At 38.3% G+C, this 124647-nt stretch overlaps 10 protein-coding genes and 1 long non-coding RNA gene across 22 annotated transcripts; 5 read left to right on the forward strand and 6 right to left on the reverse strand.

The window, feature by feature from the left end:
* The first annotated feature begins 2409 nt into the window (after positions 1 to 2409).
* On the forward strand, positions 2410 to 38499 carry ret (ret proto-oncogene receptor tyrosine kinase). 2 transcript variants are annotated; one of them, XM_017696511.2, is made up of 20 exons: positions 2412 to 2980; positions 23517 to 23762; positions 23972 to 24259; positions 26536 to 26774; positions 27584 to 27779; positions 27879 to 28078; positions 28479 to 28761; positions 29201 to 29332; positions 30514 to 30624; positions 31461 to 31574; positions 31769 to 32025; positions 32232 to 32379; positions 32613 to 32720; positions 32852 to 33066; positions 34453 to 34575; positions 34701 to 34771; positions 34872 to 35009; positions 35262 to 35361; positions 36446 to 36593; positions 37625 to 38499. In XM_017696511.2, the coding sequence occupies exons 1-20, from the start codon at positions 2917 to 2919 to the stop codon at positions 37780 to 37782; spliced, it is 3339 nt and encodes a 1112-aa protein (XP_017552000.1). In that variant the 5' UTR covers positions 2412 to 2916; the 3' UTR covers positions 37783 to 38499. The 2 variants fall into 2 exon arrangements, with proteins under 2 accessions (XP_037394155.1, XP_017552000.1); XM_037538258.1 differs by having other exon boundaries at positions 2410 to 2980; positions 36446 to 37766.
* Positions 38500 to 40284: 1785 nt separating this feature from the next.
* Positions 40285 to 45090, forward strand: csgalnact2 (chondroitin sulfate N-acetylgalactosaminyltransferase 2). Of its 3 annotated transcripts, none has more exons than XM_017696514.2 (9): positions 40285 to 40418; positions 41065 to 41401; positions 41484 to 42020; positions 42165 to 42381; positions 42599 to 42700; positions 43110 to 43291; positions 43408 to 43502; positions 43646 to 43727; positions 43830 to 45090. In XM_017696514.2, exons 2-9 carry the CDS (start codon positions 41272 to 41274, stop codon positions 44120 to 44122), a joined length of 1638 nt encoding a protein of 545 aa, XP_017552003.1. In that variant the 5' UTR covers positions 40285 to 40418; positions 41065 to 41271; the 3' UTR covers positions 44123 to 45090. The 3 variants fall into 3 exon arrangements, with proteins under 3 accessions (XP_017552003.1, XP_037394576.1, XP_017552004.1); XM_017696515.2 differs by having other exon boundaries at positions 40305 to 40710; XM_037538679.1 differs by having other exon boundaries at positions 41065 to 42020.
* Positions 45091 to 45192: 102 nt separating this feature from the next.
* Positions 45193 to 56172, reverse strand: LOC108426788 (SEC23 interacting protein). The gene is made up of 18 exons (XM_017696513.2): positions 55898 to 56172; positions 54788 to 55293; positions 54490 to 54697; positions 53933 to 54126; positions 53627 to 53716; positions 52622 to 52742; positions 51618 to 51707; positions 51271 to 51412; positions 48817 to 49025; positions 48584 to 48681; positions 48046 to 48207; positions 47854 to 47949; positions 47591 to 47764; positions 47234 to 47389; positions 46683 to 46785; positions 46005 to 46190; positions 45744 to 45912; positions 45193 to 45649 (listed from the first exon to the last, which is right to left on the reverse strand). Exons 1-18 carry the CDS (start codon positions 56025 to 56027, stop codon positions 45568 to 45570), a joined length of 2916 nt encoding a protein of 971 aa, XP_017552002.1. The 5' UTR covers positions 56028 to 56172; the 3' UTR covers positions 45193 to 45567.
* A 705-nt stretch (positions 56173 to 56877) lies between these two features.
* On the forward strand, positions 56878 to 66459 carry LOC108426790 (minichromosome maintenance complex binding protein). Of its 5 annotated transcripts, XM_017696518.2 has the most exons (17): positions 56888 to 57099; positions 57462 to 57547; positions 57772 to 57912; positions 58714 to 58755; positions 59093 to 59185; positions 59287 to 59416; positions 59546 to 59700; positions 59816 to 59913; positions 61084 to 61253; positions 61346 to 61469; positions 61871 to 61988; positions 62086 to 62251; positions 64009 to 64142; positions 64721 to 64885; positions 65161 to 65249; positions 65343 to 65488; positions 66284 to 66459. In XM_017696518.2, the coding sequence occupies exons 1-16, from the start codon at positions 57042 to 57044 to the stop codon at positions 65467 to 65469; spliced, it is 1896 nt and encodes a 631-aa protein (XP_017552007.1). In that variant the 5' UTR covers positions 56888 to 57041; the 3' UTR covers positions 65470 to 65488; positions 66284 to 66459. The 5 variants fall into 5 exon arrangements, with proteins under 5 accessions (XP_037394205.1, XP_017552007.1, XP_017552008.1 ...); XM_017696519.2 differs by lacking the exon at positions 66284 to 66459 and having other exon boundaries at positions 59549 to 59700; positions 65343 to 66186; XM_017696520.2 differs by lacking the exon at positions 66284 to 66459 and having other exon boundaries at positions 59096 to 59185; positions 65343 to 66186.
* A 379-nt stretch (positions 66460 to 66838) lies between these two features.
* inpp5f (inositol polyphosphate-5-phosphatase F) lies at positions 66839 to 83911 on the reverse strand. Its single transcript, XM_017696522.2, has 20 exons — positions 83431 to 83911; positions 80168 to 80248; positions 79379 to 79515; positions 77586 to 77714; positions 77260 to 77427; positions 76282 to 76338; positions 75990 to 76188; positions 75716 to 75895; positions 75007 to 75074; positions 74549 to 74673; positions 73969 to 74046; positions 73719 to 73839; positions 73460 to 73588; positions 72933 to 73050; positions 72622 to 72820; positions 71865 to 71936; positions 71678 to 71751; positions 71433 to 71561; positions 71237 to 71324; positions 66839 to 71149 (listed from the first exon to the last, which is right to left on the reverse strand). Exons 1-20 carry the CDS (start codon positions 83525 to 83527, stop codon positions 69997 to 69999), a joined length of 3402 nt encoding a protein of 1133 aa, XP_017552011.1. The 5' UTR covers positions 83528 to 83911; the 3' UTR covers positions 66839 to 69996.
* On the forward strand, positions 83498 to 84047 carry LOC108426793. 2 transcript variants are annotated; one of them, XR_001857804.2, is made up of 2 exons: positions 83498 to 83634; positions 83817 to 84047. It is a non-coding gene; the product is annotated as an uncharacterized LOC108426793 (long non-coding RNA). The 2 variants fall into 2 exon arrangements; XR_005130312.1 differs by having other exon boundaries at positions 83593 to 83705.
* A 2275-nt stretch (positions 84048 to 86322) lies between these two features.
* On the reverse strand, positions 86323 to 92783 carry bag3 (BCL2 associated athanogene 3). The gene is made up of 4 exons (XM_017696524.2): positions 92561 to 92783; positions 89008 to 89334; positions 87928 to 88320; positions 86323 to 87836 (listed from the first exon to the last, which is right to left on the reverse strand). Exons 1-4 carry the CDS (start codon positions 92750 to 92752, stop codon positions 87129 to 87131), a joined length of 1620 nt encoding a protein of 539 aa, XP_017552013.1. The 5' UTR covers positions 92753 to 92783; the 3' UTR covers positions 86323 to 87128.
* A 1984-nt stretch (positions 92784 to 94767) lies between these two features.
* tial1 (TIA1 cytotoxic granule-associated RNA binding protein-like 1) lies at positions 94768 to 102363 on the forward strand. Of its 2 annotated transcripts, none has more exons than XM_017696526.2 (12): positions 94768 to 94963; positions 96066 to 96162; positions 96626 to 96724; positions 96823 to 96877; positions 96982 to 97069; positions 98487 to 98562; positions 98874 to 99003; positions 99178 to 99273; positions 99366 to 99450; positions 100073 to 100208; positions 100546 to 100685; positions 101074 to 102363. In XM_017696526.2, exons 1-12 carry the CDS (start codon positions 94935 to 94937, stop codon positions 101186 to 101188), a joined length of 1146 nt encoding a protein of 381 aa, XP_017552015.1. In that variant the 5' UTR covers positions 94768 to 94934; the 3' UTR covers positions 101189 to 102363. The 2 variants fall into 2 exon arrangements, with proteins under 2 accessions (XP_017552015.1, XP_017552016.1); XM_017696527.2 differs by having other exon boundaries at positions 98874 to 98982.
* Positions 102364 to 102994: 631 nt separating this feature from the next.
* On the reverse strand, positions 102995 to 113916 carry pkd2l1 (polycystic kidney disease 2-like 1). The gene is made up of 15 exons (XM_017696475.2): positions 113628 to 113916; positions 113076 to 113189; positions 111402 to 111529; positions 110395 to 110648; positions 108347 to 108571; positions 108023 to 108251; positions 107754 to 107924; positions 107469 to 107650; positions 107205 to 107325; positions 106825 to 106923; positions 106584 to 106705; positions 106389 to 106506; positions 106069 to 106184; positions 105139 to 105286; positions 102995 to 103195 (listed from the first exon to the last, which is right to left on the reverse strand). Exons 1-15 carry the CDS (start codon positions 113914 to 113916, stop codon positions 103025 to 103027), a joined length of 2487 nt encoding a protein of 828 aa, XP_017551964.1. The 3' UTR covers positions 102995 to 103024.
* Positions 113917 to 117857: 3941 nt separating this feature from the next.
* atoh7 (atonal bHLH transcription factor 7) lies at positions 117858 to 118700 on the reverse strand. Its single transcript, XM_017696476.2, has one exon. It carries the CDS (start codon positions 118421 to 118423, stop codon positions 118001 to 118003), a length of 423 nt encoding a protein of 140 aa, XP_017551965.1. The 5' UTR covers positions 118424 to 118700; the 3' UTR covers positions 117858 to 118000.
* Positions 118701 to 121764: 3064 nt separating this feature from the next.
* Positions 121765 to 123743, reverse strand: LOC108426798 (ATP synthase membrane subunit DAPIT, mitochondrial-like). Of its 3 annotated transcripts, none has more exons than XM_017696536.2 (4): positions 123630 to 123743; positions 123233 to 123327; positions 122756 to 122847; positions 121765 to 122419 (listed from the first exon to the last, which is right to left on the reverse strand). In XM_017696536.2, exons 2-3 carry the CDS (start codon positions 123317 to 123319, stop codon positions 122761 to 122763), a joined length of 174 nt encoding a protein of 57 aa, XP_017552025.1. In that variant the 5' UTR covers positions 123320 to 123327; positions 123630 to 123743; the 3' UTR covers positions 121765 to 122419; positions 122756 to 122760. The 3 variants fall into 3 exon arrangements, with proteins under 3 accessions (XP_017552025.1, XP_017552024.1, XP_017552026.1); XM_017696535.2 differs by having other exon boundaries at positions 123233 to 123330; positions 123630 to 123740; XM_017696537.2 differs by having other exon boundaries at positions 122745 to 122847; positions 123233 to 123330; positions 123630 to 123740.
* Between the last annotated feature and the right edge of the window lie 904 nt (positions 123744 to 124647).

A 124647-nucleotide genomic window follows, 5' to 3' on the forward strand; every position in this document is an offset into this window, starting at 1 on the left:
GGAAGACTGAATTCCCATTCACTGTGTATTGCAAATTCAATGAAAGACCTCCTCTTCTTCTGTCAGTTTATAAGAAAGCTTTTCATTTTGAGGTGATCAGATTACCCACATTAGTTGAGCTGCCCTAAAGATGGAAGTAAATTGGTCAACTGATTTAGGAAATGGACTAATGATCATTGTTATACCCATGGAAAGACCCATGGAAATGTTTCCCATCAATGTGTAATTTCAGCTACCAAGAGCTGCTAAAATCACAGAGTAGTATTTTAACATGAGCGTACGGATAGATATCATATACACAAATCTAATGTACAATAAGCACTAAACTAGACACACCAGTTGTTATCACTAACAATAATAATTGCCAAAATGCTTTTGGTATTGATGCTGTTCTCTTTAGAATGGGTTCATATCTCCAGGAAATGCTATCTTGCAGTCACATTAAAAAAGAAACGCATTGTGGTCATGCATGTCATGGATCTGTCTTTACGTTTGCTCGTCCGTATTGATTTACATTGACCATATGTCTCAAAATACCTTCTTGTATCTGCTGTAGAGTAATCTGAGCTTTGTTAATATGGACCTTTTAGGCTTGCTTATGTGCCCTTTTATGTAAAGCTATGCAAACAGGGCCTTCCTGTGGGCCAATATGGAGCAATATTATCTACAGTGTGTGTGATAATCAATTAATTAAATGCTTAAAAATAACCAATTTATTGAGAAAATAATCATATTGATTGTTTTAGCATGTTATTCTTTGTCTCTTTCAGCTGCTACTCTCTGTCGTAATCAAAAGTATATTCGTTATAGGTCCTGTGTTCAACACCACAGGTCTAATGAGGTGGTATTAAGATAATACTTCATAGTACTCCCTCTACATGGGGCAAAATGTTACTAAATCACATTAAAAATAAATTTCATTCTCTCACTGAAATTACACACAAGCATGATTCACATATTATAAGCAGTATTGCATACATATGAATGCATTACATTACATTTACAGCATTTGGCTGACGCTCTTATCCAGAGTGACTTACAATTTGATCATTTTACATAGGTAGGTGTTAGGAGTCTTACCCAAGGACTCTTATTGGTATAGTGTAGGGTGTTTACCCAGGTGAGGACTGAACCCCAGTCTATAGTGTAGAAGGCAGAGGTGTTAACCACTACACTATCCCAACCATGCCGTTAATTTATGACTTTAGATTATGTTTTCTGGTTGCTTAACTGTTTGTTGTATGTGGTTAATCCAATTTTATTCTTCAGATTTCACTATTTACAAAATATCTACCTGAGTCTATTAAAATATCCACATTCACAGCTGCTTGGACAAAAAACGTTGTCCTGGTGGCTGCTGCAAAACAGTTGTACAAACTTAACATAGCCCTGAGCCATTTTAGCTTCGTATAGGTTTCACTGGGGTTCAGCCGTGCAGACACTGATTGGTGTGACTGTCGTGACGGACTGGTGGTCGGGCCCGGAGGCAGGTTAATGCATCATGGCCGCCCTTCTCTACGTAAAGCGAGGGAACTGTGTTTTCACCCACCCGTATTCTGGAAGAACCCCGCCCTCCTGTGCCACAATTGGTTCAGTAGTTCACACTCAGATGCAGCCCGCTTAATGGGCCAATCCTAGCACAGACGGAGAACAACACTGTCCAATCCCAGCGCAGGAGGCGTCAATCAGAGAGACTAAGGCTGAGAGCTCGTCAGACCTGAGATCAAGAGCACCTAAGACACAGTGCTGAAGTTTAGAGCTGCTGCGTTTACTTCTCACGTCTCAAGAAGTACATCTTAATACTGCACTTGTTTCTGCGTCTATAGTCCTGCTTAATCCAGATGAAGACAGCAATATGATACTGATATTCAGATAAAAAAAAAACAACATGAGCCTCGAGAGAGATCAATACTTGTCTAGGAAACATGAGCAGGGCAGAGTCCTGTACACGGACAACAACAGTTTCAACAACAGCTAATTTCCACTCACTGGTTTGTTAAAACATTTCCTGTTTGACCTTTAGTGAAATTATCACGGGATAAACATCCAAGCCGTATAATGATGCCAAAATTGATTCGGCTGTATTGTTGAGGTAACTGCTGACTGTCCATTTTCCATTGACACAACGTCAATGTTTTTACTAGCCACTCGGTTGCTAACAAACATAAACACAACAGATGATTTTGTATTACAAAAATGCACTGAAAAAGTAAGCAAGTGAATTCACTTGATTCAAAATGTGACATCCTTACATCCTATAATTTCCACACGACTATGTTTATATATAACAAATATGACTTTGATTACGTCTGGAAATAATTATATCGTGGCGTCAGACCACGCACAATATTTAATATGTGTGGAAGAGAGGATGTGCGCATTTGGATCCATTAAATTCAGTGCATCACTTTTTCCAATGAATCCAAAGTGCATCTTCTACGGAAAGTAATTCCTCTTATCAGGCTACCTTAGAGGCTCCTACCAGTCTAAACAGCGTGGGTCTCGGTGATGCACTGTACTTCGAGTAATTTGTTTAGGCTAAGCCACTCGTCAAACCCTAATTCCAGCTTTCCCTTCATTAGCCTGACGGACTTTCTACAGGGAGCTTCGTCCTCGGTGATGCTGTCTGTGGCTGTCTGGAAAATCCAGCTGAGGATGTGAGTGTGGTTTGAACCTCCTCCTCCTCCTCCCCCTGCATCGCGCCACACATGCTACGCAGCTAATGTTAGCGCCGCACTGACCAACTCGCCAATGGGATACTCAGCCTACGGACTTTTTTGGCTCCTGCGCAGAACCTTAACCGTTTGAATTTCTTTCGGCTGCTTTTCGGTTTTAATCGAAACCGCAAAACAGCTCCACAGTTCATCAAGTTGGTTTAGTCTGTTGATTGTGAAATCCCACTTATGACTGATAAGTATGGGCACGGCGCGCGGCACGCTGTGGGGAGACGTCGTTGTGGTCCTCTTGCTCCTCTGTGAAGGTAAGGCTGAGGTCTGCTTTTGGGGTCATCCGTAGACTCTGTAGTTGAAATTCGACGTGCAATGTTTCGTTAAAAGCAGTTCAGTGGTGTGTTATCGACTCTTCCGTGCTCACCGCAGTGATGGCGCGTGTACACTTGTCCCTTTTAAAGTTAAAACAAGTTCTGCTTAATGCATCTTCCAGTCTCGTGCTTGCCCTTCTGCTTTGTCTTACAAACAACAAGACTGTAGTCACATTTTTCGATGATAATTCCTCTAATAAATCATCTTAAGAGCTATTTTAGGCAGCTGAGTGACTTGTTTCAGCAAATCAGCCTTTTTTCCTCCAAATTCGCAAAATCTCACTTCTGTAAATTCTGTGTATTTTGTTACACTACCCAAGTGATAAATAGAGTTGTGGTTAAGAAAAAGGCTACAGTCTATTTCTGCTACAAGCCATTTATTTCTATAGTTGTGCGCTGTAGAGACTAAATTTAAATGCATCCTGGACCATCTCTTGCCTGTATTCCACCATTCTGGATGTGAAGGGATTTGTTTCTTCCATTCTGTAAGTGAGAAGCTGCATTGAGTCTAGGGGACTTGTGACCTAGTATGCCGCTAGGTTCTGCAAGCAATATGCTCACTGTTATATATCATAATATTATAATCCCTTTTAAAACCCTCTGTCCAACTGTACTAACACTCCCCTCTCAAAATGACTATATTTATATTCCAACTCATAGCTCAGGAGTTTTTAAATGGCGGCGTGCGGATGGTTGCATTAAAAGAGAACGGTCACATTGGTGCAGTTTGAATGTAGGCAAAAGCAGTACATAGCAGAGGCTTTTTTTCTGCTATTTTGGTCGTTAAGAAAGCATGCGATTGTGTGTGCATGCATGTGAGTGCTGCATTTCAGCATTCCCTCATTATGGCATGTGATGGAGAGCAGAGGCTGAGCTGTGACTCTGATGATGAGTAAATGATAAATTAAGCCTGTAGTGTCAAAAGAGTTTTACTAGGAAGCTGACAGGCGCAACATTCTAGCTCAGTGGAAACAAGAGCAACAAATGCAAGGCATTTTTCATGATGTACTCTGTTTCAATCTATGTGCAAATGGCAATGTACATTGTTTGGGCATTATTCATAAAGATTTTTAATTTCTCAGTAAACAACTACAAGACATATTTCTTTGTGACGACTCTAAAATAATGACATTTTGCATGTGATTTCTCTATTTAATGTACAATAATTCTGAAATTTTATTCCACTTTAGTATGTGTTGTCTACAGCCTGAATCAGAGCCCTGAAATGTATATTCTGATCTCACACAGTTGTATGGAATATCATACTGTAGTTTATTGATATTACTAAATAATTCAATCTTGGATGTGCAGTCTGGTTAGCTCATAGTACAGTTTCATAATGCAAGTTCGGTAAAGGTTAGAAGGGCACAAGCACTCAGCAACCAAGTCATTGTTGTAAACATACATCTATGTGCTAAAAAAGGTGTGGCAGGCAGTTTTATTTTTTTTATTATTATTATTATTTTTGATATGCGATAAAAATGAATTTGATCATTTCTTCTCAGCATAACAGCTAGGTTTGTCTATTTTATGCATTCATAATGTGTTGGAAGTATAATGATTTCACAATGAAGTACTTTATTCACTTGTAAATGACTTTCTTTGTGAATCCAAGAGACAAACTGCTATGGATGAGAGGTAGGCTTTATGTGCAAAGTCACTTTATTAAGTTTAATGGAGAAAACACGGTAGTCTGCAACAGGGAGCAGAGAGTAAATAGAGGCATAGTGGCCATTCCATAGCAAAGAGGCAGTTAGGACAAATCAGATAACTCTTGAAATATGAAACTAAGAAAATAAAGGAATGAGAAAAACAAGACTAAGACATTCAAAACAATAAATTGGGAGACCATCTGAGTGAGGAATTTTAGGTGCAGTACTACTTGGAATTGCAGACTGTAAGGCTTCATGAGGAAACTATGAAAACAACAGAGTACACACACACAATCACACATGCACACATATGGCATAACTAGACATAGTAAGTAAGAACAATATTCAGCAGAAGGAGGCTAGGTGGCAGTGGAAAGCCAGTACAGGGGGGAGCCAAGGTGATGGTTGGGGTGAGGACTGGGACACGAGCATGGGCTGAGGCAAAGAATTGGTGAGTAGTGTAAGATGAGACAGGTTATTTTTAAGCCATTAATTTACTCTGTTTTGTGGGTAAAAATGATCATACTGTAGATAATATTGCCCCATACTGGGTCAGTTATGAGCATGAACTGAGACAAGAACTGAGTGCAGGCAGAAACCAGAAAAGAACTAGGGACTAAGATTTGATCAGGAACCCAGACTGGATTACAGAATGGATTGGAATGGATTGGAAGCAGGGACTGGGTCATGGCAAAATTAACGAAAGGGAAAGTGACTTGCAGTGGAGCTGAGTCAGTGATTGGTCAAGGAGCTGGGTTAGGGACATGGAGCAGGGCTGTGACAGGGATGTAACAGGAGACAGTCGCTGAATCACAGAGACAAACAGGAGACACAGGAGCTGAATCATCTACAGAAGAAGAAGAGAAGTGAGTTTGGATCTGGAACTGGATTAAGTATAGGCACTAGATCTGAACCCAGAACAAAGACCAGAGCTGAATCACTAGGGCTCAAGGCTTGGATAGGTGGCCCATTTGTAGGCTACTATGTTGGGTACTGGGGCTGTCTCAAGGATTCCTGTGTAAGAGGTGCAGATATCTGTGCTGAGAGGAGCCAAAACCAGGAAAAGTTTTGATAAGGTAACCCAGTACTTTTTCCATATTACAAAATACTTGTGTTTGGAACATGATTCTAAAGCCCCAGGGCAAATGTTATGGCGGTCCAATAGGTGGGAACCACCTGCACTGAGGCTGCAGGAGCATGGCCTGGAGCATCAACAGAGGCCTTGATGTTGTCGACTTGGTACAATACAGTCACCGGTAGAGCAGACAGAGTAGTGGGTTTGGTAGTGACAGCAGTCGTAAAACCTCTGCAAAATCTTGCCCTGTTGGAGAGGCAAAGTAGAACTAAGGTAGGGCCATGAATCAAAAGTCTGGGTACTTCACCATCAAAAATAGTGAAGATGCTCACTAATAATTCTGTGTGATTCAAAATACTACAATTACCACATTAGTCATCTCTGGAAGGCGACATACTATCAAATGAATGACCAAAAGCATGTTGCCTAATTTCTGGAAGGTGGAGAACTTACAGTCAACATGGACAGATACTTGGAAGAGGGTCTTAGATTTGGAGCCTCTTATCCAAGTCCGTTATATACTGTTCCGGCCTCTCAGCATGTCGCCCAACATGACTCAACTAAATCCTTGTTAGGCAAAGTCCTCTGTTATAATGGGTAGCTGGTAGGATATCAGTGCTGAATCATGTAATTTGGGCATTTCTAGAGCTCTTAGTCACAGCAGGGTGGAATCATAGGCAGTCAAGTTCAAATAAGCGTGTCCGTATCTCAAAACCATACATAGTCACTTAGGACAAAACCAAATATTACTTGAGCTTCAGAATGAGGAAGGCAATGAACTAAGAGATGACTGAAAATGGTGAACTAGAAGATGAATTTGAGAAAAACATAAAACTTGGGAATAACACAGACTAGAATATGAGACTTTGCAGGACAACAATAACAAAACAAGGTACACTGCAAAAAATGGTATCTTGGCAAATGGAATGATCTAAGGCTAGTTATAGATATGTCTAATATTGCTTAATATTGATTCTTATAAAATTATCTCACCATATGGGCAGATAATTTGGCTTGTTTCATGCAAATGATCTGCCAATATGGTGAACTAATTTCAATTACTCACTTAAACATTAAAAACATGGTTAGAAATAAGTGCTTATAATAATAATTCTAATAATAATAAATGTATTCATATATAAAATAAGATTAGAACAATCTTAACATGAGGAATTGGATATAATTGGATAAGCTAGATTTGAGATTTTACTTGCTAAATGACCATTTTTTGCAGTATAAATAAATGTACACACACACACACACGTGCACACACACACACACACACACAAAACATTACTACATGCAGGTGAGAAGGATAATATGCAGTAAGAGTCAGGCCAGAAACAGGTCAGTGCATACAGTGCATCCGGAAAGTATTCACAGCGCTTCACTTTTTCCACATTTTGTTTTGTTACAGCCTTATTCCAAATTTAATTATATTAATCTTTTTCCTCAAAATTCTACACAAAATACCCCATTGTGACCATGTGAAAAAAGTTTTCTCGAGAGTTTTGAAAATGTATTAAAATTAAAAAACAAAGAAATCATATTTACATAAGTATTCACAGCCTTTGCCATGAAGCTCAAAATTGAGCTCAGGTGCATCCTGTTTCCACTGATCATCCTTGAGATGTTTCTACAGCTTAAATGGAGTCCACCTGTGGTTGATTGGACATGATTTGGAAAGGCACACACCTGTCTATATAAGGTCCCACAGTTGACTGCATGTCAGAGCGCAAACACCAAGCATGAAGTCAAAGGAATTGTCTGTAGACCTCCGAGACAAAATTGTCTCGAGGCACAAATCTGGGGAAGGATACAGAAAAATTACTGCTGCGTTGAAGGTCCCAATGAGCACAGTGGCCTCCATCATTCGTAAATGGAAGAAGTTCGGAACCACCAGGACTCTTCCTAGAGCTGGCCGGCCGTCTAAATTGAGCGATCGGGGGAGAAGGGCCTTGGTCAGGGAGGTGACCAAGAACCCAATGATCACTCTGTCAGAGCTCCAGCGTTCCTCCGTGGAGAGAGGAGAACCTTGCAGAAGGACAACCATCTCTGCAGCAATCCACCAATCAGGCCTGTATGGCAGAGTGGCCAGGCGAAAGCCACTCCTTAGTAAAAGGCACAAGGCAGCCCGTCTGGAATTTGCAAAAAGGCACCTGAAGGACTCTCAGACCATGAGAAACAAAATTCTCTGGTCTGATGAGACAAAGATTGAACTCTTTGGTGTGAATGCCAGGCGTCATGTTTGGAGGAAACCAGGCACTGCTCATCACGAGGCCAATACCATCCCTACAGTCAAGCATGGTGGTGGCAGCATCATGCTATGGGGATGTTTCTCAGCAGCAGGAACTGGCAGACTAGTCAGGATAGAGGGAAAGATGAATGCCGCAATGTACAGAGACATCCTGGATAAAAACCTGCTCCAGAGCGCTCTTGACCTCAGACTGGGGCGACGGTTCATTTTTCAGCAGGACAACGATCCGAAGCACACAGCCAAGATCTCAAAGCAGTGGCTTCAGGACCACTCTGTGAATGTCCTGGAGTGGCCCAGCCAGAGCCCAGACTTGAATCCGATTGAACATCTCTGGAGAGATCTGAAAATGGCTGTGCACAGACGTCTCCCATCCAACCTGATGGAGCTTCAGAGGTACTGCAAAGAAGAATGGGCAAAACTGCCTAAAGATAGGTGTGCCAAGCTTGTGGCATCATATTCAAAAAGACTTGAGGCTGTAGTTGCTGCCAAAGGTGGTTCTACAAAGTATTAAGCAAAGGCTGTGAATACTTATGTAAATATGATTTCTTTGTTTTTTAATTTTAATAAATTTTCAAAACTCTCGAGAAAACGTTTTTCACATGGTCACAATGGGGTATTTTGTGTAGAATTTAGAGGAAAAAGATTAATTTAATTCAATTTGGAATAAGGCTGTAACAAAACAAAATGTGGAAAAAGTGAAGCGCTGTGAATACTTTCCGGATGCACTGTAGTATAAGATGGAGACAGGGTGAGGATTTCATGACATAAACACTGTTTTTCACTGCTTCATGCCTAATTTTTTTAACGTTCTTTAAAATTTCTGATAATTGTTTAAAATATATATTCACACATTCAATCATCACATTTATTTGAGTAAGTTGTATTATTCGAGTTTCTTCATTGTACCTTTCTACCTTAATGTTTTAGTAGTACACAGTATTGCCTTTGTTTTCACATTGATTTACACAATGAAGGCTGTCTTTCCATCCCTATTAAGTTCTAAGTTTCAGACTGTACAAAATATAGTGAGCACATCATGTAACATAATTTCAGATGTCTTTAATGTGAGCATTTGTGTGTGCATGTGTTGTGAGCACTTTTTGTGATGCTTCTCTTGTGAAAAGATGAAAAGATCTCCTGATGGTGATGGTCTTGAAGTGCCTTGCTTCCTGGCAGTGAGGAAAACAAAGGCTGTCTCTGAGCGGCAGTCAGAGGGCAGGTGTGCAGCAGGTGTGCAGAGCTCTGGGCAAACATGGTGTGTTTGTCTTCTGAAGGGAAAATACTGCCAGTAAAATAATAGAGCACACAGCTCTGATAACAGATGAGGCTTAAAATCCCTCATTAAAGACACAGGATGGTTGGCAGCTCCTGCTGCAAAATGGATCTCATCCATTTTATGACAAGTCATCCCATGAAAACGGATGGTGACAAAAGCTATGTGTTTTGACCATAGTGGGAGCGGAAGTAATCCACCATCACTGTCTGGTGTTTCGGCTCTTGACAGCACTTTGACATTTGCACTGTAGCTCGGTTACTAGAAATATTGTGGAGTTGTTTATCCTTTGCTTACTCATCCTTCTTTTAAAGAGCACTTTTAAGTTGATGTGATGTGTTTGCATCATCTTTGGTCTTACTCTCCATTACTTGTGAGGCTGGAGTTAATGTTATTGAGTCTATTTCCTTTTTTCATTTGTCTTCAGATATACGTTCTCTGAAGGGTGATGGGGGAGTCACTATTAGTATCACCAATATAATAATGTGCAATTTTTTTCAGCATTGTCAGTATTTTTAGAAGACTGAACAACTCTGTGTGTCATGAAAAATAAAAACAAATTTAGGCCAATTATAGAGAGCCTATAAACAACAACCAGTGGATAGCAGTTGTTAGATTTTTACTTCCATTCCCTTTTATATAGTCTATTATGCAATCTATGAATTTTAAAGTACTTTTTATAGCCTTATTAAATTGTGGCTAATTTTTTTCTGGTGCATTCGTCTGCGCCCAACTTGTTCGCAAACAAGGAAAATGTTTTCAAGTTTATTGATGTTATATTTTGGCCATTCTACCCACCCTTAGGGATTATAACAAGCGAGATAAGACAGGATGCATGTGTAAACGAAATGCATTTGGGGAGATCCAAATATAATCAAAGTCCGAAGCAGGGGTCAAAACACTTTGCAGGCTAAAGCATTGTCTCACACAAACTAAAGCAGGCCGAAGTCAAAACCTGATTAAAATAGAAACACAACAAGGAAACAAGGGCACTTTTAAAAGATAACAGGGCTTAGAATTACTGGTAGAGATGTTCATGTAAGGCCTCAAAAAGGACAAACATAAAACCAGGTGGCTAATAACAAGCTAACAGGGGTATAATGAGGGGGTGGAGCCAGGACAGAGGGATCCTTTGACAGTCACCACCTGCTACAAACCTAAAAGCCAAACCTTAACCTATCAGACCTATGAGATACTGTTTACATGAACATACAATTGACACTGAGGTGTTATTTTGCCTACTGCCATATCTGAATGTCTGAATTTTGTCTGATTTCTATTTTGGCCAAAATTCAACATCCCTTACAATACCTTCAGATGCCTTTTCTAGATTTGATACCACCCAACATAGATTCATGAGATGCATTTGTATGAACAACTATGAAGTTGTAATTCGGGGGCACAAACTAACAAAGAGTAAATTGTTATGTGGATTTTTTATGTAGTTAAACATGTTCAAGTAGAACATGCTTGGAGTCATGTTCTCCTTGTTCCCATAGCAACATTGTCTACAAATTTTAGCAGCAGTCAGACAGATATCTGCCAAGATTCAACTTGAAGTTTTTGTACCGTAAAATTGTGTGCTGTAAATATTTCATCAAAAGTGTTTTTTGAATTATTGAGCTGTTTGTATAAGTCACAGATTTTGTTCCTGTGTCATTTTAATCCCCTTCTTTGTGGTTGTACTATAACACTGTTTTGAAGCATATAACTCACAGTGAGAGCTAGCCAGGCTAATGTTTAGCCTCCACACAGCAGGGTTAGTTGTAATGCAGTGATATAACTAAGCCTACTAAAATTGAGAGAAATCCATACCCTCTCATATAAATTAAACAAGTTCTTATGCACAGATTCATCAATACCTGCTATAACACACACACACATTTTGAATTTGATGCCTGCAACACATTCCAGAGAAGTTGGGACAAGGGCAACAAAAGACTGGGAAAGTTGAGGAATGCTCAAAAAACACCTGGAAACAGGTGAGTGTCATGATTGGGTATAAAGAGAGCATCCCTGAAAGGCTCAGTCATTCACAAGCAAGGATGGGGCAAGGTTCACCACTTTGTGAACAACATTGTTGAGAACAACGTTTCTCAATGTGCAATTGCAAGGAATTTAGGGGTTTCATCATCTACAGTCCATAATATCATCAAAAGATTCAGAGAATCTGGAGAAATCTCTGCAAGTAAGCGGCAAGGCAGAAAACCAACACTGAATGCCCGTGACCTTCGATCCCTCAGACGGCACTGCATTAAAAACCGACATCATTCTGTAATGGATATTACCACATGGGCTCAGGAGCACTTCAGAAAACCACTGTCAGTGAACACAGTTCGTCGCTCCATCTACAAGTGCAAGTTAAAACTCTGCCATGAAAAGCAAAAGCCATATATCAACAACACCCAGAAACGCCGTCGGCTTCTCTGGGCCCAAGCTCATCTGAGATGGACTGACGCACAGTGGAAAAGTGTCCTGTGGCCTGACGAGTCCACATTTCAAATTGTTTTTGGAAATCATGGACATCGTGTCCTCCGGGCCAAAGAGGAAAAGGACTGTCCGGATTGTTATCAGCACAAAGTTCAAAAGCCAGCATCTCTGATGGTATGGGGGTGTGTTAGTGTCCATAGCATGGGTAACTTGCACATCTGTGAAGGCACCATTAATGCTGAAAGGTACATACATTCTGCACGTGTTACAACAGAGTGGCTTCGTAGTAAAAGAGTGCGGGTACTAGACTGGCCTGCCTGCAGTCCAGACCTGTCTCCCATTGAAAATGTGTGGCACATTTTGAAGCGCAAAATACAACAACGGAGACCCCGGACTGTTGAGCTACTGAAGTTGTACATCAAGCAAGAATGGGAAAGAATTCCACCTACAAAGCTTCTGCAATTAGTGTCCTCTGTTCCCAAACGCTTATTGAGTGTTGTTAAAAGGAAAGGTGATGTAACACAGTGATAAACATGCCCCTGTCCCAACTTCTTTGGAACATGTAGCAGGCATCAAATTCAAAATGAGTGAATATTTGCAAAAAGCAATAAAGTTTATAGTGCATCATTGTTGCCACTTTGGGATGTCTGGGTTTCATTTTATTGTAGCAGCACCCAAGCCCGGATCATCCCATAGGTTTACCTACTAGCAGGGTAATTGATGTTGTCTTCACTTCACGCTGGTTGTTTGGTTTATGTTGACAAGTGTTCCTGTTAGTGTGCAAGTAATCTGGTTATGGTTTTGTTTTATTGGAATATGCAGAATGATGACTGTACTGCTGTCCGCAGTAACCTCATATCATGCCATTGCGGGACACAGCGAGTTTGGAAAATATATTGCTTGTTAATAGGCTTTTGTCTATTATGCGACCACCACAAGTCAATACAGTAAACTTATTTCTAAACAATAACAAAACAATGATGAATAATTTAGATATACTGATTTTAGTTTTTCTTCCACAAGCCCCGACTATGAAGCTTGGTGAGAACATAAAAAAGCTCTTTCATAACTAAATGAGTGAATGAATTAATGAACGTGTTTATAGTGTTGATGTGCCCAAATTTGTTTGCTGTATATTGGTGCTGCACAGCCCTCATGCAACCTGCTGTGATATTATTAAAAAATCCCTGACCACCCAAAAAGGTAGCCTGGTAAGGGCCCATCAAACATTTGTGCCCAGGGGCTGATAGCTTGATGATCTAGGCCTGACTTCACCCTGTTGCTGTGGTAGATGATTGTAAATAAACAGTCTCTGTTTTAGAATGAACTGCATGCTGTAATATAATGGTCGAGTCTTGACTGTAAGTGTTTTATGTAATCATTACATTTACAGTAAAGGTCAGCTAAGTTGCATGTGTGGCTAGCAGAACGTAATGTATGAGTGAAGAATGTGTCCTTTGAGTTCTCCAGTCACTGCATCTGTCCATTGTCCTCCATCATTGCAAAGAATGACATATGTATATTAATGCCCACATAAAGTCAAAATCCTTGTGGGTTTCGAGTGTGTGAAACATTGATTTGTGGATCCATGGCTCTGACCCTGTTACCTTATCTGTTGAACTGCACTGACTTCTGACCTTTTAAACTCTCACCCAAGTGGTAATCTCCTGTGATCAGACCACAGGAGATTGTTCAGGGGAGGGGAAGTAGTGGTAGCTGATCAGGCTGCGCACCCCCCATCCCATGCCTGCATTAGCACAATCATTTTCATCAGCAGCCACTGCTTTTGAGACAGAGCAGACCAATAAATCTCATTTGATACATGACGCTATTTGATTTAGGCACTTATTACATTATATGATTTAGTTTAGCTGGTGTCTTGAGTTGCTCTCAGAGAGCTTATAAATCTTACTGATTTTTTCTGCTATCGCCACCACTTTTAGTATGATTGTGCAAATGCAAAGATTTCGTGGAGAAGATATCACTCACATTTTGCTGGTCCAAAGTTTTTTCACAGTTGTTTGAAATCAAAGTGTTTAAGATTATCTCTGCAATCACCTAATATGTAATTATAAAATGAATACGTTTAATTAGCAAATGATCATGTTCAAAATTTTAACTTTTCAATAAAATTGGAAATACAGTATATGATATAAATATAGAATGATAACCCAAACAAGTGGATTTCTGTTGCCTCCTATGTAAATATGATATTAAAGGGCCCATGTCCTACGTTTGTCTTGGTCCACTTTCAACATTTATGTTATCAAAAATAATGATCATAGGTCATTTTTACATGACCATTTTCCTAAATGAGCTCTGTTCTCATTCATTGTCATGTATTGTGCCCCATTCAGAAAGCACTCAGAACTGAAACACTCCCTAGAACTTCAGTATGACTCGGCAGAGCTAAACTGCTGTAGGCTGAATAGGCGGATATATGTAAATGAGTTGATTCCATATGCAGTGAATGGTATATTTTGAAATTTGTGTAAAGACTGTGTTTACATATTACTTCAAAATCTGAAGGAAATTTGTTTTTCCACTATATGGTCCATTTAAGGCAAAGTGAGACTGTTTTAACACTAACCCTAACCCTACAAATCACGTTTTGTTGATTTTCTCCATACAAATAAGGTAACACATCCTCTACAGGGAATTTTAGTGTACCATTTCTATTTATTTGCTGAGTTGGACATCTTTGAAAATGATAAAACATAAAATGTGCATCTTTCGCACAGGCCACATACTTTGTGTTTTTTTTTTTTTGGTCAATGTGCTAACCTAGGCAAATAAACAATGACTGTGCATTAAGCTGTGCAGAAGCTTGTTTCTGTAGATGATGTGTGATTTTTTTTCACTTTGACAATCAATCATTTTTTAAATTTTATTTCTTTATTGCAGTGTTAAGAATTATCAGACATCCACAAATCCACTGTACAGTAGCAAATGAATATCCTTTTACAAAAAGGCATGAAACAAGTTGTGCATATGTAAATCTCTCAGATCTTCCTTTTTAGTGGCATTTTGTATTTAGCCCTCATATTTCTCTTACCTCTAGAATGGATAGGTGATTATAAACCAGTTTTTCAGACACAGCTCATCTTGTGCTAAAATGCAGTTCCACTGTAGATCTTACCACGTTGTTCAGTTTGATCGAAACCGTAATCAGTCACATGTAATATGATATTGAGCTTTTGTTGTGTGATTAATCAATAAGCATTGAGTAATTTAGTAAGCCAGACTTCCACTGTGGTGGGGGCAGTCTTTAGCACTGACATGAAGGCTGGGAAACAAAAATGGATCCCCAAGATGATCGCAAAGACCTTAATTTGTGATGAATCTGTCATATAGCATTCTGACTGACTGAAGTGTGTGGAGCATGGAGGCTGCTCTACCTTTGCTAGCCCTGTCCCTGATCCTTCAGTTAGTTAAGGGTCACATTTCCATCCCATGCATCAGTGGAATCTAATTTGCTCCGGTGGAGGGACAAGGAGACATTGATTGAAATTATGTCCCAAGGGCATTTGGAGCTCTTGTTCTCTACATGAGTCTTTACACATTATTTTCCGGTGGTCAGTGAGGCATGGTGTGTTTGACTGATCATTTACAACAACGCATAACCAATTTGAGGGCTTGGCTGGGGCTTAACTGATGTCCCTTTTCAACTGTTTAAAGATGACTAAGTACTCTGACATGATTAAGCACTTAGAACTGTCCAGTTTATTATAATCACTTATGAACATGTGAATTCTAACCTCAAACTTATATGGAGAGGCTTATTTCCGTGATGAGTGGCTCAGTAGAAATGGTCCCAAATGACTAATATCAAAGTGAAATTTCCTTCTGCTAAAAAGTTATCATTTCAGTCGAATACACATGTTTGGAGGCCTTGGTCATTTAGGTGGTTTTCTAATTGAAAATGAGTTGACTTATTTAACACTTGCTCAACAGCAAACACACTTCTGCACACTTCTTTTTAATGCACAGTCACTGTTTAATAGTTGAATAAAACATATTGCAAAATAATAAAGAATAAAATGTGAACTTTACAAAAACTATGACACACTTTATTTTAGTTATATTTTTCTTTTCTTTTTCTTTTTCTTAAACTCTAATTATATGTATAAACTCTAATTAAAATTATATGTAGGTTGGTTCTCTGTAGAAGATATGTAAACTTATTTTCACAACTGGAGTAGATCAGACATTTGCATACCACTGTATATGTTTTTTTTTTTTAGTTTTCAGTAAAGCTATTAATGTCATGGTTAGAAGAAAACAGATGAACGCAGGTTTGGTTTCTGACTTCTCAGTTAACTCCAAACATTGCATGATGTCTTGAATTCTATCAACAGCACCTGATTTCATTTAATGAAGGACTAAAGAAGGTGATGATGGTAATTATAAATGCTGGACTTCCTCAAGGAGAGATTTGGAAATTGTTAAGCTAACACACTCACACACATCAAATCACAATCTATATTTGCATTTATTCTAATGTTAATGTTTTTCAGACAGAAAATGCCTTCTGTCCAGCCTTCTGTATCCTGCTGTACCCCCCACCCCCATCCCCCCCCCACTTTATTTTCTTGTGACTATTTTTCACTGTAGCCACTTCTTTTAAAATGCAAGGCTTAGCATTTAGGAAATAGCAGCTCTTGATGACTTAATTTCTCACAGTCACTGGTCCATGTAAATTCACCTACTGGTCGATTTCAACCATGCAGTGAGGACGTTAAGGCTCAGCAGGTGATCACTGTAAAATGCATGGGCTCCCCACAGGTTGATGCAGTAGAGGAAATTGCCACTGAGATACAGAAATGTCTTTGGTTTGGAAGTTAATAGGTTATAGCTTGGACAAAAGCTTCTAGTCTATCTGTGATTTGTTCTGTTTGCTCTTGTCCTGGCTGCCCTTTAATCTTTGTTTTAGTCTTAAATCAAATCTTTAACTGTATAATAGATTTACTGGTAATTGGTCTGATAATGATGACATTGAGTAGAACATGTTGTGTAAAAGTTTCTCATTTGTGAGTCCTAATGTCTTGTACAATCCCAAGAGAGATTGTAAACCAAATTCAAATGCACAGCCCAATCCCACAGGAGACTTTTAATTAGATTTCTTCATGACTGCTGTCTATTCCTGATGCTTTTTATTCTGTGCCTAAGTCAGTGGTGTAGAAGATTACATTTATGATGATACTGATGATCGATTATGTTGGTATTACAGTAATGTGCATGTCTGATGTATAATATATTCATATTTAGAAGGCCATGACTATATGATAAAAAGTCATTAATGTAATATTTTGCTTAGTCTGGGATCTAATGGATTTAAGTAACATTTCTTATGAAAAGAATAATATTGGCCCTGAGCATACAATAACTTGAGTTATCTTTCTCTCAACTACTTACTGTCCACATATCTAATTTGTTCATTTGCTATGAAGAGAAAAGAGAGGTTCCTCCATTTTTCAAAGATTAAGGGACTCATTCTTCCTTCAAGTGTGCTCAAGTGTGAATGATATTTAAACTAAATCTCAGGCATGGAAACTTTTATAATATATGAATTCTTTTGATAAAGTAGAATCCTGTTTGTTGTTTTTCTGTTTTTAATTGTCATTTTTGATAAGTCTAACTTTCTCACATAATCAGTGATAGTTGTTTAACTGAAGTCATTACTACTACAGTACTATTGCTACTACAATATACTATTTATATATACTATTTACTTACACAGTTAGCGACATTGATTCTTTGTTATGATTTAAATTTGCATAATAAATTATATTTTCATTTGATTTGCATTCTGTATTGACAGGATCACGTCTGCACTTCCAATCATTTCTATGCTTGTTTCAGTGGCAAGAAAAACACAAGCCAAAAACAGTGTACAACAAGAACATTTAATCAAATTCATATATAAAAATGTCTTCTACTTACAAACACAAGTGTGTTATGGATTAAAATTTCAGAATCCACACTTTTGACAAAACGTCAATTACATTTTTCAACAGAACTGTTTTAATGTAAGCGTGCATTTTTGATTTTAGTAAAGAAACACAGAGACTGTGTAGGTTGAAACAGACAAAGTAATATAGGAAAACAAAACAAACAACAGACCTGACAAATGATAATAACAGGATGGAGTTATAAACAAAACAGGGGTAACTGAGATAAGTTGGCAGAATGATACAGAGCATTGTGCTTGTGGAGGGATCTCGTGACAACAAGATGCTTAATTAACACCTTAATATCTGCCGTCACAGACATTATAGAAAACCTTCATTACCTTCATTATATCGTCATTCATTGTTACATGCATTAGTTCATGAAGTGCTTGTTGTCTAACAGTTAAACACTAGGCTTTCTTAGGCTTACTGTTTAAGATTATTCAGTAGATTCCCTGTATTACTTGGTAATTGCAGTGAAACCAAATATTGTATGTAAGGTATGTAAAGAGTGAAGAACTGAAGTGTGGATATAGGTCTGCATGTTAAAGACTTACAGAGAATCAGCAGTACTAAGGAATTGGTAAATTTAAGAAGAAGACTTGTGGAATGCCTAGAGAATAGTGAAGGGAACTGAAGCGTAATGATCAATAATAACAGTCTTTATTGAATTGTCGCTTAATTGGCAGCCTTTTAGCTAATTAAATCACTGCAGTGCCAGAGTAATGATTTTCTCTGTATTATATCATAGAGTCATCTTAATTTGTTTTGAAGGGTGGCGTATTTAGTTTGTTCAGTCCTATAACACCCTTAGTGCTTTGCATGATTTGGATTATATAAGATTTATAAATTACAGTTTTATTCCAACACAATGAAGAATACAAAACAGTAAAAACAAAATCAATCTAAAAATGTTAGTAAGATTTATTAAGTTTATGACTGACTATGACTTTTGATGTAATGTGATCTCTATATGGCTGAAAATGTTTAGTGACTGAAGGGCAGGATGGTTTTAGACAATACATGCCCATCTTGATTAGTATAGCTACTGACTGGCCAGCTGCCAGACTGGCTACTTGGCTTCCAGTTGGTCATTGTTTGGGGATGGTGGACGACCTTGGATGAAAGGACATCAGCCACGTTTTCCCACAGATCACTAGGCTTTGTTAAATGTCCCCTGCCGAACACAGTAGACAACAAGGCCACCTATGTTCGGCCGCCATTTCTCCATAGAGAATGAACATGGAGTTGTTGTTATCACGTTGTAGTGTTATCATGATTGCTACACAAACATGTGGTGATTTTGAGTAATTTCAGCCATGGCCATGTTGCTACAAAGAACAATAGGTGATTGCAATGAATGCATCTCTGTGCTTACACATAATATCACATGAATAGCGCTCTTTCAGTAGTAAGTGGATTATGCTGTAGTAGATTCCTCGGACTGCTCGCCTGCTTCCGCCCTCTGTTGAGTTCAAGGGAATGGCAAGAGAGAGCCCTTCTCTCTCTCCACCAGCTCATGACCTCATAGATGCTAAATCTCTGCGGTGGACTGTGTGTTGACCTAATCGAGTTCTTGTCTTTGTCTTGAGGGCGTTCCTCATCAGGCTGCTTTCTCAATGAGCATGCCTGTAGCTTCTGTGTCCTTCAGTCAGGCTTCACATCTGATGAGGTTTGTCCAGGTGTTTTCAGATGGCTGTTCTGATTATGCAGCTTGTATTAATATGCGCTGCACTTAATGGATTTGTTTCACATCAGTACATAAAATTGTGGCGCCATTAGAGACGTTAGCTTGTGCATTTTCAAGCAGTGTTTACCAGGAGCTGAGCTGGCTGAGGCTGGCAAACAGAATTATGAAGTAACATTAGAGTTATGCTTTCTGTGATTTAAAACAAGTGTTAAAGTTTTTTGGGGTGTATTTTTGTGTGCGTGTGGGTGTGAGTATGTTTGTGTACTGGCTTTAGAGTCAATTTGCCTCAGAACTGAAATCAATACACTAGATTACATCATAGTGTTTACAGTCATGATCCATGCTATTGCTATGAAAGGTCAAAGCCATAAGGATGCACAGTGGATGTAAACGCACTTTTGGCAATGTAAATGCACTTAAAGAATATTTAAGCATATAATAATATGGGCATTCCTAGAAGAGTTGTCTTTACTAAATGCAAAAGTATTTAAGTTGTCGCTGCTTTGTTTTAAATTGTACTCACATTTGATCATGCTAGTCTAGTCCATTTCCAGTCATCCATGTCCAGGATATGAAAACAAAATGGCATTATACAGTTACATTTCATTTAGACTGAATTTTTTTGAGGGCTCGTTGTGCCTCCTGTATACAGATTTGTCAACATATTACTCTCAAATAAATAAAAAGATGAGGGCCATTCTATCTAGAAACCATCTAGTGATTTTTAAACTGGCATGAGCTGGCCAAACTAGTAGGTGTAGTTTTGACTTTACAAAATATTTCGAATGTTTGCAAGCACAACTAACTAATTTCATAAGTCATTTGACATAGGAGTTTTGTCAACCTGATATCACAGTTGATAAAAAAAGCAGCTCCAATAAGAGAAGACATCTATTGGAATAAGCCTTTCAGTTGTCGTGATAAGCTTATGTTGGTATCATGTACCCTTATGAACAATACCCTTCTGTAAAGTGTTATTGTACATTGGATCACTTTTTATTCTGCTGTTTGCATGTTTTTCTGCATTGCTCTGCATTAGAGCTTCTGACAAATGACTAAGTATAAATCAAGTGATTACTATCTCATAAACGTGCCTTCATCCTCTTACACTCATCACCATCTACAGTCAACACCTCCAGAAATTATTTCAGACAAACCATAGTGCTATCACTGAGCCCTTTCTGTGTGCACCATGCTGTTTTCTGTGCTCTCAATTAATTACCTACATTCTTTTGGCTTTTGTCCTGGAATTAAATTAAATTTGGAATGATCTCCACCAGTTTTATAGCATATGGCTCTCTGTTGCCATGCAGAAAAGTTCAACTATTAAGTTTAATGTTATTGAAACTGATTTGTCATATTAAATAGATTATATATCATGTCATATTAAATAGATTATATATATTAAATTATATTATACTGAGTATAATATAATGGTTATATTGTTTTTAATTCATATAAGAACATGTCACACAGCATTTTTTCATTAAAGAAATCAGGAATGCTCAACAATTAAAAAACATCGGCTTCACCAAAGGAAAAGGCTCAGCAATGCGCTGAATGCACAGTTTGTTCTGGCTGTTTTCTCCTTGGCTGCATTTGCTCATTAACTTTAATGTGACTTTGACTTTTGAAGTATTAGCTTTTTACAAGCTTCAGGACACACACAGGACAGAGTCAGTGATGCTGAATTTGGTGAAGGACGTCTGGTGGGTCCTTACGTGAATGCCTTAAAAACTTCATCTGCTCTTAATGTACCTTGATGTACTTGTCCTTGAAGATGTCACACAGCTTCTCAGAGCTCACAATATATGTTAATTAAATTAACTCTCTCTGATGGTGAAGTTACATGTGAAGTTTCAAAGACGGTGATGTGAGTGCTTCTCCAAATTCAGTATCAGTAAGAATTAATGGTGCGATCCATGCTCTTTCACTCTTCTTTCATTTTTAGCCATATGAGCATATCCTTTAGCATTTGGTGGGCTTGTGTACATTTGATCTTATTGTCCGCTTTTCATTAAAAATGACAGAAAAGAAGACTAACTTAAAGGTGCACACGATTTGATGTTTGCTTGTTTGTTCAAAAACAACACCCAAAAAAGTCAAAACACAGTCAAGCAATTACTCTCAGTAAAAAAGACCAGCAACCTCACAGAGTAACTAAATTCCTTCTGCTGTTTGTTTGTGTCTTGGCAAGGCTTTTAATAAAAGAGGTTGGAATGGGCCTGAGTGTATCTCCATCCTTCAAGAAGGTGGGCCTCATTGTATCCATCAATCCGACCTCTTGTCATCCCAGCACAGTTAAATTAAATCAATGTCTGAAACCAGAGCCAAGGCCTAAACTGCACCAACAGAAATAGAAAATCTAGTTTCGATGTCTGCTAATGACATTAGTACGTTCCTAAGTGGCCGCCCACCGTCGTCGGACAGGAACACAAGAGGGATATAATTACAGCCTGAATGCTCACGTCTCCGTTTTCCGGTAAAGAGCACAGGGCTGTTATGGTGTTTCATAGATCACCCTCCCAGCACACTGCAGGTAATGATTCATTTCTACACAGTATTATGTTATGCTCAGTAATTAAACTTCCCAAGGTGAACACAAGGAGAAACGGAAACCACATCATATTGACCATGTGAGAAATTCATTAAAAGAGCAGTGTCAATGTCATATGAGAGACAGCTTCAGTTGTTGTTAACTTATAAATGAAAATCCGCTGCAGCGGAATGTCGAGGTGTTTTATTAATTCTATGAGCAACAAACATGAAGTCATGAATGGTCCTGTTTTATAGCAAGGCCAAGATACGAAAAGTAGGTACTGATTAGAGAAAAGTTGAACTGATCAAATGATAAGGCGGTTTTATTGTTAATACTTTTTCACAAAGTGAACTGATGTTTCCAACAGGCTATTTTATTCTGATGTTTCCTGATTAGATTAGATTAGAACTGGCAAAAGGCTGCAACAGCTCTAAATTTCTAATAATAATAGTACATATTATACCTCAATCTAAATGTAAAAACATGAGGCAGTGACGTTGTTTCCAGAAATTCGTCTGGGGTGCCTGGGTAGTTCCGTTTCAGTTTTTTTCTGTCTGGTCCAGTTGAGGAACAGCTTCTGCTGGGGCCTCAAGTGGCTCATCTAGTTGAAGAACTGCTGTGAAGGTGATCCCTGCTGCTGGGTTCCAGCTGTGCCACATGCCACGCGTGGCTGATCCTAAGATTGGAGCTGACTGTGTTCTTATTAAAAGGAAAGAGCATTTTTTTTAGTAGTACAGCCATATGAGCGCACCTTTTTGTGAAAAACATTTCATTCATTCTTTCTTTCTTTCTTTCTTTCTTTCTTTCTTTCTATAATGCAACATACAACACATAACACAGTTCATACATATTAGTGATGCACAATATAGCACAATCATATCTGTATCATAAGATATTTGATTAAAAAGTTCAATATTGACATCAGACAGATGATTTGACCGATATTTCAAACCAATATTTGGTTACGTATACATTGTAGTTCAGAAGAAGAGAACATTTTGGTTATGTTGGGCTACTGTGTCTGTATTTTATTAATTTTACTGCATTTGTAACCATATAGAAATAAGAGTTCTTCTGTGAGACTAATCCAGGTAATCCAGGTAATGCCAGTTCTGCATTTTATAAATGCATATGTATCTGCAATTGGAAAGTCGTTCTTGAAAAATATTGGCATCAGCCCATAATTCCCATATTGACATATCCGCTAATGAATATATATAGTAAGCCAATTCAAAAATGGGTTACAAACTCACACTGCCTTTATTTATTAATATACTTTAGCAGTCTTTAGCAACAACATTACACTTAGACTAAAATCTGTTACAGTGTGTCTATATTGAGAGTAAGAACACAGAGAGCTAAATTTTTATTGCGGGCAGTTAGCAAGTGCTAATAAAAGAGTGAGTTACCAACTACTGAAAAAAGAATGAGAATGAAAGTACACCAAAAAGGTTATTAGTATAAAAAAAAATCTAACTTTTGTCAATTTCTGACTTGTTTAATATGATAAGGGGCCTCTTGGGTATGAAAGACCAACAATGTCATCATTCTGACCTGTACAAATGCAAATGTATACAAATATGTTTACATCTCCATGTATTTGTCACAGGTTCTTCAGGACTCTACTTCCCCCAGAGCACATATTCAGAAACCATTTATGTTGGTCAGCCAGCTGGGGCACCAGTGCTACAGGTGCACTCCATGCGAGAGCGACCCTCAGAGGAGCCCTACTTCTGCCTGAGCTGGAGGAACATTCAGAAACCACCCCTTTATGCAGCATGGTTCCACCTAGATCCGCTCACTGGAGTTCTCTATATGAACAAAACTCTGGAGTGGACTGACTTTGACTCTTTATGTAAGTTAAAGTCTTGTGTTTAATTTCCTTTATTCAGCATTATGCAAATGGCATGGTAATTGGTATTTAGTGTTTTCTATTAATTATCTACACTGTCAAGCTATTCCTTTATGCTCCCATAGCTCAAGTAAAGCGTACCAGGGAGGCAGGTGAGAGATGATACCAATTCAGAAAGATCTTTTAAGACACTGTTTTGATGTCTCCTCTAGCCAGCAGCACATTAGGGTACACAAGGAAGCTGACCCTGAAAGTGGCGGCTGCCCCTGTGTCTCAGAAAGCAACCTGCATTCACCACTCTAGAGTGGATGTCAGTCTCACCTTCATCAATGCCACAGCGCCCTCCTGTGGCCAGAAGATGGAGAAACTGTGCTTTCCTGATGGAGATATAAGCTCCCACATCAAAGAGAACCGCTTGCCTGGAGCTCTAAGACAGCTTCGTCGCTTCACCCATGCTGACATCTGTCCCAACTACACCATCAGCTATAGAGTGGAAGCAGGTACAATTGAAAGCAAAAAGCCATTTTAGATACTCCTACACATTATTCTTGATTTGCGCTATTTCAGATAGCACTATTTCTCTTAGATAGACAACTTAAACCAGAAATGGTGACTATCCAACAAGAATGTCTCTGACCTTTCTTCCTGTTGAGTTATCTGACTAACTGCTTAGTGAAATATCCTCCTAAAGTTTTAGGTTCAAGTTAACAAACTTTGATGTAATTGACTATCAATGACTAGATAAACCACTTATTGTAAATTACCATAATCAGAATCTAAAAGCCAATTGTAACATCAACTTTATTCATCAGAAGTCCCTGTAATAACTAGTTTTTTTATGTGAGCCAAAATATGTGAAAATATACAGTTGTGTGCAGTTTTATGTGCCCCGTTCAAATGACATGTTTATTTGCTAAATTGAAAATATTTGGGGGAAAAATATAAACTGTAGTCTGTGAAAATATTATGGCACATTTTGTACTTTTAAATGTTTTGTTTTTTGTCTAATATGTTTTTTTCTAAACTCAGGAAATAGAAATATAGAAACTGTGCCACTAACATTAGCAGAAAAATACTATTTTTAAATTTATTCCATATAAAGAATGTGTTAACTGATTATCACTCAGAAAATCATCAAAACATGCTATTTGACTGGAGGCACAACCTTTTGAGGCATTCACTGCAGTCAAGCGATTTCTATAACTCTCAATGAGTCCCCAGGTGTTTTTGCCCACTCCTTGTGAGCAAACTGCTCCAGCTGTCTCAGGTTTGAAGGATGCCTTCTCCAGACTGCATGTTCCTTCCACAGATGTTTAACAGGATTTAGAAATGAGCAGATCAGAGGGACAGTGAAGGTGGAGCAGTTTGGAGATAAAGCCAGAGAGGCCAGGGTGAGATGGTTTGGACATGTGTTGAGGAGGAATAGTGGATATATTGGTCAAAGAATGTTGGAGATGGAGCTGCCGGGTAGAAGGAGAAGAGGTAGACCTCAGAGAAGGTTTATGGATGTAGTGAAGGTGAACATGGAGATGGTTGGTGTGAAAGTAGAGGAGGCAGTGGATAGGGCAAGATGGAGGCAGATGATCTGCTGTGGCGACCCCTAAAGGGAGCAGCCGAAAGAAGAAGAAGAAGGTCAGGGCTCATAGAAGGCCACTTCAGAATAGTCCAATGCTTTGCTCTTGGCCATCTTTGGATGTTTTTAGCTGTGTGTTTTGGGTCATTATCCTGTTAGAGGACCCATGATCTGCGACCAAGCTTTCTGACACTAGGCAGCACATTTCACTCCAGAATGCCGTGATAGTCTTGAAATTTCATTGTACCCTGCACAGATTCAAAACACGCTGTGCCAGATGCAGCAAAGCAGCCCCAAAACAAAACCGAGCCTCCTCCATGTTTCATAGTAGGCACAACATTGTTTTCTTTATTTGCTTCAATTTTGAGGCTGTGAAATTAGAGCTGATGAGACTTGCCATAAAAAGCTCCAGTTTTGTCTCATCTGTCCAAAGGACATTCTCCCAGAAGCTTTTTGGTTGTCAGTATGCATTTTGGCAAATTCCAGTCTCGCTTTCTTATGATTTGCTTTCAACAGTGGTTTCCTCCTCAGTCGTCTTCCATTAAGTCCACTTTGGCTATAACAACGATGGATGGTGCGATCTGACACTGATTTACCTTGACCTTGAAATTCACCTCTAATCTCTTTGAAAGTTGTTCTGGGTTCTTTGGCTATCATTCATATTATCCATCTCTTTAGTTAGTCATCAATTTCCTCTTGTGGCCACGTCCAGGGTGGTTGGCAACAGTCCCATAGACCTTAAACTTCTGAATAATATTTGCAACTGTAGTAACAGGAACATCAAGCTGCTTGGAGATGTTCTTATAGCCTTTAACATGTTTGTCTACAATTTTCTTTCTAATCTCTTGAGACAACTCTCTCCTTAGCTTTCTGTGGTCCATGTTCAGTGTGGTACACACCATGATACCAAACAGCACAGTGACTACTTTTCACCCTTTAAATAGCCAGACTGACTGATTACAAGTTTGAAGACACTTGTGATGTTAATTACAGGACACACCTTAGTTTAACATGTCCCTATGGTCAGATTATTTTCAATATTTTTAGGGGTACCATCATTTTTGTCCAGGCCAGTTTCATTAGTTGGTTTTTTACTTATTCTGTTGAGCCACAGTTCAAAAGCAATGTATTATTTCATATTTAATACATTAATTAATTATTGCATATTTAATACATACATGTTGGTTTTGTTGTCAACTACAGACTCTCCAGTGCCATTTGCGGTCAATAACGCTACCTCAGAGCTGGTGGTCACAGCACCTGTGGACCGCGAGGAGAAAGAGCTCTATCGGCTGATCATAGTGTGTAATGTGCGAACAGCAGACATGCTGCACAGGCTGGACACCCCTCTGCTGATCAACATCTATGATGAGGATGACACTGCTCCCTATGTGAATGGCACAGACTCTGAGGATGTGCTTATAGAATTCAGCCGTAGTGAGGTTAGTTGCTACTATGCCCAGTAATCTGTACCTTAGATTTTGCGGTAGTATCAGAGTGATTCAGAATAAATAAAAATTAAGTGTCAGGAAAATATATAAAAACACTATATGTCCGATGGTTTGTAGACACCTGCTCACACAATGTTTCATCTTAATTAAGAGTATGGGAGCTTTCCCCCTTTGCTGCAGTAACAGCCTCTACTCTTTTAGGAAAGCTGTTGAAACATTGGTGGGAGGAGAGGATTTGATTGTATTCAGCCACAAGGGCATTAGTAAGGTCAGGTACTGATGTTGAATGATGAGTGTTGGATCACAAATGCCAGTTCAACTCATCCCAAAGTTGTTCCACAGAGAACACAGTTCCACTGCTTCACAGCCCAGTTCTTGGGAGCTTATACCCCTCAAGCTGACGCTTGGTATTGGGTATAGTGGCTCTAGACTTATGTGCAGCTGCCCCTGTCCTATGGCAGTGCTTTTCTATGGGGATTATAAAACTGAGTGTGCTTATAGAACACCTGTGCCAATAGTGGTTGCACCTTAAAGGTAACTGAATTTAATAATAAGGAATGAGTATATTTGGACATATATTTATATATGTATGTGTTTCTTTCAGTTTATATTTATATATCTATATATAGGTAAGTATAACAGATAGCTTTTTAGAGTAATGATATTTGTGAAATGATGGTGTTTTATGTATGTATTTATATATACATATATATATGTATATGTGTGTGTGTGTGTGTGTGTGTGTGTGTGTGTGTGTGCCGTATGCATTGAGTATAACTAATGTTGTTTTACCTTTGCAGGGCACTGTATTTGGCCATGTGTTTGTTTATGACAGAGACACAACTCCTAGTTATCCCAAGGACCAGACTGAGAATAAGTTTGTTGGGACCCTAATGACTAATGACTCCTGGATCAAAGACACATTTACCATTCTACATGGGTTCAGGGAGGAGAAAGCCATGTTTGGCAATGTGCGGGGGACAGTGCATGAGTACAGTAAGGATACTAAAAGGCTGCCTCTGCTTCAATCTGATTGGTCACTGAGTTCCTCAAAGAAAAAAAGCATATGTTTGTTTTGTTTTCTTCCTTGCACAGAGCTGAGTTTGAGCAGGAACGTGTTAGTGGATGAGAGACGCTCTGTACAGTTGGACTACTTGGTCAATGACACCACGTACCCAGGCACTGAGGGAACTGTGATGCTGCACTTCAATATCACAATTCTGCCTGTTCCTATTCAGTTCAGCAACATCACTTACATCTTTGTACTGTCTCGGAAATCATCAATCTACTCACAGGTGCTTACATGAAGTATTATTTCCTATTTGTAAAGCTAAATCATTTTCTTTTAGTCAAGACTGTTTGACTGTTGAAAGAAACACTTTGGCCTAAAGGAGAAATTTTACTGCTGTCACAGTTGTTGTATACATGCCTCCTCGCATCACCCAGTGAAACATAAAAATGAGTTGGGAATTCTGTCTAACCGATGAGGCTGAGGGATATAATTCTTCACTGCAGAATGCTGCATAACATGACAAATTAAATATTAAACTAGGCCATAATGCCCTTTTAACATAAGTGCTGTTTGTATTGTGTTGTTGTGTTCAGTTACTGTATTATTGATATCTCTCATTACGTTGGAAATATGTATGGCATGTTGAATGACAGTGTCCTTTCCTGGTGTTTCGTATTTTACAGATTGGAAAAGTGTGTGTGGATAATTGCCTGAAGTTCAAGGGCATTGATATTGTATACCAGTTGGAGATCAGCGACAGGAACGTCTCTTCTGATGTGCTGTCCTGCTACACCACGGTCAATGTAGCTCGGAGTCTAGAGGAAATGTCCGGGGTTCTCTATGTTAACGATACAAAGCCATTTTACAGGCCTGAGTGTCAGGAGCTGCAGTACGTACTTGTTGCTCAGGAGCAGCAGAAGCAGCTTCAGACAAAAACTCATCTCCTCATTATATTTGACGGTGAAGGTAAGCGTTCTTCCCCTAATGGGCCATGCTGGGTTACTGCCCAGTGGTGTAATTGTAGCTGTTTACTATGTAATCAAAGTACACTCTTAAAACTAAAGGTTCAGAAATGGTTGTTGGCTCAAATATATTGGTCTAATTTAAATAATGTAGATGTTCTTTAGACACTAAAAGGTTCTTCACACTTACACAGCTTATACAGTAATGTTTTTTAAAGAACTGTCAATTAAAATGTCTTTATCAAAACAAAAGTGGTTCTTCTATTAAAAAGAAATATTTTTGGTACCTTGTCTTCAGCCAATATGACTTTCATGTCCTTTTGCAGTGGACCTACTCTAGTTTTGTTTGAATAGAAAGAAAGCTGGATGGTTTGAGTGATGTCAGTGTAGATGGAATGTCCAGGCCCTGAGCTTGTCTGTGACTCACTGGGCCTGTGTTTTAGCGGAGGTCCTGAGGGCGGAGAGGCCTCGCTCACTGACCTGTGCAGAGAAGAGGCAGCGTGGAGAGTGTGAGACATTCAAAGGCATGGGAGCTCCCACTGGGAGATGTCATTGGAGACAGGGTACAGATAAAGGTGACACCTCTCATTTCCCTTGTTTGCAGTGCTGTTTAATTTTCAAATCACCAAGGGTCATCAAGTCCTGGCCTTCTGATTGAACTCAATGCATCTGTTACAAGATTTAGTTGGTGTGTTTGAGCAGGGAAATCAGTGACCATGACCCTCTAACACCAGAACTCCTGACCTTGTTAAACACCATACTGACATTCTGAATTGCATGTGAAGAGTACTGTGTACATAATACATAATTGAGTTCTGAGTATGTATATATACATGAGTATGTGTACAAATTCAAGGCTTATTTAGCACTGCAGAGATTTAGTCAATGTTATAGCTTAAAAAAGTAAGTAGCCTGGGTGCCTTCAAATTTTCACCTTGTCTGTCTGCGTTTTACATTTTGTTAACTTATTATCTGATTTTCAGTAAGCTCAAAATAGATTACTTACAGTAAGGCACAATCCCATTTTTTATTTTTACCCCTAACCCTTATTTTTGACTGTAACCCTCCCCCCAGAACTGAGTTACAAGGGGTAGTGGTTGAAATCTTCCCCCTATGAAATGGGACAACCCTTCAAGAACCAGATACGTCATAATTTATCATCAGCGACTTTTACGCAAACAGACGAGACAAGGTTTTCCGGCCATTTCCAACATGCTGCCTCCAGCTGTGGTGATCTCAGTTGTGTGTCACATGACAGGACAGGTGAATCATATTTAAAATAGCCTGGAAAAAATAATCAGGATGTGTTTTCCTGCTTTGTCTCCAGACTATAGCAATAATGGTATATCACACTGACATTTGCCTTTTATCCGAAGGAGACTGAAAAGCATGGGTTCTCGCGATTCATTCACAAGTTTTTCGCATCAATCAATCAAACGAGTCACTGAATAAAAAAGAGCACAAACAAAAAACTAAATCACTTCATTAACAGCTACTGGCGCTGCTCTGTAGGCGACCCTGCCAGCCTTCAGTGACAGCAGAGGAGGGGAAAGTTCAGCTCCTCACTGCTTAGATACATTTAGGGCATCACAATAACAATCAGGACAACCCCACCCCTAGAAGTGAACACGCAAAACAGAGGGGTAGGGCTAAGTGTTAGGGGCAAGGGGTGAAATGGATTGGGCCTTTGTGTAAATATTGTGTACTTTTTACAGTGTACGTGTATCACATTGTGATTGTTTACATTCATTTACAGGGATATCAGAAAATTACTCCACTTGTTCTCCAGACCTGCGCACATGCCCAGACGGCTACTGTGATGTGATTGAAAGCAAAAATATGTCCATCTGTCCACAGGATTGCACCCGTGAGCAAATTTCCAGCTTTTTTGGCTATATTTTTTGTGTTGTTGATGTTAGCTTTGCAGTTTGCCTGTATTGTTGACAATGGGGGGCTCTGGGGCACTACTCAAATGTGGATGCACATTTTAAAATAGCTGATGTTCAACCAGATTCATGTTCAACATTGCAAAAAGTGATGTCTTAGCAAGTTAGATCATGTTATATCTGGTAAATATATCTAATATTTCTCATTTTGAGATTGTTAAATAGTAGAAGATTAACTTATTTCAAGACTTTTTTGTACTTATGGGACACTATCTCACTATATTAGCTGATCATTTAGCTGGTTTTAGGACATAATGCTTGAAGCAAGCATAGTTATTTGCTTGTATAGTGAGATGATTTAGTACAGAATAACATAGAAGTTGAACATTAAAGCTAGCCTTACACATGGGCTGCCTAGTCCGTGCAGTACTCTGCTCAGACTGAAAAATTTTTTTGAAAAGTTATCTTTGAGAGTGTAGTGACAATAGTTTTGCATTTCTTTGCTGTACTTTGATGACTAAGATTTCCATCTTAACACCAAGAAAATCATATCAAAGGACTCCCTCTCCAAAATGTAGATTATGCCTAAATAGCCTTGTTCATATCAGTCTATCATGGAAAAAACTTGGAATCATCCATTATATAAATTATTTGGAAAAATGTATTTAATATCAACACATACAGTACATCTAATTTGGATTTTCATGGGGCCCTTGTCCCATGGGGGTCCTAGGTGGCTGCCAACCTTTGCCTAGTGTAAAGACTACCTTTTACTGTTGCTGAAGGTGCAAATTCAGTCTGCTTGTGTCTTGTCTAGGTGTGCCCATTATTGGTGGCCATGAGAGAGGCTTGATGCTTGGAATTAAAGCAGGGTATGGAACCTGTTATTGCTATTCAGAGAAATGCTTCTGTGAGCAGGATGAGATGGAAGGTAAGCTGTCCTAAAGTGAACTTGACATGCATCCACATGTTAACATTTTAATCATTAAGGATTTTAACTTTGTCATTCCATTAAATGACAAATCAGTTGCCTTGTAAATTCCACACAGCATTGTGGTGATTACATTATTTCTTTAAGCACACTGATACACTAATACAATACTTTCTTTTCTGTCTCTCATGCAGAGCCAATCTGTGATGATATGTGTAAGACCATCATTGCCACGGCAGTTCTTCTCTCCTTCATTGTCTCCATCCTCCTCTCCTCTTACTTCATCCATCGCTATCACAAGAACACCCCTAAACCACCCATTGCTTCAGCTGAGATGACTTTCCGCAGGCCTGCACAATCCTATCCAATCAGTTACTCCGCTAACAATGTTCGACGTAGTTCTCTGGACTCCATGGAGAACCAAGTGGCCATTGACACCTTTAAAATACCTGTAAGACCATAGGCCTTATGCAGCTCTGTTTTGTATTGTTGTGTTGTCAGTGTTTTGGTAGTAGTTGAACATTTTGAAATGCAGTTAAATGGGAATTGTTTAAATGACTAAAATGCCCAGTTTAGAGTTCTGTTGCTGAAAGAATCCTGACCACACCAGCACACAAGCATTCTACAACGCAGAGATCTGATTTATGTTGTGCACAGGAGGATCCAAAGTGGGAATTCCCAAGAAAGAACTTAGTTTTGGGTAAAACTCTTGGAGAGGGAGAGTTTGGGAAGGTGGTGAAAGCAACAGCATTCCGGCTCAAAGGGAAGGCAGGATACACTACAGTGGCTGTAAAAATGTTGAAAGGTAAGACCGTAAGACCAATCAAACGAACACAAGAATGCCTGAAGACATTGACTATTATTTGTCATTAGCATATTGTTTTTGACTGGGAACAAATGACAGGCTCATAACTAAATGTGTGAAGTACCAACACTGAAAAAGGCTAAGATCAAAAGATAAACATGAACTATGATGCAAAAATGTATTGTCAGTCCTTTTTATAAAGCATTTATTATCTGTCTCTCTCTTTGTAACAGAAAATGCCTCTCACAGTGAACTTCGTGACCTTTTGTCGGAATTTACCTTGCTGAAGCAGGTCAACCACCCACATGTTATAAAAATGTATGGAGCTTGTAGCCAGGATGGTATGAATGTTTTTCGATAATCAGATGTAAATGATGCAAAATATTTTTAGACATTTTGTGTTTCATAAATTGTTTTGACATGGTCTCTTCAGTCTTTGCCATTGGCTTTTATGTTTTTATAATCTGTTCAGGTCCATTGTATCTGATTGTTGAATATGCCAAATATGGATCACTGCGAAACTTCTTGAGAGAGAGCCGAAAGGTGGGGCCCAGCTACATGGGTAGCGATGCGAACCGTAACTCCAGCTACCTGGAGAATCCAGACGAGAGAGCTCTGACCATGGGAGACCTCATCTCTTTTGCCTGGCAGATCTCCAGAGGAATGCAGTACCTGGCTGAAATGAAGGTACCCTGGTCAGATATGCACTACATGCCAAAAGTATGGAAGGTGTTTTATAGTTTCAAAATTTTTTACAACTGCGTCAATAATATAACAACATAATACTGCCAACAACATAAACATGTTCTTTGACATTTACACACATGGGCTCCTCAAGGGTTTTTTAGTAAAGGCAGTGGTTGTGTATATTGTTATTACTGTAGATACAAGTACCATTTGAATGCATACATGGTTGAATATATTATATATATTATATGGCATGGTTAAATGGTTCTTCTCTATAAAGAAAAACCTGTTGTATATGATTTTTTAAAGAAACATAACATACATAGAAGCAAATAGGGTTCCACTCTCATTACCCATCATAGCTTCTTTTTTGGCATGAGATAGAACCCTTGTTACCTACAGTGTGTTCCAGAAATATTTCATTGGTGCATTAAATTATTTACAAACTTCTAATTTAACACACATGTTTCTGTTAATCAAGCCTTCAGGAGCACATTTAGTACTTGTAGTGTAATCTGCTAATTATGATAAAACATTCACCATATAACAACACAAGGTTCACTGTAATAGTTTTGCCCTTTTTCAGGTAAAGTAATGTAAATACATTGATATCATCTTGTTGCTATCATACTACTGTTCTCACTGAGTGTTGTCAATTTTTTCATAGTGTATTTGCATTTAACAATAGTTTATAGTAGGTGTCAACAAATTTACCAGTTAGCCAATAATAATTAACAATGTTATTGGCATTGGCAAAAATATCACAGATAATGCACTGATGATTAGTGACTTCTTTCTGGCTACAGCATCACTGGGATTCATTTGCAATCTCCCATTGATAACGGTTGTGCCACCCAGGAACCCCATATGAATCAATTCCTGTTGAAATATGTCACAGTAATACAGGCTCAGTCTAAACTCAAAACAACTTTTAACCACACACAATAAAGTTTTTTTTCTTTAACAGAAACCAAAACCACAAAGAATTATAGGCAATTCCACGTCAGTGCTACAGTATTTATACTATTCAAGAATTTCTGCTGTTTGAGTTTAAGAAGTATGGCAATTGGCAATCACATCAGTAAGTTAAGCACCCGCTAAAGCTATTTTCCTAAATAAAACTACTGTTTGACATTAAAATTTAAAACAGGGATCTAGATTATTTCAGCTGTATCAGAATTATATCTTCTAGAATTTTGTTCCCAGTATCAGTGTGACCCACACAATTTTCCTATCAGTGGGGCCCTGGTTTTTAGTGCATTTTACAAATATTGTGGGTATCTGTCTTGCTTTTACAAGCAGTTACTTATTAAATTAATGTTGTATTAATTTCTTTAGAGTCTAAAGAAATTTGAAAATTATATAAATAAACATTTTTATTTGCAGCTGGTTCATCGAGATCTTGCTGCAAGGAATGTTCTGGTGGCAGAGGGGAGGAAAATGAAGATATCAGACTTTGGTTTGTCTCGGGATGTCTATGAGGAAGACTCTTATGTGAAGAGAAGCAAGGTAATATATTAAGAGTGTCAATCTCTTCTGGTAACCAGTGACAGTCACATGTATGTAGTTTCTGTCTGCTGAATACAGTAATGTTTGCATAAATATTTGTGCCTCATGTTTTATTCCCACTTCAGGGTCGTATTCCTGTCAAATGGATGGCTATTGAGTCATTGTTTGACCACATATATACCACGCAAAGTGATGTGTAAGTGTCCCCAGCAACATACAACAAAATTAGCATACATAAAACTATGACCTGTGTGTAGTTCTAATATTTCTAACAATTTTCAATCTTTTTATTGTAGCTGGTCTTTTGGTGTGCTGTTATGGGAAATTGTGACCCTGGGGGGAAACCCATATCCAGGCATTGCCCCTGAGAGGCTCTTCAACCTCCTCAAGACAGGCTATAGGATGGAGAAACCAGAGAACTGCACTGAAGAAATGTGTGTTTATGCATGCTGCATGCTTATTAAAAAGATATGAGCAATTTGTAAATATAGGAGTTATTGCTTCCTCAGTTGTGTTATCGTCATCAAAGTAAATATATCTAGAATTATTGTCAATGTAGGGCAATAAAGCTACATAATTATATTTTATGGGAATGTTTAATTTCCTCATTGTACATATTTTAATACGACACAGAAAATAATAGTATGTTCCAGAGTATGTTTAATGAAAGGTCTTTTATGAAACAGGTATAGTTTGATGCTTCGCTGCTGGAAGCAAGAGCCAGACAAGAGGCCCACCTTCTCAGAGATCAGCAAAGAGCTGGAGAAGATGATGGTGAAAAGCAGAGTAAGAAAGAAGAGAAATGTTCTTCTGGCATGAAATGATTAATGCATGTGCACAAGCATGGCACACACATACACACATGCACATACAAAGAAAAGCTCACCTGGTCCTCAGTCATCTCGTCATGCCCGAGGCACTTGTACGTGCTTACTGCAGACATGCCATATGTATGAAAGTTCAGGGGTGGGTGCGCAAACGGCCCCAGGAAACATGTTCAACCTTGTAATTACCAAGCCTGGTTTGGTTTTTGTACAACCTTGCATGGGCTTCACTTCAGCAAGATTTATTAGCCCATCAAATTTGTTTCCTGTTTGAACAGTTAAAGTTCATTTTTCAGGCTGCTACATTTGATTAGAAAGTGGTGCATAAATTATTGTGTGCATTACCTTCATTGATTTGTGTTTTACTATAATGATAAAGATTCACCAAGGTAAGTGTCTAATGTCTACTGCCTTACAGGTACAAGATGATTTCTTCAGCCTATTTTGTCAAGAACATCACCCATATTAGATGCCTTTCTTAGCTCATTTAAAGAATTGTGGATTGTTCATGCTTTTCTAAGCTTTGTGACAGTATTGTGTCCTGGGAAATATGAATTAAAAAGCTGTTTATGTAGACAGTAAGCATTTATTTGCAAAAAAATAGAATAAATACAAATAATAGTAATATAACAGGTACTGATTTTGCATAATGTGTCAGTCTTTTCCAAACCTCTCCTCATGGCAGCTTAATGTTAAGTCAAAGGTATTGGTGATGGAATTTAACAAATTCATGCACTGCCAGGTGGCATCGAGGAGACATCTGGAACAAAATGTTATTCAAACTAGCTCACTACTTTTTTCAAAACATAAAATTCGCATTACTTTTTACTGTATTTTTGTTTACTTGCATCTATTCTAATGACATATGGTATTTTTTACTGGGAAAAGCATGCTTATTGCCAAAATAAATCTTTTTAAACAACATGCTTAGGTGACTAAAACCTTTGCACAGTACTGCATATCAGTATTTAAACCTTTTTGGCATTCTCCAACATTTCATTTCATACCAAGTCAATAGCCCTAACTGTCCTATTCTCTCCTGTAAGGATTATCTGGATCTCGCTGCCTCCACGCCTGCAGATGCCCTGCTATATGACGACGCCCTCTCTGAAGAGGACACCCCCCTAGTGGACTGTAATAACGCCCCTCTCCCTCGAACCCTTCCCTCCACTTGGATTGAAAACAAGCTCTATGGTAGAATTTCCCATGCATTCACTCGATTCTGAGACAAAAAAATAAGATCTATTTGTCTTTGAGTAGCTTCCATAGGGAGGGTCCTGTGATTGTGCTAATGGCATGATAGCCAGAGATCCCTGAAAACTGCCCAAGATTTTTAGATGAGTTAATCCTGTAGCATTTGGAGTAAATGATCAGATGTCTGATTTTGGACCTGCTTCCGATGTACATGGACAAGCCTGTTAAAATGAGTTATTTTTTTAATGAGCTTTTTAAAACTTGTTTATTATTGATAACATTAAGTACAGCACACTGTCTTGTTCTCTGGGGAAAATACGTCCCAAGATGCTTGTTTTGTAGGACCTGCATCGTTTTTTTACATTTGCACTGTTATTTATAGTTTTGTTTAGGTTTACATTTGAAACAGGTCCCATCTAAATCAATCTTGATCTATTTGGTATGAATCACATACTGGCATTCTCTGTAATATCTTTTACATATTACAGAAATGAAGTGTTTGTATAGATGGACTCAACAATGCTGAATAGAGAAGCAGTAAGGCTTTTGAATTAAACTCTTCCATTATATATGAATATGCAAGGCTTACTTAGCTTACGAGATCCCAGTTATTGTGTGAACATCTAGTCGTTACGCCTTTAGTATATTCAGCAATAACATGGCTATCAGTGAGGTGTTTCTGTGCAGCCATCCGGAGGTCTAATCAATCTAGGAATGTTCAAAAAAGTTAAATACAAGAAAACCCCCATTGTTTTTTCGTGCTATTTTATGAACTGACATTACCAGGGATGACATAGCATGGATAATATCATCACACTGGGTTACTGACATGAACGTAAATAAAATATTGGGACCAAAGACATCTATCATTGCATTACATATTTTATCAGTAAATCTCATTATGTCCAATTTACCCCTTAATATGTACATTCAAAATGAACTACAAACAGAGTTTCTTTTGAGAGCCTTACTGTCTGCACTCTACACCTTTTTTCCTCAGTGCAGAAAAAATGATATGTTCTCGTTTTTAGGCATGTCATACCCGAACTGGCCTGAGAAGAGCCCGGTACAGCTCAACAGACTTGATGCCACTAACCCAGTCTTTACAAGATATGCCAATGATAGTGTTTATGCAAACTGGATGGCTTTGCCTTCTCCCGCAAAAATTTTGGACAAGCTTGATAGTTAAAAATGCAGACCATGAAATTAATGTTGGAAACGACTGAGAAGGGAAGACATGTAAATGTATTATAAACTGTATATAAGTTATATGATGCTAAAGTTGATTCCCTTTTATTTCTGTTGCACGTGCATTCTGTGTGCAATAGACTGCAAATTGGCTGGAATGTTACATGCAGCTCGTAGGTATGTTAATCATTACCTCAAGGCCCTGTTGGCCATGTTGTATCATTGCATGACTGTGTATACAGTTTAATGTCCATGTTAAATGTCTTTCAAGTGCCTGTGCCGCTTATATTATAGCCTCCACTTATAAATGCAAGACAGAGAAGATCTTGATTCCAGCCCAGAAATCAAAGGGAGCTTCTTTACCATCTCCTCTTATAAATTTTTGCCAATGACTGTACAAAGAATGGATGCAAATGTCATCTAGAGAAGTAAAAATGTTAGGAACATGTACCTTTTTTATTTGTTTGTTTGTTTTTTCCAAAAGAAGAATTCCACTGAAATTTGTCACAAAAACTATCGAGTATCTCTGTGGTACCTCTGGGACATTGAATTAAAATTAAACCATGGCTACACTGAGTTTAATGTCTCATGGCCGGTTATGTTTGATTCCTAGAGAAGACATTCTTTGTGCAAAATTATAACAATGCAGATGAGTGTGATTCCTTGTTATGTTGTTATAATGTTATTCATTTGCAATCAATAAAACTGATAGAAGGTGTTTGACTGTTTCTTTTATTATATCTCACTTCTGTAATGTTTATATAATAAATTCAGTCTCTTACAGCACTTCACACTTTAAGTCAAACTTGAGTGTATTGCCTTTATATGTAAGAGGCGCAAGGAAAGCCTTCATGCATTGCCAGGCATTTTGGGCTCCTGGTACAGCAGTGCACCAAGGGTCCCTCCCACAAAAATCAGGAAAAGAAAAACATTGTGTTTCTAATCTTGCATTTCTTTTGGTTGGTATGTATTTAAGGGTAAAACAGCTAACAATCAGGTAAATTGTGCTTTCACTGCAAAATATGGTAACTTGGCAGGTGAAAATTTGTTTCATCCTGTTAATATGAATAATAATAATAATATTTCTTATTTTGAGATTGTTGTAAGCTTATTTTCATATTATTTCATTTATAGCCATTTTAACTTGCTTTTAGTAAATTTGGTAAGTAAAATCTTCTCACTATATTGGCAGATAATTTTGCAAGCATGTTTCTTAAAGCAAGAAAAAACATACCTGCCAATATAGTAAGTTAATTTTACTCAACAAAATTACCCAAAACACGTACAAAATGTCAAGAATAAACTCTTGACAAAAAAAGGGTACAATGATCTCAAAATGACAAATATAAGATATATTAACAAGATAGATTTCACTTGCCAGGGTTTTTGCAGTGTTAAATCCTCAGTCTTGCTGTACTTCAAAAAGTATTAAACTTAAACATAGTCTCTCCTGTTCAAGATAAAGTAATTAGAGAAAAAATTTAATTGTAACAGAACAAAAAATATAGATACTGTCATACTGTCATTTTCACTGAAACTGCTTAACAAATTATTTAATGTTGCACTATGTTGCACAATGTATACACTATTAAAAAATTTTACTTGCTGCATTGAATCAAATTCTACTTTATCAGCTTGTGCTAGTTATGAATTACTGCTCTATATTAGCTAATTGCTAATTAGCAAGCTATATTACTTTACTGCAGCATATTTACTGTTCAGACCTTTAGATTCACCTGTTTTCTGAAAGAAATTCATCAGCAGTTTTTAGCTTTCTCGATCACTCTCTGTGCTTCTTGCGCTTCTGAAATACTGACTTTTGGTTTTAAAATGAGCTGCTTCACTGACGGCTATCTTTAGCCATGTTATTTACAAGACGGATTTGCACCCCAGAGGAGCCACTTTTGTTTTTAGTCAGATAAAAGACAACACGCAGAAATTTTCACGGAAGTTAGTATTTATGTCTACTATAACAGAAAGTATCAAAATTAGAAACCAAAACCTATTTATTTGTGGGGCTTTTGGAGGGCCCCCCATCCAAGCAGGCCCTGGTTAGTTAGGTCCACCAGTATGTGTCAGAAACCTCTTACATTGAGCTCATTTCACCACAAAACACTAACACTGATATATATATATATATATATATATATATATATATATATATATATATGTGTGTGTGTGTGTGTGTGTGTGTGTGTGTGTGTGTGTGTGTGTGTGTGTGTGTATGCATGTATGTATGTATGTATATGTGATCACATTATTTCAGTCACACAGCTCTATGCTGTCGCAATGACAGAATTCACAATAGAAATAATGCACTTAAATTCTTCAGAAATAGTAGGGCTTGGTTACAATGAGTAAATATATATTTAAGGTGTGTTATATTTCATAACGAACAAACTGTAACCATGAATATCACATTGTGCTTTAGAAGTCCCGGATTCAACAGACGGCTTTTGCTGTTGAAGGTGTGCTTTTATTTTGAAGTAATCCAGATGAAAACCTTCGGAAACGGCCCCCATTTTTCTCTGTTCTTCCGTGTTTTGTGCCCCGTGGCGTTTAGTTCTCACGTTTGTTTTGTGGAAATAATGATTATTCTCACAATTTAACACAGTAAACATTAGCATAGCTACCAAGGTGAGCGAACTGCGTAGTTATTGCGTTAACTTCTATAAATGAAATAACTTCTACAGGAGCTTTTCTGACAGCATCCGGCAATTAGCTGTTCCTAAAACAAGCTGCTGCTGCCTCTCTGTTCACGGAGAGCTGCTGGCGCTGTTTAACGCCATCCAAATGAACAGCTTCGGTGTTACGGCGTGTAGGATTGTAATATGGTTAATATTTTGAATTTAAAGTAATTTATGGAATTTTCTTTTTCGAACGGTTGGACAGTCTGCTGCTGAAATCTGCTGACGCCCGCGTTTTCTCGGTAACGTTAGTTGTGTTTGTAACGTAGGTTAATTGGTAAAGCAGAGTTTCATTGTGTCACTCAAAGAAGAGTCAGTTTTCTAGTAGTTTACCTATCGAGCAAGTTTTGGAAGTACTCGGTGACAATGATTACATGTAAATCATTCACTACTTTAATGTTAACTGTGTTTTTGCTGATCATATGGATTTGCAGAATTGTTCTTTGAACGTGAACCTTTTAGATGCATGTGATTTCCTCTCTAAACATGATGGTATTGGGGGTTTTCTGCCTGTCTTCACCCTAAAACTGTCAGAGCTGTTAGTTAATTCACAGTTTTTATCATTGTTCAGGCTAATTGTTCCTCTTTCTTTACAGGTCGCTGTACTTTGCTTGTGGTCGAGGTGAACGAACCGGATTGGCGACGACGCATTGCATATTTCTAAAGAATCTGAATATTAACAACAGACTCTCCTAGAAATGCATCATGACTGCAAGAGATGTGTGACTTCCCTGCACTGTACACTTGCAGTTTCCCTTTTATGTGGCAATTGTATAACTGTGTGTTGCATGAAGTCCATGTAGATGTGTAATGGATTTATTCCATCTATATGTAAAGTGAGGATTTGCCATAACAGAAATGAAGAGGCGTGGTTGATCGACAGCACCCAGTCTCTTCGCTATGCCCAGGCGAGGGCTGCCTCTGCAGGGCCGGGTGCGTTGGCTCCTCCTGGGTATATTCTTGCTATTTGTGTTGCTTTTCTTTGCTTACCTGCTGGAATGCACCCCTCCTGCAGATGTAAGTCATGTGTTGCCTGGCCTTGGAGGAGAGCCTTATGGGAAAGAATATTATCAGGCCCTGCTGCAGGAGCAAGAGGAGCGGCACCTTAGTCGAGCTGCCAGCCTCAAGAGACAGATCGCACAGCTCAAGCAGGAGCTGCAGGAGATGAATGACAAGCTGAAGACCCTGCAGGAGAAGAAAGAGAGCCCTGGACCACAGGGCCTGGTTGACGGCAAAGATCAGGAACCGAGTGACCTCCTTGAATTTTTGCATTCTCAGATTGATAAGGCGGAGGTGAGTACTGGGGCAAGGATACCCAGTGAGTATGCTTTAGTGCCCTTTGAGAGCTTCACCACTACTAAGGTTTACCAGCTGGAGATGGGCCTGACTCGGCATCCCGAGGAAAAGCCTGTACGCAAAGATCGGCGAGATGAGCTGGTAGAGGTAATTGAGGCAGGCCTTGATGTTATTAACAACCCTGATGAAGAGGATGGTCAGGAGGATGACATGCCCATGCAAAGACAGACTTTCACAGAGAGCCATTTTGTAGAGGGTAAGAACTGATCATTTGCAGTCTTGGGTAATGTTTGTGTGATTTTAGCACAATGTTTCCGTTTGAGTAATAGAAAAAAACCTGGAAAGGCTATTTTGGTTAAGAACATTCAGTATTTTGTTTACTCTCTGTGTTTTTTATCAGGGCTTTACAGGACTGAGCGAGACAAAGGCACACTGTATGAACTTTACTTTGCAAAGGAGAATTCTCATGAATTCCGTCACGTCACTCTCTTCCGTCCCTTTGGTCCCCTGATGAAAGTCAGGAGCACATCTGTGGACACAGCCAGCACAATCATTAATATTATAGTGCCTCTATCAGGCAGAACTGAAGCTTTTGTTCAGTTCCTACACAACTTCAGGTGAGCATAGTGGACTAAAATTCTATAGAATAAACTGGTAATGAGGTGAGCGTTTCATAGAGATAGGTTCAGTGAAAAGCACAAACAGCTGTTTTTTTTCCAGTAATGATGTGAGAAATGTTTTTTATTCTGGAAGGTGGAATTTCATATACAGGTCTAAGAAACCAGCCTCTACTCTACATTGTATAAGTCAGTCTGATGTGCCTGTCTATTACAGGGAGGTTTGTATACTGCAAGACAAGCGAGTGCATCTTACGGTAGTCTACTTTGGAGAAGAGGGTTTGCAAGAGGTGAAGTCATCCTTACGAAAAATGTCCAGGTTTGTGCACCGAAGGAGTTTTTATTTTCAGTATAGCTAGTTCAATTTAAACTCCCTGTCCAGAGGCATATATTATTCTGTGTTCTCATTACAGTTTTTGAAGAAAATTATTTCGATTAATACAGACTGATCTAATGTTGACAGACATGTGCCTCTAGAGCCAGGCTATTTTGGTCCTGGTGGGTTGTTGTCCAGCATAGTTGTGTAATTCCCCTACTCAAACACATCCATTAAACCTGACAATTAACAGATGAGCTGAACCAGCTGTGTTTGAGCAGGGAAATCTCCAAACTGTGCAGAGCACCAGCCCTCCACTATCAAAGTTGAAACCTCTGTTCTAACGGATGTTTACTTAACTCGTCTTTGACATGAGTTGCAGTTACATAAACACAATCTATGTTGTTTTTAGTGAGGAGAGCTTCACCAATTACACTCTTATCCCTGTGGATGAGGAGTTTTCCCGTGGAAGAGGGTTGGACATTGGTGCTCATGCATGGACGAAAGGGAGTGATGTGTTGATGTTCTTCTGCGATGTAGATATTTACTTCACACTTGAATTTCTCAGCACGTGTCGTCTGAATACAACTCCAGGTATGGTATTTCAACAGCAGCACTGAAGGTGTGTTTACCTTCTATAAATTCATAGCAGTCTTGCAATGACCAGTAATGCTATGAAGATGGACTTGTCCCATTTCTTTCTATCTAAGGCAAGCGAGTCTTCTATCCGGTAGTTTTTAGTCTGTACAATCCTTCCATAGTATATGGAAACCTTGAATTGCTTCCACCCATTGAACATCAACTGGTACGTAACCAGTATATTTGCTCATCCTTTTAATTTTGTAGCCTTTAAATATCATATATGGTACCATTTTGTTCAGAAGATTCCTGTAATAAATTAATGTAGTACACAGGTGTTCATAATGGTATTAATATCATTATTTATAGATTCATAAAAAAGATGCTGGGTTCTGGAGGGACTTTGGATTTGGAATGACATGTCAGTATCGATCTGACTTCCTCAACATTGGTAAGTTGCATTGCCACAGAAATGGGAAACTAAAGAATATATATATATAAATTTAAATGAAAAACTAAATGTCTTTTGTTTCTCTGTGAATCAAAATTTAAGGAGGATTTGATCTTGAAGTGAAAGGTTGGGGAGTAGAAGATGTCCACTTATACAGAAAGTATCTGCGGAGTGACCTGATAGTGATGCGCACTCCTGTATCAGGTCTCTTCCACCTATGGCATGAGAAGCTGTGTGCAGATGAGCTGACTCCAGAACAGTATCGTATGTGCATCCAGTCAAAGGCCATGAATGAAGCCTCTCACTCTCACTTGGGCATGTTGGTGTTTCGTGAGGAAATAGAAAATCACCTTCGCAAACAGGCCTACAAGACTCAGAGCAGGGCAGAGGATTGAGGCGGTTGTTGAACCTGCTGAAAAGTAAGCACACTGTGTCGGTGGACTGCTGTTGTGCGAAATAGCCAATTGAGATTCGTCCAGATATTGTTAGATCAATATTCTGTCTGAACTAATGCAAAAAATCTATCTGAAATAATCCACGGAGTAAAAATTAACCCTAGGATCCACAGACAGACAAAATAGGGATGTGAAACCATATGTATGGAAGTATTTTATATGGACTTTTGAAAAATGTGGACTTGACAAGGGGATTTCTCTGCTGAAATCTCTATAACTGCTCAGTTTACTTTTGTTAAAATGGATTTATTGGTGTTAATGGATGTAAAAAGACTGTTGCTGTTGGTGCTTTTATAATCCAGCACATTGTACTTGGCCTAATATAGGCAACTATCAGTTCCTTACTCATTTTTTTTCTTTTTTTTTTTTTTTAAATTTTTTCTTAATGGAGCCATACTGTTACTTTTTTGTTGTTAAAAAATGCGCTGTGAAAAAGGGGCCAGAGTTTGTAAATGTTGATGCAGCTGAAAGAGACAATCAGAGTGGATGTTATCAAAAAATTATTTTGAAGGAACAAGTCAACTAGTAACTGTTTTTTGTATTGAACTTCCTCAACCCTTTTTTCTGTATTGTTTTTGAGCATGACCAATGACAATTCAGCAAGTGTCAATTTTAGCCTTTGCACTGTGCTTAATGACACCATTTACTGTCACTTGTTTTAGTTCACCGAACTGTAGATAGTCAAATCTTTGACTTATCAATTCCTTAAAGCTGGTTTAGAATCTAGAAAGTGATTCTCACAAATCACTTAGTTTCCAGTGAGGATATGTCCTCAGCTTCATACAGTGAACAATAAAGGGACGTAAACAGGACGGACAGCTATAGTCTGAAATGGAACTGCATGTTACAATGGTGAATTTCTCACAATTAAAAAAAAAAAAAAACAATAAATGAAGAGCAGGATGCCTCTGTGTTGTGTTGACTCCAGTTTGTCATTGTATGAATTGGATTTTTCATTAATATATCGATACAGGGCTCAAACTGGCTTTGTCATCAGTGACAGAAATACACATGGTTCTAAATCAGTTTATTATGTGGCTTTGCTGTTGCTGTTAGTTAAATATAATGGACAGATTTGTATTCTTAACCAAAAGCAATGTTTTGGTTAATGCTATGGTTTGTGAATCAACTGTAATCAAGCTTTCACAGCACTATAAAGATGCAGATGTAAGGTAATATTTAAATCCACTATTTAATTTTTAATTTCTTAATTTAAGACATACTGAATAATACTTTTGTATTCATATTTGTACAGGAAACTACAAGAATAGAAAAATCAAAGAGAAAAAAAAAATGTTATTCAACTGTGAAGATGGGCCCTTCTGGAGTATTCAAAACCAGCTGAATTTTCATGAATATGCATTGATTTCTGGTGATCCATGATGTTAGTGCACTGTCTGCTCTGGACGTATGTCCATACTCCTATAAATCTCTTTAAGAATGAGCAATGCTGTGTCTTCAGATTCCCTGGAGAAAAGACAAAAAACATAAGTATGAAGGATTATTGCGTAACTCTTATTATTTCCTAAGATATATTTACATTGTGCTATACACCACATACCAATAACACAGGTGGCTCTGGAGAGCAAAGAGGTATTCATTGAAACTCTCAATGGGCTTCTCTTGTAGGACATAGTCAATGCGATTCCCTCCATTGAGCATGCCCACTTTCACCTGGGTCTCCTCCTCTTTCAGGGGTTCAGGAGTATCCACTACTAGCTTACTGGCAGCTATACAGACACATTTACAACAGTTATGTGCATATTTATATTTAATATATTTATCAATGCTCTATAAAACTGGACATATTTTTCCACCTAACCTTCATCCTTTTGCTTCTCCTCTTCCTCTTTGATCTGACTGGCCACCATGGCCAGTTGTTCATGCAGCTGAATGGAAGAGGTGTGAGCACGAGCAAAGTCATTCAGCGTCTGCCAGGCACTCTTGAGTGAGCTAATGAAACCTTGCTTCAGGTCAGAGCCCATCCTAGAGAGACTCTCCTTCAACTCTAAACACATATTAGACAATATATTTGGTTAATGGTTCTTTTTTTAATGTGTTAAACATTTTCAATGTTTTAGTTCTATAACTTCCAAATGAAATCTCCAACACAGATCATTTCTCAAAATGCACAACTCTCCATAATTAAGGGTTTTAATTACAGTACAGCTCTAGTTCAGAAAGGAGTACTTCAGGCTGCAATCAGGCTTTTCACCACAAAGTGGCAGCTAGAACTCTAAACTTCCTTGGACAGGCAGGGGGTGGTTGAAGTTTAGAGTTTATAGATTACAAACTGCTCACTGAATCAAAAGGGCACAATAAACCACATTTAAAAGCTTTAAATGGTTTTTACATGTTTGAACTTTAAAAATGGAATATAAAAATGTATTAATGCTGGCTTATAATGAACTCTAAACAATTGCACTGATGGGGAAGCATTTCTTTGTTATTACAAATTAATGATCAGATGAAACCACAGAAGAAATTCTATCATACATACCAAGATGAAGTCTTTTCCTCCCTTTATGATGCGGAATCAAAACGGGATCCAATTCTATATCTGGCAAGATCATAGGCTCAATCCTGTATGCCACTGGATCCAACTGATAAAAGCAGCAAAGAAAACATTGAGGCATTGGTGATGGTATGATTTCTATTTATGGCACAGGCACAATTTCATTACAGTAAAATTACTTGCAACATCTTTAAACTAAAGAAAGGAGACAAGACAATCCATTATTAAAAGTTACATGACAAAGACAAAATCACTGCTTTGTACTTTTAACTATAGTCAGAATTGAAATAATAGTGGTATTTTGTGGTATTTTTATATGACATTGTTACTAACTAGACTTCAAAGTTAGAATGGCTTTGATTTGTCACAACTCTCACAGATCACTGCACAGGAACAAATGAGACCATCAGTTGGCTCAGGCAGCACACAATACAAAACTGTTTTACAAAAGGAGACTGATAATGTGAGTACGTGCAAAATAATTAGCTTGGTTTTGTGACAATGAAACAAACATGTTGAGATTTGGTCAAACATACTGGATGGTAAATGTTAAAGAAGCCCTTGCAGGTGGGAAAGCGGTAGTTATCCTCTATCTTCTCCACACCTCGCACTGTCAGAAACATGCCAATGGGAGAGCCGAGAGCAAAGAAATTCACAGGCTCAAAATCCAGAGCATGATATACCACAGACACCTACAGGAGGAGATCATATTCAGTTCAGGGTTTAAAAAAAAACAAAAAACATGCCACTAACACAAGACTTCACAAGAAACAAAACTTTATAATAACTGATGTCACAACTAAAAGCAACTGTATTTTACTTTGAAAACTCAAGACTGCTAATATAACTAAAACTGGCACTGTAACCGAACGTGGATTGGTCTAGAACTTTACCTGCCCCGTGCCAATTTCAAAGCAATTGTAATCCACATGAATGGAGGACATAGTCTTGCCAACTGGAACTTTGATGTTGGCAACATCTGTGACTGATGTAGCTTGTTGAGGAGCCGAGGTTTCTTTAATTTCCTCTTTGGCCACAGTTTTCTCTGGTGCAGCCTGTTGTGCAGCCTGAACATGAAAAAAGGAAGGATGAATTTTATTAAATCAATTAAATAAGTTGACCAACACCAGACATATAGAGAAAAGTGTGTGCGTGCCTGTTTTGCTGCCTTCTCTTTGACAAACTTGGAAAGCTTCTTGCGTGGCCCCAAAGGAATGCCCATTTCCTTCAAATCATCCACTGTGCACATAAGCTGAAGCGAGGCATAGAGAGACAACAGTGTCAGAATGAAAAAACACTAATATGAAATGCATGCATGTATGTGTAAAAAATGAAAAGTTGCTCTTACGAGTGACTCAACATCAATCTTCTCTTGTTCAAAAGTGCTGAGGTACTCCAACAAGCCTAGGGGCTCCAGAACGGATGATAGGTCAGCAGTCTCCTCCTCATTCCCCTCCTCTGTTGCAGTTGGGCTAAAGGCCTCAATGGCCTGGGAGACAGGAGGACTAGCCTATGGACCAATCATTAAGTATTCATCTGGCTCAGGTGCTCCAGTAAAGCAAAAATACACCGAAGAATTCCGTGGTTACAAAGCATAGCACCACCTCACATTGCTAAGATGTCAAAGCTGGATATCTGGTACAATCTTAGAACATTTATTTACACAGTACAATTGTATAATAGTTAAAATAGTTCAAAATTTTAGTTTTTGTTTAGCAGCACAATTAGAAGCCCTACAAACAATCCACATTTGTTCTCTCCTCAGCTCTATTTTTGAGCATAAACAGACACACCCAAGTTCAACCTTGGCACCTCTTGGTGGACTCAAAATGCATGGTGTATAAGCAAAATTTCTAATTTCAATTACCTAATAATCTTAACATTACCTCTTTCACTTCAGGTTGAGCATTTCCATTTGGAGTTGACTCAGAAGAAGGAGAGCCAGTCTTCTGATTAGAGAGCAAGTCAAAAAGTATCAAAGAGCCTGCAAGTAAAATAATCAAAACATCAATGACCTTAGTTTATCAGGTACCAGAGGCATTTAAACAAAATGGCAGTAAACCTTAACGCAGAACTTTGAGACATGCTTAGTTCTGCAGACAGAGAAAAACATTCTTACCTAAGCTGTGTCCAGACACTGACACACGACCTTTGAAGTCTGGGTTTCTCTGCATGAACAGTGCATACAGCCGATTAATCTCAAAAGCCACTGTGTCCATGATGGTCTGGCAATAGGTTGGGCTGTTGTAGAACAGCACATCTAAGAGGGTTTCATTGGTAAAGTGTCGCAGCCGACCTGTGCTGGGCAGCGTTATTTTCTTTATCCGCCTAAGAAAAGAAAAAAAAAGGAAGGAAGAAAACGTTTGGATTTGGTAAACATTGTTAATGTAGTTTTTCAAACACTATACGTGCAAAAGTATGTGGATACCTTATTATGACGTCTAAATTACCTGAAATAGACATTCTAAACTATGAGCATTGAGTTCAATACATTCCAAAGACTGCAGGCTACTGGAGTTTGTCCACATCAGAGTCATCAAACCATGACAGTGGCAGTCATGCTGGAAAAGGAAAGTGCCTTCTCCAAATTGTTGTCGCAAGGTCAGAAGCATATAATTGTCTAAAATGTCTTTGTATGCAATAGCATTAACATTAGTCTTCACTGTAACTAAGGGGTCTAGCCTTCCATCCATCCATCCATCATCTTCCGCTTCTCCGGGGTTTGGGTCGCGGGGGCAGCATCCTGAGCAATGAAGCCCAGACCTCCCTTTCCCCAGCCACTTCCACTAGCTCCCTGGGAGGGATTCCGAGGCGCTCCCAGGCCAGCTGGGCGATATAGTCACGCCAGCGTGTCCTGGGTCTTCCCCGGGGTCTCCTCCCCGGTGGACTTGCCTGTGACACCTCCCAAGGGAGGCGTCCAGGAGGCATCCTAACAAGATGCCTGAACCACCTCAACTGGCTCCTCTCGACGTGAAGAAGCAGCGGCTCGACTCCGAGTCCCTCCCCGATGACTGAACTTCTCACCCTATCTCTAAGGGAGAGTCCAGCCACCCTGCGGAGGAAACTCATTTCGGCCGCTTGTATTCGCGATCTCGTTCTTTCGGTCATTACCCAAAGCTCATGACCATAGGTGAGGGTGGGAACGTAGATCGACCAGTAAATCGAGAGCCTTGCCTTATGGCTCAGCTCTTTCTTTACCACAACAGACCGGTAAAGAGCCCGCATCACTGCTGACCCAGCACCAATCCGCCTGTCAATCTCCCGCTTCCTTGTACCATCACTCGTGAACAAGACCCCGAGATACTTAAACTCCTCCACTTGAGGCAAGAGCTCATCCCCGACCCAGAGAGGGCTCTCCACCCTTTCCCGCGTGAGAACCATGGCCTCGGATTTGGAGGTACTGATCCTCATCCCAGCCGCTTCACACTCGGCTGCAAACCGATCCAGTGAAAGCTGAAGTTCACAGCCTGATGTCCCCAATAGGACCACATCATCTGCAAACTGCAGCGATGTGACCCTGAGGTCACCAAACCGGACACCCTCCATCCCCTGACTGCGCCTAGAAATTCTATCCTAGCCTAAAACCTGAAAATCAGCCCCAGACCATTATCCCTCCTCCATCAAACTTTGCTGTTGGCAAACTACATTGTGGTTTGTAGCTTTCTCCTGGTATCCACCAAACCCAGATTCTTCCATCAGACTGCCAGATAGTGAAAAGTGATCATCAGGGGGAAAAAAATGTGATTATCAGTACAGAGAAGATGTTACACCACTTCATCCAATACCTGGCACTGTGCATATTGATCTTATGCTTGTGAGCAGCTGCTTAGCAATAGAAACTCATTGCATGAAGCTCCCGATGCACAGTTTGTGTGCACTCAGCAGCCCCACTTTTTGAGACTGTGTGGGCTACCGCATTGTGGCTGAGCTACTGATTGTTCTATATGCTTCCATTTCACAATAATGGCACTTACATTTGAATGGGACAAATCTAGCAGGGCAGAAATTCCACAAACTGATTTGTGGCAAAATGCAAGACAGTGCACTGGCCTCCTGAGTGTTGCTCAGATGACAACAGATGTTGCTTCATGACTACTGTTTGCTACTTGCCACTAGATGACTACTACAGATTTTTTTTTCCTTGTGAAGCTCGACTGATATGCAGAAAGCAACTAAGATCAGTGTTCATAACGGGTTAGCCTACTAATCTAGTTAACAACATGGATAAGAACAAACAAATATGACATTTAACAAAATAATATGTTTGCATGTGTGGGGGACAACTGAATAGATTACATCTCAATACAGAACAAACATCTTTCTTTTTACTCCAAAATCTCACATTGTAATTACATAAAAATGCAGGATTATGCACGTTTCATCCTTTTTTTCATGGTATACTGCTGCATTTGTTGACTGAAAGCAATACAGAGTGGCCTGACAGGCTAACAATTTTGCTTTAAGGTCAGGGTCTTGGAACAAACATTGACTCTACGTGTGGCTCCTAGCATATAAGGTTTGGGAACTTCTGCTGTATAATACAGTAAAATGCATTTAAAGGCAATAATCATACCTGTCCACACCTGTAGCATCTCCGTGCAGGGCTGTGTGCCAATGTACAGGCAAAAACTCCACACGGCTAATAATATGCTCATCTTGAGCCTCCTTAAAATGACTGCGCAGCAACTTGAGGGATACACTGCGGAAGTCATCCACTGTGAACATACAGACCACACACACAGTTTTATCCAAGATCACAGGATGCCACAATTCTGCAACTTTCTGACCATAAGGAACACAAAGGAAAGCCAGTGGCTGAATCTGACTACAGTTACAGTTTAGCAGGTTGCAGAAACAGGCAGCAGGGTCCATTTAGTATTAACATAACTCTACATGTTTTAGAAAGTCTATGGGTCTTACCACATTCCACCATGCTTCTGAAACGCAGATCACACACTGGGCCAATGCCATGCACCATGAACACCAGATGATCTACTTGTGGCATCTCGCCTAGAGAAGAGGTTGCAACAATCTTTATACCTTTAGCCAAAATGTTCTCTCATATAATATGAAACACATTTCTGTTAAATTTAGGTAAAAAAACATTTAAGCATACATCTGCATTCAACTGAACATTTGGGTGCAAAGGCTGGATTAAGACACTCCAACAACAAAGAACAACACATAATATAGGCTGATAAACTGGCATTCATGAGGGTCTTAAAGAATAAAGTGGGTTACAGCACACACTGTAAATTAACATTTCTAATTACAGTCCCATGAAAAAATTTGGGTGTCCCGGTCAAATTACATGTTTGGTGATTTTCTACATGAAAATAAGCCCACATCCTCTGCAGACAAGACATAATTACTGTTCCAATGTTTATTTGCAAAACTTAATATAAGAGAAAATTTCTTCCACACTGAATTTTATTTTTGCAAAAAATCCTATATTTACACTTGTTCTCTGTAAATAATCTGTTATCTTATTTTCATTTAGAAAATCAACAAAACATATCATTTGAGTGGGAGATGATAACACTTTTGCTCATGACTGTCCCTGAAGTGCCAAGACAACTGGCCTGCCCAACTGGCCTGTACTTAAGATCTATATATACTTGCAAGGCAAAACCTTTTAGGTTTCCTCACCTCAGTAGTAGAACAAGTTTCCTTCCAAATATTCAAACAACCCTACCTCTAAACTCCCTCCATCATGATACAAAGATCTTCAGCAATAGAACGCAATACAAAATTATCATCACAATGTTTACACACGTATTCGGCTACTAATTTGTAAGGATGAGAAATGATGAATTCTTTCACATTTTCCATGTTTATTTTTTACCTTGTACTGTTTGTATTTTATTGACTTGCTCCTGATAAAGAACAAATGACTAAATGCAAATGATAAGAAGCCTACTTACCATCAGGGACTTCATCATGGTCATCATCCACACCTCTCTTCACCACTCTGGGCCGCGTCTGACCATCCTGTGTGGTGCCCCACTCATCAGGCATGGCTGAAGGCTGAAACTGTACTATCACCTGCAGAGTGGACCAATGACGTTTATATAAATAAGACACTAGGTGTCTTTGTGTACTTGAAATCTCTATCTGAACTTGACTGCTCATGTTTAGATGTTCCAACACATTTTCTGAGTGTGTACTGTGTTCAGATCAGCTCAAATTTCACGTTTGAGTTCTCTAAGCCTGCCACCAAATTTTAACATATGCATTTCCCCTGCTTTAGTTTTTCTCTTAACTTCATTCTTCCTCACTGCATTCATTACCTTAAAATATTCTTTAACCTGACCTGCTGGAGTCACCCACTTGGGTTTTTGTCCACAAGGTCCATGCTTTGAAACATGAGCGATATAACAGCAAATTGATTCAGCAGAGCACAGTTTACTGCAGCCAAAAAGGCATTTACGATCAATTTCTTTGCCCAAAAACAGCATTAAAATTTTATGTTTAATACATTATATTTCAAGTTCCTTGTAATGACATAAAGCTTTACGATTAAATAGGTAAGGGCTAAATCAGTACGAATCAGTACCAGCACATTATGGAAAGTTTATCCAGATTAAAATATTTGGGACGTTGTCAAAAAGCACTGCATGATGAGTAAACTCTTCAACGCAGAAAACTCATTTTGGATGAACTTGTTACTTTATTGTGTTGAATTATTTTATATGTTTTTGTCCTTAAACATTTATTTAACCAGTATTATCATTAATGCATTAATGATATGCCACTTCAGGTCAGTTTCGGACAGAATTTTGTTGGTCAGGTCAGATTCAAACTCAAATTTTTTAATGACGTTAAGATTGGGTTTGGACAATTCAAATTTGATGGTGTGGCCCAATTAAAGCTCTACTTCGTATGTTCATGACTGTTAAAACAGTAGAGAGAGAGCATGTGAATGATACCTTAGGGTTGTGCATGACAATTGTTTCCCCTGAAGGAAATTCCAGTCGGCGGTGCCACTGATTAGTAGACACAGCTTTCTTATATTCGGCCTGTTAGAATAGATAAATAATGTCACAATGTCTCATACACATACCACACATTCTTAAAGAATTTGAAACAACTTAATAAGAAAATGCAGCATTAAATATGAACACACTAACAGTAAAGGAAATACACAAGTACTGCTAAGTGAGGCTTTAGCAATGATGAAATCACAATTGTTGTAAACCCTCCAAGTAAGCAAACACACGGAGAAGTTGAATTACCTCCAGTTTCTCACAGAACTCCTCTGAATAGGGAATAAAGCGGCTGTCTGAATCTCCTTTGTAGAACCAGGTACATCGTCTGACCTCAGCTGGTTCCTCCTCCCAGTACACAGCAGTCCGAGTGCGGTCATATAGTTGCACATCATAGCGTCCACCATCCGTAGACACGATCACATTCTCTGGATCTGGCTGAACTAAACAAAAGAGGCAGTAGAAAGAAATATTTTAACTTTCATAAGAGTCACAATCAAGCAGTACACGAATCAACCACTGATCTCTAATATTAGATCATTATACTGGGAATATGTTGCAACAGGCCTTAGACTTAACAACGTACAAATAAACAGGCCTTCCACTCTCCAGCTTTGCACTAAGTACTACTAGTAAAGCAAAGCGTTTTTATCATCACTGAGACGCGCTATACATAAGGTTTAGTCCGACAATCAGAAACGTTTCTTACAAGCAGTTTTTTCACATAAACCCATCAATCAACCCATCTTAAAACAGACAACTAACAACTGAATGCATGCATCATTTATAAAAGACCTCTCTCTTACCAGAATTAAAAGTCTCCTCCAGTCGAATGGAATCCAAAATGCTGAAGGGTAGCCAAACTTTCTTGGACTCCACTTGTTTGCAGTAGAACCAGTGAGGCTGGACAGGCTCATAGACATTAAAAGAGTATTGCATCATAGGGTTGGCTGGAACCACAGGTCCAGCCATGCTAGGTCCCACAGGGGGTGGCGGAGTCTGTGTAGGAGGAGGCTAGAGAAAGGAATATCACCTTTGGTCTACATGTATTTTCATTCTAAAAGCATCAAAAAAAGGCAAGACCTCATAAATAAAAGAACCTACCTTAGCGAATGTTGGAGGGGTTGTTTGGAATGTGGGAGCTGGAGGGGCCTGAGAGTAAGCGTTGAAGTGCTGTGGGGACTGACTAGGAGGTTGCTGCTGTAGCTCAGGAGCCATAAGGTAAGGGCTTGCTTTGCTACTTGTGGCTGTGTGACGATATGGATTATAGGACTGCTGGGTGGCTTGGGGTGGTGGCGGCATTGCCACATTAGGTGGAGGAGTGTGCGCGCCCATGGGGTTCTGGTAAACTGCATTGCCATATTGTTGAGTAGAATTCACTTGGGAAATTGGAGGGTTTGGGGGTAAGCTTGCAGCACTGGACACCAGGGAAGGACCTGTTGATGAAACAACTGCTGGTGTGGGAGGCAAGCCTTGCTGATGCCCTATTGAAGCGAATGGGTCACTATTGTTTGTAGAGCTAGAAAAGTAGCTGAATGTTGCGGGCTGAGGAGCAGTTGACGAGGTCTGACCAAGAAAGCTGTCTTCTTCTCCAACTTCACTTCCATCATCTTCACAAGAAAAGGAAGTGGGGAAAAAAATCCAGTCATGGTGATCAGTGAGGAATTAATACATAAAACATTAAACTGGACACAGAAATGAAGACGGCAGCAAGAGCAATATGTAAACTAAGTTACTGACATTTCAACAACAGGATTTAACTATTATAACAGTATTCTGACGTTCAAACCGACACACTTTAACACCTGAAAACACAAGAGCTGTGAGACCTAGTATTAATGCAAAGACTAATGCTGTTTCAGAAAAGAACGAGTTATTTTATGCTTCGATCCGGTGTTTTTCGAAAGCGGAGCTGTCCAGCTGATCTAACTGCCGGTTAGCTAGAACATAAACACTAACGTTGTTACTGCTCATAAGCCTAAGTTAGCGAAAAAATATCTACATATAAACTCATTATACTAACCTAACAGTTCTAACAGTGCCTTAATGGCAAGCTGACATGCTGCACGAAATCTGGTCAAACGGCTACGTTAACCTCACTAGCCAGGTCGAATGATTTAAAGGTTAGCTACCCGGCTAAGTTAACTAGCTCAGTCTGAACTGGGAACTGCTAACTAGCATCACTCCGTTTCCACTTTAAGTACAATGTCTCACCTCCAGATAAAACTGCCGGCCCAGTTGCTTGACTGACAGGAATAAAGGGCAGATTGAAGTGAAACTCTGGGGCTGTGGAAAACAGCAGATTGGCGTTGGTGCTCGGAACGGTCGTTTTCCTTTCAGCCATTTTCACTTACTGTTACACGTCGCTCCCACCGTCCGTGTCGACGAGCAATAGATTTCAATAACTAGCGAAGTATTTCCGTGATCGTCAAGCAGGCGTAGCTTGAAATCGCTAATATTTATTTCTTCCTCATTCTGAAAGTTTAATGAATTCCAGCGAAGTGTCCGTCAATCCACATGCTACACAGATCTGCAAGATTAGGCCGCTCTGTCGAGATGACGTTGCAGGCCAAAGCAATCGACGTGTAAAACGACTTGAACGTCATCAAACGATGGGACACTAGGAAACTTATAAACCGGCTCTGGTGACAGCGCGGCTTTGGGCTCCCAGCGGCCAGAAAATGTTTCATTCAACATGTGAATTGTGAATTTATTTTACAGCTTTATAATATGATCAGTAATCACAACAATAATCATAATTTTCTATTTTTTTTTGCAATCTGTAATTCCAGCATGATGTAAAAAGCCCATATCTTTACTTTTTTTATTGGTTCATGGCATTTATGTAGTTTTATGTACATCAGTCATTATAATTGTTTTTTATATGAAAGGATTATCATCTCAGTTTGTCTATTTGAATTAAACTGTCTCTTTGTCACTGCATGTAAGGCTGAGATATGTAAATTACCTCTATTCTGATTGATATTCTGATTGACGTGATGGGCGGAGCCAAAGGCTGTGGGCTGAATAAGCAGTTATATGTAAAAAGAAATAAAGTTCAAACAGACTGGTTTTGCAGATTGGGTTTCTCTAAAGAACTGTATAGACTGGAGAGGGAGCAGTAGCCCTGTTTGCTGTGATAGCTCTGTGTGAGGCCTTTCAGTTGTCTGGACAGATGCAGAGCTCGCGGTTAAGGTCACATGATGGCTGTTCGTGACGCAATTTTCCCGCCACCGTGAATTGTGTGGGGCTGGCGAGGCGAGGGAAGCGAGTTTGCGAAAGCGTGTTTGAAGTACATGCAAGCAGCGTTTTTAATAAGAATTGATTAGTTTTCACATTTTCTCAGAGACCTGCAGCTATGCCTTCGGTTCAGGATTGGATTAACAACCCACTGGGCGTTGTGGACGGGGCTTTCGGTAAGAGGCGAAGTTTAACAGCGGCGCTTGCCCTCGGCAGCTTTCTCACTGCCTGAACTTGTAACGTTAGCTAGCCTGGTGGCAGCTGGCTAACACCTTAACTTACATGCTGTCATTGTAGTTACTGCTGCATAGCCGCGTGGTGAACTAAAGTCCAACGATTAACCCAGATTTTTATTTGCTCTTTGTTCAAAAAGTTTGAGTTATTAAATTCGCATGAATAGCTCGCTGACTACCTCTTGTCCTGTAGACTAGTAGCAAGCATGCTAGTGAGCTAACTGAGACGTTTAGGTCTCGAACGCGAAACATCGCTGAGACAAGCTGCCGATGTGAGACGTGGCTAGATAACTTTCTCTTCTCAGCCCAGAACAACTCGGGTGCCGAGTGGGAGAAGAAGGTGGTGGAGTATTTTAAAGAGAAACTGAAAGTGAACGGCGCGCAGTCGTGGGTAAGTGTCGAGCCTCGGTTTTGTTTAGGAGAGCAGTAACACGGTGCATCCTGTGAGGAAGAGCCGTTTCTGCTCTTCTTCTTTGAAGTTTGCTGTCAAATGTGTTCGCTTTGCTTAACGTTACGCTTTTATATGTGCACGTGTGAAAACGTATCGTTGGCTGGTTTGGCTAATAAAGGCCTTTTAGTTTGCTTCAGAAGTTGCTTCTGTTTTGAAACTTTCAGGTTCCCTCCCTGAATGACGTTCCCCTGCACTATCTGAAGCCCAACAGCCTGGTGAAGTTCCGCTGTATGATCCAGGATATGTTTGATCCAGAATTTTTCATGGGGGTTTATGAGACAGTTGATTCTTCAACAAATTCAAAAGTGAGTGAACACAGTTGTCATTTTTCCTCCTTGTTCATTTTAGGATTTGCTTTGTTTCTTGGTTTCCAGCTGTAGCACTCCCACCATAGCTTGTGGTCCCCAGCGTTGGTTGTCTTTGGTCACCACATATAAATCACAATAAAAATAAATTAAAAGTAGTGCTTGCCTTTTTCCATTGACAGTTGCTGGTGCTGTTGTATGTATATATTTGGGCTTGCACTGGCTAATAAAGGAACTTTTAGTTTGCTTTAAAATATTGTTTTTTTTATGCAAGGTGATTGTAAAATATATGTTTTGTAATGTGTAGGTTCCCTCCCTAAGTTACATTTCTTCTTTGTTACAAGTACACATTGTAGGGTTTGATGAATTTGGCGTAAAGGCATTATTGCATATTAAAAATGTTAAATTGTTAACTCTCTCAATTAAATGACTGATTTTAATTTTGGTTTCTTTATAGCCAAATTGGGCGCTGTACCTTATTAGGCTGTTTATTATGACCCTTTATGTTCTGGAGCTGAAAATGTACGAGTAAAATAAACTAGCTCTACATGGAAATTAAGCAGCCACTGGCCATGTAGGACAATAAGAGGTGCATAATTGTTCTACATTTTATATAGGTGTAGCAGCAGCATGTAAAGACGGTGCAACCGTACTTTCGTGAATCACATTATTTACCTCAAGTTGAAAAGCCAATAAATGTGGCTGATTGCTTTTTTTTTTTTTTTTTGTTTTGAGGAAAAATCTTCAGATTACGATTGTGCCTTTCTGATTTCTTAACTTTTGTTTGTGTTTAACTTTTAGGTGTTGAGATGTGGAAAGTACAAAGATGTTACAGACTGTGGGGTGAGTGAACATTTACAACATTTATAGATGGATTATTGTAACGTGGTCGATCAGTGCAGCGATGAAATGAATGTCACTGTAGATTTTGTGCTGTAGAATTCTTTGTAATTCATTAAATGTTAATGAGTCATGCTTTAATTTCAAGTCATTAATTTAAAATTTAATAAATTATTTACTGATTTTAGAGCTAATAATCATTGTACTTGTTTGCTTTTAAATGGGTCTAACTTTTTGTATGACAGATTTCAAGTAATTTTTTAAAAATTAGGATAATTTATATTCCATTACTTCCTTTTCTTGATAATGAATTGTTATAGGAACATGTTTGTGATTACAGCAGGTGGATTTCAACTCAAGAAATGCTGTTACTTCAGAGAGACAGACTTTCTATTGTGTCCCTATACCAGGAGAATCTCAGTGGGTGAAAGAAATATCCTTTCAGTGGGCAGCTCTTGATCTGTGGAACATACTTGTGGAGCATAATGTTAAATTGATCATTTATTGTATAAAACATCTTTAACTGCTGAGAACAATTATGCCTGCTCCAGTCAAGCCCGAGTGGTGCCCTCCACATCCTACACCCCAAACAGGCACAAACGCAGTTACGAGGAAGATGATGAAATGGACACACAGGCCCAGCAAGAGAACAAGTTAAACTCTGGTATTAAGTTTTGATTATTGTTGTCAAATGTGCATCTAGTTTCTGCTTGAAGTTGTCAGTGGAATGGCTGGAGCTAACACAGGTGTCATTGTGCCAGTTTGAATGTATAACAAGAGTTTCTTCTGTTAGTAGGACCTCCAAATGTAGATTCCCATAGGAATGTGGAGTCTAAACGGCTGGAAACAGAAGCTCCCAGTCAGAACAATTCACCTTCACGCTGCTCATCTAACCTAGATCTCAATTTCCCTCTGCCTGGAGAGCAGGGCCCAGCCTGCCTGGTCAAGGTACTTCAGTTTGTTTTTGTTTTTTAAATCATTAAAATTAAACAGATCATCAAAATACAATAATGTATAGCTATGTAACAACAAATGAAGTAGGCTTTCTCTGTAATTCTGGCAGGTGTATGAGGGGTGGGACGGCTTCAAATTGAACGACATGCTGGAGGTCTTTGGCATTCTCTCAGTTGACCCTGCTCTGAGCCTGATGGCTGATGACAAGTAGGCTTCTTTTGTTAAATAGTTTGGAGTGGCCAGTATACCAATGTTATTGTGATTTAAATTCTGAAACAGTACACTTCTGAGTATATTGTGGGGATCAGTACTTTTACAATATAGAACATTCGCACATATCAAAAAAAGACAGAATTAGAACAATTAAAGAGCACCTCTAAATGGTAAAAGTGTAGTAACTGGATAATCTGCTTTCGATATAAGCCTGTTATGCCGATATCTCATTTTATTCATTTTTTAAACAACTGTTTGAACTTTTATCCTGTTCTTTTAAGTAGTTTATTTTTGCAAAGATAATGCAGTTTGTCCATTCCAACTTTTTCATAATCCTTAGAAAAATTAAACATTGTGATTGTTATTATGTACAGTTGTATGCTAAAGTTTGAGCTGATGAAATGAAAATGAATACATGACCTCACACTAATGTACAATTACTGTTTATTTGCTGAATTTAACATGAGCAAGCATGCTGAACAGCAGTAAATTATTATTGCAGTTAATACAATCCTGGACACTTCGATTTCATAATAATAGCACTCACAGTTGAGTGGGACAGATCTAGCAGGGCAGAAATTTCACAATCTGACTTGTGGCAAAGGTGGCATCCTAGGACAGTGCCTTATTTGAAGCCACTGAGCTCATCAGTACTTCCTATTCTACAGTGTTTGTCTATGTAGACTGTGTGTATATACCTTGTGAAAGCTTGGGCATCATGGCCTAATTACATGTTCAATGTTCAGAGTAAAAATAAGTTAAGAGATTTTCTAGAGAATACACATCTGCACTTCTTAATGTACAGTTACAGTTTAGTTGCTGAATTTAACAAAAACTAAACATACATTTAGGTCTGTGCAAAAATTCAGGCACATTTTATATTTTATTTCGTTCCAAATTGTACACTAAGATTTGCAGGATAATGCCATATTTAGGTTTGTTCTCTGTAGTGAATGTGTTAACTTCAGCTTAAAATATCAACCAACATATACTTTGACTGGGGTTGTTTGAACGTTGGTATATGACTATATATTGGGTATTGTGAAAATGTTAAAGTATCAGGTTATATTGTTGATATCTCCTTCCACCCCAGTCGTTTCAGAACTTGCCATTCGTTACTGTCTTACGAAGAGTTTGTCTAAAAGAGGATCTTTTTGTTTGCAGAGAAGCATCATCTCTTCTAGACCCCACAGAGAGCATGGAGACTGTGGAGGAGCAGAGAGCCCATAGTCCACCTGCTTCACTCGTACCTAGAATACACATGCTGTATGCCCAGCCACTGAAGCACAACAATCCACTACTGCCATCTGCTGTTTCAGAGGACAAGGGAGCCTGTAGGTGTCCTGTAATTCACACTTGTGTGTTCTCGGTATAGAACATAACTGCAGGATTTGTCACGTCTGTCTATACGTGTGTTTGTCCTCAGTTTTAAGTGGCGTCCTGAGTGAGTTGACTTCAGTCAGATCGGAGCTGCTCACTTACCTCACACACATCTTTCTGGGAGACTCACTGGCTGCAGAGTATCTAATTCTCCACCTCATCTCCAGTGTGTGAGTGGATCGTAAGAACTTTGATCCTCCTTTATATAATTATTACACCACAAATAATCCTCCTTAATTTATCACTCCCCCACCAGAAAATATTTAGACAGTAGTACATAAAAAGATGCATGTAGTATGGTATAGTAGACATATGGCTTCCTCTGTTCAGTGGCACCTGTGTTCCTTTGACTCTGTGTTGAGGATATTAACTACAGTAAATTGATTTTAGCCATTGTTTCTTTGTGCGAGAGCTATATAGGAGTCCTTTGTCATTCAGATCAATAGGTGTGGTGAATTGCAAATATGTTTTGTGCATTGTTGGCTGAGGTTTCGCAACACGAGTCATGTGGGTAATATTGTTTGTATATAAACAGAACAAGGCCATAATGCAAATTTACTATTTCTTGTAGGTATGCCAGACGAGATGTTCTTCCTTTGGGTAAATTTACACTTAATGTCAGTGGCTGCCCTCACAGCTCTCCATACACAGACCAGCTCTACCAAATCATCCAGCAGCTTGTACCATCTGTGAGTGCATTACAGGAATTTCTCTGTAGACAACTTATTCTGTTTAAAAAAAAAAAAAAAAAGAAATAAGCTGTGTGTGTTATTGCCTTTTAACTAGTCATACCAGATATGTATGAGTCTTCACAACATGAACAATCAGCGCATGGTGCCCAGAAAAGACTACACAGCTAACCGGCTGGTGAGTGGGACTCTCCAGCTGGCCAGCAACACTTCTCTGTTTTTGGACGAGACGCAGCTTGAGCAAGGCCAACTGGATGCTACAGGTAAGAGTAGCATGCCACAGAATTGGTCATTTCACTGTAAAGGTTTTGGTGATGGCATCATATATTGAAAAACACAGGCAATAGATTAGTTTAATTAAACAAGATAGATTAATTAAAATCTGCCTGTCATATCAAAGTCCTAGTCACAAAAGCATTTAAATAAAATTTACTGTTACTCTATTATACTATTAAATTTACAGGATTGAAATACATTTTTTCTTTCGCTCAGTTGGAAGTGATACAGTATCTTGCCAATAGTGCAGAATTTGTAACTTTCACTTTGGGAGTGCTTTTGCATCTTTATAATGGATATTCATAATGTTAAAGTTACGGGATTTTTGCTTAAGTAATATGGATAAAGTCTGGCAAAGTTGTAACATCACAATTGTATCTACCTTCATTTACTCAAAGTACATCAGTTACCCTGGAGGGTTACATGGTTTTAGGCTTGACTGAAGTCATTTGGTGGAAAATCATCTATGAAGTCCAAAATGTCTAGCACATTTACTTTAAAAGGAAGTAAACTTTCACAATTAAGCTGTTCGTGTTTACACATTACAGAACTAACATCCTGTTCGTGTGTGTGCTTGCTGTCAGCATGGGACCATATCAGGTGCTTAAAAAGGCACGACAGCAGTATTTCTATACTAGGAAATAGTAGCAACATTAAAGTTTGTATTTTAAGCATTACAGTAAAGGATTTTAGTATACACTCACTAGCCACTTTATTAGGTACAGTTCAGTTGCTTTGATAACACAAATAGCTAATCAGCCAGTCACATGGTCGCAACTTTTAGGTAACATTTAGGCATGTAGAGGTGAAGTGCAGACCGAGCATCAGAATGGGGAAGAAAGGTGATTTAAGTGACTTTGAACGTGGCATGGTTGTTGGTGCCGGACAGGCTGGTCTGAGTATTTCAGAAACTGCTGATCTACTGGGATTTTCACACACAACCATCTCTAGGGTTTACAAAGAATGGTCAAAAAAAGAGAAAATATCCAGTGAGCGGCAGTCGTGACGAAAATGCCTTGTTGATGTGAGAGGTCAGAGGAAAATGGGCAGGCTGGTTCGAGATGATAGGAAGGTAACAGTAATTCAAATAACCAACCAAAATCTCTGAGGAACGTTTCCAACACCTTGTTGAAAGTATGCCACAAAGAATTAAGGCAGTTCTGAAGGCAAAAGGGGGTCCTTTTACTAGCAAGGTGTACCTAATAAAGTGGCCGGTGAGTGTATAAATTGTCGCCCTATTTTAAGCACTCTGGAAACAAAAGGGAGATTTCCACAGAGTAGTGGAAGTTCAGTTTGGATGTTCATCCTGCAGGGCTTTTGACAAGACATAGCAGTGTCTCTTTACATGAGACAGTAATACTGGTATTTGTAACCATGTTATGTTTTTAACAGTAGCCTTTACTGTAACTCTTTTTTTTGTGTATTGTCAGAAAAGCTACAGGCAGACTGACCAATGGGTAAAGTCTGATGTGCCTCAAAAATTCATATAACTTGAAAATGAATGAGCATGCATTGGTCTTTAAAAGACAGAGCTATGTTTGTTTGTACTGACAAGAATTTGAAACCAGTGCATGCTTAACTTTCCATTGCACCATTTTTTTGGTGTTTTAAAAAAAATGATTTTGACTTCAGCTGGAAGCAGTAGATGTTGAACAGCTTGCTTCATTTGGCACAGTGGGTAGTTTTGCATACTTGGTATTCTTTGTGTATGCTATATGAAGCCCTATGCATCTTTTTGGTGTAGGTGTGCGGAACATCACAGCACTGGGGAACCTGATCTCCTGGCAGAAGGTTGATTACGACTTCAACTACCACCAGATGGAATTCCCCTGCAATATTAACGTGCTCATCGTGTCTGAGGGCCGATCGCTCCTCCCGGTAAGGACAGCATGCCTAGATCTTTTTCTCCCACACTCACAAATGCTTTCAGACACTAGAGGGCAAATCTCTCTTCTAGTTGAGTGTGAGTGTTTTGGGTTTCAGTGGCGCTCTCATGAGACTGGCATGTGCACTGCTGGTTGTTTCCATTGGGCCATTGAAGAGACAGCTTGATATTTCTGTTACGAGCCACAGAGGCCTTGTCAGCTCCCTGGCTCGGCTCTCGGCGCAGCCTCACTCTGATGCTAAGAACCTGTGGAATGTGCTGTGCTATTCCTGTGTGTTGGCTCATGAGTTACCATAGCAGCAGCTGCACTACAAGGACATATGACAGACAGGCCAGTAGACCATCTATTCAATAACAAAGAAATCAGAGTTGGCAAACCACCACCTAATATTACATTTTGAAAAGACTATTAATATCAAGGCAAACTAACACTTTTTAGGCTAATTTTAAACCACTACAGTTACATTATTTTTATTTATTTATTTTTTAGCCTTAGGAATTTACAAGGAAAGTTTGGCTTTTTGTTTAACCAAAAAAAAAAAAAAAAAAAGCTATCCTCTGCCTTTTGTAGTCTGACTGCCAGGTGCATCTCCGGCCCGCTTTGAGCCCACCCAACTTGGAGGAGTACCTGAAGACAGTACAGCTAGCCCAGGCTTCATCTCAGCTCAACAAGTATCGTGTGTACTTCACAGTAGCTCGCTCATTGGATTACAACATCTCTGACCAGATCACTAAGGTCAGCAATTGTAATCAGTTTCTATTTTGCTGGCTGCATGCTTTTCTTTTCTTTTTTTTTTTAAAACAAAAAAAGTTTTGTTTGTTCTGGTAACCAGTTTGGGTACGATTTGTTTATCTGCAAGTTAACCAGAAGTCAAAGGTGTTTATATAATGCTTCCCTCAAAATGATATTGCTAATACATAAGTCTGCACCCCTTGTTATAGCTTACATAATTCCCTGACAATTCCAGTGCATTTATTTGACCATCAGTTCTGTTAACCTCAACTCTGTAGGCAGTAGAGGAGGACTTTGTTGAAATGCGTAAGGATGACCCTCAGAGTGTCTCTGCTGAGGACCTGCATAGGATGCTGATAGTTGCACGGTGAGTTTCATCTCCTTACTGTATATTGTTTCCATCATTAATTCTTTGTTACTCAAAGAACACCTATTTAAATACTGGTCCTTCTGCTTTCAGATTACTGTCTTTAAGTTATGGGCAAACAAGTCTTTCAAGAGAGAACTGGATTAAAGCCAAGCAAATGGAGATGATGCGGATTAGCCGAACACAGCAGCAGAAATGTGTGAACGGCAATGAGCCTTAAACTAGTCTTATCCTTCCAAGTAAGGCTTGCTGATTTGTTAACTCCATTGTGGATTACAGTTAATGTTTGTTAAATAGGGTAGTAATTTTTCTCTTTGTACAGCACTTTTTTTTTGCTTTTCTGTTTTTTTTACTTGACCATTTTAAAGGTCTGATAATAGATAAAAGGAAATAAATTGGTATTTTTGAAAATATTTTGATAAATCTTGAAATGTTATGTACAAATAACCCAAATCCTTGTGAAGCAAAAGCTATTAAAATTCCAACTCAAAATGTTTGAGTACAAATAAACAGTTCGTTTGCTAAAAAAAAATTATACACATACACCTCATTTCTGGATGCCTTAAAGTTTGGGCTAGCCCTATCCACCCTTCACTCAACAAAGATTTGTGCATCCCAACCACATTCCAGCACTAAGGCAGTGTCTCCCTATCTGCCCAGAATTCCAGCATGTGGCAGGATGAGTACTGCACCTCTCAGAGAAGCTGAATGTCTGGAATGTACTATAATTCAGCTCTGAGGGAAATCACCTGCTGTATTATCACTATGGAAGAGTGAAGTGGCATTTAAACTCTTTAATTTCCAAAAGACTATTTTGCCCTGTGGCAGAGTGTGCAGAAAACCCTCGAAGGCTGCACTGTTCAGTTTTTGTACTGGTTTGCAAGACCATGATGTATTGTAGCACTGTACTAAGTAATTAAATAAATCTCCAATGTAATTTGACTGTCTGATCTAGCTTCTACAGTAATGTATAATGTCCGGAATAGGAAAAAGTATGTTCTGTTGCTTGGATTAATCCATTGTCTTTTCTTTAGGGACCCAGTTGCTCTGTCAGTCTTTAAGACACTGGTTTTCAACCCCTTGCACTCTACATGTGTGACTTCCTAATATGCCATTATGCTGGGAAAAGAAAGAGAGGAGAAAGAGGAACGTAACACTCTAGGGGTGCCCTTCTTTCTAAAAAAAAAAAAAAAAAAAGCAATTCTGCAAACATTTACTTTGTGTCTAGAACCTATAAAAGCATCCATCCATTTTCTAAGCCGCTTCTCCCTGAGGGTCGCGGGTGGGTGCTGGAGCCTATCCCAGCAGTCTTCGGGCGGAAGGCAGGATACACCCAGTCCAGTCACTCACACACTCACACCTAGGGGCAATGTAGCATGTCCAACTGGCCTGACTGCATGTCTTTGGACTGTGGGAGGAAACCGGAGAACCCGGAGGAAACCGACGCAGACATGGGGAGAACATGCAAACTCCACACAGAAAGGACCCCAGTCACCTGGCAGGGAAATTGAACCCAGGCCCTCCTTGCCATGAGGCGACAGCGCTACCCACCACCAAAGCACCCATATACAAATCAACATGACCCAAAATCAAGTTCCTTTGAATTATTTACTTAAAGAGCCTCCAAGATATGTCCCATAACATTTTAAAATACAGCAGTTTTACACAGTTGTTAATGTTATTAGCAAACACAGGGATTTAAGACTATGAAGTTTTAAGAATAAATAGGCAATTATACAATAAAATTCTGGGAACATTAGATGGAAACATCTCACAAACTTGTTTGGAAGAGGTCATAGTTCACACAGACATGGGAAGATACTGGAAAGTGTGCTTAAATGCTGTGCAATAAATACACTTAACACTACATGATGAACATTTTCAGAGAGACAATATTTCAGTATATCACATGTCAGTTAAGTGAGTGATGGCAAATAAAATGAGGTTTCGAAAGCACTTCGTGTCAAATAATTGTCCTTTTTCAGCTTCAACTTTGGGGAAAGAAAAGGAAAGGTGCAAGTCCTTATGCATAGAAAAAACAAATGAAATACATAAAAGAAATAAATGGGGGAGGGGGGCTCAACACCTACAGCAACAGGAATGTTTACTTACACAGTAAAGCTCCTTGTAAGATTTTACATGTGTGTACCACTTCCTTGTAAGAATGTTCTAGAATAACCTTCAGTCCAGTGCATGCCTTCTCAAACACTTGGGGGGGAAAAAAGGACTCAACCTACAACCCAAACCCTTTTACCCAATATACATATAATCAAAACGGCATTAAAACCACATTAAAGTTTAAACGGTGCCAATGTCAGCAGAATGAAGTACCAGCTCTCGGGTATTATGGACGCGAGGAGTAGATTAAGTTTACTTACACAGTAAGTAAAAGAATATATGAATAATGAAGCTTCATAGAGCAACTGAGCGGAAAACAAAAAAGTCAGTTTATAATATGTGGTTCATTTAAAAAAAAAAAAAAAAGACCCTTCCAGCCTCCTGTGAAATATTGGTGTCTCAGGCTTGAGATGACCATGAAGCAGGCTCCTTGTCTCAGATATTCCTGGCTAATTCTTGGTACCATGTTTACATATAAACCAAGATTGTGCTACGCTACATGGCAAAGGACTGCAACAAATCGGAATTAATGGGTTATTTAATTGTAAGCTACCATTAAGGTTCACCTCACCTTAATTATTCAGTTTCATAAGGGAGTAAATATAGCTGAGCAAAGTCAAATTATGAGTGATGTTTTTTTATGTTGTACAGAAGGTTGGCCTTCAAGGTAAAACATATTCTTTTGTAGCCTTGCAAGTCATTATGGCCTTCTTTGGGCTAGAAAGCCTTTAAGATGCAGCATTTACTATGAATGATCACATACAACATTGTAGCCTTTTTATCCTGAATGCATGCCATACTAAAGCCAACGCTAATCAGACTTCATAACATACACTCCTTCATCAAGGCAATAAATGCATCATTAAAGTGGCATGACAGTTAAGTATGGTACTTTTAAGCTAAAGTAGCTCAAATAGTTCTCGCTCACCTAGGTTCATATCAACAAAAGCACTATAATGGTCAGATCTTAAGCCTGAGCATCAAAACATCAATGAATATATTATTGACGTGGCATAAATCTGAATTTACTACACCACAGACACGGCAAAATATAACCTGAATGAAAAAAGTTATCGACATTTAATATGAAGGTAGCTTTGTCAAAAATACCTGCACTTAATATTCTGATAAGGCTTACTCTTGATATTTAAGAGTGCAAAAAGCATTTTACAGTGTTTTTTTTTTATGTTTGGCCAGGGTTCCTTGCATCTGACCTGCATCAAATTCCTGCTAAAGAAGTCATTGTATTGTTGAGTATATTCATACATACATCCAGTTATTTGTTCTTGATTTTATTTCCATGCTTAAATACAAAAATGTATTTATCACAGAAATATTAAGGCAAGTATTTCATGCAGGTCTTTTCTGCAGATAGACTTTACCCCTTTGGATGAATAGAACATTTTACACAAGGACATTTTAAGACACTGACCACTTTTCCATTACGATACTACATTTCTAGGAAAAAATAAACAGGTCACTTCTACAATCTAGAAATAAAATGTATTTAATAAATATATTTTCCCCACTTAATGCAATGTGATAAGAAGGTTAAAGGTACAATAAGTAATAGTTTTGCAATCTGTTTAAGTTACAAGTTTCTAAGTCGCTGCTGGTTACATCTTTTGTCAAGCAGGAATTGAAGTTAGCACGATGTTGCGTATTTAGCACTGCACAATTTCACCAAAACCATGGTAGAAAAGAAAGGCAGTTTTCCAGCTCGTAAACTGATTTAAGTCTTGACATTGCATCTACCATTCCACTTCGTACTTATTACCAACAAACAGCGTCTTGTCTTAATTGTTAGTCAAGTTTTAATGGAATTTCTACTCATTGTACCTTTAAGCACAATATTTCTAATTCAACCACTAAAACACAATGAAATGTCAGTAATGACTCTGAGGTGCTTCAAGTGTCTATCTGAAGTGGCATTTTTCTCATTCATCATGATAAACAAACTTACGTAAATATATTTCCTCTGTCTAAATACATTAAATGGAGGGTTCAACTTCAGAAGACTGAGTATACAGTACTTTTGGAATATGCTAATTACATACTGGACAGTATTATTTAACCAGAGACTATAAACTAGTATTCTGTAGCTACTTTGGTACATTTCTATTAACATACACCACAACAAAGATATTTCTTTAACTATATGTGACTCCTCTTTTTCTGCTATCTATTACTGAGCTGCCCATTGAATAGATATTAGAATCTGGCTATTTTACTACAGGTTTCGGCTACGGCTACAACACTCAATTGATGCAAAGAACTGTACTGCACAGCAGGTGTCACATGTGACAATATTAAGTCTTGTCTCTTGACATGCAATAAAACCTTCTTATCTCAATTTACTCAAGACCAATCAGTTTCTCAACATGCAAAACCAGTAATGTATAGTAATGAATATTAAGGGTTTTATAAGGGCACAGTCAGGTTCAGCTTAGGTGTACTATACACTACACAACACTAGCTGTAAACATCAGTAAGATTAACTAGCAGAGAAATAAGGAGTAAGGATGTTAGTTGACTCTGTACACATATTGTGCAAGCTTATGCTACTGCTACTGTGCTAGAAGTCACTTTCTACACTAAAGATACATCTGCATGAGGCCAAACAAACATTCTATATCTGAATGATTCTAGTCTGGCACTGTGTAAACATCGTGCGCAACTCGCTCTCTTGGACTTCATTGACAGCTTCCGGCTCTGGACTTTTCTGAACTTTTGCCACAGCAAAGTTGATACCTTGTGTAAGTCCTGCCTGCGTCATGCTAGCCACCTGCACCATGGAGCTCTTGATCTTAGCAAAGGGAGATACAACACGACTTCCATTGCTTTCTGCTGGGGAAGGCCCTAGACTGCCTTCCACATGGGAGCCAAGGCTTTTCTGTGAGCCACCTGATGCAGCAGAGCCTGGTGGGTGGACAGTGAGAAGGTTTCCCCCCGGGACTGAAGGATCTACATCAAGTTGAGACGGACGAGGGAGTTGCTGCTGCTGGAAGGCTAAGCCTGAATCTGGCTCTGAGCCTGAAGTCAACGAGGCTTTTGGACCCTGAGATGCCAGTGGGTTTGGTGGCAGTACCGGACGTTCCTCAAACACTTCTATTGGTTTGATCTGGGCATCTTGGACAAACTGCTGGCAGTAAGCATCGATAGGTGTCCCAAAGTCAATCAAAATGGCTTCCTCTGCTTCTGAGGCTGCCCCTGGGGATTGGGCGTTTGGTCCAACTGAAAAACTGTCCTCTATTTTGTTCTCACAGCCTGTGACACGAATAACAGAGGGCACAGTGAGTTCAACACTTCCAATGGACTGAGAGCGGCTGCCAAGTCGAGGTGCAGATGCCACAATTCCACAGCTGGGGAGTACATAATCTATGTTTTCCAGGGAGCCTGAGCATGGCTGCTCATCTGAGTTATAAGAGTCAGAGTCAGAGGTGTTCCCCACATCTGAACGGTCATCACAAAGGTCCTTAATGGCTACTGAGCCTGTGTTTCCATCAGAAGTCTCTAAACTACTGTCTGATTTCCAGAGGTTCACACGCATGTTGGGCTTTAAGAAGTTCACTTTTACCTCCGGCTTGGAAAAGGTACCTAGTCGACCAAGAGGTTTGAAGTTTCCAATGTTGACATTAGTTTTTGTCTGCTTTACTTTCTGATTTAAGGATGAGAACTTGTTCATGAGGAAACTTTTGCCCTGAGCTAAACCTGAGCCAAGAATTTGCTCAGTGGCTTTTCCTTGTATGCCCATGATGTCCTCGTGCGGTTTACTGTGCTTCCTAAAAAAAAAAAAAAGCCAAAGTACAAGTGAAGAAGTTGTCAGACTGCTGTTGGCATTACTCCAGAACTGTCCAAAATCTGCTTACCTTTCCAACTTCTTTTCTATGACCGGCAGGTCAGGTCCCATGGCTTGTTTCGTTATGCGAAGCATTTCTGCTATGCATTGCAGTGTGTCTGAAATATGAATAAACACATCATTCCATCTAATTCATCTCAGAAAACGAATAATTAAGGTACAATCTAAATCGAGTCATAAGTCAGGAACACGTCATAGTCTTGTACCTTTTCCATCATCCTCTGGGTTCCGTGTGACAGCTCTCAGGGTGTGGAAGTAGCCACTCGTCTCTTCATTTTTGTAATGCAATCGCATGCAGCAGTATTTGGGTTTGCCAAACAGAGTAGGCTCTGGCCCTAAAGAAAAGAAAAAAAACATCACATTACCACAACATCAGTGGAATGACTAAATCATGATTAAATATCACCACTGGTTCCTTTGACTCCAAACAGAAAACACAGAAGCTACCTACCTATTTCAATCTTTTCCAAACCCTCTAAACTGAGACGCTGGTACTGATTAACTCTATCTGCCTCCTCGTCATAGCTGGAAGGTAAAAAAAAGACATCTAAGGCATGCAAGAAAAGATTCTTTGTCAAATATAAATTTATGCAAAAGTAAATATATATGAAATATAAAGAAATTATTTAGGCACTTACTAAGCAACATAATATGCACAGTTGGACAGCAGTAAAAGAACATCCACATCTTTGTGTGTTGCATCAATAAGACTATTTAGAACCAAGACAAAGAAATGTTGAAAAGGGAAAATCATATTGCATGTTTCATCACAATTCAATTCATTTCATAAGTTGCCATTTAATGCCAGAAGAACCAGCTGGAAGTTAATATGACCACATTCTGACCTGAGAAACATTTCATACAAATTGACATACTGTGGTAAACTCTGTATGAAAACTCAATTGAATAAGAATCTCACGTCATAATATGGTTTGACCATGAGCACAGATCAAATCCCAACCACCCTGGCCAGCAGCTGTTAAGCTTACAAAGGGATTTAGCATTTAACATCATTAAGACCACTTAGATGCTCAAAGATTCAAGGAAACACCCTCACACAAGACAGGTGTTAAAAGATTATACTGGAAATACATTTATACAAGTACCTGTGTGCCCTTGACAATAAACTGAAAGAGGAAGAGTACACAAAATGTATTTACACTGACATTCAGTTTAGATCTGATTCCTCTAGTGTCTCATTTTGGTCAAAGTTATTTACAAATAAAGTTTGCAAGTGTTTTAAAATAGTGAGATTTTAACAAAACAAGATATAAACCCTAGCTCTTTCTCTTTTGCAGAACACCCACCTAACTCTAACTGTCTTATGTACAATTTTTCCAACACATGGTCAGGTATGAACAAAAAGTAAAAGTTCTCAATGTGGACCAGTCTTACCTGGGGTCACAGTCAATGAGAGCCCAGCCACCATGGAACTTCTCATCATCTGGCAGCAGGAGTTGCATGTATGTCTGTAGAAGGAAGCTAACCTGCTCCTGTGCTCCCCTCTGACTCTCCTTCTCTTTCTCCTCATGCTCCTTCTCTTTGCTAAAGATGGAATACAAGTCTTCGGTCACAGGGTGACCCATCATGAGGTCTGCAGACAAAAAGGAAAAAAGAACTGCTGACTAAAGAGATGAATAAGCATAGTATTCTTCAATAGGGACATTCAAGAAAGGCAGCGAAGTTACGTGTATTTTTATGCTCACCGATGACAGCCTGTCTGTATGCGTCACGGAAGCGGTTCAGATAGTAACGATTAGCTGAGTTCACGCCATCTTTCATCACTCCAGCCAGTTTTCGCTCTCCTGTCCGTGTGAAATCCCCCTACACAATAATTTTGACACCGGAATGACTTCACACAAATAAGCTACCAACAATTAGTCACTGCTAGTTTCATAAAGTAATGGCAAATAATGCAAAAAAAGTCAACTTCAATACCATAAACATCTGAAAGAGATTACTGCTGAAATATTAAACAAAAATTATTTTAATACAAAATAACCACATGGAAAAAATGTTAACTTCACAAAGGCAAGTGCACACGACACACTGCCAAGTCGCATTTAGATTAAAAAAAAGACAAATGAAAAAGAGCTTTGTTTTTACATCAAGCGAGCCACGCAACTGCCACTGTTACCTGGATGTAAGATCAAGTAACATGAGTTTCATTTGTGTTATTTACATTATGTAAACAGATTATACTGACCGGCATCCAGTTGACCCAGTGAATTACCTTTAGGGCAGCTGTGCCAGCATACTGGCGGCTGATTGTGTCACCGTTATTAGCCCACATGACCTGGTAGATCCTATAACATTTGAGGGGCAGCGGCTGCTCAGGAGGCATCACCCCCAGTTTCTTCAACTAGAACAAGAGCAAAGTACTTTCACGTTGAGTAACAAAGTTCAGTTTAATCACCAGCAGAACTCGGCACTTTATGGCAGTTAATCTAGGGCTCATAAAAGCTTCATAAAACAGTGGTAGTTTTGCATACCTGCTTTTCCATGACCACGCGAGCAACAGCAGCTTGAACTACATTGGTCCTGTCTAGGCAATCCATGCAGTTCACCCGGAAAATGCCATCTTGAGTACAGATGACTCCTGCTTGGTCCACCCTATTAGCAGCACACAATGCTGTGCTTAATCTACTTAGCGGTTAACATATTAAAAACACTATGTCTTTTAAGAGGTAGATACAGTGATCAATGCAAGTGGATTTTAATGTGTTATGCTCGAGGACCCACCAGCCCCAGCGCATATCTGTGATGATGTCAGAGATGGCATCAGTGAGTGTCTGCACATTCTCAAACTTCATTCCTCGACTGCAGGGGAAAAAAAAAAAACCATTACTATCCCACATTCCTGTGCTCCTTTCTTTAAACAAATGCATTAAAAGGAGATCTTCAGCTGAAGACCATTTTACTCTGCTCCAGAGTACTCAACAATGTGTTAATTTAACCAAAGACAAGTCTAAATACTGCTGTTACTCTGTAGAAATCAGAAAGCCTGTAAATTTCATAACTATCGACAGAACCATCGCAGGAACAGAACAAAAACCTAGCAAGGCTGACAAATAATCAACTACTGAATGTAGCAAACTCTGAAATTGATATTCACTTTAAACTTGGAGTGAAATGATAAGACTGCTCAAATCTGTTACGCTGTTGATATGTTTTTATATTGGTTTATTTTATTGCCATGCTACACTTTTTCCTTTTTTAATCATTATATTTTAAGGTCCTATTAACATATATATTTTTATAAGTTTGGGCTACTCTTTTGTCATTTGCCATGGTCAAATGCAGTGCAACAGTGCTTTCTTACCAATGCTCATGGAAATCAAATGAGACATATGTTAAGTTGGGATTGTTGTACAGCAGCACTTGTTTAAGGTATGCATCACCAATCAGCTTCTCGCGCCCATTCTGGTCCACTAGATTGATGATGACCTGGTGAAATAAACAGATTTACAAATCACTTTAAGTGGTTTGCTTACCAATGTTTACCTACCTGTCCCTAACATAGGTCAGATGTGAGATTTACTGTCTGAATTCAAACAACAAAAACTGGAAAAAAAAAAAAGATTTGAAGAGTTTGCTGTTATTTAAACTTTCACATCTCTTGTCTGAAAAACCTTCATATTTTGCTTCATAATGGAATAAAATGTTTTTGCTAAGAACAACTGTATAAATATACAAATAATCAGGAAACTCAAAGAATTGCTTCAACCTTACTCCTTACAACAACTTACAACAATACTGCTATATTTTGGCCAAGCTTACCTGCTTCTTATAAACCTTGAGTTGCTGATCAAAGTGCAGAGCAAAATATGGAATTGTCTCTTTCTCTCCTGCAAAACAAATATGACAAAAATTGGCTTACAAACGGTTAAAAAACCCAAAGCAGAGTAACTGCTTTCGTCAACAGTGATGCTACAAAAATAGCCACTCTACATCTCATTGCGGTCACACAAAAATAGCCACTCTACATCTTACTGTGGCCACAAATAAAGAGCTGATACTCTTAAATAAATCTGAAGTGTTCTGCTCATTTGACTTAAGAAGCCATATAGTTACAGATGCCCTGTCCTTGTCTTTCTCCGTTTTAGACTTTGTTTAATTTGCCATGTGCTTTTATTGTTATTTTGATCTTTGCCTCATCCCTGGTCCTGCCTTGTTCTTATCTGTCTCACCAGTCTGTTTTCTGTAGCCTGTTCCACGTGTATTAATATCCTTGCTTGCTCTGGCCCTGTTTTGGTTATCTCTCGTTAGTTTTTAGAATTTCTCCATGTCCATCTGTCTTTGGTTTTCTTTATGTTTCAGTTTGTTCTGAGTGTTCTGTTTTTATCATCCTTTTCATTGTACTTTTTTTGTCAATTTTTAATAAAACCAAGGACTTGCATTTGCATCCTGCCTCTTCATCTCTCCTAACATTACAACAGATTTCTGCATAGTCTTTTTCACAATGAGGCTTGTGGCTGCCAAACCCTACCTTTCTCTAGACGGGGTCTTGGATTGTAGCGGTACCCAGCTTGACTCCAGAATACAGGGACTGACCCTCGTGTCTGCACAAATGACAGTGTGTGACTATGCACATGGATTAGCTGCTCTGTCTCCACATAGTTGGCCACATGTCCTTCAGTGTCCACTCCTCTGCGTTTGTAGCGCATGCCTTTAATGGGAAAGGTCAGATTACTCAAGATCACCTTACAGTCCTAGATAATCAAGAGCCCCAAGTCTTACAACACAGTTAAACCTTTTTTTACCAGCACGGTGGCGGCTCCGTCTGGAAATGAGCGCCACGGTGAAGCGGGGGTGGATGTCATCCACACAGGTGTGCTCCTGCGGTGGAGTGTCAGGGCTGCTCCTCTCCTCATCTGAATTTTCATTATAGTTCACCACCAGCTCCTCCACTTGTACAAAGCCCTGGATTATGGGGATTACCCAGAAGTCTACCTGAGGAACCTGCAAAACAGTACATTCAAAGATTGGCTATCTATTGTTCATATCATATATCAGATTAAATACAGTCATGCACTTAAATGTGACATTTCTAACCTGCAGGTCAATTAGGTCCTGTATCATGTATTTGTTCCAGAAGAATCTGTCATCCACCTAGAGAAAAAGTAAAAATACATTCATTCATCAGTAGAAAAAGTTGTAGTAAAAAAGTAAAAAACTTCTACATTCAAAGATATGTTTTTAGTATTTACCATGACTAATTACTGACAGTCTACAGACATTAGCACTTGTGGATGTGGCCAGTTTAGTGTCTTATCAATGAAAAACATCCATGCAAATGAACACATACCCAACTGACATATGAACAGCGCAATATAACAAGGTGTTGGCTCACACGCTTTTTATAAATCTATAAAAGCCCTTTCTGCCAAGTAGAATTTCTTCTTATCTTTCTCTGATGCTGGTTCAACCTAACTGGGTCAAAATTATGACTCAAGTCAAAATTATGAGTTAGCCCAAAAAATTAAGTTATTGTTTGATAAGAAAGCATGTGATTATTTCAATGTAATTCATTATTCATGCGAAACGTGTTTAGACAAAATACCCAAAGGAAATAATAGGTTAAATCATTGTTTTTCTAAAATTATTTGTTTTTGGGGTTATCACTTACTACATCAAATAGAAGGGAATAACAATTTTTTCACTTTAAAAAATAAACAAATGTGTCTTTTCTCTGTCTCTGAGCACAAACAATAGCAGCCATGTAGCAAAAAATAAGACAAACATTAAGCACGGGCAGTTAATAGCACACAGTCAGTATTTACTACAAGCTTTGGTAAAAACAATTATGTAATTCATTATAACAATATAAAAATAAAATGATTTTTACATAAATTAAGTAACCTTTTAATGATTTTGCTATAGTTTAACACAACACACTACACTCCACCATAACCTTAAGTAGCTTGAAGCTAAGATTTTCTTCCATGCTAGATGAGTACATCTTATTAGTACTCTTTCCACCAGTACTTTACGAAACATCCTTTTGTTCTCTGGTACAGAGCTGCACCTCACCTGTCTCCACAGTGGCAGATCTGTCTTCTCTAATGCTCCCTGTCTCTGGACGCTATTTGTAAGGTCATAGGTGGGGCTGTAGTAAAAAGAATCAGAGTCCATGAATATCTTATACAACTCATCAAGCAGTCTCCTTTCCAGTCGTTCCTTTTCTTTATTCTCTTTGACCTGAAAAACAAATGGATGAAAGTGAACAAAGTTCCTGTAATACTAATGCAAACATTACCACCAGCAGGTTTTCGACTTCTAGTTTTCTATTAACTAATCAAATAATTTACCTTAGTTGAATATAAAGGTGTTTATGAATGGAGAACTTAGCTACCAACCTTTTTCTTGATGGGAACAGCAACATTAGACTTGATTTGACTCAGAGTCTTCAACAGGAACTTGGAGTCATCTGGAGACTGAGTGATTTTCTCTGGTTTATTTATCCCAAAGTGGTGCTTCTTGCAAAGCTAAAAGGGAATCAAAAGAACAATAGAAGTAAAACCATGCTGACAGCATAGGTATCAACAAAAGTGACATATGGATTATTCTACCAAACTGGCTTGAAGTCAATTTAAACCAATTTTGAACTTCAGGCTAAATAATTATTTGAGGATCTATAAGTCTTGTTTTTATTTTATTAAAATAAATTACGAAACATTCATTTCTGTCACCCCCAAAGCAACCATACGATTACTGAAACTTTACCAAATGTTTTGACTGTTGTAGTAGTTCAAATTTTAGCTAATTTTGAGATTAACCCAGTATATGACAAATGCAGCTTTGAACAATCGTACACACAAAAAATCATGTTTTTGTTTAAAACACAAAAAGTTAATTAAACTGCAGGAAAGTTCCATTCTAAAGGTTACACTGATTTTCTGGGAAACATTTATTTTCAAACAATGGTATCTAACTGCTCACCATGTGGCCATGAGGGATAGAGATGCAGTCTCACTTCCTGCTTTAAAATGCAGGGTGTGGCTAAAATAAGGCTCTGCTTATTGACTGAAACTCTGTGACTCCACAGAGACAAAAAACAAACAACAGCATTTACTTAGAATTTTTTTGTTAAAAAGTAAACTCATCATAAAACTAAATCTTTCAATTTTACTCTAAAACAAATCAAATAGCATTTAAAAGGAGGCAGGTTTGGTACACCTACCAATGGAAAGCTCCCTAAAATTTTGTATGTATTTACCTTACTACTATCTCAATGAATGCCCAGGCTTTAAATAGTTCATAGCATAAACCTTGTAACTAGCTATGATTTGAATACTTAATTGTTTTTTTTACAGTGTTTAACTGAAGCTTGATCTAATTTAGCCGTCTTTTTTCACCCACATGGCACATGGAACACAGCAAACCACACAACATTAACAAAACATTTCATATATCTTTATGTACTGGCCTCAGGATGCTAAGGGGTATACAAACATACAGGTAACTGTCTAACCCACTGAAAAGCCCATGTGCTGTCATCACCAGTAATACTGTTAAACAAAGCATATCTCACTATCCAGAGATAAGACTATCCTTACTACACATCGGAATAATCATTCTGTGGTATGTGTTTTTAGATTACATGCCAAAAGAATGACTATTCCTTACAGGTCTTGGACTGCTTCACTTACATGAGTAAACCATCTCTTTCATTCCAAGAGGCTCTCCTGAGATACTGACACCTTAGAAACATCTCGCTTCCTCTGGAGGACCTTTGAAACACACACACACTACTTCTCATCCACTAAATAACCTACCATATATTGATTGGATGTTAATCTACTTCAGAGACTTCTTAGTCAAATGCCTTCTAATCTGTGCATAATTCAGACTACCACTAATTAAAAGGAAATAAGGGAGGGTAGTCTTGTGAGCTCTGAAAGAATCCTATTGTTGATTTCTAACAACAATAATGGGAAGGAAAAGAAAATTAAAAAGCAAAATTTTAGCAATGACAGATGGAAACTTTGCAACACTATGTCATCCAACGATCACTCCTATTTAGAAATACAGAAAATGTAATTACATAAGACAATGCAAGACAATAAACATCCTAACCAAACCTAGACAGAAAAGGCATTAAAAGACGTTTTTATTTTTTATTGCCTTAATTATTCTCCTTGTTTCTCACCTCTAACTCCAGATCTTGTGGTTCTTCTTCTGAGAGCGGAATGACTGCTATCTTGGTAATCTTGTACACCTTGTGGTCTCCTGGCAACAAGCCCACCAGTGCTTTCTGGCGGATCAGAATCAGGCCTAGAGGAAAGTCTAAACAGAGGGAAAAGGGAAAGGGGTGCGTCATGGCTAAAGAGTTCCATACATTCTTCACACCATGATGGCACATTTCCCTGCTTACAGGAAGGGATAGCCAGCCAACACTGATGAGTCATCCCTATGAGCTGTGCTCTCACCACAACTGATGACTACAAGACAATTAAATGTGGTTTAGTTAAAGCTTTAGAACACAAAGACCAGAAACTGTGCTCAGAAAGAGAACGAAAGCAATCAGAAACCAGTTCGTAACCACAGTAACTAAATCAGCTGGATTCATTTAAAGAGTTTCAAATCCTGCAGCTTTATGTATTCAACTTTAAGTTAGAGCACTATTCTCAAATCAAAACTGGGAAGAGAAACTCACACAACAAAACAATCCAAAATTAACACTTGTTGGATGTGGCTTGAGGCTCACTTCTCAGAACGTAGTGATACGAAAGTGTGATGTACGATTTCAGTGGAACTAAGCACTAGCTACCTTAACTTCAAAAAGCAGAACCTATGAGACACAAAGGGATGATAGATAGTGAAGGCCCAAGTCATCAACTTAGGACTTTTAGTCCACAACAATCTTTGGTCTTTACACTTTTTATTAAAGCAGCTTTCATTCCCCATTCAGTTCCTTAGAAGAAAGAGCATGACTTACCAGCATGAAGTTGTATTTTTCCAATAACGCCTTCCACAAGTCCCAAACATATAGGGTTCCATGCTAGTAGTAGGTCCGTTGCTGAAACAAAGAACAGAACAGCCAACAGATGCAAATAAAGCCACTGTTGTTCAACTGTCCTATGAAAAAAAAGCCCGCTGTTTGATAACAGTGGTCTTATATGTTTACTACATGTGACACTGCGCGAGATGCTGCATATGAAATCTTGGCCAGATTCTGTAGCAGACGATATAATTCATGTTTATGTTTTTGGTGACAGATCTACAATGCAAGACTTCTGCTTGGGTCATCCATCAGAGCCTTCCAGAATTTCACAGCAAAACAGTGGCAAAGATTGCCTTAAAAAAAATCTTAAAAAGAACAAAAACAAGAGTTTAGAGCCTTTTTGACTGTGGAAAACAGGGCAAAATGGAGTGCCCATTCTCTAAAGTGGGTTTGAGGTAAATAGGCCAATTTTTCTGTACATTATGTGGTAGCTGGCTACACCACTTGAAAGCATGTCATTTTTTTTTTATGTGAACTGAATCATCATCTTTAGCATCTCCACTCTCGTGTTCTCTCACTCCCTCACGAACGCACACACACATACATACACGTCCCTTCCTAGTAGTTACTTTTTAGAAGTACTTTCCAACAGCCAAAATTTTTGACTGCCAGAACTAAGCTGTCATAGGTCATCTTTGATCACAAAGGCACTAAATCAGCTACCTTAGAAGATGGCACACTTAATGTCCACTTATTTTAACTCATTACCAAATAATTCTTGCATTTTTTGTCTTTAAGTGCATTACTGTGGCAAAAAAACAAAAAAAGACAAAAATGGGAATCCAGCAAACTGTTCCAACCAATCCTGATGTTGTGGCAAGTACTATTAGTTATTTAACTTAAAACAACATATGTTACAAAAGATACAGCCAGATTGTCCATTTATTTTTGACGGTCACAAAGTGAGCTCATTCAATTCTGCCAACCAACACTGAAGCAGAAGGGCTGATGCTACCCTAAACTTCTTCCAAAAGTAATTTTGTCAAACACAATGCAGACATTGCTAAGGCACAACACCATGACCTTTGTTAATATAACTGCTAAGAAAACCAAACCAAGCCTTTATGTGTGTCAGCTGTCATTAACAATAAATGTAATTGTATTCACACAAGCCAAGTAAAATGATTTAAACAAACAAATTTACTTCATTTGATTTCACTTGTTAACTACGTATTTCATGTTAAAAGTTCATTTAAAAGAGTAACCACACATTTTCATTGGGCATTGGTGTCAGCAAGCAGCTTTAACCCATTTCATGGTCTAGAGCAGTGCATTCTAATGCGTTTTAACCACTTAATAATGAATTGAGGAAAAAAATAAGTTGTAAGAAATAAGTCAACATACCACATGGATACGATTACTATTTTCATGTCAAAGTTGCTGAATATTCTGACTTAAGTACAATACATCACATACATATGTACTTATATGTAATTCTTTTAAATGAGCTGGTATCGATGAGCCATGCAAACAGTGGAAACCCTTTTCCAATTAAATAATGGAACAGTGCTGCAACCCTAGCCGGCTCAGCTTGGCTGCACACACATGGCGAAGGCCAGCTAGCCCCATAGCCTACTCATTCATATCTTAAAGATCCTTTGTCCTAAAGGTCCCCCTACCAGTAACTCACAGCAGACTGCACTAACTCACGGTTACCCACCTGAATGCCACAATAGACAGCAACATTTTCATAAGCATGACTACAAAAAAGGAAGCTATGCTGCTTTACATGGGGAAGCAATTGCTGTTCCAAGAAAACAACTAAAAAAGCAGATCATTACGTTTGCTTAGAGCTTTGAAAACAAATCTTTAAAAAGCGTCTCAGTGATATCACAATAAAGCCAAAATATTTTAAAAGCATGTGTATTTTTGTCATTTGTACTGTGTATTTCAGTCATTCTGACTGGGGTTTATCAGTAAGAATTTTATTTCTTTATTTATCAATTGTCTCTGCGCCTCAGAGAGATATGTAAAAGGTATAAACTGATCACAGATCACCACTCTTACTCTGAATAGTTTGATAAATATGGACCAGTTTGTGGGAAAAGACAGTTAAAAAGAGTCGCTTGAAGGTTCCATCTTACTTAGCAGGACTGCGGTACTAAACTGTCACTGAAGTGGTACCACAAGGATACATTGCCAGTATCCTCAGTTAGGGACAAAACTTATTTCATTGAAGCTGTGTTGACTCCACGCACCCTGTCTTGTCTCCAGTCTTTTTTTCTGTTCTAAAGCATTGTCTGCACCTTGATAAAAGAAAAACGACCCTGCACATACTTTGTATGACAGATTTCCACATGTCAATACAGTACCCTGTGCCCTCTTCTTCAATAAGACTGAATTGTCATCAACTGAGAGCTTAACAAGTGATTAAAGCTGTTCTAATGATGACATTATCACGCCATCAAACTCTAGTCCTGCAAAGGCACAGCACTACACAGTGTAGTGTTTCTCACACACAGGTTAATACTCCAGCTGTACTAAAGATGAAAGACTAAACTTGATGTCTTTTCAGAATGAGACTTTGATATGCCTCAATCTGAAGCTATTTGTGTAGATACCCACTATTTGCTTTAAACATTCCAGTGTCATCTGTTGCAAAGGACAATATATCCTCAATCTGTATGTTAATCATTGTATTTTATTCACAGCATCACTTCAAATGGGACACTCCAGTAAAAAAAACGATTCTGATAAATCTCTGACCCAGTAAAGCACCGAGCGGTCACAGATCGCCTGAGCACAGCTGTTGAACATGGTTTCCAATTCTCACACATCTGCTTTGAGATGCACACATCTCACTTTACCAGCTCTTCCCCCGTTTAGAAAGTAGGACACACTCACACCGCGAGGCGGATGCTCCAAGCCCACAGCTAGCCGAGTGCATGACTACTAACTTAGGTTAACTTACTCGTCGTTTACTCGACTTCTGCGTACATATTACGACGTCGCGGTCTTCTACACAATAAACACAACACACCAGAACAGACGGATAGCAAATGAGCACGAAGGCCAGCTTCTTTTGTATTTCTACTGTTTTAACTTTGTAGCTAGCAAATAAGCTTGCTTGCTGAAATGTGACGCTAGCTAGCAGGCTAGACATTAGGCATAACCTATGGGTTAGCTAGCCAGCTGCACACAGCCCAAAACACAGAACAGCAGCCTGATCCTGACGTGCGACCACTGAATCAACTCACCGGGTCTGACGCTTAGAGAGCCGTCCTTCCTGCTGCACCACAGCGCGTTGTCGCCGCTTTGAAGAATATAATGGTCTTTCGCCTGAAACAGCTCCATGTCGCCGACAGCTCAGCCACAAAATATGTAACTATTCAGCACTGAAGAGACAGTTAGCTTCGGCCCGAGAAGCCAGCGAACAGCAGTCATCAAGTCAGCGAACCCAGGTAGTTAGCTGGCGAGCTAACGTGTTCCAGTACTGATAACTGCCAGTTCAGACTTGTCATCGGCAGTTGTGGTAACGTTAGCTCATTATCTATCGAACAATCTGTGACGTTTATATTTTAATAAGCGTCAACATCGCGCCGGTTTAATTTGTTAAGTTACTATGAGTCCTGTTTCCCCTCAGAGCTCAGCAAAGACATTTCGGCAGCGATTCGAGCGACATGTCGTGTCCTGTCTGACTCAGCCTCTGATATTTTCCTCCACCGTGAATGAAGAGCAGAGCAGCGGTGAGGCAGCGAGGAGGGACTCAGGCGAGTTCCTGCAGTAACAACATCACGTGATCACTTTCGTCATGTAAAGGGAAAAAGAATGATATTCATCTTTGGATGAATAAATTATTCCACTTATAAAGCGATATGATGCTGTGTTTGCAGTTCTTTTGCTCGCAGTTTTTAAATTGTGTATCTCTTTATGTGGACATTATATGTTGTTCAAAAAAGCATCACAAAAATATACATGTTTGGGTAAGAGCACAGCGCAGGCCTGCCGAAGACCCTTTGTCACAGCCATTTTATTTGTTTATATTTGCTCCTTAGTTATACATTTCAGTCGCCTGTCTTCATCTGTCTTCTTCATTTTTGCAGTCCTTGACAGTTTATCAACCACCAAAAATATGCACAAGTTTCAGTGCACACTTTAAAATACACGCTTAAACACTTGAAAATGGTTATATACAGAACCATGAACATGAACATAGCGACAAGAGGGTTCTCTTATTGTTTTCCTATTGCGATGTCAAGCCTGTAACAATGGAAGAACCCTTTTTGGTGCTATATTATAGAACTATATAAACCAGGTAACGAGGCAAAGAACCCTTTAATCACGCAAAGGGTTCTTTGAGTATTCATGGTTCGTTATAGAGCAACTTTCATAAAGAACCCTGGAAAAACCATCTTTTTTTTTTAGTGTGTGTGTATATATATATATATATATATATATATATATATATATATATATACACATTATATATATATATATATATATATATATATATATATATATATATATATATATATATATATATAAGACATTAATTTTAGATTATTTAACAGAAGCTTTGATTATCAGATTATCACATTTTTGTTTAAAAAGTGAACTGGAGGCAGTCCTCTGTCCTTTGTAGTGCAGAGCTGCACAACTTACCTGATTTAGAATAGAATAGAATTCAACTTTATTGTCATTGCGTATGTCGCAGGTACAAAGCAACGAAATGCAGTTTGCATCCATCCAGAAGTGCTTAGCAGCAATATAAATATGTATGTTACAATGTACAGTAAGTATATACAGGTTAAAAAAATATGAGGGGGTATGAACATGAAGGGGGTTATACAGGTTATAAACAAGAATGTACAGGTTATAAATATGAAGGGGTATAAAGTACTATGAACAGGTTATAAATATGAAGGGGTATAAAGTACTATGAACAGGTTATAAATATGAAGGGGGATAAGTATGTACTTATGAACAGGTAGAGTATTTACACAGTATATACAATAGTGGGCAGTATATACAGCAGATGTAAGTGCCGGTAAGTGGTGTTGAGTGGTGTGTAAGTCTGTGTGTTATTGGTGTGTGTTAGGGTACAGTCCATTGTTATTTGTTTAGATGTCAGGAGGCAGAGTTCAGGAGTGTGACAGCTGTTGGAAAGAAGCTGTTCCGGTACCTGGTGGTCTTAGTCCGGAGGCTCCTGTAGCGCCTCCCATTACTTACTGAAAAAATATATAACGCATATAATATATAATAATATATCACTGCTGTCGGAAGAAAACCTTGTATCTCCATTTTTATATATATTATATATATATATATATATATATATATATATATATATATATATATATATGCTTTGTATGTTATCTGCATATGGTCATGGTCAACATTACCCACACCTGGTCCTTGAGTACCCTTGCACTGCAGTTTACTGCTCAAACATTTGACCCATCACTCGTCATTCAGTTTAAAATGAATATAATAGAGTAAGGAAGCGCTTACATGTATCCAGAGTAAACAGATTATTTCAGTTAGCGGCTTGATTGACCACAGGTATCTGTTCTGTTTAGATTTAGGCTCCACAAGTTCTAGCCCTCATTAGTCTTGCGTTGATATCTACATTTCATACAGTTTCAGAGTGGAACTGAGAGGAGTTAGGCTGCTCTGGGTGGTGTATGTGAAGAAGGCACTGAATCCTTGTGACATTTTTATACCACACTATGTTTTTTTTTTAATTCAGAAGGAAAAGGATGGTTTATATTTGAAATTTGCTCCCCTTACTTAAATTTGGAAAGTCCAATGGCATGTGTCTGTTTAGGCCTACCGTACATCAGACTGCCTTTATCACACACCAGAGTTTAAGGTGGGACAAAAATGAAAAATAAACAAATAAAAATGTTGCAGTTCATTTTTCTAAAGTTCACTCAAAAACAAATAATACATCTAAATTAACATCTTCTATCTACGTTTTATTGCTGTCATACCACCCTGGCTTCATGGTGCAAAATATTCAGCAGAAATAATGTACATATTTCATATTTTTACTCTGCAACCGGTTGTTGCTACTGTAAGCTGCTATGTTTTATTAGTCACTATGCAAGTGCTTGCATAGTTCCACAGAAATTCACAGAAGTTGTATGAGTGAGATAATCTGTATTCTTTATCAGGTCATGTTTTATTTATACATATATATTTTCTTACTTTCAAGAGAATACATTTCAATGGAGATGGAGGACATTTTTACCATTGGAAAAAATGTAAAAATGTTCATTTTGGCACAAAAAATAGAGTAGAAATATAACATTATCATCTTTATCATTCAACAATTTATGACAAACGTCAAGATCACAATATTATATGTAAAACTGCATAATGCATAAACGTCTCTGATCAGTGTTTGTACGTTCTCTAAATGCACAGAATACATATATAGAAGGAGGTTGGTTTTCATGTGAAACTGTGACCCTCTTTACAACAAAATCTTTTCTATTTATTCACTGTTACAAAATTAATTCAGAGAAATCTCTGAACTCAGATCAGTGTCTCTCTAATAAAATGGGTATTCTTACTGGAATATTCAAAAGCTTTTTATCAGCCACTCAGCATGGTTAGAAACAATAAAAGGCAAACAACTACATTTCCAAAAGTAGAAGCAAAAATAAAGCATCTGCATTTTAATAAAGGCCTCTTATTTGAGACTGGGTTTCATGTTGAAACCTAGTCACTACAAGGTCACCACTATGGTCCTGCTACAAGACACTTGCACGGTGAAATTCCACAACAGCAGCATCACATAACAGCACACATAATTGCACTCAGTAAACAAATTGTATTAATTTTCAGCCAATGGAACAGTTAAATTAATTGTGCATGCAAATAATAATAGGCTGAGGAGACAGAGGAGATGTGATGTGTGTTCCTTTCATAGTAGAACTTCGGTTCAAAGTCATGAAATTTCCTTGGCCTTCTCCATATCAGCCTGGCCAATTAAGCTAGGCTCTCCTTTCTGGGCTGGGCTAGTAGTTTCAGTGTAGCTTTCACTCACTGGTCCTTCCAATTGCTCACCAATGTTCTCTAGTTCCTCAAGAATGGTTTGTACTCTGCGGACACCATCACGTCGGGCCTGGCGCACATCTGTACGTCCCTCTGGGTCTACTGAGTCCAGAGCCAGCAATTCTTTGGTCAAAAACTCCTCCAGCATCAGATATCTTTTATCATTCTTTTTCCCATCAAAGCACTTAACCTCCTGCGCCAGTTTCTCCACCCGCTCCAATATTTGCTGTACCTTTCCCAGTCCTGGGTGACTTGAGCATGTCTCCACCTTCTCCTCAGGTTGAGCTTGTGGAGGTAAACCTTCTGATTGTGGTGATTCTTTGTCTTGGGGTTCTGATGCTGCAACAGGGACCTGCATGGAGATAGTGGCAGTCTCTGGCATCTCTTGTGGCAGTTGCTCTGGTTGTTGTGCGGGCTGTTGTATAGGCACCTTTTCAGGTTCCTGTACAGGCTGTTGTGTGGTTGGTGATACAGGATGTGCTACAGGCTGCTGTGCATCACTCACTCTCTTAATAGGAATCTCAATGGACTGGGAAGCAGGCTGTTCAATTGACTGTTCAACTTTCGGAGGGATCTCTGTATGTGCAACATGCTGCTGTGCCTGGAAATGGAAGATATTATGATGTTAGTTCATGTGATTACAATTTGAATATAAACTCTTAAAAACCCATAGCACTTTCTGACAACATTACCTGAGGTCTTTCACTCATGATCTGTGCTCTGACTGGCTCCTGAGCCCTTATGGTAGAAGGGAGTAAAATAGGACTGCTTGCGCGATTCTGCTCAAGTTGGATGGGCACTTGCTCACGGTATGTTGGAATTTTTTCTCGCGTGGAAAACACAGGGCCGCGACTCCTCTCCTCTGGTTGGTGGCAATGAAAGGATGGTTGATACTCTGTTTGGGTGAAACGCTTAGGATGAAAGGTCTGGTTGAGCTGGGTATGTGGCGTTCCACCTGCCCCCTCATGAATGACAGGAATAGGAATGTAGCCTGCCTGAAGGCCTGAACTACTGGGTCTGGACGGTTGGTAAAGAGCATTGGTATGAGACTGCATCGTCTGAGATGGATGGTGAACATGGTGAACCTGAAAGCAACAAAAATAAACAAATAGAACCAATTTCAGACATTCTTGTGGTATTATTGAATCTGGCCCAATTCTACATCATGTTTATAATAAATATAGATGATGTCATGGTTTTGAGCTCATGGCATGACAGTTATTGCAGATATAAATTAATGAGTACAGTTCTTATAGGACTGACAATTCTGTATTAAAAATTAAGGAGTTCTCAATATGGTTTTAAATATGTAGAAACATTTTTCCCTTAATAAATTCTTGTTATCTGAAAACCTATAGCAACACAGCAATGATAATAAGCTGTAAAACCTTCTAGAAGACATGTAATGAGTGGTGAAAGTCATATTTGCAAGCCTAAAGATTTAAATTCATCCATGCTGTGCAATTAAATGTCATTGTCTTGAAAGTTGTGAAAGTAAACATTCCATTACATACATTACTAAATATGCCATGGCCTCCATAAGAAAAACAAAAAGCCACAAGTTTTCATGTTTCAGATTTAGATTTGAAGAACAATTACCAAGTCAGGTCAAACTACCCCTTGATAGTTCCCTCAGCAAGGGTTCTACCTGGCACCAAAGAGCTTTCTTTTCACAACAAACTTATAATCCTCAAAATAGTTCAACATGTAGTTTTTCTTTCATAGTTGTCATTATACTATCACAACAACAATCTTAGTCTCATGGGGTGTACCTCAGGTCCCTGTGAAACAGGTGAGCAGGACAAGCAGTGAGGATCTGACTCTGATGGGGACTGCACTGGAGATCTTGGCCGACTGTGTAGTGCAGGAGTTGGGGACGGGGTCCGGCCATCTGCTCTTAAGTTTTGCTGGTGTGCTGGATGCATATAGGAAAATGGGTACTGTTGCTGCCTTGGCTCAATATTTTCATGGGTTACTGGAATTGGGATGTAGCCTTGACGTAAAGTTGGCTGTTTCATCTCCTGAAAAAAAGTCTTGTGCATGTCCTGAGGAGACGACTCTGTAGGGGCACAGGGTCCACTGGGAGAAAGCTGAATGATCTGTAAAACAATTGTCAGACACATTAATTTAACATACATCTACAGATGAAAAGCTTTAGGAAATATGGCTACTGCTAATAATATCTGCCATCTAATGTGGTAGATAAGTTTAGGTTTCTTCACATTATATCATTTTAGTAAAGATCAACCAAAAAGAAAAAGTTATAGTATGTCTCTGCACTACTAAGATGTAACACTCTTTAATATTTACTATATTTATTTATATTTCTGTTGAAAATGCTGCAGGCAATTGTCTGAAATAACTTTCATAAATGTGAAACACTTTTCCAGCTGTTGCTTTAAGTGAAGAGTTAACATACAAACTGTACTTCAGAAAATACAGTTCATTATATCTGACATGGACACAATAAGTGTATTCTACATGTAAAAAGCCCAAAGCTGTAAGTTTTGATGTTTGTTCAGACAAGATGTGAATTCAATTTTATACAGTACAGGTTAAAAAGAGGACAACATGGGATGTGAGACAACTTGACCTTTCTAATGTTTGTCCTCACAGAGAAAAAGTTAATGTTCTCAGTACTCTTAATATAAAAAAAATGTTAATATCATTATATTGATTATAAAAAAGATAAAATGATAACCTGGTTTATCAACTAAATTTCACAATGAAAAATACTTCTCAGAATACCTGTTACTGTGGATGAACTAGCAATAGATTCAGAAAGAGTTTTTAAACAGCAAAGGCTATGTTTTTGCTCTTCGGCCTCATGGTGTGCCAAAACACTGAAATAAGATGTAATCTTCATAGCTGATCCAGTCACTGTAGTCAAAGAAATCCACTGGCCCACCTCACAGATCAGTGTAATCTTTCACGTTTCGGCTCCATGTAACATTCCACACATGCCAAACCATTTGTAATGTTTCTATCATGCAGAAAGCCTATATAAATAGAAAGGCTATATATATTGAATATTTCATCTTTACAAACTTTACAGTTTAGTGCTTACTCTTTTGTACATTAGAAATTTGGGAGAAGTAAAAAAAAGCATTCATTTCTACTTCAGAAGATTCTGTACATTAAACAAAGGTGTTATCTGTTCTCAATCCTATGCATTTGCCTTTTAGCTTTTACTAAAAATAAAGTTGGGAAAAAAACAGACCACAGATAAACTACACATGTAAACAAACTGTTCTTTAAGCCATTGCTGCTATAGTGCTGAAAGAATTTGTGCAGGACTACCAGAAAAAAAAACCCTGATATCAAGCAGCATATTCCAAACTTTTCATCAATTTCATCTTTTATCTTAAAGTAAATTGTTAAAGATAGGTTGTGTAAATCTTAGTTCACAATGATGCTATGGTAAATGTGGATTTATGATGTACGAGGTTGTACTGTGCGAGCTGTTCTTTTCATGTACTCATAAAGTCCTAAAAAATGAATGCTTACAATTCTGTACATGATTTATGCAAATGTACATTTTTCATATGTGTACGATGTAATGGAGTTAAATAAATAAATATTTTAGGTACAAACTAAGTTCCTCAGTGTGATCATAGAGTTAACACTTTGATTTTGGGTGTAGTGTAGCACTATATATTACTGTTATATTAAACAATAGTCTATTACAAAAGTGAAACTTGCCATTGTAACGTAATTCTCTCTTTTTTCTCTTCATTATACCAAGGTCAAATATCCCTATCCCATACATGGCTTGTCTTCAAATTCAGAGTAAAAATCCACTTACACATAACTATTCAAGAGTCATTTTATATCAATCATATAGAAATATATACTGTACATTTACCATCATGACATGACTCATTGTGTGTGTGTGTGTGTGTGTGTGTGTGTGTGTGTGTGTGTGTGTGTGTGTGTGTGTGTGTGTGTGTGTGTGCTGAATGGGTTGCTGTTTGGTTGACACTGTAGCTTAAAATACACTTTGTGAGGGGGTGGGCTTCACTAAGCAGATCCATGATGAGAAAAGGCCTCCCTTACTCATCACTGTGAATCAGAAGTATGGGCCCCAGACAATCTCTCAACCCACACAGGGAGCAAAAATAATAACATTGTTGTGATATTAACTTGTGGCGGTCACCTCTTAAAACTGTGGGTCCACTCAACAAGGCTCTTGGTGAATAGCCTCCAAAGTTACTTCATTAGCTGTGTGTACAATCAGTTCCTCATTGTAAAGTAAACCAAAGATTCTGATTGAAATTCTTCATTGTTAGTAGGGCACAGTGGAACACGAGTGACCTTATGTCCTCTGCCTTTCTGCCTTTGACTGGACACCGGCGGCCTTGCGCCCATTTTATCTCCTGGCAGCTGTGTCTTTCCAGCAGATTCTTGGTGACACTAACTTTGGCCAACAGCAACGTGTTGATCTTTCTAATGAGAGATGCCAACTGGTGGGCCCTAGTCTGCACCCCACAATATTTCAAAATCGGTGGCAGGAATGTCCAGGACTCCACAGCTCAAGATCTGGAAAGAGGGACTTTATCTTTGACGAATCTAGCCAACTGAAACATCACGTTTCTGCCTTCTCATTACTAAACCATTCATTGGTCATCACCGGAGCGCTCAGAGAGAGAGGGGGAGAGAGAGAGAGAGAGAGAGAGAGAGAGAGAGAGAGAGAGAGGGTGGATCCGTCTCAAATCCCATGTAAGGGAAACTTTGGGGGACATGATAGCGAGCGGTTACAACGATGTTGCGAACAAACGCAATGTGCGCAGCTTCAGCCTCTTTAAATAACCATTATGGAGATGGCGAAACACTCCGGGTCTTTAGGCTAGGCTACATACGCCTGCAGTGCGTCACACACCAACCAGCCCAGCTTAGATCATAACACAGAAATATTTCAGCGCGATAGCAGCCTATCTGTCGGTCCGCTAGAATGAATATGAGACGCTCTTCCAGGAATGCAGTCTGCACCTTCATAACACGAACCCGGTCACAATTCAAGTTGCTCCCTCGGCCGTTTATAAGTACAGCAGCCCTTATTCGAGCCTGTTATTTTCTATATGTATGTAGTGGAATTTGTCAACGCAGTTTAATAACATGTAGTCAAATTCGACAATCCACACAAACTTACGCATCCCTACGCTCGTACAGTAGAGCAAATGAGACTGAAGTAGTTCTCCCTGCTCGTAAGATACCACCTGTCAACCACCTTAATTCGACACTAAGCAGAACGCCGACAGGGACGTGGGAGCGCAACTTCCATCGCAGTTCTGCGACTGCGCCACGGCTTTCCCCGCTGTAGCCTACCTTCTTAGAGTCATGTCTCGGGTCGTTCCACGTTGTTATGCGATTGTTGTGATCCACAAAGAACGGCCACCCGGTCTGAGGGTCAATTTTGATCTCCCATCCTGGTGGCAGAGGGTCATTCGTAGCCATCGTTTCAACAGGAGACAGTGTTTTCATGCTCTGCTGTAGCCTCGGTCTTGAATATTGTGCCATTACGGCGCATAGGGATCCTTTAAAGGATCGATGTGATGACGTACGAATGACAGGGGTTGGGTTTCTCGAAGCAGCTGGTGGGCTGCTAAGAAAGTTCTAGTGGGCTTCATGGCCATGTGCACTCATAGCTGAGCCTTAGTATCCAGGGGGGCGAGCAGTGCTGACCCAACTCCTCAGAATCGCCTCTTGCTAATCCTCTGGACCAACTCTCAGAAATGCTAAATTGATTATTAAATGTTTTTCTATTGCCTTCAGGACAGATGGGGCAACCGTGTTTTAGGTCTAAACGAAGTTCAATGAAGTTGAACTATAAGAAATGCACGTAGAACTCCAACTCAAATTTCTAGAAATTTCTAGAACGTTTGAGCAAATAGGATTTTCACCTGAGAGTTGAGCCTGTGTTATCCAAATATTAATGCACTGATACAGATTAATCTTACATGCTGCCTTACATGTGACCACTATAAATTTCCAAAACATCACTACAGCAAAATCAAGACTCCAGTCTATAGATACAGACATGGTAAACCTCCTCTGGTCATTTAATGGCTAAAATGATGACATTTACAATATAAAAACCAATTGGGTCAGTTTTTGTCTGGTACATTTGCATATTTGCATATGGTTGGTCACATGTAGCATATTTCTTACTGTTCTTTGTACACTATATTGAACTGAATGCAGTTATTTATAAATAGTTATCAAAGCATTCAGATGATGTATAGATTCACAATTTTGGCTAGAATTTACAAATGGACCTGTCAATGGTCAAGCAAAGCTTTATTGTTTTGTTTGATATTGTTTGCTTAAAACAAATGATATGCAGTAATTTGTGCTACCTATAGCTAAATATATTAACATTATTAAAACAAATATTAACCTGCTCCCAGACAAGCAGTCAGACTGGTTCACTTAAAGTTCTGTATAAGGTGCAAAGCATCTGCAGGTGAGCAAACAACTCAATAGATCCTACTCCCAATGTGTGTGTGTGTGTGTGTGTGTGTGAATTCCAGTGCTTGAACTCATCTGCAAGAACCACAGTAAGTGACATGGCCTAAAGCAGATTAGAAGACTGTGAAGTTAGTAAGACATGAGTAGAGAAATAGTGGAGAAGCCTGATGTGGACACAACTAACATAAAAACATTTTCAACAAAAGCCCAAAGAATCGATGTCCATAAAGTCGCCTAATATACTATATAACTACTAGTTGTGTGTGCATGTATGTATGGATGTGTGTATTTGTTTATTTATCTATTTATATATGGATCTGTCTAAAATTGGCTGTGGTTGAGTCAAGATCGAACCTCCAGACGTGAGAGATTGGGACAGTGTGTGTGAACATGCACTGTTAGTGCTGATAATTATATATATATATTTTTACAATAAATGTCAAACAGTTTGTTGCTTTTCCCAGTTTGTTGCAGTAACACCTTCAACTTATCTGGAAGGCTTTACACTAGATGTTGGAAGATTGCTGTGATGACTTGATTGCATTGAGCCACAAGAGCATTAGTGAAGTCAGGTACTGATGTTGAATGTTCAGTTCTAGATCACAAACACCACTCCAACTCATCCCAGTGATCTCGGATGAAGCTCCATCACTCCAGAGAACACAGTTTTACTGCTCCGCAGCTCAGTGCTGGGGAGCTTTATACCGTTCTAGCTCACAATTGGTATTATGACCTTAGGCTCATGTGCTGCAGCTACAGAGGGTCCCGTTCCACTGGAGGTGCTTTTCTATGGAAATGATAAAAATCGTGTGTGTGCAGTTGATTCCAACTCAACGAGTGCGCTCTAAAGTAACTGAAATTACTAGTTAGAAGGCGTCTGGATACTTTTGCATGTACAGTGTATATGCTATTTATGTTGTAGTTATGTGTGATATATATGACGGAATCTGATGTTTTTTACAGTGTTTTATAAAGGCTCTTTGCTGATCGGTGAATCTGCACAGCGCTGTGTTTGGGCTGCGCTGCTTGAACGCGCTCGCTCTCCCTCAGCGCTCAACCCCGTGATGCGGCGCGCATGCGCACTGACTGGATTCCGAGCTGGCCGGGTTTCGCCATTTTCTACACAATAAAGAAAGTAACTAGCTAAATCGGTCTGGTGTTCTTTCAACGAAACTATAAGGGCACTTTGGCCATTAATAAGTTATACCAAAACTCCGTGCGACATCCGAGAATGGAAGACGAAAGCCACCCAAAAACCCTGTGAGTACTTTACAGCACAATAGCATGCGTTTGGATTGGTGTGTTCAAATACCGCACACGTTCACTTAGTTAACGTGGCCACAGCTGTTTTCCCCACAATTAAATATACACAGTCTAAGTTAAAATGTTTCAAACATCCAGAAAACTCAGTCTGCCAAGCTGTCAGGAGGTTCGCTTGTCTGCCCGCCGTGAGCGGCTCGTCTTAGTTAGGCTAATATGTTAGCTAGCTAGCCTGTAAGCGGGGTTGTTAGCTGTCTTTGTAAAAATACAAAATGGAGATAAATAACAAATTATATGTAGTCGTATGCTGGTCCATCGTAACAGAATGGTTCGCCAACGAGAAGTTGGTTTGTAACTTTGCAAGTGTCGACTGGGAGAGACGGTTATTAACGTTAGCTTGCTGTCGTTGCTAGCGCTAGCCGCTTGTTTAGCTATTGTCTGACATCCAGCTCGCTAGCTGCTGGTTTTCAGAGGCCTAACAACTAACCAGGGTCCTGTGGTCTTTTTTAGACTGATTGCCGATGTCATTCTAGATGTTTCACCGTTAAAGTGCCACGTTTTTCGGTTATTTTACCGTTGTTGTTGTAGTCTTCTCTTAATTATACAACCAATTACATCTGTTGGTAGCCGAAATGCCTCCTTCGGTATTCTTAAGCGGAAACGAATGTGTCTGTCAAAAAACATTTTGCCACTGAATAATGTGGGGTTATTTTTACACTGTATTTACTGTGTTATCTGAGATACATTTGAATGTGTTCTGTTATGATGCTTGTTTGCATATTAGTTCGTTAAATGAGCAAAAGCACGACGGCTTGTTTTGTTTCCTTTGTCATTTTTGCTTTTCTGGAACAATAAGGCGCACTTCGTGGAGGTGTTCGTCGTTGTTGTAATCGTTGAACTAATTGAGTAACCTCGTTCACATTTTACTTCCTCACCAATGCACGATAAGACTACTTTGGATATGAAACACATCATGTTACCTTCACTGATTGGAAATAATGTTCTGTAACTTATGTCTCCTTCAGTTTATGTCAGACTCGTGTCCACGATGTTGTGTGAAGAGCTGAGTTTTCAGATCTCTGCGTTTTTGTTTGCCTTTCAGTTACGTGGGAAACCTATCTAGGGATGTCACAGAGAACTTGATCCTTCAGTTGTTCACCCAGATTGGTCCCTGTAAAAGTTGTAAAATGATAACAGAGGTAAGGTTTGAATATACATACTTTATTTAAAGATGGATCAAGCAGTTATTGCTCAAAGAGTCTTAAAGAAGACTCTTAAAATTCATCCCAAATCATTGACCTATGTTGAACTGATACGCAAAGGATATATATTGTTTTAATAAAAGATTTTGCGATCACTTAAGTAGTACACACACACATTTTCTAAGCCGCTTCTCCCTCAGGGTCGCGGGGGGTCTTAAGTAGTATGTTTTATCTTAACATGAAAATTAACATGAAGGAGTTCATGTAAATTAATTAAAATAATTAAGTAAAAGGGGGGAAAAATATACAAAGGAAGAAATAAAGTATTTCTTTACAGTTAAATTAGCTGGATTATCACATTTTAAAACTGAATTTACAGTCTTGTTTAGCAAAAGTAAGCTTTCCTAGCCATTTAATAATATCAGGATGGTGAATCTCTGTTGAATTTTCTGTTTTGCAGCACATAAGCAATGACCCATATTGCTTTGTGGAGTTCTTTGAGCACAGGGATGCTGCAGCTGCCCTCGCAGCAATGAATGGAAGAAAGATTCTGGGAAAGGTACTTTGCTATGTGTGCTGAGACGTGTGTGGTTTGAGATTTCTTTGTGTTCAAGGACCCATCTGCCCAAACCATAACTAACATGTTTTGTTCTGCAGGAAGTCAAAGTAAATTGGGCAACAACTCCAAGTAGTCAGAAGAAAGACACGTCCAGTAAGTTGTCTTTCTATGTTCTGTGTTCAATATGCCATTGAAAATGTTAAAATTGAAGAAACACATTATTAATATGTCTGTATTTTACTTTTTCCCCTTTGCAGATCATTTCCATGTTTTTGTTGGAGATCTGAGTCCTGAGATCACCACTGACGATATCAGAGCTGCATTTGCACCCTTTGGGAAAATTTCGTAAGTGTTGAGAATCTTTTATTCTGTGAAAAATGTGTTCTTTTATTAAATTGTAAACAGCCAGAGCAGTTTGTATGAGGGGCTATATTAAATGTATTGTTAATCTGAGGGCTTCTTGGACTAGTTCTTTTATCATCAGTAGTTTATTTTTTTAAACAACATTTAAGGTTTACAGAAAGTAACATCTAAGAGAGAAGCAATTGATTGCCTTTGGCATTTGTTGAAATGATTAGAGTAGATTTCTGAAGCTTATTTTTATAAAGGACCTTTAGACTTTCAGTAACTACAAATAGCCATTAAGAGAGTACTGGTATTAAGTAAATATTTTAGTGTTTTGCACAAAAGATGGATACGTCCACATATGTTCCTCACCTCACAAAATATTAAAAGGTTAGGTTTTTAGAACTTTTAGAGCAGTACTGTGGTTAGTGCCACATACAGATGTGTGTTCTAATAAGAATATGTGCACCATTAAACATTCCTGATTGAAGAAATGGTAAGTAGATCTAATTTTTAAAGCAGTTCAATATTTGGTATCAAAAATTGTCACTGTGAATCTGAAAATCTTTCAGATTCTTCTTTAGCTGCGAGTGTCAGTTAATAGCACTCTGGTTATTTTACAGAAATGCTCATAGGATTGGACAGGAGCTTGAAGGCTAACAGCAAGGAACTGTGCACACTGGGAACTCAGATGTAGATTTTTTTCTATTTACTCTTTGCTTTTCATACTTATACTGCAGTATTTTCGTATTAACGCTGTAGTATAGTTTTTAACAGTCCTCCAATCTTTCTTGTTAAAATGTTGTTTCATTATGGTTATTTAGTAGTTTTGTTGATAGTTTTGATTCTCTTAAAATGCTGAAAATGTCAATTTTTCGAAATTTGCAGCTTCCCAAACTCCATATTGGTGGTAAAGAATTGACCAGGAAAAATAAAGAAATCTGTTAACAGGCCATGTATGCCGTTTAATTCCTTTTTTCTCTTTTGATATTTCTATATATCTCTACTGGTAGGATTAGAGACAACAGCAGAAATTAGGAGTGCATGGTAAAGAAATTGATTTGTTTTTGTGTTTTTAAAAATGTATTTATTTACTTTTACTGATATGAGTATGTAAGACCTAGTGTGTAACACCAGGATCTCTATGCAGTGGAAACCAGGACTGTGCAAGAGCTCTTAAAAACACAGTAGTATAGCTTGCATGGACTTGTATTTTTTGATAGCTCATTTAATAGTCAGAAGATGCAGAGACTTGCTAGTGTAATGATTTTATTGGATCGTGTAGCATACTGTAAAATGTTTTACAGTACTGTGTGTGTGTGTGTGTGTGTGTGTGTGTGTGTGGTTCCTTTCTTTTCTTTACCATGCTGCCAGCTTCAAAATGAGCTGACATCTTTGGTATACCATTTTCTTTCAGAGATGCTCGTGTGGTGAAGGATATGACAACAGGGAAATCAAAGGGGTATGGATTTGTGTCCTTCTATAACAAACTGGTAAGGCTCCAGCTCAGGAACACAAAGTGAAGGTTATTTCTATTTCTGTTTACTATTATATTTTTTTGAGACAATTTCAATTCTATTGAGATTTTAAAGTAGTTTAGTAAACGTCATTGTAGCAGTGACAAATTAGGTAGCGTTTTTTGGTCTGTCGATGGTTGAGGTCATTTAAGGTTTTAGTATCTATTTATTAAAAAAATAATAATAATGAAAAAAAACTTTATCCTTTATGTTTAAAACTTTGTTTGCAGTTTTAATATTAATCTTCCAGGAAGTGAGCTTGTGTGTCTTTTTATTTTTATTGCTAGGATGCAGAGAATGCCATAGTACACATGGGTGGTCAGTGGTTGGGTGGACGACAGATCCGAACCAACTGGGCAACTCGAAAGCCCCCTGCCCCTAAAAGCGTGCAAGACAGTAAGCCCATCACATGTCTAGGTCAGACCAAGTTGTGGAGGACCACAGTCTTATGCAGTTTTATTGTTCTTAAGAATCTTTAAGAATTTTGTTGATAGAATTAAAAATGCACTAAAATATGTATTCTTGTCTCATGTTTTAAAAATTATTAATTTTCTTCAGGTTTGATAATGCTCTTATTTTTGACAATATCAGGCAGCTCAAAGCAGCTGAGATTTGAAGATGTTGTGAACCAGTCAAGTCCTCAGAACTGTACTGTATACTGTGGTGGCATCCAGTCAGGCCTTTCAGGTAAGTCAAACATGCTCTAAGTGGTGTTTGGTCTTATACCGGTATGATGATTTCATATTTATTATATAACTTGCTTTGTACTGTTTTTACAGAGCACCTTATGCGACAGACATTTTCACCTTTTGGCCAAATAATGGAAATCAGAGTTTTCCCAGAGAAAGGCTATTCTTTTATCAGGTACTTGTGCCCTATGAATATATAGAAAGGTTTAGAGCTTAAAAACTTTCTCTGACAGATTAAACCTGTTTTTTTCCAGCTATATTGATGTCACTTGCAGTCTCTGTCTAAGCGTTCTGTGAGTTGAGGCTAGTGAGTTGAAGACTTTAATCAGCTATGCATTTGGGACGCTGGTTCTGTATGCAGCATTTGCATACATAATTTAAATTAACTTATTTGTGTGTTTTAAGAGTAAAAAATCTTTTTTTTTGTGATGTGAAGTGTTGCAAGAAGTTGAAACAGATTATGTTGCAATTTGTGTAATAACACTGTTTTTTCAATAGATGGCACCAAATATCAAAGTGATTCTGGGAGTTTAATGCAGATGCACTTAATGTGTATCACATGCTGTGTAGCATATTTTGTGTATTTATGGTACATGCATTATGAGTACAAATCTGTCACCTTTGGTTTTACACAAGTATCATTTATTGAGCTGCAATGTGCATATCTAAAAAATAATTGAACTACATAAAATTAAAAGCATGCATCTTCAACAGCATTGTTACTTCTAATCGTAAACGCCTCTCCTGGAATATTGTGTTAGGTTTGTTTATTAAGGCTCTACAATACATTTCCACAGGTTTTCCTCCCATGAAAGTGCAGCCCATGCTATCGTGTCCGTGAATGGAACAACCATCGAAGGCCATATTGTTAAATGCTACTGGGGTAAAGAGTCACCTGATATGGCTAAAAACGTTCAGCCAGTAACTGAACAAGTATGCACCATTCTTTATTATGGATTTTACATTTATATTCAATTACAGTATCGACTGTAGAATTTAAACGTAAATATTTTAATTTTGTCGCATAGTAAGGCTGTTATCTAAAAGTGTGTCTTTTCAATCTGTGATAAAACTGTAATTCAGCAGTGATTTCTGTGTATGATAACTGTTTATGCCAGCCCAAATTATCAGTGGGCTGTAAGTTCATCTATACTCAAGATATTTGAGAATACTTATTTTTAGCTTATTGTGATTTGTTTCTGTAACCAGGGAAGTGAATTAAATATGCTCTTTTTTTTCTTTTTTCTTTTTTTTTTTAAATACTTAAAAGGTGGATTATGGTCAGTGGGGCCACTGGAATCAGGTGTATGGAAATCCTCAGCAGTATGGTCAGTACATGACAAATGGATGGCAAGTACCATCCTATGGAATGTATGGACAAACATGGAATCAGCAGGGATTTGGAGTGGAGTAAGTGTCTTTCTGCATTTAGTTCAGTCTGAACAAATTTTAATATTCTAAAATATTCATGTTGCTTTAATAATGTAAATAACATTAACTTGTTTTATATCCTTGAAAGCTGTTTGTTACTTTTTGAATCTGGCTTTTCATACAATACTGTGGAGCCCCTTGTCTTGCATAATGTGACAGTGTTAATCTGTGGCTAAATTGATTGCACAGACTTGATTTGTATTTTTGTTTTGCATTTTAATCTTGTGAATCAAACAAGCACCCAAGTCTGGTAGCATCAGAGCCTGACAAGTGTTTTAAAAGGAAGAAGAGTTTTCTAACTACAGTTTTCTGCCTAGGTGTTTGAAACTGACGCTCATTTTGTCTCTCTTTTTTCCCCCCATCTCAGACAGTCACAGTCTCCTGCCTGGATGGGAGGTTTTGGGACTCAGCCCTCTCAGGCACAGCCAGGTCCAGTGATGAACCAGGCTAACTTTGGCATGGCTGGTTACCAGACACAGTGATCTGGTCCTTACTTTTCAACGTCTGAGTCACTTTGTGGGAACCCTCGCCTTCTCACTGGGAGGGGATAAAGAGACTAATAGGAGAACATCGACTTTTTCCCAGAGAACGTTCAGAACTGACTTAAATCAGGGTTTGCTTAAGTGTAAAGAAGCAAATTTTGATTAGACACACATGGGATGAATGCCTTCAGCAGGAAACTGAATTTATTTGCGAAATTTATTTTTTTCTTGTTTTAATGGAGTCGGAGAAAATAAACTGCATTTCCCCCACCCCCATCCGTATTGAATATATTTGCTTGATGCCAATTGCAGGAAGTTCACAGGTACATAGCAAAAAGTTGTACATGTTTTGAAACTGATGCTTTTTAAGTGCTTTCCTTTCTCCCCTTCCAAATAGCTGATCATGTGTTTGCTTGTACATCACATTATGGACTTCAAATTTTGTACTGAAAGAAGAGAAACAAGCATTCTGATTCAGTAAACACATGTAAGTAAAGGCACTTTTTGGGGTTCATTGGACCCGTGTCTTGTAAATGTTTAAGTGTAAATGAATTTCTATGTGCAGTTGTGTATATTTAATCCACATTAGCTCCTCATTTCTCTCAGAATTCTAGAGTTTGATACCGCGTGTATGATATTCTCTTTTTACTATGATTTGCCGACACAGTGAAATATCTCATTCAGTATAGAGAAAGGGTCACTATGGCTGATTATGTAAATAACCTTTGATAACTTGGTGTGGAATAGGGTTTCAGAATATGCATTCTTCATTACTGGGTTGAGCAGATCCACTACTGCTCTTCATGAACGAGTGTGACTGATGTGCTGAATTGATTCAGTGTTACAAATAAGCCTTAATTTTCAGTCACGCAACTTTCAATTTAAAAATTTGAGACCCTTGTAGAGAGTTGTATTGTTGATTTTAGAGCCCACCGTAGATTTTGTCCATTTGCAGTTTTGAAAATACGCGTGCCATTTTCTCTAGTAGCCAGAGAAATGAGATTTGGGTATTTTTCTGGGGACTTTGTGGATTTGAAATGCATGTTTCAAATCACATTGTTGAGGTTGCTTAAAGAATCGAATGTAATAGGTAAAATGTTTGAATGCAATTTAGCGTTTGATAATTTTCTTTTAAGTCTAAATGAGTCTCAATAAATGAACCATTGGACTAGAAATAATTGTTTGATTTTTTTTTTTTTTGTGCATTTAGAAGAATTCGGGGTGCCAATTTTTTTGTTTTTTTTAACTTCCTCTCTGCTCTACATTAGAAGTTGTGCTTCACTTAACATGTGGAAGATATTATCTAAAACATGACACATAATAAAGCAGATTAATCACACTCCAGTGAAAAATCAGAACATTGCACATAATGGGTTAAATATAAGCTGCTTGTAACAAAAGGAAATTCAGTACTGTCTAAATATGATGTATATCTTTATTCTTTATCTTTATTCAGAGATTAAGAGAAACAATCACTGGCAGCTCACCTGAACGGGCGTTATTAGCGTCAGGCATACACCCAACAAACACTGCTAATATGATTAAATATTAAATATGTTTTCAGTTTTGTATGCTAACAAAACAGCATGGAACTAAGTGTACAATTGAAATTGCTCCTATGCCTTTCTTAAATTAATGGCTCTCTTTTAAACAGCACATAAGCATTTGTTAAACATAGATGTACAGGAAATTCAGAACTATAAAATACAGAATGCAGCACCTAAACAATCTAACAAGTGATGTATGAGAGACTCTTATATTCTCAAATATTTCTACAATAGATTTAAATTTTTTTGTAATGTACAGGATTTATTTGCCATTTTCTCCGTTTCTGATTCAGTGACGTGTAGAGGTACTGTTCTCTGTGACAGCGGGCCAGCCTATGTCTGAATATAAACCACTTGCTGCATTCTCCAAGTGAGCAGCTGATGACCAGGATGGTGAGTCCTGTGTCAGACCTCTCTCTAGGTTTATCAGAACATTCCCTCCAGATGCAGGCCTCTCCTGCTGTAATGGGAGAGCATTCAGAAACAAAACCACAGTTTAAACACTGCAGAGATATGATGATGCATTATGTGATCATATGTGTATTAAAAGGGCCTTTTGTAAAGTGAGGGGAAATAACTATCCAGGCACTTTTGTTTTTGTTATTTAGCATGTTTCTAGTGCTTCTATACACTTAACATCAAACACACGTCTATTAACTTTGTACTTCTCAGTATGCTCCAACAGCATAAATGAATATGTATTTATATACACATGCACTCTCTTTTAAAGCCATTACTTTAAGAGAGAGAGAGTGCATGTGTATATAAATAAGAGTGGACACTCTTATTAGATTGCCAGATAATAAAGTGCGATTAGGAAGAGTGAACACTCTTCCTAATTGCACTTTATTATCTGGCAGTCTAATATATGAATCTGGCTTTGATGGATGTTAGGAGAACATTACCTACCAGATAGTAGAGTGCCAATGGTAAAGTTTGGCGGAAGAGGAATAATGGTCTGGTGCAGTTTTTTGGGGGTTGGGCTCGGCTCCTTAGTTCCAGCGAGGGTAATGTTAATGCCACAGCGTGCAAAGACATTTTAGACAATTATATGCTTCCAACTATGTGGCGGTAGTGGAGCAGGCCCTTTCCTTGTCCTTGTGTACAAAGAGAGACATGGTTTGATAAGTTTGGTGTGGAGGAACGCCAGGGGTCTTCACAGAGCTCTGAACAGCTCTGGGATGAATTGAAATGTCAATTATGATATTGTGAGTCTTTTTGTCCAACAAGTGGGCAACTGCATTATAATGGCCATTATTTTGGAAGGGGATGTCCAACAAGCTCATATCGGTGTGATGTATAGGTGTCCCCATATGTTTAGCCATATATTGTATATATATTAATACTGTGAAAATTTGTCATTATAAAATACATCAAGGTGTTGCCATTGGTTGGGAAAATTTATGCAAGAAGTAGCAATCATGGTGAAGATACAGGAGTATCTCAAAGTTCTCAGGGACAACATTTTCGTTATATTGTCATTATTATAATAAATCGTCCCCAGGCAGGTGTGCCATACATTTCACAATGCACTCTGAGACTAATGATGAGGAAAATGAGTCAGCAGTCTCTCAAAAACAATAAGCAATGAACTGCAGTGTAATCATCTCAGTTCCTACATCCCACACAAAATTCCTAAGGAGCGCAAAGATACACATTTAAAATTTGCACACAAGCACTTTGAGAATGTATAACTCTTATGAAGCAGTGTTCTCTGGTCAGACGAAAGAAAACTTTGGAAGAATTCTTTGGCAATGATTCAATTCATCATGTTTGGTGGAAGAAAGGTTATATGTATGATCCCAAGAACACCATATCACAGTGCTTTGGAGGAGGGGGCATCATAATTTGGGGCTGCTTGTCTACAAATGGTACTGGAGCTTTACACATCATTGGAAATACTCAAACCCCCCAAAATAATTCAAAAAGAAGATGGTGTTTGCATGGCCTAGTCAGCCTCGTCAATAGAATTACATTGAAAATTAAGGGAGGATTTTGAAATTGGGAGACCATTAGAGAGACCATTGTAAGTTTGGGCAATTGAAGACTGTATTCCAAGAGAATTGGGCCAAAATCAAACCGCAATTCTGCAATAAGTGAAGTACTTTTTACCCTAGAAGCCTTGCATCTGTTATTGCCAGCAATAGCTCAGTACTAATGTTATTAATTTGTGGTGTGCATTTTTCCCTACCATTTGTTTAAAACAAATATTTATGTTTACGAATCATTCTTTTTTGTGTATTTGAAGTATATTAAATGACAAAAACAAAGGTCTGCATACCTGTTTCCCCCTCTCTGTACATAGTAACATTTTGTTTGTCAAGCCTCTTTTTGAAATTTATTATTTGCATGTATTTATTTATATAACAAAGCAGAGTAACATGATCTGTCTAAAGCCGATACCTCTTTTCTGATAGTCAGGTGTTTTCCTGTGGTCTCTTTTTTGTTTGTTTTACCAGCATCCTGAAGCCCAAGTTTCTCCATGACCACGTCAATCTTAGCCATTGTGGTGGCTAATGCACATTCCAGTTCAACCACCTGTTTGACCAACCTAGAAGAGAGCAGTAATGGCCATCAGAGCAGGTGCAGCATGAACTAATGTGCTCATACATTACAATAGAAAGAACACACTGAAAGCATGCAAAATGAATTCATCAGTCATTTATATAATACACTGTTGAGTCGAATCGCTGTTGGCTGCTATTTGACATAGATGGTCATCTTTTCTTCTTTTTAACGTATTGACTCTTACTATCCTACAGTTTTGGTATTTTGATCAATTACAATTACAAAATATTTACATGAGACAGTCACACATGCCATGTTGTTGTTTTCAGGAGACCCCGGGCTACTCAGATATACCATTGTTTGATATGTTAATGTTAACATAATGCAAACTTTGATATCTATGAATTTGGCCATTTTTTGATCAAAAAGGTATTTCACACATGATAATTTCCTAATAATTTTTGAGTTGTGAAGCCTTAATACAGAGATATAATATCGTGATTACAAGTAGGTGGTTTTTCGAGCTGGATTTCTCGCTGATACTTTGTCACACCTCAATGTTCCGGCTAGATAGGGCATGGTCTGCTGACTGCGGTGATACATGTATGATGTCTGTGAGAGAAACTGTTCCAAAGTTGTAAAGGCTAGAAGGCAGCTATGCATGTTGGCTGCCAAATGTGGGTTAATGGTGATTAGGTTTACCAAATGATGAAAAAAGATAGAAATTAACCAGCAAAATCAATTTTGGGTTCCAAGATTCTTTAGTGATAGTACCATGGAGGTAGGTGCATTGATTTGCTGAGTGCAGTGTGTGTGCATGCCTACATCTGAAACTGCTCCTGAGTCACTGAGATGGATCTTGTCTTCTCCTTGTCTTCTGCTGAATTTCCACTCTTTCCATAGTTGAGTCCAAGATTATGAAGTTCTGCACTGAGTGCATCCTGGTCAAACAAATACTCATTTCATTTAAAGTTTTCTGCTTAATCCAGTCAGTAGAGGTGACACAGAATTATGTTTTGAACAAACACAATTAACAAAATACTTTATACAAAAGTTTCCATGATTTCAAACTGTCCTTCAAAACAAGTACAGCACACAAGTACACTATCAATTAGTGTACTTAATTAGAGGAAAGAATCTCAAACCCTTTTCTCCTCCAGTTCTCGTTTCATAGTTTCCTGCTCCTCCACGTCTAGAATCTGATTACCATCCTGGTCAAATTTGGAAAAGGCTGCTGAGATCTCATGATCAGCATGACCCATTCTGAGTGGAAAGACAACAGCAGTCATGGTCACTTATCATTGCTGGGCATGTTCCTAATTAATAGAAGTGTGACTTACTCTTTCAGAGTTTCTCTGAAGTCTTTGAATTCCAGCTCTTTTGACCCTGACCGTAAGGCCTTCTGGACATCAGAAATCTTTTCTTTTTTGAGTTTCAGCTTCATGAAGGTCTTGGCATAACTCTGAAATGAAATGAAACGGCATGAAGTGCTACTAGCTTTAAGTACTAAAGTTGGGTTTCTCTGACCCTTAACTAAGAAGCTTTATTGTGAGACCAAAGAAGCCTTATTTTATGATTCACCTGTTTAATGATATCAGTGAGCTGGAGTTCATCTTTCTGGGATGCAAGCTCCTCCTTTACTTCAGAGTATGTGTCATTGATGATGGCCAGAAACATATTCTGTGGAATAAAAATGCCATATTGGGATGAAGTCATATTTGCTTCAAAGGGTTAATAAATGTAGATTAAGGGTGTCCAATCGTATCTGTTTTGGGCCAGTATGGCTGCAGGTTTTCATTTCAACAAAGAAGGAGCACACATCATTAGCTGTGTGAGAACTAAGCAATTGATTAAACCATCAGAATTAGGTGTGCTCCTGATCGTTTGGATTAAAAACCTGTGGTCCTTCACAAATATGACTGAACACCATTGATCTAGATCTAGTGGTTTACTGGGCTCACCAGTAACACAAAGAAGACAAAGAACACATAGGTGAAAAAATATATGGGTCCAAGCACTCTGTTTGCCTGTTCAATGGCATCATAGTCAAAGTCTCCAAGGATGATTCGAAACTGTGTGAATCTGCAAGAGATCAAGCAACAAGATGTAAAAAGATTGAAGTATGGTTGCAAAATATGAAGCCTTATGAAATGAGTCTATACTATTTTGTACCTACTAGTGTAGAATCAAGTTTCAACTTCAAACACTGTCAGAAAGCCTCTTACATGCATTTGTGAAATGTGCTGAATGATTCAACCTCAGTTCCAAAAAGAAGATATCCCAACTGAGCATAGGCAAAAAACACAATGAAGAACATGATGGCAAAGCCCAGGATGTCAGTGGCGCAGCGGGCCAGAGTGGAGGACAGCTGAGTCATTGTTTTATTGAAACTGATATACTTGAATATCTACAGAGATAAAGATCACCAATAGATTATAACTAGCTGGGTCCATTCTGCATAGATTTTATCAAATGCTTGTTTGCAATAGTGAACTATAGAAATATCTTACCTTGATCCAAGCAAAAAACAAGTTCACAGCATTCATGTTGTTATACTGTGTTTGCCAAAATGCAAGAAATTCAAAATCGGCATAGATGTCGGACTCTTGCAATAGTTTTCCAAGTAATTTGTCCACTTTGATGGTCCGAAATACATTGAACACAATTGCTATAATAGCAAGCTGGGAAACAGACATCACCATTATTGTAACTCCACCATACATGTTTTTTAACTTAAATTTAGAGGAAAATATAGGGGCAGATATTAGACTAGCCTTACCAGTATGATCACCACATCCAGAATGTTCCAGATGCTTTTGAAGTAGGAGAACTTGTGTATGCGGAGTTCCAGTATCTCCTCCACAATGTAGTAAAGGATGAACACACAGAACACTATCTCACAGCCAATGATGAAGTAATCCCACATGGTAATATAGCGAATCAGCTTCACCGTCCTTATCTGGTACGAAGGAATTGCTCCACCAGTGGCTGGGAATTCAACCACTAATCTGAAAGCAAGGAAAGCTCATTGTTTTACTTGTTCTAATGTAGAATGATCATACAAATGCATTAGGATATTTAAGAGATTCTTATATATTATTACCTAATAACACAAAAGAGATTGATATTAGCATTGTATGCAGAAAAGTCAATGAAAACAGCTCTGGTTCCATGGTCCAACCACAGGTTGTTATTAAGATCAGCCAGTAACTCAGCACTTTCTTCTTTTGTCATGGCCAGATCTTGGTAGTACCCTCCTCCGCTGTATGTGGCAAGCATCCCCCAGTGGTTTGACCCTTTCAGCTCTTTTTCTGTGTGGTACTGCCAACTGAAGAGGAGGGAGACCAATGTCATAAATAATGACTTATTTATATGAGACATAATGTAGAAAAAATCTAATCAGTAGTTGTTGATAATAACTGTCTGATGAACTACAGTCTGTAATTTTACAACTTCAATGTGCTCCTATATGGTGTATATACACCGATCAGGCATAACACCTCAGTGTCACTGCTGGACTGAGAATAATTCACCAACCAAAAATATCCAGCCAACAGCGTCTGGTGACCCCTGCTGAAGGACTAGAGGATGACCAACACAAACTGTGCAGCAGCAGATGAGCTACTGTTTCTGACTTTACATCTACAAGGTGGACTGACAAGTAAGGAGTGTCTAATAGAGTGGACAGTGAGTGGACATAGTGTTTAAAAACTCCAGCAGCACTGCTGTGTCTGATCTACTCATACCAGCACAACACACACTAACACACCACCACCAGGTCAGTGTTACTGCAGTGCTGAGAATGATCCACCACCTAAATAGTACGTGCTCTGTGAGCTTCCATGGGGGTCCTGACCACTGAAGAACAGGGTAAAAGGGGTCTAACAAAGTATCAGAGAAACTGCTGGACTACAGTCTGTAACTGTAGAACTACAAAGTGCACCTATGTAGTAAGTGGAGCTGATAAAATGGACAATGAGCATAGTTCTACTGTTTTACACCACTCCAGCTGACACTTAGGATTGCATATAGTGATCTTAGGCTTGAGTGCAGCTGCTCATGAAAACCCGTTTTGTGAAGCTCCCAACACATAATTCTTGAGCTGAGCTGATGTTGCTTCCAGAGGCAGTATGGATTTTTAGGTGCTACATGCTTCAGTACTGTGTGCTCTGTGAGTTTATGTGGTCTATCACTTTGTAACTAAGTTGACCCATTCTACTGCCAGTGAGATCGCAGCTATGTAGCTATAGTTATGAGGCTATGTGCTTGATTTTATACAAAGAATGTGGCTGAAACACCGGAACTCAATAATTAGGAGTGTCCACATACTTTTGGCCATATCATGTTTGTCAGTGTTATTATAACAAAACCTTGTATCTTCATTTTTGTCATTTTATTTTTTTGACACATTTTGAAAGTACCAGCTGGTGTTTGTGCTGTGTCAAAATTTCATGATGAATGGTCCTAAATGACTTCTGTGTTTATGCAGCTAAGAACATTGTTTAAAACCTTTTATTTTGGCATTAACTGTGCTTTTTGTTTGTACAACCACTATTTATCATTAGAATAAATGCAAACATAAATACAGCAACTAGAATTTCTTCTTTGTAGTAGCAGTTGATACAGTGTGAGCTAGTTTGAAAAACAAAGTTTGGTTCCAGATGTATCCTGGACACTCCATTATATCCATTATATGGATTTTTAAATTTACATCATTAGTATACTTTATCATAATGAAGAATTAATCAGTCAAACCAAGCATCATAAGATTAAATAATTTGTATATATACATTTGTAAATAATATTTTTATTTGTATATATGATTTTTTTTTTCATCCCAGCCCTTCTGGCCTTTCCACCACCACTCCCCTCCCCAGTCCTTGTTATATAGTTACTGCTTTGTGAATACCAGCCCTGATGCTTATTATTTTTGTTTCTGATTCATATGCAGATATAGTTCAATAAATGACCTTTTCACCTTACCAGACTACACCTACTATGACTAAGGCCTTCTTCTAACCAGCTGGAGAGACTTGTACATAAGTGTTATAGAATGGATGTGATACTTGATATGTTTACTAATAAATAGGATTTAACCTCTGACAATCAAGCTAGCTGACAATGATAGAGACAGTATGAAGCATCACTCACGCTGTTCCATTGATGAGTCCAAACGAGCTGTCATCTTCTTTCTTGTCACTGTACACATCAAAACAGTCAGTGATTTCCTCCTTAAAGTCACTGTGCACCTTGCAAGACTTGTTCTTCACTTTCAGTTGACGGATGCGGGGGACACCCAGGAGCATGTTCTCATAGTAGATGAAGGAGTGTGTCCCAGTCTCAAGAGACTGGTTATTGTACCAACTGGTCCAGTAGAGGCCATCCAGCAATGGACCTTGCGTATACTAAATGGATAAAGAAAGAGGAGCACTAATTCATTCATTGTGACTTCATTGTATGTTTAGCAGGTATTGTAGGCCAAACAAGTGATCACTGACCATCAATCATTCCGCCTACACCTATAACATAACTTTTCATCACCTGACAATGTCCACCTTCACTATAATCTAAATGCTGCATATCAGTGATCATCAATCCCTCCTGGAGATCTACTGATTTACTTTTCTGACCTACAGTCCTGAAGATCATTGGCTGGAGCAGGTGTGGCAGACTGTGGTGGGAAAATAGACTTCATAGAAAGGCAGATCTCCAGGAATACACAATATGCTACATCAACATATTTTTGTCCTTCATTTTATATACTTTTGGCAGTAATTGTGCTGATGGACTATATCATCACTGTCCTAAAAAAGGCATGTCTCCAAAATGGTAACTTTACAGTAGAAGGCAAAAATGTACGTTTAATGTAGGTTAATGCAAAGGGGTCTTATTTTAAATCATTTTGGAGCATTTCTATTGGTCCATTCACCATGAAATTACCACACAATGTGAAGAGCAGCCAATGTGGTCAATTGATAAAAAAAAATTAATTTTATTTTTTTTTGTCAACAATGAAATTTTATTCACGTGGAAATTATTTGTATATTTGAATCAGCTAAATTTGGTGCACTAGTTTTTTCCTGTAGGATTTCAGAAAATTTGGCTGGTATCTTGAGAGCTTGAAGTTATTCTGTCCAGAAATGAGAGGAATCACTCACAGTCCAAAAATTGTCCATGTTGGAAATGGACAGGAATGTGACTCCGCTGTCGCTTGGTGAATTCACAAACAGATCAGTCATAACTTTAGTGTAGTAATAGGTGGTGGAGCTGGTCATTCCGTAGGTCACTGAAAGGCAACAAGATGATTACTAAGTATAGTAATGATAGCACATTTCCTATCAGATTCCTATCAGAGCTCATGCTGGTTATCTATTCTGTTCACCTGAACACAGACAAGAGCCACCATAGCGAGCCTTTTCATGCAAGATTCCTTCATTTGCAATGAACACATCATAAAAGCCAAATGCTTCAATTAAGAGAGAGTGATTTGTTTGAGGAAAGAGAACACTGGAGGACACAAAAAGCTCCCATAAACAATGCACCTCCAACACATACAAAGCCTAAATAGCCCGGCTTGGGCTCTTATCAGTAAAAAACAGCAGAGCGCAGCTTGTGTTTCTTTCAGCATTGATGTTCCTCCGCACAATACTCTGTATATCACAGGGGAGGGGTGAGGGTTTCATAATAGCCATTTAGGCTGAGACAGATCACTGAAGATAATAGAATCCAGTAGAAGAATAATCCATTGGGTTAGGATATTTTTGACATGGCGCTCTTCTAATGTTCACTCATTCTTCATTCATCATTCTCATCCACAAATATGAGCCCCATATGGAAATCTGATATATGGCAATATATGGATTTGAAATATATGACATACATATTTGCATATATGAACATCTCTTATATCCAACTTAGGTTTTGTCATTTATGGATGTAAATGTGACATTTATGAATAGGCTGTTTTCAAATATGGGACATCTATTTCAGCGACATTTCAACAGTTGCAAACATGTATGTATAACATAAAAATATATACGGCAGTTGTCTGAAGAAAACCTTGTATCTCCATTTTTGATGTTTTTACAGTACTGTGCAAAAGTCTTAGGTACCCAAGACACATTTTCAAAATCTATTTATTTGTGTAGTGTGTTTATTTGCCAAGAAAAGTGTTAATATTTGAAAAAACAACATTTATAGAATATATATATATATATATATATATATGTATATATATATGTGTGTGCGTCTATAATAAATAGTGATTTTATGGAGGTTCAGTATTATATGTAGTTAAAGAGCAACTCACCAATCAGTGCTCCAGTAAATTGAGCTCATGATGTAACTGATGATATTAACAAGTCTCTGTGGCGGCTGTGGAGGTGTCAAGGAAAAATATGGACCCAAGAAATTCTTGTTACATTTTATTGTTTTTATGTTTATTTGAATTATGAATATGACTTTATTCTAAAGTATATTGTGATAAACTCACTGCTGAGGTAAATTGTTGCAAAATTTGCACAGATGCCTAAAACCTTCGCACAGTACTCTATATGACCATATATTTTGAAATATATTCTTGACCTTTATGATATATGTGCATATATGGCCATATATTAGATTTGCACAAATTAAATGAAATAAAAAAAACAAACAAACAAATAAATAGCACAGTGGCTGCTGTCATTTAGCCATATTATTAATTAATGAAACTTCTAAAACTGTTTTTCAGTACTTTATATTTCTACAGGTGTTTTTCGAGCTCTGTAGTCATTTGTGCTGAAACATAAATGAGTAAATTATTGTAGTACATTCAGAATCCTCATACTTACACAGACATATGTCCACTAGAAAAACAATGTAGACAAGTAACTCCCTGAGGGTGGTTCTTACAAAGAGTTCTCGATTCTCTGTCGTATCTTCAGTCAGTGTAGTTCCCCACAGTCCTATTGAATCGGAATAAACTTTTTAAAGCAAAACAAAAATGCAGATTATCCCTTAAATATGTTTTATTGTTTTTACTATACTGTTTAATGTAGCTGCATAATTACACAATAATCAGTTTTTATTGGTAATCAGTTATTATTGCATTAATTTTACATCCTGTATCAACAGGGTTAAAACTAAATTTTTTTACTTTTTCCAGTGTCAAATTACAAAAATATGGTAAAAATATAAAGATTTTTTCTTTCTATAAACAAGACTGTACACAACAATATATTCAAATTCAAATTCTAGTAAACAAAAATCTTGTATCACACTTCCATAATCAAAAATGAGACTGTAAGAATAGGGATGTTTTTGTGGCATATACACTCTACTGTATCTACTCTACTGTATCTACTGTATAAACTGGTTTGCAAAATTGTGTAATGCACAGTTACCTTTGATAGCTCGTAAAATAGAGGAGCAGCATCCGGAGCTTTTCTTCTCAGAGTACTGGTTCCTTACGCTGTCTTCGGCTGGGTACGGGTTTGGTGCACTTAGTTTACCCATGCTGTCCAGGGGACTGTGGAAGAGGGGCTGTGGGTTATACACAGTGCTGATAGAGCGCACTGGTGGAGGAGTGCCACAGTAGGCTTGATTCACCCAAGCTCTTTTCCCCAGGTTCTCCAGTTCACACTCCACCTGACTGCTCAGGTGGCTCTCGGCCCGGTTGTTGAGTTTTTGCATGCTGTTGGTTGCTGAGGTCGTGTGTGTCGCTCAGTGGTTTTCACGGGACACTGAAACAAGCCTTCTGACTGCTGAATGGTACTACCTGCTTTTATACCTTCCTCTTAGACAGCAATCACAGAGAACATAGCACTGGTTTTTGAAGAGGGAGGGAGCACTCTTTTGTTCACACAGCCCATAGAACCCTATCCTGCCATTGAAGAATCTGTGACAGAGATGCTGTAAAAGCAGGAAAACTAGTAAATACAGAAAATGTATATTGAATTTACATATAGATACATGAAAATTGTACATTACACATGTAGCGTTTTATTCCAAAACACATAGACCACATTCAGGAATTTGATTTTCTTTCAAGTTATACATTGTGCATTTTATGTACACAATTATGACATATTGACAATTATGATCCAGTTTAATCATAATACAGAAGCAGGGGACTGTAGTGTTATACACTTGAAAAAGATGGTCCTTCAAGAGTTCTTTAGTAAAGGCAATTGTTTTGTTTAGACCATATGTAGAACTCTTACCCAAGAGCTCAATGCTGGTGGTGTTTAGGGTTAGAACTGAACACTGGACTCCTGTTTGTAGTGCACTGGTGTTATCTACTGTACACTCTTAAAACGATGGTTATTCAAGGGTTCTTTAGTAAAGAAAGTTGTTCTATATAGGACTGTGAACACTCAAAAACGCTTTTGCGTGATTAAAGGGGTCTTTGCATTGTGAAATGCTTCTTCAAAATAGAACCTTAAATCTGAAGAACGATTTTACGATGCAAAGAACTCTTTAACGATGGACAGGGTTCTTTGAGTCACTGTCTGACTTTTGCACAGTACTGTATATAAATTAAAATGAGGTTTATAAAATAGTTGTATTTATTAAACCAGACACAGTCAAATTTAACTGTATTTATTTCAAAGGAAGTGCTAACATATAAAGTCATTTGCTGATTGGTGATTTTTCAGTCCTGAGCTTTACTTGCATCAGCTATGAAGATATGATTTGACTGACCTTAAACTTACTAAATGTTATTCTGTTAAGGAAAAAATAAATAACTACCTTCATGTCTTTGACAACATAAATTAATATAAAACATTCTATTTAAATAGAAAGACCTGACAATAAATGTGCCAAATATGCTTTTAGAACATGCAGAATAGTACATATTAAATTTATAACAACATGCAGTATTTAGCATACATGCTGAAATACAGTAAATGAAATACAGATGTAAGAACACCTTATGCATCTTTGTAAGCAATTATCAATTGACTACTAAATCAATGCCATACTTATGGCACTGTCATGGTGAAACATGGACTCATTACTCATTTGTTAACAATGCCAAAACAATAGATTCGGATGAATAGAGTACATACAAGCAATGTGTCAGTTGGCAACTGATGATGAATGCATGTGCCTCACTAGCAACTGCAAGGCTGCCTTTATGGTAATCTACTAAACATTATGTGTTCACTAGATGGCCTATGCTAATGAACATATAGATGTTCATATGACACGCATTAATGTATGGCCGGCCACCTGTTAGGAAGCACCGAGAATACATTAGAGCTGCACAGCACTGTGTGCAAACAATCTACACAGCATAAGCTTCACTGAGACCATCTGTACTGAAAGCAATACAATGTCACAGTTGAATCATACAAGTCCTCTCAGTCATAAAAGAAACAAATGACATCATACGTATGTATGCTTTTCATGTAGATTAGCAAAATATGAATTAAAAAAAGATTGCAGAAAAAAAATTGCGTATATAAGATTGTATTTTAAAAAATGTAACATTTTGGCACAAACACTGAATATTTTGAATATGAATTTATGAATTTAGGGGAAATAAGATCCACAGTATTATGCGGTCAGTCTGCAATAATCATTTAGAAACCCTTTTAAAAAGATGAAAGAGCTTATTGATGATTATTGGTATTATTTTGCCATGTTAAATGCTATAAAGATTGCATGAGTGGTACAATGACAGTTGAGCTACATGTATTAATAGTGGTGTATTTGCTCTCTGTGGCTTTGTGTACACGCCTTGACCTGAGTGCAGGCCCCTCACGCCTCGCTGCTGCACAATACCCACATTACCCACAGTCAGTGCACAACAAAGAGTTTAATTTTCTTTCCCTGATCAAGAGCGGTTGGAAAGTCTGGCATTTCAGAAGCTGTAGCACATTTCAGTTCAATCCATTTAATATATTAAAGTCAACGATCATTCAGTCCTTGATTCAGGCTTGTGTTTTATTTTGTTTTCTTGTTTTGTTTTGTTTTTTGAGACCTTGTTAGACCTTGTGGAACCATATAGCTTTTACTGAAATGTGGCTAAAAAATGGAAAATGTCAATGATCATCAAATAAAATGTACTATTGGATATTTAAAGTATATTAAGCAGTTATTAAATATTAATGAATTCTGTAAATCTGCTTCTTTCTAATGATCAATACTGCAGTACAATTTCAGAAGCCAGTACAAGAACTGACTAAGATCCTTTGCCTCTCTGTACTTGTAATAGCAAGTGTGCCGAATATTGCATGAAAATAGAGTTTTATATATGTCTAAAAACATTCTAAATAAAAAGCCTTTCATTTGCACCCAGGTCCAAAACAGGTGTCAGCATGTAAACAGGTGCTTCACATGTGACGTCACTTGCAGCCCTTTAAACGTGATTTAGCATTTCCCTGGGGAAGGAAACGCAGAGATATGTTTGCTTGGAGCGGTCTTATCTAAGGACACATTGGGCTCTGCTGAAATGACCACCCTTTTATCTGAGCAGTGTGGACATTAGAGCAAACACGCATAGCTGACAGTTAGATTTACTGCTGTAATGTAGAAAACTGACTTTGCAATGTTGTTTATATTGTTGTTGTTTTTTTTATTCTAATCATATTTAAAATGTATATGAAGATATATACATTGGCATTAAATTCTGAGTATTTACAATTTATAACTTTTGCCACATACACACACACACACACACACACACAGCGGTATACAAAAGTTTGAACACTCCCAGTTCAATCAAATATTTTGTTCATTAAAAAAACTGTTACCACATTTAAATTTGGCATTTCTGTAAATTTAGTGCAAAGTTGTATTTATTTGAATTTAACATATTAACATATTTTGTGCCATTACTTTTGTACAGTCCACATTTATGTTTTTTGTTTGGTTGGTTGTTTTTGTTTTTTTGGTTTTTGTTTTGGTCCAACATGTTAAATTCAGAACTAAAACACAGCAATTGTGCATTAAAATATGCAGAAGTTTGTTCTTTTCAGAGGATGTGTTAACAAACAAACAAACAAATAAAAATGGGAAATAAATGACTTCTAGAGTTCTACAGTACTACAGTTACAATCAGGTATTTTTGGTTTGGTTTCTTTGTATTTTTTTTATTTGCTTACTTTTTGATTGTGTTGTTTTTTTAACCAAAAAAATGACACAAAAAAGTGAATCTTTCATGTTTATTCTGGTACTCAAGCACTAGTAAGACTAGAAACTATACATAATACACAAGAAATGTGTCCAGAGACTGAGCTCAATTAGTTTGCAAATATTTTTAAAAATCCATTTTGTGTTGGATAGGTCAAATGTAGATACAAATTTATGAATAATAAAAAAAACAAACAGACAAATAAACAAACAAAAGTTAAGATGACAGTTTGACAAAACATTTTCAGAGAACAGCTTTCATGGTGCATTAGCTTTGACTAAGCTTCCATACAGACTCTGCACTTCAGGGTTTTAAAAATGTATATGATACAAAGTAGTACAAGGTTTGAGCACATGACTAAGAGAACCAGATCCACCTACATCTTTAAGTACTGACCATAATAAAATTTCTTTTAATTACAAAAATAAATTATAAAAATAAATACAATAAATGCTATAGGCACTATAAATGCATTTTTGAAACCAACTTGTCAGAAATATTCCAAGGTAATGAAGTTCATCTGATCAATATAAAATGTAAGGGAATACATGATACAGAACTTTAATACAAATGTATTTACTCACTCCTGTATCTTCACAACAAAAGATACAAACGAACAATCCAATGTATCTCAGTCTAAGTAGGGACTTGAAGACCCTCATAATGGTAGGAGAAGGAGGAATGCATGTCTTCCATTTCAATGGGTGAGCTATACCTCACAATGCAAGGGTAGCTCTCCGACTGCATGCTGTCAAACTGCAGGTCCAGCCACTGCCTGTGAGGGGTGCTGTGCATGCTGGAGTCGGTTAGGATCCGGTTGAGGGCCATGATGTAGCTCAGAGCCATCTGCAGGGTCTCGTACTTTGACAGTTTCTTGTCCTGACCCCACTGAGGAACCACTTTGCGGAGTCGGTCAAAGGCCGTGTTCAAGCCCTGCATTCTCTTCCTCTCTCGAGCATTGGCTGCCATTCTTCTCCGTGCTGCACTTTCAAATTTCTCCAGCACTCTGGAGTCAGACTCAGAGCCTGAATCTGCACAGCTTGGTCTGCGAGGCTTCATCCTTCCACAAGTGATGCCACTGTCCTTCAAGGATGGAGATGTAAAGCCTTTACTTAAGAGAGGTTTGCCAAGGGATGAAGAAATAGTGTCCTTTCAGTGAGGCTGTGGACTGTTCCACTGCACAAGTCCAGACTGATGTATTAGCAGCAATCCCAAATCTGTTTGGCCATTAGGAGTAGAGGGGATGCTTATATAGGACTGGTGTACTGACAGGTGGCAGCAGGTGGAGCCCCATCCTATTGCCCCAACTGAACATTATTACCCCTGAAACACACACACACACACACACACATACACACACACTCGACTCTAATTGACAGCAAAAACACACAGCCCACCCTCACCCTACCCCACCCATTCCACCCACTCAAACTTTAATGACATTCCAATTAACTTTGGCAGGGCTATCAGCCTTAGGGTCCACTGAAAGCCATGCGTTACAAATGCACAAAACTTACCATCTGGCCTGGGCACTTTAACACACTGGGGGTCAATGACAGCGGGGACTACTTGATTAAATCCATGAGCATCTTGAACATTCATGGAATATTATTTCCTTTTCATTCTAGATAAAGTGTTAATATTCAGCCAGTCTCAGTAGACTCAGAAAGCAAATAAGCCTCTCAGTACCTCATAATTATATCATTTGCAATTGAACACCAAAATTATGCCGGACTGATGGAAAGCAGGACTCAATAATTAATTTGATGTTCCTACTCATGACATGTAAATACATTGCTGATGCAATGATTTAATAGCAATAAAATAATAATAGCAATCCTGTTGACCCAGCATCGATAATATGATCTAATCTATGACTTACTGATGTTTTTCCAGTGGTTTTCTTTTCATACTGAGATACATTTAACAGTTGTACCATGTCATGTGCTCACACGTCAGGTAACAGATGAATGCATGTTTTGTTTTCTGTTTTGTCTATCTAAATGAGGCACAGTATGAGGCTTGCATTAGTGGCTGTCACATACAGCGAGCTGCACTACATGGGAAATAAATAATTGATCTGGGTGTCTCGGAGGAACTAAAGCAGACAGAAGTGTTTGGCTAGATGTCTCTTTCCATCTGTTAAGAGTAAATGCAGACAGCAAGGGTTTGATTCAGGCCAGGTCATCACCCCCAATTTATTGTTTTACCCCTCCCCAGCTAACATAGGGTGCAGTGCTCTCTCTATCTATCTGTTTTAAATATCAGTTTATTGCACATTATGTATTATACATCCTATAGAAATAATGTACAGTCATATACAAAGGTTTGCACACTTCTGGTCAAAAGACATTTTATTGATTTCTAAGTGACAATAAGTCATCACATCGTCTACAGGGAACAAACTTTGATATGACATTTTTGAGCAAGTTTCTATTTATCTGCTAAGTTTAACATATAAAAAAAATATAAAATGTACTGTGATTTTTGCACAGGCCACATTTTATGTTTTCTCTCCCAATATGTGAAATTCAGCAAACAGTAATTGCGCATCAAAATATGCAGAGGTTTGTTTCCTGTACAGGATGTACACCTAATTTCACTATTAATTTCACTAAACATCTAAACATTTGCATATGATTATATGTGTGTGCATAACATTCCAATAAACATGTCATTTAAATAGATTTCAAAACATCATGTTGATACTTGTTTTCTTATAAATCCAAATTGCTCTGGTTTGTTAAAAATAGATTCATTAATGTTTAATGGCATTACTGTAGCCTAAACGCAGACATAAAAATCGAATATCTCCCACATCTTTAAATAATGTATGTCCCAGATGAGCCACTGCTAACATAAGCTCATGCTGTCTGGTCGTTTTACACCGGACAAGTAATTGTGCTGTTCAATTAGGCATATAAAGTCCATCTACCATCTACTTGATTCATTGATTGCAGGTTGGTATGGTTGGCCAGCTGCTCCATGTCTTGTTTAAAAAGCCTGGCCCAGACATGTTGAACAGCCTTGTTTTTACCTCAGTCACATGATGGGCTTGTCTGGAGCTAGAGGCTACCCTCTCCAGCCATATGTCATAAGCAGAGAAGAGCCTGTGTGCGGATTAGTGTTGGTGAGGTTAAGGATTTAATTCTTTTAAAAAAGGAAAGTGAGAATGTCTATTATCTGTGTAATGTGCTTAGGCAGGATTTGGCAAATCTGATTTTCACTAGTAGATGTCATGGAGGAATGATAAGCATCAAACTTGGATGCATTTTCCGGGAAAGCGTAACGTCCAGGTAAATTTTAGTTTACAAAATCCTGAAGATGTAAATGTATGCTCAAAGGTACACCATGGCTCTTATTGCCCTGGTGTCCCAAAATTTGTTTTAAAGATAGACTACATTGACTCTCCCGGGGCTATATTTATGTTTGTAGACAATGCGACCCCTAGTTCCCATCACTGCCATTGTAAAAAAAAGTCTACAATTAAACATCTCACATCAAACTACTCTGAATGACTATGTTTACATCACAATGATTGCATTATACAGATTTTTTTTAATTGGTAGAAAATTTTCCTTTAATATCTACTTTGTAGAGCTGGCACAGCAGTACTACACCTAAAGAACCACTATACATTTTCCACTACACTATACAAGACAACACAATTTTACAGATCGCCTCCTGTTCTAATCATGGTCTTTTGAATTTGGACAGATTTCTGTTTTTATAAATTACACATAGTCAGTCTGGAGGTTTGATATAAGCTGAGCTTTTTTATCGACTGTACGAAGCAGAATCATTTTGATACTTAACATACACTGTTTTATACACTAAATACGTAATCCAGAAATCATCAGTTCCCAGTACCACTTCTGAGGACCACTTTTTTGGCTTACCACTGTATCACTATGTCTCATGAGAAAATCTCATTTTCTGGTTTAACTTATAAAAGCTCATCACACTGTGCCAATAAATTGCTAGGACAATCAGGAATAACTTAGGTTTACACAAATGACTGGTTTAGTTAATAGATAAATACACACTGGCCAATGAGGTCACTAAAAGAGACGTGAAGCGTTAAAAGAAAACACTGCCCTCCGTGCAAGACATAAAAACAGCCCAAAAAAGTGGCATCTGGTGAGATGGTGCTGGTGACTGTAATTAGGTCACACAAGGTGAATGCAATTTCATGCCTGTGTGAGCATTTTTTTCTATTGGACGGTATGATTTGTATGCTTAATTAGCTAATCATGTTTTCCATTGTGCTCAAAGAGTAAAATTTATGCTTGTAAAATTTATTTTAAAAATTCGTAACATAATCCAATTAATATTTTAAGAGATATTTGCATGTGGCAAACAGTAACAAAATGAAATGGCATAGATCAGAATGGCAAGCATGAAGGTCATCATTAGTTTATTTATTATTTGTTGTGAACTTGAAGTGAATCTGGTCGTGTGAAATGAAATTCCACACTGTGGCACTATAGCAACAAGTAAGGAATGTTACAAAGCAATGTTAATCATCAGAAACAAATCAGCTATCGGGACATCTATGCTGTATTTATTAAACTATATGCTAAAATATTGGAAACGTTTTCTTGGGCTACAACATTAATAACTGGTTTGGACTGCCTAACTTTCATTCCTCCTTGGACTGTTGTTGTAGGCTACACAATATACACCACATCTTGTTGAAAATGAAAGTGTTCTTCTGCACTTCGGAGCAGCAGTAGTTTCTGATTGTTTGCGTCTGTGCAACATACCTGAAGAGACACACTTCAGCTAACATTTTTATATTGCCTTAGAATTACAAATTACACCATTGCCTTCAAAGGGTTATTTACAACACAAACATTTGGCATTATTATTAAAATTTGCAGCTTTTGACACAGAATTTAGTCAGTCAAAATGAATCACTTTTGTTTCATACTCTACATGTGTTCACTGCTGTGGCTGTCATGATAATGAACTAGCCACAGCACTCAGCAAATGAAGCAGATGGATCTTGAAATGCAACCAGTATGCAGTGCAATGGAGCTGTCCTGAGAGAGCCTATAAACAGACAGACACAAAACATAACTAACTCACGAGCAATTCTGGTGTTAACTGACATAAAGAAATGAAAAAAAATGCATATGGTTTAAAAAGAGAGTGTGCTTTTTATCTACACTTAATATAAAATGCAAATCTACTCAAATCAGAAGTCTTTTGAAATCCAGCACCAGAATAAATGTGATGCCATAGAAATGACTCTCTATACAATGCAACTGAAAATGTCATACAAGGAAATTTAAGCTAATTATTCTGAAGATGTATAGCCTTGGCAGTGGCACGGAGACTTACAAATAGGTTACTTACAAAGCACAGAGTTACTTACACTTCACTTACTTGCATCACTTTGCTGTGACCGGCTTCTTCTTGGGTTTCAATTTGAAATACAGGAAGATTATAGCAATGCCTGCGTAGGTGGCCAGCACACACTAGAAAAACATTTAACATATCACATACCATCACTGCATTATCAAAACCACGTATGTATGTTTTATTTTTATTTTTCTACATCATTTGATCAGAAGGTTACAGTGTGTAAAAATGTTGCTATGAATGTTAAAGTAGAAATGTATAGACCAGTAAAAATGATCCAAAAATGACTAGAAATAAAATATCCTCAATATCCTATATTCTATATATCCTATTGCAGTACAATAGGACTCAAATTTACACTAAAAGTTAAGAATGTTTCTACCTTCTCTTATAAAAGTACCACTTTGGAGATATTTTGTTAGGACAGCTTTTGGTCACTATAGCATAAGGTTACCAGCTTTTAGAAACCTGAAGAAGAATGCATCAGTATGTTCTACTCACGTTCCTCCTCCCCGTGATGGTGTATGAATTGAAATATTTGGCCATCCCTGTGAACTGGTGCTGACTTCCTGCGTCATGCCCTGCCATGGCTGGCCCTGCTGGAAAACAGCACCACTCAGTCACAGTGTCCGTCACTCAGTCCCCTCAGTGATGAATGTAATGGAGAAATTCGGGACATATTTTTGTATCAGCGTATAATGAATCTGCTATTGCTGGCAGGTTAACACAGACATTAGCCAACATACTCAAAGGCGTGTTCCTCAAGGTCGAAACAATTTCGCAGTTTCAGGATGTTGGACCTGATCGAGCGCATCTGGCTTAACTTACACCCTGCAAATCAATATGAGGCAAAATAAATAACACAATTAAAAACAGAAAGGTGAGTGAATCCTCTTACCTGGATGCAGTTGGTGAGTGCAAGGATGTCAGCTGTCCTACGCTGTCCTGCACCGTCCTCAACGTGATGTAAACTGTTCTCCATGCGCCACCTACCGGAGAAGGACGGAATTTGCTGTGGATTCAAAATAATGTACTGTAAATACTTCACTTTTCTTAAAGTAATATATGCACACATATCAAACCAGGTCAGGCATTTATTTTAGTACATACATGTGTGTGTGTGTGTGTGTGTGTGTGTGTGTGTGTGTTATGTATATATAGTACCGTGCAAAATAATTCATATTTCAAATAAACTTAAAAATAATAAAAAGTAACAAAAACTTTTTGGGTCCATATTTTTCCTTGACACTTTCAGCCACCACAGAGATTGGTTAATATCATAATGTGAATAATGAAGCACTGATTGGTCAAGTCAGGAGTTGCTTTTAACTACATATAATACTGGGCTTCCTCGAGGAGAGGTTTGAAAATGGTTAACCAAACACATCCATAAAATCACTATTTATTATGCATATATATATATATATATATATATATATATATATATATATATATATATATATATTAAAAAATCATTATTAATTAATATCCTATACATTTTGTTTATTCAAATATTAACACTTTTCTCAGGAAATAAACACATACTACACAAATAAATAGATTTTGAAAATGTGTCTTGGGTGCCTAAGACTTTCGCACAGTGCTGTGTGTATACATATATATACATGTAGATGTCTGATACATACAGTCCTTCACAGTTACAATTGTTCCAGTGTTATCTGTTTAGTTTTGAATATTAATAACAATTTCATAATAATAATTTCATGTATTTAAAGTTTTATTGATTTAATTGCATGGCTTACAATGTACATGCTTTAGGGTGCAATTATATAGCTATTATACCTATTTTCACCTCATTGCAATGTTTGTGAAAAAAACTAAGAAGATGCATAAAAACCTTATATTTTATAACATCATGCTGGCTTATATGAGTAATATATGGCATCCATATATAA

This window comes from Pygocentrus nattereri, chromosome 5, assembly GCF_015220715.1.
Source record: "Pygocentrus nattereri isolate fPygNat1 chromosome 5, fPygNat1.pri, whole genome shotgun sequence".
In the NCBI taxonomy this organism is placed as follows: Eukaryota; Metazoa; Chordata; class Actinopteri; order Characiformes; family Serrasalmidae; genus Pygocentrus; species Pygocentrus nattereri.

Excerpts from the sequence above, each read along its gene's own strand:
- LOC108426790 (XM_017696518.2), top strand. The coding sequence starts at position 57,042 with ATGCCTTCGGTTCAGGATTGGATTAACAACCCACTGGGCGTTGTGGAC. Across the intron at positions 62,252-64,008 it reads AGGCCAACTGGATGCTACAG|GTGTGCGGAACATCACAGCA; the intron begins GTAAGAGTAGCA and ends TTTTTGGTGTAG. Across the intron at positions 64,143-64,720 it reads AGGGCCGATCGCTCCTCCCG|TCTGACTGCCAGGTGCATCT; the intron begins GTAAGGACAGCA and ends TGCCTTTTGTAG.
- inpp5f (XM_017696522.2), bottom strand. The coding sequence starts at position 83,527 with ATGGAGCTGTTTCAGGCGAAAGACCATTATATTCTTCAAAGCGGCGAC. Across the intron at positions 73,840-73,968 it reads ACAGATATGCGCTGGGGCTG|GGTGGACCAAGCAGGAGTCA; the intron begins GTGGGTCCTCGA and ends TGCTGCTAATAG. Across the intron at positions 71,150-71,236 it reads ATAGAAAAGAAGTTGGAAAG|GAAGCACAGTAAACCGCACG; the intron begins GTAAGCAGATTT and ends TTTTTTTTTTAG.
- LOC108426788 (XM_017696513.2), bottom strand. The coding sequence starts at position 56,027 with ATGGCTGAAAGGAAAACGACCGTTCCGAGCACCAACGCCAATCTGCTG. Across the intron at positions 52,743-53,626 it reads TTGTCATGCACAACCCTAAG|GTGATAGTACAGTTTCAGCC; the intron begins GTATCATTCACA and ends TCCACTCTGCAG. Across the intron at positions 45,650-45,743 it reads CAGAGCCACCTGTGTTATTG|GGAATCTGAAGACACAGCAT; the intron begins GTATGTGGTGTA and ends TCTTTTCTCCAG.
- csgalnact2 (XM_017696514.2), top strand. The coding sequence starts at position 41,272 with ATGTGTAATGGATTTATTCCATCTATATGTAAAGTGAGGATTTGCCAT. Across the intron at positions 41,402-41,483 it reads GGCTGCCTCTGCAGGGCCGG|ATGTAAGTCATGTGTTGCCT; the intron begins GTGCGTTGGCTC and ends CCCCTCCTGCAG. Across the intron at positions 43,292-43,407 it reads TCGTCTGAATACAACTCCAG|GCAAGCGAGTCTTCTATCCG; the intron begins GTATGGTATTTC and ends TTTCTATCTAAG.
- pkd2l1 (XM_017696475.2), bottom strand. The coding sequence starts at position 113,916 with ATGCAAAAACTCAACAACCGGGCCGAGAGCCACCTGAGCAGTCAGGTG. Across the intron at positions 110,649-111,401 it reads ACATGGACAATTTTTGGACT|TATACGCAAGGTCCATTGCT; the intron begins GTGAGTGATTCC and ends TTATCCATTTAG. Across the intron at positions 106,706-106,824 it reads TCACTGATATCATTAAACAG|AGTTATGCCAAGACCTTCAT; the intron begins GTGAATCATAAA and ends ATTTCATTTCAG.
- tial1 (XM_017696526.2), top strand. The coding sequence starts at position 94,935 with ATGGAAGACGAAAGCCACCCAAAAACCCT. Across the intron at positions 94,964-96,065 it reads GAAAGCCACCCAAAAACCCT|TTACGTGGGAAACCTATCTA; the intron begins GTGAGTACTTTA and ends TTTGCCTTTCAG. Across the intron at positions 96,163-96,625 it reads GTTGTAAAATGATAACAGAG|CACATAAGCAATGACCCATA; the intron begins GTAAGGTTTGAA and ends TCTGTTTTGCAG.
- atoh7 (XM_017696476.2), bottom strand. The coding sequence starts at position 118,423 with ATGAAGCCTCGCAGACCAAGCTGTGCAGATTCAGGCTCTGAGTCTGAC.
- bag3 (XM_017696524.2), bottom strand. The coding sequence starts at position 92,752 with ATGGCACAATATTCAAGACCGAGGCTACAGCAGAGCATGAAAACACTG. Across the intron at positions 89,335-92,560 it reads CGAGACATGACTCTAAGAAG|ATCATTCAGCTTTCTCCCAG; the intron begins GTAGGCTACAGC and ends ATTGTTTTACAG. Across the intron at positions 88,321-89,007 it reads CTGTTTCACAGGGACCTGAG|GTTCACCATGTTCACCATCC; the intron begins GTACACCCCATG and ends TGTTGCTTTCAG.
- LOC108426798 (XM_017696536.2), bottom strand. The coding sequence starts at position 123,319 with ATGGCAGGGCATGACGCAGGAAGTCAGCACCAGTTCACAGGGATGGCC. Across the intron at positions 122,848-123,232 it reads CCATCACGGGGAGGAGGAAC|TGTGTGCTGGCCACCTACGC; the intron begins GTGAGTAGAACA and ends ATGTTTTTCTAG.
- ret (XM_017696511.2), top strand. The coding sequence starts at position 2,917 with ATGGGCACGGCGCGCGGCACGCTGTGGGGAGACGTCGTTGTGGTCCTC. Across the intron at positions 24,260-26,535 it reads CAGCTATAGAGTGGAAGCAG|ACTCTCCAGTGCCATTTGCG; the intron begins GTACAATTGAAA and ends TGTCAACTACAG. Across the intron at positions 28,079-28,478 it reads AATCATCAATCTACTCACAG|ATTGGAAAAGTGTGTGTGGA; the intron begins GTGCTTACATGA and ends CGTATTTTACAG.